This window comes from Euleptes europaea, chromosome 9 (assembly GCF_029931775.1).
Source record: "Euleptes europaea isolate rEulEur1 chromosome 9, rEulEur1.hap1, whole genome shotgun sequence".
Classification (NCBI taxonomy): Eukaryota; Metazoa; Chordata; class Lepidosauria; order Squamata; family Sphaerodactylidae; genus Euleptes; species Euleptes europaea.
Window position 1 is genome coordinate 59,740,305 of NC_079320.1, and position 143,818 is coordinate 59,884,122.

Consider the following 143,818-nt stretch of genomic DNA (forward strand, 5'->3'; position numbering starts at 1 on the left):
TGAGATCCTGCTAAATTTCCTGTCCCTCTTTGAGTGTACTCACAAATTGTTCAATGAGGATTAACAGAGTAACTGTTGAGTAAGCTTGCTGGAGTCCACAGGACATGCAGCCTCTGTTCCTGTATATTACTTACAACAGAGCTGGCACACAAAAAGGTCACTGTTACCAGAATAGCTATCCTGCCCACAACTGGACATTATGCAGTCTAGATACTGGAACAGTAGCTGCAGTTACATTTATAGATAGGAGGCTAAGCCGCCTTTGCGCCTCTGGTACATGGTTTTATGGGATGTGCGGAACAGAAATAATCATGGAATCATCGAATCATAGAGTTGGAAGAGATCACCAGGGTCATCTAGCCCAACCCCCTGCACAATGCAGGAAATTCACAACTACCTCCTCCCCCAAACTGCCAGTGACCCCCTACTACATGCCCAGAAGATGGCCAAGATGCGTTCCCGCTCATCATCTGCTTAAGGTTATAGAATCAGCACTGCTGACAGATGGCCATCTAACCTCTTCTTAAAAACCTCCAGGGAAGGAGAGAAGAGGCATTTGTAACTCAAGTAAGCGTTCTGCTTGCTGTAAGGTTTTACTTTTGTATTAACATTTGAGTCTTGGTTTGAAGACAAGAGGAGACCAAACAACTTTGTCTCTCCCCCCCCCCCCCCCGATTTGGATGCCCAAACCAGGAAGCCTTCAGTCTGCACCACATGCAAGGTGGGAAAACATGCAAGACTGAGGACTTCCTGGTTCATTCTGGGCATGAATAAATCGAAATGTATTCATTAATTTGTTGCCAAGCCCCCCTTTCATCTGCGCATCCCTTACACCCAGCCTGAATGTATATACCACTTGTGTAACACCATGTTCAAGTCCCAGCCCCCGTGAGGCAGGCACGGAGCATGGGGAACAATTGCCATGGTCTGTGGCTCAAGATGGATTTTGCAGTAACAACAACTCTTGAAGTATAAGCCTTTTGGGGGGGAAAAGCCAGGGAATGCAAGTGTGTCAACAGGATGAAACCAATCAAGAAACACCAGGCTAGAAGCCAAACTGCACCCCTGTATTGAACACACATGAACACATGAAGCTGCCTTATATTGAATCAGACCCTTGGTCCATCCAAGTCAGTATTGTCTACTCAGACCGGCAGCGGCTCTCCAGGGTCTCAGGCAGGGGTCTTTCGCATCACCTACCTACCTAGTCCCTTTAACTGGAGATGCCGGGGATTGAACCTGGAACCATCTGCATGCCAAGCAGGTGCTGTACCACTGAGCCACAGCCCCTCTCATTGTCCTTCATATGGTATGCAATCACTGACCACTAACAGAATTTGGATGTTAAGTGCCTTGTGACACCTGGGAAGATCTGGTTCAGATCTTCCCAAAACTCCCTGGTCTACAGCTCTTCCTCACAAATTCAATTTGCACACTCCCAGTCCTATAGTTTCCCCCCCAGAAATTCTATCCATTTCCAGGCCATTCCTTTGTCCGCTGTTCTACTTCTTTGGGCTCTGCCAAGACCCTATGTCTGGCGGGCCCAATGTGTTGCTGGTGAGCACCCGGCACCCCCCCCCCAAAAAAAAACACCTTCCCCAGCACTCACCAAGTGTTTTTAGAAAGTGGGCATGGCCAGGTGGAGCTTTTGCCTATCAGGGCTTCTGATTGAACATTGGAGATCTGATTGGCTCTAGATTTTATTTTTAAGTTGCTTTGACAGTAGCTGTCACTACAGCACGAGGATCTTCTCTGCACGACTGAAGATATGATGTGTGTGAGCAAGAAAATATTGTTTTAAACAATATGTTCATTTTAAAATTGTTTTCCTGATAAGAAGAGCTTTGGCCTGAAAGGTTGAAGAGTTACTATTAGTTATGCATAGCCTCACTCCATGACATTTTGTGGATGGCTCTGCCTCTTTTGGCCACCATTTTGTAGTTGCGCCCACCCTCTTGTGTCAGAATTCCAAAGGTGCCCACAGGCTCATAAAGGTTGGGAACACCTGCCCTATGTTATTCTATGGCCCCCAAACAGTGTAACTAGTCTGGTGTTAGAAATAGAAATTTGAGTCCGGTCTTGGCTACAACTTGAGCTTCAACACAGGCTCCCAGTACACTGGATCCCTCTTTCTTCCATCCTGATTTCTACGTACACTAGGAAAGGTATATCTTTGCTCCCCATCTTAACGTATCCCACCATTCTCCAAACCATAGTGCACTCAACAGGAAAGCTGGCATTTTGCTTCTCTCTGCTCCTTAAGGCCTCACACCTGAAAGACTAGGCACCTCTGCTCCAGTCAGTGGCGGGTCTGCTATGAAATTAATGAAGCTTAAGCTTTAGGGCCTCTAATCCCGGAGGGGCCCTGAAGCAATTTTTTTTAATGAGTGAATTTTTCAACAAAATCGATGGGAGTTTTTTTAAAAAGTGTTGTTATTAAAATAAGGCACTGGCAAACCACCCCGTAAACAAAGTCTGCCTAGTAAACGTTGAGGTGTGACGTCACCCCATGAATCAGTAATGACCCAGTGCTTGCACAGGGGACCTTTACCTTTTTTTATTAAAATAAGGCTATTTTAGTGATAGAATCATAACCCAATGGGTTGAAGTACTTAATATTGATCTTAGAATATAATCTAATACCCATTTCATATGGCCTCAAAATGTCCCTATAATTGGTCAAATTTTAAAAATTTCTCAGGGGCTTGCAGCACCCGAACCCCCAACTGTATGGGCTCGCTGAGCTCGCCAGAATCAATAGCCTGCATTTTGGCAGCTGGATCCTCAAATCCTTCATTGGTGCACGGCTTAATAGTTCTATAGCTCAGCCCTTAGGCTAGAGCCAATTGGAACCATAAAGAGACACCTGAATTCTTAATTCAGACACCTGAATTCTTAATTCAGGCTGCACTCGCTCGCTTGCTCAGTTTAACACCAAAAAACAGATTTTCACCTCTTTATCCTAACGAGCACTCTTTGATGCCCTTCTACTATTAGAGAATGAACCAATACATCTGCCATAGAACAACCCCATTGAAGAACACAACAGCGGTTACCTAGACCTTGTTGCTGGTGGAAAGAGGCTCACTGTATGGCCCATTTTCAAGGACTCCACTCCACCACCCTGTTCTCTGCCATTTCGGCCTCGAGGTCCTTGTAAGGACAGCAAGGCCCTTTGGACCTTGTTGGACGTTGCCCTATTGTTGCTGGTTGCGAAGGGGGCCCCATAACAGTTCAAGCTTCAGGGTCCCAAAAATGTAGGTCGGCCACTGGATCCAGTTGCCCCCCTTCATCTCTGTCCTTTTCCCCATTTCCACCAGTAGCTTACAAGTAACTCTTGCTCCAAATTGGAGTAACTCTGGCTGATTGATGCTGTGAGATTGTTCTGCTGGACACAAATGTGCTATTTATGCTTTTGAATTAGCGTTTGCTTAGAATAATAGCACAATTAGGACAATTAAGATAATAGCACAAATGTGCTATTTGTCTATGCTTTTGAATTAGTGTTTGCTTAGGATAAGCTTTCTCCTCCCTAATATTGTACCAAATTCCTCAATAAAGTCTTTATTTCTTTTTGAACCTTTAAATCTGGTCTGTGTTGTCCTTTTTTTGCTGAAATTAGTACTCACAGCCGCCTCTTTGGGTAAAAGATCATTGTTTCTTACTCCTTACACAAACACACAAACTATTTCCCCATGTTTGTTTAGACATATTTTCATGTTTTTGTGGGGGTTGTGGTAACAATGCCTGCATGCAGCCAGTACCTTATTTTATGCAAAATGCACCAGATATTTCTATATTCAGAGGAAAAAATAATCTGTAATTTTTAGCATGAGCAGAAATGAACCATCTCTAATGTTTCATACTCTTCACTCTGGAAACATTATCAAATTATTTTAAAATCCCAAAGACACAGAGTTTAAAAACTTAACTATATATAATATTTATTATCAATCCACAGGATAGTTTGATTGCTACATAAAGTCATTAAAAGCTATTTCACCTTTACAAATTGTAAAAAAATGAAAGAAAATGTGCCACAAAGATGTAATAGTTGCTGACAACCAAGACATTGATTTGTAAAATTATAAATTTGCTGTAGAAAAGATAAAAAAACCTGAAACAATTATATTCACTTTAGAATTTTACTTTGAATAAAATATTCCACTGTATAAAAAAATAAAAAAGCTTACTCTTGTTAGAATTAGAGTATTTTTTTCTTTAAACCTGGGAATTTGCATAATATATCTTAATAGATTTTCTTCTTCCATTGTACCACAAAGCTTTCAAGCATAGCAGATTAGACACGTATAATACAAGCATTCTTTCTTTTAAAAAATCTGTGAAATCTAAACAAGAATTTTGTACCTTCCTATTTAATTAGTTTTTCCATAGGCCAAGGCTACATTAGCCACAGTAGCCTTGAAAAAGAATCAAGTTGGAAGCAGTAGGAAGGAATTTAACAGTGCAGTCCTGTGCGGAATTACATCAGTCTAAATCGACTGATTCCAAAGGATTTACAATGCAATTCCAAACAGATTTCACACATGCCGAATAATGCACTTTCAATCCGGTTTCAATGCACTTTGAAGCTGGATTTTACTGAGCGGAACGGCAAAATCAACTTGGAAACTGTCGTTAAAGTGCATTGAAAGTGGGTTGAAAGTGCATTATCCAGCATGTGCGGAAATGAGAGTTACACTTTTCAAAGTCCACTGAAGTCAATGGGCTTAGAAGCGTTACTCTGTTTAGGACTGCGCTGCCAGGCCAGAGTAACTCTGCATCGGATTGCATTGCTGGTGTGCCATTAATTAGAGCAAAGTAATGAAAGGCCTTTTTTTTTTTTTGCAAGTGCTTTGTAATAAGGTGCAAAAGCAGACTGCAACATTGCTAGTACTGCGCTATGTACATATTCACAATAGATTATTTGTTTTAAAAAATCCAGCTAGTTCACATTTTCTCTTCCATTCCAAGGCTTTCAGTTTCACTGTGGCCTTGACGGCAGCGGTGCGGCAACTCCATTTGTGGGGGCTGTTGTTGGTCCTCTTGAAGGAGAACTGGAACCTACCAAAGTGGGCCTTCTCTTCCTGGGCTGGAACCTCGGGATTCCTTCGGGTTTCTTGTCTACATTCTGATGGCTGGAGTCCTGAGTTTGAAATGCTCCAGTACTGGAGTTGGACACAATCATGTTGCAAAGGCCCCCTTAGATCTGTTCAATGTACATTAGATGTGCTCCTCAAAGACATCACACACAAAAACAGCTGGGGACAGACCAGTTTATAGCTTAGCTGCTCTTGACTCGTGACTGGGTAATATCTGACGTTTTCTTAATGACGCTTGCCCGGTTTTCATGGTCTGGCCTGCTGCTGTAACTGGTAGATGCTGAACACATGATTTGTTGGAGAGGGAGGTCTGGGAAAGGCCACGGGCTGTTGTAAGGCAGAGGGGAGCTTTCTTCTTTGAAAGTAACCTGGAGGTCAGGCTTGTTGGAAGTCACAAAGGTAGCCATGCCAGGAAGTGGGTAAGGGGGGTTCCTTGTCGCCAAGTTGCTGTAGTACTGTTTGCTGCCAATATTTTCTTTTTGCCATTGAAGTTGGCCCTGTAAAAAGAGACGGGTCATTGAAAGAGACTGTTTTCTATCAGTACTAGTATACTACAGCCTTTTGTAAGTCCTCTGCCACATTAGACACCAGATAGATTTTGGGAAAAGATGGCTTTGTTGTTCCCTCTTCAGCATATTGGTGCCATTTTATGAGAACAGCTGTATTCTAAGTTAATTTATTTTACTGCACATGTAGGCATCATTTCCATTTCTTGGGCATGTAAGTTTATACCCAAACATGGAAAATGGGGAAGGGCTATAGTTCAGTGGTAGAGCATCTGCTTGGCATGCAGAAGGTCCCACATTCAATCCCCGGCATCTCCAGTTAAAGGGACTAGGCAGGTAGGTGATGTGAAAGACCTCTGCCTGAGACCTGGAGAGTTGCTGCCGGTCTGAGTAGACAATACTGACTTTGATGGACCAACGGTCTGATTCAGTATAAAACAGCTTTATGTGTTCAAAATTCCGAGAAAAAACTGTAAGGGCGTATATGTGTGTGCGCACCTGCACGCGCACACACTCACTTAAACAATCCAGCTAAAAGTGAATACTTTCCTTTACATCTGAGCCTACACCTGATTGCTGGAGACATATATCTTTAAACAAAGCACCAGTCCCAGATAAAGTAAGAGAGAGGGTGGGTTTCAGTCCCTACCCTGAGGTATTTTCTCCCACCTGAGTTCTGATACCAGAATGAATCTGTCAAGGAGTGCCAGCATGGTGTAGCTATCAGAGCGTCAAACTAGGATCTGGGAGACCAGGTTCGAATCTCCACTCTGCCATGGAAGCTTGCTGGGTGACCTTGGGCCAGTAAAATGGAGGAGAGGAGAATTATGCAAGCTACCTTGGGTCCCCATTGGAGAGAAAGGTGGGGTATAAATAAAGTAAATAAATCAATAAGGAGAAAAGCAGTGGACAGAGAAGACTTCAACAGCCCCTCTATGCTTTAAATTATCCCTCCTTTCTTCACACACTGTTAGTCAAGAGCCAGCGTGGTATAGTGGTTAAGAGTGGTGGTTTGGAGCGGTGGAGTCTGTTCTGGAGAACCGGGTTTGATTCCCCACTCCTCCACATGAGCGGTGGACGCTAATCTGGTGAACTAGATTTGTTTCCCCACTCCTACACATGAAGCCAGCTGGGTGACCTTGGGCAAGTCATGCTCTCTCAGCCTCACCCACCTCACAGGGTGTCTGTTGTGGGGAGGGGAAGGGAAGGCGATTGTAAGGCGGTTTGATTCTGCTTTAAGTGGTAGAGAAAGTCGGCATATAAAAACCAACTCTTCTTCTTCATGCATATGCTGCCATGACAGGTAATTTGGCCCATACACAAATGCTAACACTTTCCCAACAAGGTCCGTAGGAAGTGAAAGTGCTTAACTTTGGAAATTTCCAAAATTTGATTTCATTTCATTGCAAAGTTAAATACAAACATTAGCAACAGAAACTTCAGTGAAGCCATGGAACAAAACCTCTGTGCAGAACTAACTGTAGTAACTGATTTCAGTTGCACTGTTCTTAAGAAAAGAGGTTTCGAGAGATTCCTGGAGTATAATGTGGTCTGAGCAGCTCTTGCTACAACTTAACATTATATACTATATGCACTGGATCGCCCTCCTCCACACCACAACTCTTCCTGACGCAAGATGAATGAACTGAAGCATATTTGGGGAACAAAAGAAATGGGGGGTTGTGCATCATTTTGTGTCATTGGGTTGTGTGTGTGTGTGCACCATCAAGTCATAGTTGACTTATGGGGACCCTGTAGAATTTTCAAGGCAAGAAATGTTCAGAGATGGTTTGCCATTGCCTGCCTCCACACCACAACCTTGGTATTCTTTGAAGGTCTTCCCATCCAAATATGTGCCAGGGTCGACCCTGAGATCTGACGAGACCAGGCTAGCCTGGGCTATCAAAGCAAGAGACATCCAGAGGTGGTTGGCCATTGACTGCCTCTGTGTGGGCTCAGAAAGTTCTGACAGAACTGCAACTGGCCCAAGGTCACCCAGCAGGCTTCATGTGGAGGAGTGGGGAAACAAATCCAGTTCACCAGAGTCCACTGCGCTTAACCACTACACCACGCTGACTCAGGTCATTTGGTTACCTGTGCATTTTCTTCATCACTTGGGATGCTATCTGTTGTTTCACTCTCTGTGGAACAAAATGGGGATAAAAACAGAAGTTAATGTTATTCCATCTGAACGATTACAAACCAACTGGTTAAGAGTGTTAATCTCTACAGACATTTGAAGTCTTGCTTGTCAATAGCCAGGATAAACTGGGACTCGCTACAGAATTAAAACAGTTTTTTAAAAAATATTCTAGGTTACGCTTCCTCTTATACAAGAACGGACTCCAAGCCAGACCTATGAGGTTTATGCAGATCCTGCTCTGTCTGAGACTACTTGGGCAATAAAACATTGCTAGAGGAATAGTCACACAACCGAAACAGGACAAGAGAGTACCAAAATTAGAAAGATCTAAAGAAAAGCAGATGTAAAACAGTTTCTGTCTGAAGACTCAACGGGGAATTGATTTCTTTTTGTCAGCCTGTTAAAAGGCCAATAACTCTTTCTACTCCTCCCTGTAGACGCTGCCTTTGTTACAGAGCTCTGTAACCGTATTTGTCACAGTATTTTTCACATTTCTTTGGCTTACATCCAAACCAGCACCCACACCCAAGCAGCAATAAAACTCATTGGGCTTGATAACTTTTATCTAGACTCCCAGCCTCAAGGACATGCCATTTTTAACTCATCACGTGCTAGCATCCTGCCGTGTTTTCCCTGAGCTGAGCTTTTGTCTTTCATATGCTAGAGCTTTAACAATTCTTCCCCATTTAACTGCCACAGTTCAGGCCGGATGTCAGCCCATGATTCCTAGATGCAGCAGCATGACCAGCATCAGCAGCCCACGGGGGGAACATTCGTTGTTCTTCTGGACAAAGCCCCTTTCCTTTCTGCTTGGTAGCTGCACATATCCCTATCTCATACAAGGCAGCCTGTACCACTTGAGCTTTAGGGTTAGGATCCAAACAGCTACCACACATGGGACTTCCACAGGCACATCAGGGCTTTCTTAACCCCCTGTCCCTTCACAGCAGCCCTTTGTGTTCCTCCAGTACAGACAGAAAGTAGAAATTAGGCAGGTGTTTGGTCACATATGCAGGAGCTTTATGGTTCCCCCCCCCCCACCACACATTACCCTCAGAGTTTAGAGAGAAGCCTGGAAGTGACATGACACACCGAGGCTTGTGTAAATAAGAGGCCAAGGATCAGGTCCACCAGAGTGTTTCTGCCCACAGAAGGATTTCTGGCCACAGAGCACAACTTCCTTGCCTCCCCACACTTGCTGCAGCCCAAAATTCCCGTCAAAAACACTGTTCCAAGGAGTCTCCAGCCCACCAAGTTACAGAATTTGGGGCTGCAGTAGGAGGGGGGAGGTGAGAAAGGCATGCTCCACAGGTGGCCATTCTTCTGCACGTGAAAATTCTCTAGTGGATCCCATCCATTGCTGAGGACACAGGGCTCAGAGCTCCTCAGGAAAGGCAGAGAAGCCAAAGGCAACCTTAAGGAAGGCTTCTAGTGGTCCAGTGGTTAAAGGCTTCTGTGTCTCTCTCCCACACCTGGGAGCCAACAGGGTTGATCCAAGCAGCATGACAATGCTGCTCCAGCCATCTTGTTTGAGGGCTTCCTAGAGGCACCTGGTTGGCCATTGTGTGAACAGACTACTGGACTTGATGGACCTTGGTTTGATCTAGGGGGCTTTCTTATGTTCTTATGTTTACACTGGTGAAAGAAGGGATCCCCTCTGACCTCTGAAAATGCTATGCTGGGGATCCTAGGACCTATGTGTGCAAAGGTCATGAGGGATGGGGGCTGTAGTAAAAGAAGGAAACTGGCTGAGATGCTGCCCAAAAAGCTGGGTGATTCCAACCCATTATGCACGATGATTCATTCACTGGCATGAAGCCCCCTACTCTGAGTTTAAAAAACAATTTGCTATGCAAGAAGGCAAGGAAAGCTGTAGCTGCTACACACGAGTAAACATGAAGAATCATACGAGTGATGAAGCCCTTGACTTACACCTTCTCTCTTCCTCAGGGCTTTAATAATTTCTGCAAATTGAAAAAAAACCCAAATCCCTTTTTGTGCTTTGCTCTTAAAGAATTATATTAAAGAATTATATACACATACAGTGAGATTTTCTGAACACATTTCTTAAGGATATGTTCAATTTTAGATTTATATTTTTATCTCAGTATATTATGATAGTGTTAAGTTTTGTGTCAGGGGAGGGGTTAGCGGGATGCCAGTGTTGATCAAAAGCCTTTCCCTGGAAGTGTCAATAGAGCCCCCAACAATGAGAAAATAACACAGAGCATCTCCTAAAAGTTCAGTGAATGCAGTGACTTAGGCAAGGGCTCCAGCTCTTCTCCTGGAGAAGGTCACTTACCAGCATAAGAGGAGACGGGGGAGATCTGTAGTGGGTATAGCTGACTCATACTGCTGGGCTGGTCATCAGACTCCGTAGTCACCTCCACTACTTGGCAAACATCGGGGGGGTTGGGAACTATCATATGATCATCAGGAGCACCCTCAAAATGCGAATCTCCTATGACTTCGTACGATAACGAGAGGGTTACGATGATTACATTTCTTCACACTAACCAAAAGCTTATATTACAGCAACCAAAAGAACTGGGATGGAACAGAGTAATTTCCTAAAACGAACAGGGAACTCCTCCTAAAAATGGTGTAGAGACTTCACGTCTTAACTGGGTTTTGAAACTAGGAGCAGAACTAAAGATGATGGAGAATTCGTGGCCGCCATAAGTTCTCCACCAGCATTTAAGAGTCTGCGAGGCATTTGAAACTATTGGGCCTGTGGTGCAGAGCCTTTCTCCCCCCCGCCCCCCTGGTCAGCAGTGCCAGATTTATGTATAAGCTAAACAAGCTATAGCTTAGGGCCCCACTCTCTTGGGGGCCCCAAAAAAATTTAAAGGAAAAAAAACTGGATGTAATTTCCAAAATATAAGATAAAAAACAAATAAAATAAAACCTACATACAGCAACAGTGTTTTGTGTTGTGTAGGCTCCTATGATGTAAGTAATGGTCCCCCCTTGCTAGCCTGCACCCTAAAATATCTCTGGTTTGCTCACTTCTATATATAGGGTGCCTACATTCTGCATGGACTGGTTGCATGGCAACATGTAGCATGCAGCTGCAGACTGCAGTGCAGCACAGTTGAATGTAGGTCAAGCTGTTGTACCTGTTATCTGGACATATAAAGGGACCCATTACCTTCAATAGCTTAGGGCCTCATCAAACCTAAATCTGGCCCTGCCCCGGTGCCTTTTCAAGTGCCCCCCTACGGCTCTTTTGACACTTGAATAGGAGCAAGGGGCTTTAAAGCGGCAAAGCACTCATGGCAGCTATGAGTTCTCCATCAAGTTTAGTTTGGCTCTAGGGCTTCATCTTCAAGGAACCTAGTTTGTGTTAATCATGGTACAGATACATTGCATATTAATCATGATTAAGGCCAACAAGAGAAGTAAAGGAGAAGGGAACTGAAGGGAGCACATACTCTCAAGGAGGGAGGACTCTTAACTTACAAACCATGATTTGCAGGGAGCTAGATTAATTCAGGGAAGGGGGAAATTGCTGCACAATCTGAAACATTACTTTTTGATGTAGATTAAACTATAATTAAAGTAGCCTTTTGTATATTACCAGAAGTATTAATTACTTTCCTTATCTTAAAAAGCAAGTGGGAGACACAATAAGTTTGACTCAGCACAAGTTGCTACCCCTGTCTTTTTCTTGCATTTCAGATTGTACAAGAGCTCTAGCACAAGCAGAAATTTTGCACTAGATCCAATTCTATAACTACATATGAAGCCATGAGATTCCTTCCTTCTCTGTTATACCACTCCTACAATCTGGATATCCATACTAGTTGAAGGGATTCAGGGAGCTGTCCAAACTCCTGTCTATATTTTTAACTAGTGGCAGAAACTACTATCCTAATCTATTCCACACAAATATTTGTTGCCCATATTTCCCACCGTTTCTAGTAGCTTTTACCAAGAAGTTCACTAAGCGATTTCAAAATGAGAAACACAAAATGAGAAGCACAATGATCATTCTTTCACTTTAGCGCTAACCCAGCAAAATTGAACCTTTCTTCCCCCAGAATGAAAACAAAATGTGGACTCACCTACAATATTTATTGTACTGTCAACTTCTGTTTTTATCGTGGGAGATAAGCAGTAATCAGAAAACCCCTGACTTGTTCCATTACTTAGTTCACAAGATGATTCCTCTGGTTCTTGCTACAGAGAAAATGTTTGGAATGTATTAGGATCATGGAAGGATGGGGAAGGGATGGAGTATTTGGAAGCACTGCCTCCTTTCATCCCATGGTTATCCTCCATGACCCAGGCTCTCACTGTTTCATTAACATGCCCTCTTCAACAATTTACTGGATAGCCAAACTAAAGCAGATTAGTGTTTCAAGCTTTCCAAAATCAGAGATGAAAACTGCAATCCTTCCCTGCCTTCTTCGTAAAAACAACTGCTTGCATATGTAAAAGCAACCTGCAAAATTTACAGGGTGTCTTACAAGAAATGTTAATGCCTGGCCTGTAATGGAAAAAAACACAGCGGTTTGAGTGTGAGGTGCTGCCTCAGATGTTTATTAAACATCTATCATTAACTTTCCAAGTACAATGACATTGTAGGAGCTGAAAGAACGGTGACTAGGTCATAGCTGCACCACCTATAATCTGCCAAATGCATTCTGAGGTACTCATCTGGTCCCTGAGAACAAAACATGCAGCTTTCTATTGGTGAGAATAGCCATGGGTTTTGTGTTTCAATTAGGGATTTTCTTAGTTCTTCTCTTCCCTATTTGAATGATCAAGGGGAGGAGTAAAACAAAGCATTTACTTCACTGTGCTTCCCCCATTCCCCTGTTCAAGATGTTATGATTTTCAAAATGTGGACTGCCTGAGAATAGAACTGTAATTGCATTAGGGCTGAATTAACAGTCCTGACAATATACTGTACAATGACACATTGCCATGTGTCATCAACACTATGAATTCAGCATGCAAAGGCTGTTCAGCATAACCTAAAAGAGATCTCAATGTGATGCATATTCCTCTTTTTGCCATTAAAAGTCTTGGGATAGCAGTTCACCACTTGTGTGAGTATGTGGTATGTGAGTATGTGGCAGCATCAAGTTGCCGCTGACCTCTGGAGATGCTGTCAGATTTTCAAGGCAAGAGATGTTCAGAGGTGGTTTGCCGTTGTCTGCCTCTGCCCAATAGGTAAATACAGAAAACCAGATATACCAGTCACTGGTTTTAGGATAGTTCCATATCAGAACCAGGGAGCAAGGGAGTGGTAAAACTGTCTTTCTCGTGGGGCATGATGTGACATATGGCTATATTACCTAGTGGTTACAGACACTATGGAAAGGGTCACGGCCACTGTTCGCTCCAGCTGCTCTTTTAAGAGCCTTGATTCCTGTGACAGACTTGCACAGCTGCATTTTGCAACTAGTCTTATCAGGAGGGTGTCAACTGAGAGCACTTGCTGGGGGCGTGGTATCATCTTTCTACAAAGAGCACAAAGACATAAAGCATTCAGACAATTTGGGGGTCACTTCAGCAGGAGCTACACCACTGGTGTGCCAGAGAACCTCAAATAGTAACATCTTTGCCCATGAAATGAAAAAGTACCTTGATCTGTTTCGTTTTTTCTTCCTTCTCTGTCTTGAGTTTCTTTCCTGTATAAATGCAAGATGTGTTTTTTTTTTAAACAAACATTTCCTAAAAGCCTGACCAATTTTGCCCAACTCAGAAATACTCAGAATACTCAGAAAGCTTTTCCAAATAACAGAAACCTGCCCATAATACTTTTGCTCTTACTTTCTTTCTAGGCAGTGCACATGGCTTCCCCTCTTCCACTTTATTTTCACAACCATCTTGTGAGGCAGGATAAGCTGAGATGGGAGCGGTTCAAGATCAGCCGATGGCCAAGTGAAGATTAGAACCAGGTCTCTCTGGTCTGATGTGCTAACTGCTCCACTAAGAACCAAGCACTGCTCCAACACATTCTCTCTCCATTTCAATGGCACTTGAGTTGGACGTGCAGGCAAACTACAGTGAAATGCGGCTGTAAGGTACCGGAAGCATTTTGTATTTCGGAGTTGTTGTAAAGTTTAATAAACTATTTCCCCCAGTGCACCCATCTTTTTTTTTTCCCCTTTTCTAGTTCTGCTTACTGGTATGGCCCAGTGTGGGGCTTTGGTACCAAAAGCTGCAATTAGTGAGGCAATTATAAGTTGTGACAGCTTGTCTTAGAATACAGCTTTGTTTAGCTTGCAGTACTCACTTATATTAAATCCAAACGTCATTTCCCTGAAATGTTCTAAACTGGTTCATGAATTCAGACCAGTTTTATACACACGCGTGGGATGAGCAAAATCTGGTTTTAGTCCTAGTCTCAGGACATTAGTTGTAGCTCATGCAGAACTAAGTAAAGGTCCAGAAAAGGTAATGTTTTAAGATTGCAGAGAATAGCAGCGAAACACTCAGAAAAAAACAGAAGAAACGGTGCAACCCCTAGGTTAATTTGACTAAGCTCTAGGATATTTTTCAGTCCAATAGCCAAAGGCTCCCCACCCTCCACCCACATTTCCTTGACCTTTTAAATGTAGGGCCAATAAAAAGGCAGATGATTAAAGGCAGATGAGTCTTCCTTGCAATTGGTCATGGTACAAAGGTAAAGGTACTCTAGTGGTTGCAAGGTTGTTTCCTCACTGCTTACCCCCCTACTGTCAAAGGGCTGGGGAAAAAGATCACATGCAATGCCAGTAGTCCTATAATACTATGGTTGAGTATCCCTTATCCGGACTGCTTGGGACCAGAAGTGGTCAGTATTTTGGATTGTTCTGTATTTTGGAATATTTTGGAATTTTTGTATATACATAATAAGATATCTTGGGGATGGGACCCAAGTCTAAACACAAAATTCATTTATGTTTTACATATACTTTATACGCATAGCCTGAATGTAATTTTAAACAATATTTTAAATAATTTTGTGTACACTGAACCATCAATGGCACTGCTGAGGGTCTGTGAGTAATGCCAGCATGCCGGCTCAAAAGGTCCGGTTTTTGGATCAGTCCGGACACTGGATGTCCGGATAAGGGATACTCAACGTGTAATACTCTTCCCCTAGGTGGGATGAACACCACAGGGGCATTCCAAATTAAAAGGACAGGGGCAGGCAATAGGGGGAGACTGAGGAGGGTAGAAGAAGTTGTCATACAGTACTCGGTGGAGAAAAGGATGGGGCTGGAGCAATCTGACTTACCTGTTCATCTGAAGACAGTTGCCTATTATTGTCTCCAAGAGAAATTGCAGAACCAACAATATTTACACAATCATACTGGAGGTTTTGCAAAAACTGTACCTTTTGTGACATAAACAGCTGTTGGTTACCCTAACTCTTCCTTACACAATACAAGAAGCAACACACAAGCAGCATGGTTTCTGGCACTCTGATTTGCAAGGTATCTGCCCCCTTCAGCAAACCAACTGCTAGACCCACAATATTTCTCTCTTATCTACCTTTTTTTGATGGCCTCTCCGATAACGGCAGCATCCGGTACACTCTGAACGCATTGTTTCCTTTTTTGATGCTTTTGTCTTTGACTTCTTCAATATCAGGTAAGGAGTTCATAGCACATCGGAAGTTTGCCTTCCATGTCTTTGGATCGACTTTGTCAACTCCTGGCTGGTACTTCCCTAAGGCAGAAGAAAACAAAGAATTTCAAATGCTGGGCTTTGTCTTTTCAGTTGAGGAGAATGCTCTGACAAGAAATGTAATGTCAAGGCTTAGCTGTATAGTGGAAAACTTCGTGTGAGACAATGCAACAAGGGCAAAGCGAGACAGCAGGAACTGTGAAAAAAGATTGCAGACTGAGATCATTCTAATAAAGACATGAACTGCTTTATATCACAAGGATAAGGGCTTTTTTGGCCCTGCCCCCGGCCTGGTGGAATAGTCTTCCCGGTAACATCAGGGCCCTGCGGGACCTTAAGGAGTTCCACAGGGCCTGTAAAACGGAGCTATTACACCAGTCCTATAACTGAGGACAGCCGCAAAAAGATCCATCTTTACTGGCCTCCCCATCCTGCCCCCATCTTGAAATCTGGGGGGCTGACCTGCTGGCATTTGTTGCTGTGGCACCTAGGTTTAGTTATGGCCATCTGAGTAGGGTTTTAATGGTTTTAATAATTATGGTTTTAAGGATGTACTGGTTTTATACATTGGATGTATTTATTTCTTAATTATTGTTATCCGCCCTGAGCCTGGCTTGCTGGGGATGAGGGCGGGTTATAAATTTGAAATAAAATTTAAAAAATAAGGCACTGTTGGCAATAATCTACCACAGCTGTTCTTACACAAATTCAACTAAAAATGGTTCGCTACTAATTTAGAAAATAAATCTTCCTTGTGATTTATTTTGAAACCTTACCACAATGTTAAATAGACTGATCCAGGAGGCATCACTTTATGAGGAAACCTCAGTGTGAATTGGGCTTAACGTCAAGCATGTAAGTAACTATTAGCTCGAGTACCTGGAGCAAGGACAAATTAGCTCCAGGCGTGTGCTTTCTAAGACACCCCAATTTGCAGGCAATGTCATCATGGGCCCAGCCTCTTACAAATTAATACAACCTATTGCCGAACTCAACTGTTATGAGGGCCGGATATGACATAAATATCACTTGGTCGGGCTGGGCCATGCCTCGCCAGCCCAGATTGAGAGTTGAGGGTGTGTGTGGCTGCCTCAGCTGGCTGGATAAGAGCTCTCAAGGAGCTGGATCCAGCCCTTGGGCCTTATGTTTGACACCCCTGACCTATTGCATAAAGCTGAGTGAGCTTTTGGCGTGCATGTGTCAGCTTCGGTGACACCAAAGACCTCCTGCACGATTTTGCAAACGTTTCATGCCTTATCGAAACTTGGAAACTGAAGTGACTCATAGTCAGTCTTTTCTCTGTGGATTAAGTTCTGGAGTTAATATCCTTGGAATGAACTTCTCTCGCCTTTGATTGCCTTTCTCCTGTTTCTCCTGCACCACTGGGAATTGCATGTGTTCTGCAAAAAGGGTTAATGATTACTTTTGCTGGTTATTAAGACACTGCAGCTGTAGCAAACAGTTTTTGTGTACAATTTACTGCAGAACATTTAACTGCAAACTGCTTGGGGCTGTGCAGTTAGTAGGGAAGGCTTTCTGTATATGTTCAAAGACCTCTATTACTTAGCTTCCTTGGGCCAAGCCCCTGACCAAGAAACAACTTCTGGAGCTGATCCCCACTCTGGATGGGATGGGGATAACATTCTCCTTCAACAACCCCCGGGGGTGATGTGAAAGACCTCTGCCTGATACCCTGGAGAGCTACTGTCCCTTAATATCAAGATACTGGCTCGGATCCACCAGAAGATTTCCGCATATGCTAGGGTTCCTGTGCAAGCAGAAGTGTGGAAAAACCTCACATTAGTCCTAAGTTTATCACAGTGTGTCCCAAACTGCTTTTCTGCTTGCGCAAGATGCTTTGCCAGGTATTTCTTGGCACTATAATATATAGGGAGGAAAGCACTTGGTGTTGCATGCGATCTTGTGCACGCGGAATGATACTACTTATGTCTCTGCCTGCGTAGCGCTTGATCCAAACTTTTACAATTCAGCTGAGATACTCTGAACCCTTTGAATTTACAACATTTGACCCATCATCAGAGAGCGGGCACCGGGTCACTTTTTGATGCGCATCTGACTCTTTGCAGTCACAGATGTAGGCATGAGGCTACTTCCCTTCCAGTGGAAGTAGACACAAGAGCCCCATGTATTAGTTGCACTACAGATGGGAGGCAGGATCAGGGTGATCACATGAAAAAGCAAACTAGAAAACAGTATTACTGAAAGGACAAAAAAAAACTAACCCGTGTGAATAGCCCAGTTTCTAAATAAAGGTGCATCTTTTTCAACATCCCACCCATGTCTTGCGGCATGCATCCATGGGATCTGAAAAATCTTCTTTTCCTGGAAAAGGAAACAAATGGGAAACATCAACAATTATTAACCTACAGACTGTCTTAAACAGCCTGAACACACATGACCCACGCTGAAGCTAATCAGGCCTGCATCTGGTCAGTGCTTGGCTGGGAGCCGAAATGGAGTTCCTGATAGATGGCCTTGATATCCTTGATGGGGGAAAAAAGGCAAGAGATTAAAGTACTAAGTCAACAAGCGATCTGGCTGCGACATCTGTCACCCCATCGATCGCCAAGGTTGATTCGGCTGATCTGGCTAGCTAGGCGGGTGTCCCCTAACCTCCCTCACCGCTTCATGTGCGTCCCTCCCAAAGCTGTGCACTTGGTGGAAGAGGACGACCATCCCAGATAGAAGGAGTGTACCGTTCTTCGGTCAAGGGTAACATTAGTTTTCAGTTACATAACCTGGATGGCCCAGGCTAGCCCAGGGGTCTCAAAACTGCGGCTCCAGAGCCGCATACGGCTCTTTGGCCGGTTGAGTGTGGCTCTCCAAACTTGGTTCGGAGCCCCTGCTCTTGCGCCCACTTGCGCAGGCAGCCGGGCTGCGGAGCCGGCGAGCCTGAGAGAGATAGAGAGCCGGAGAGCGGGCGCTCTGTCTCTCCCCCCCCCCCCGCCGCCGTGGAGAATGGCCGGGTCCCCCTTTCCCTTTCCCTCAATGGTTGGGAGGCTAAAGCCTCCCCTCCCCTCTAGCCGCGTGATTGCTGGGTGGGTGCCTCGGCGGCTCCTGCCCCCCCTCCTATCAGCTGTTGGGTGGGGCGGGCTTCCTTTGGTAGACCTGGCCTCCGGCTGAGTCCCATTGGGAGGCCATGTCTACCCACTGGCTTTCTTGGCAGTAGACCTGGACTCGAGGAGGGGAAAAAGTCCCCCTTCAGAGGCCAGGTCTACCAATTGGCTTCTATGGGCCTCTGGAGGCCAGGTCTACTGCCAAGAAAGCCAGTGGGTAGACCTGGCCTCCCAATGGGACTCAAGCCGGAGGCCAGGTGCACCAATAGGCTTTTATGGCAGTAGACCAGGACTCCAGACGAGGACTCTGGATGGGGAGGGGGAAATGGCAGGGACTTACAATTTAATTTTTATCAATAAATAAGATCACTATTAAGTATGATATCAAGTTTTATTCAGTGTACCTATAGTTTAATTAAGACTTAAAACTTTAATTAAAGTGTATTAAGTTAATAAACAGTGTACCTACCTATATAGTTTAAGTTTAAGAAATTTGGCTCTCAAAAGAAATCTCAATCGTTGTACTGTTGATATTTGGCTCTTTTGACTAATGAGATTGCCGACCCCTGGGCTAGCCTGATCTCGCCAGATCTCAGAAGCTAAGCAGGGTCAGCCCTGGTTAGTATTTGGATGGGAGACCACCAAGGAAGTCCAGGGTTGCTGTGCAGAGGAAGGCACTGGCAAACCACCTCTGTCAGTCTCTTGCCTTGAAAACCCCATAAGCCAAAACGTCCCCAAAAGACATACCACCTCAAATATGATGTGTATGCATTTAATCACATTCCAATCAAGGTACTGTTGGTTGCACATTACTGAGATTATAAAGGAAGCATTTGTACTGTTCGTGGCATTTTTATTTCTGAAGCCCTTATTATTTGCCTAGACCCTTTGGGATGAAAATATACATGCCTGAGAGACTGGCTATAACTTGCTCTGAGCACACATAATATTCTGCAATATAAAATTTTAACAACATAAAGTAAGCCTTTAACTTCTAGGCATAACTTCTAGGCATCAACTAACAGGTCAGTTTAGAATAGCCCCCAAAGCCCTAAGAGTAGCATCCAAATCCAATGTTTTTTTAAAAAATCACTGTTTGAAAACGCAGGCATGCCTCACCTCATTTAGCCATTTGAGACCTGGGATTTTGTTTGAGTGTATTTGCTCCTCCAGCCATGGCCGCATCCTCATTCTCTCCACTGGCATTTTGACCTGGGTAGAAGAGAAAGCACTGATAAATGATCTCCCGGTTAGACAATTAGACCTGTTTCTCTTTAATGGCAATATTCAACATCAAACTGACAACTTTGGTAAATAAAGGCCCAGCTCATTCATAGGACAAGCCCAACAAAGATGACGGCAATGACCGTCTTCCCATTTGGCTAAACTTTAATCTACAGCAGCAATCTTTGGAACAGAGGTCCTCAACCTTTTTGAGCCTGGTACCTTTGGAATTCTGCTACAGGATGGTGGGTACAATCACAAAATGGCTGCCACAGGAGGCGGAGCCCACCACAAAATGTCAGGTAGTGAGGTTATGCATAACTCTAATAGTAACTCTTCAACATTTTGGGCAGAAGGTCTACTTAACGGGATGCCTCTCAAAATGAACTATTTTCTTGCATATGTACAGTTTACCTTCAACCACATAATTGAAGATCCTTGAGCTATAGTCGCAGCTGCAGCCAAACACAATTTTTTAAAAAGAAATCTGCACAGCCAATCAGATCTCCATTGGCCAATCAGAAGCCCTGCTAGGCAAAAGTCCTGCTGGCCCTACACACTTTCACAAAACACTTGGCAGATTTCTCCCAAGTCCTGAGGAGAAATTTGTGGAAATTGTCACAACTCTATAAATAAGGTTATATATGAGGTACTGGCATCTTTTCTTTTACAAAAAAAAGGCATTGCTCAAGAGTACCCGTATGTGTACAGTTAACAATTTCACCAAAATTTCAGCTAAGGCTACACCCATGTCAAAATTAAAAGTTAAGCCCTTTTCAAAGCCAGATTCCAACGGGAGAGGTAAGCGTATGCTTTAAACTCTTTGCAGTAGAAGGCAACAGTGCTTCAGCGGCACTTCTATGCACATTTATTGGGAGATGGGTTTTATTACAGTGGGTTTTTAACTACCACACCTTTTTTTTTAGTCTGGGGTGTTCTATTGTTGGGAAAGCTCCTATTTTTCAGGCTGTTCTTTTAGTCTGATATGCAAAAAGGTTGGGCTAACGTTGTTTTTAAGTTGGCATTTTAAAGAATTCAATTGGTTTCTGAAACTTTAATATGCTGTAGGTTGCCTTGATTACAGTTTTGAAGAGAGACAGGGCATAAATATTTGAAATAAATAAACATCAAATTCAATGGGATTTACTTCCTAGTAAACCTGCATAAGATCAGGCCGTAATCAAGTGCACTCTTAATTGGAGATGATCCATTGAACTCACTGGGATTTATTTTCAGTAAACATTAATAGGTGCAGGTTGTAAAGCACTTTAGACTTTGAGCTAAATGATGCCAAGTTGCTTTTATTTCTTTGTTTACACTACAGAAAGGAGGAAATCATACATTATATGTGTTATATACCATAAGGCTGGACAATAAGCAAATAATACTATGCATCAGTAAAAAGAAAGCAGTGTAATTTTAGATGGCATATATTGTATGTAAATGTTTTCATGAATCAGGAATGTGCTAGCCTTTAAGTGAATGTTATGTCATCTTTCAAGAAAACAGTAAAGCATGCTACGCTGGTGAGATCATGGCTAAATAAAGAATTGAATTCAGGGTAAATCAACAGTTACACCTACTTACGCTACATTGCATACCAACAACAATAAAGTCCCCTGGGAATCACTAAACTGTGTTGTCCTTGCTTGGTCAACATATTGCCCAAAAGAAAAGAAACCAATCACTTATTAGGCCATTGTACTATCCAAAGAATTCTGATTCTCATGGTTAGATTTGCATAGCTTGCCATGGCATTCACCATTTCTGTATTTTCTAGCTGCTTAGGTCAAGAGTTTCAAAGCAACTACTGCTAAAGATGGCAAACCATCTTTGGAGGGCTTAATTTTCCAAAATAAATTCTTCCAAAAGAAAATTAATTTTCTTCCAAAAGAAAATTAAGGCTGCAATTCTAAGAACACTTTCCTGAGAGTAAGACCCGTTGAATAGCATGGGACTTACTTCCACATAGACATGCTTGGGACTGCTCCCTAACACCAGGGGCTCCTCAGATTGATTTCAATGAACTTAGAAGGATGTAACTCTGCCTACAATGGCACTGTAAACTTGTCAATTCACACGTAAACCCTAAATATTTTCAGCTCTTGATGCAAGTGAATACAAAGTATATTTACATGTGTGTGTACATGTGGTCCAGCAAAACAGCATTTTCAAAAGCAATAGTATGAACAATAGCTGACTGTTCTACACTTTTAGATATTGGGAAATTGTATATTAATTGCATGAGAGCCAGAGTGGTACAGCGGTAAAGGAGTCGGACGAGGACCTGGGAAACCCAGCTTCAAATCCCTACTTGTGCCATGGAAGCTTGCTGGGTGACCTTCGGCCAGTTACACACACTCATCCTTGAGCCTGGATAGTATTTGGATCGGAGTCCTCCAAGGAATACCAAGGTCATGATGCAGAGGCAGACAATGGCAAACTGCCTCTGAATGTCTTTTGCCTTGAAAACCCTACAGGGTTGCCATAATTCAGCTGTGGCTTGGCTGCAAAAAAACAAAAAACCAACCGAGGAAAAGGCTGTTTGGTCATCATTCTTTCACAGGAGACATTTCTAGGAATGTTTGCTGGCTAGTAGCCATGGGCAAAACAGTTATGGTTAATAGGACTATTCCATTTCTGACATTATTCTTGATTGATCTCTATGGCAACCTTTAAGCAGACTCTGTGCTGAAGGAAAAGAATGACCAGTATAGGAGACAGGCAATGGCAAACCACTCTTGGGGAGAAAACTCCAGCCCCCAACACTTACCAGGCCAAAGCCCAATGGCTTAGTGAGCCAAAGCCTAACATGGGAGTGTGGGGGGTTCTGCAGCAAGACTCAAAACTGTACTGGAGCTAAGGGAAGTCTGTAATTTGAGTTAGACCTTTTGTACTGAAGATTCCATTGTTTTTCCAAGCATCTTCATGACAGCCGAAATGTGATACTAGAAGCAGCACTGATACATGAAAATAAATTAGCAACCTGATAGCTGAGTTAGGTAACAGAAATAGAAGCTTCTGTTATCCCTCAAAGCCAGCAGCCCAGAATTTCTTCCTTTTGTCCCGCAAAGGCAGCAGGGGGTTATACGTAAAAGCCTGTTGCACAATCTGCTGGAATTACTACCTCTCCCTCCATGAAGGCTTACAATGCCATCTTAAGCAGAAGTACCTCTTTTTACGCCCACTGACTTCTATGGTGTTAGAAAGGTGTAACTCTGTATAGGATTGCACTGTTAGTCCATGCCAGAATTGTTACCACAAGACAAGCAAAAGGCTGCCTTCCATGAGCCGCAGCAAAACAGGCCAGCCTTTTCCTATCAAGATGCTCACTCAAAAAACACTATAAAGTTTACAAATGCAGAGCCCTTTTTGACACATCCTAGATGGAATATTTTTCCTTCACTGGACAACAGCCTGTTCTACTGGAACACCAATAATAAGTGAAAGTTCTTGCTACCAGTTCCCATTAGCCGTAAGGGCTCAAACTCTGGCGCAAGTCCCTCTCTCTGGGTTGGGCATGGGGCTGAATGACCTGACACAAAACTTCTGGAAAGGTAGCACGAAGTTCCAAAGGAGGAGAGGATCCTGAGACAAGCTAAGCATTCCTCTCCTGCCAGCTGAGATCTGGTCATGTAGCTGCTACTGCATCCAAGGCAGTACCGAGACAGGCCAGGTGTCAGACAGCAGGTGAGGACAAATCGCCAGAGGGGAAGGCACCTGTGGTAGCCAGAACCACATCCTTCCCTACTCAAGTTTCAACTGAAGTTTCACTTTGTAGGCACCATCTTTTCTGGGCTTTGGAGGGTTTTCCTGCTCCGGTGAAAACTGTCTTTGCTTATGCACTTCACTGGGTACAAGGCTCTCTCTATAGTTTGCCAGCAGAGAGATAGCTGGTATTTGGACAGGGGGCTGAGTTCAAAAAGGCCAAAAACGCATGGTCCCTCAACCCACTTTATTCCCCATTTCAGCCAGGATCAAATTGACCCGGGCTGGGGGGAAACTGTACGCATTACCTTGAAAAGCAGGGATGAAACTGTGTGCAAATCCATCCATGTAAACAGAAAGTGTGGGAGACGTGCACAGTTCCTGTTTAGCTTGCAACACCCCCGCCCCTGGTGATTGGTCGTTTCCCGGGGCAGGGAAGGCCCTCATTAGACTTTTTTTTAAATATTTTTTTTATTTTTTCCAAATCATTATACATTTTATTTCACATATTAAAAAGTATAATTCTTTAACCTCCCCTCTCCCCTCCTCTTATCCTTTAAATTACATTGTTTCTCTCTTTGTATTATTTATCTAATTCAATTATAACAGAAACATCCGTATCCAATACATCCGCTCTGAATTAGATCAAAATTATGATCAAAATATGTTTGTTAATATCACACTTAAATTCATTTCTACAATAATTAGACCATGCCTCCCATTCTTTTGCAAATTCATTATCGTCCTTTTGATTTATCGACGCTGTAAGTTTTGCCATTTCTACTAATTCCATCATTTTTTCAATCCACTCCGATTTATGTGGTATATCCGTCATTTTCCATCTCCTGGCATATACCTGGCCCTCATTGGTCAATCTGAAACGACCAATCACCGGAGGCGTGGGTGTGTGTGCCAAACTAAACAGGAACTTCATGTCTCCCGCACTTTCTGTTTAAATGGATCGATTGGCACAGTTTCGTCCCTGCTTTTCAAGGTAATGCGTACAGCTTCCCCCCCAGCCCGGGTAAAGTTGATCCTGGCTGAAACAGGGAATAAAGTGGGTTAAGGGACCATGCATTTTTGGCCAAAGTTTAAGACAGACTGCCTCAAGCTGCCCCCACCACCTGCGGCACAGAAGCAACATGTAGGAACTGTGGGTTTCTACTGCCACTGAACTTTAAACAACGGAGCTCTTCTTTAACCATCTGTCCAGGAAATACAAGCAATTACAGTTGGGTGTGTGAAGTACAAACGTAAATGCAAATCAACTGTGGAGTTCTCATTATAGTCAGGTTGCAATGAAGTGCCTCACTCTTTCCAGCATTAAGACTCTGGTTATTTTAAATCCTATAAAATAGCATTCAGCTATTCACTTATGGAAATTTTAAATTTTGCCTTTCTGCCGAGAGGCCCTTACTAAAAATCAAGATCAACAGTACTATCTGGTTAAAACAAATGTGACAGCCCAGAAACAATGCTATCGACTGGGAGAGGAAGTGACCTGCCTAAAAACTGTACGTATTTAAAAGGTAAAGCAGGGTGGACATCAATTGATATTACTGTAGGTGCCAGGCCAACTTGACTTTCCATAATTTGGGCACAGAAAAAGCCCGCTCTCTGACTCTCCACGTAACCTTTCTTGAAGAGCCTCTCATTTAGATCTTAACTAATGGGAAGTCCACAAGGGAGCAAATGATCCTGAAGATACTTCAGAACCGCAGTCAAAATTCTGCTCACGACCTGAGTTCGATCCCGACAGAAGTCAGGTTCAGGTAGCCAGCTCAGGATTGATTCAGCCTTCCATCCTTACAAAGTTGGTAAAATGAGTACCCACCTTGCTGGGGGTAAAGTGTAGACGACTGGGGAAGGCAATGGTAAACAACCCTGTAAACATAGTTTGCCTAGCAAATGTCATGATGTGACATGTGTTGTGTGAAGTATTTCTTCACACAACACATAGTTAAATTGTGGAACTCCCTGCCCCAGGATGTGGTGATGGCTGCCAACTTGGAAGGCTTTAAGAGGGGAGTGGACACGTTCATAGACGAGTGGGCTATTCATGGCTACAGGTAAAAATGGATAATAGTCATGACGCATACCTATTCTCTCCAGGATCAGAGGAGCATGCCTATTATATTAAATGCTGTGGAACACAGGCAGGATGGTGCTGCTGCAGTTGTCTTGTTTGGGGGCTTCCTACAGGCACCTGGTTGGCCACTGTGTGAACAGACTGCTGGACTTGATGGGCCTTGGTCTGATCCAGCATGGCTTTTCTTATGTTCTTGTGTACTCCTTTGATTGCTAAGATAAATTCTGAAGATCAGTAAGTAAAGCTTTTTTCTGGCACAGAGATGCAGAGAGAGAGGAAAAACAGCACCTGCTATGACAGAATCCATTTTGATGCCCTAGACCTGTTCTGGGATCACATGTGACAGGCCCATTTTATTAATGGGTGGAGAGATGTGATGGCCTCCTTGTATACTAATGAGCCTCTTGGAAGAAGAGTGTGACACACAGACCCCTGATCTTTCCCCAAAGAGCTCTTCCTGCTGTTTCCTTGCAAATGCTGCATTTCTCAGACTTGACCTACACCCACCAGGAGGCTAGTGCCTCAAGCTGGTATATAAAAGGTAGGAAATGAGTCAGGAGTCATAAATTTTGCCCAGAGGCAATTAGCAGGCATGCCAAGCCCTGTTGCGTAAATTTAAGTGTACACAAACCAGTATTCTAAACGGAACACAGTGTGAAACACACCTCCATTAGTGTGCCTGTCTCCTGCAGCCTACAGGGCTCAAAGCCTTATCTTTTCCAAGGAGTAGCAGTGTGCAAACAACTTCCACTAATAAACCCTGGCAAATCAACAGTCAAGAAAATACACATACACACACAATAAAGGGCCGCATCAGAATTATTCAGCTTTTGTACAGCCTCAGATAGCATCTTGGGACTATTCAGTGTTTTGTTTTCTAACATCAACAACAACAAAACAGGCAGTAATGCAGATACCTATTGCATGTGACAACAAACACCAAAACGTATGCCTCAGGTTTTTTTACTAATCTCTACAAACTAGGGTTGCCAACCTCCAGGTACTGGAAAAATTCAGTACAATGATTCAAAATATGTATTGTGTTTCAAAACAATTCAACAAGTACAATGGACTACAAAAAGTGACAATAAACAATATATATACAAAATATACAAGGCGTGTTTGATGCAGTCAATAAATAGTACAATCTTCTTAGTATATACATTCTATCATGAAATTTCTATGAGCTTCACTTAATTAAAATTAATTCATATATCTTATACTTACAAGTATCCATGATAGAATGTATTATATTTAATGTAGGATTGGAAATGGGGCTGAAGAAATATTCTTGAAACGGCTGTCCCCCACCCATCATGCTTAATGAAGACTTTGTGATCATTTATACATGTACCTGATGGACTTTTCAAACTATTTTCCTACATATATATACTAAGAAGATTGTACTATTTATTGACTGCATCAAACACGCCTTGTATATTTTGTATATATATTGTTTATTGTCACTTTTTGTAGTCCATTGTACTTGTTGAATTGTTTTGAAACACAATACATATTTTGTATCATTGTACTGAATTTTTCCAGTGCCAGTTTCCAAACCTTATGGTATTAGCACGGAGGTGCTCTTTTTTCTCTTGTTTTGCTAACCTCCAGGTACTAATTAATACAACACAAATGAGTGAAACATCAAAATGTAATCAATGCATACAATAGTGGAAAAGGACAAACATACAACTATATAAAATAGTATTTCAATAATCCACAAAGGTATGTATATATATATTTTATTCAATAGTCCATAAGGGTACATAAATCCAAGAAGATTCCAATAGTTGGTCACAAGAACTCAGCAAATGTGTAAAAGACTAGTATGAAAGGAAGACGATCGTTTCATTCTTCATCAGTTCCATTCAATTCATGCAGTTCAAAAGGTATACACAAAATTCAAAAATTCATTTCTTCCCCTTAGGGATAAATCTTATAACTATATCCATTGGCAATTGCAATAGTCCATATGACTTAAAATCTATAGAGGATATAGTTAGAATAAACAGAAGTCATTGCAAATGTAACCGTTCCACAAGGGATACACAAAGTGAATGCTCAGCTGAGCATTCACTTTGTGTATCCTTTGTGGAACGGTTACATTTGCAATGACTTCTGTAGGAGCTGAGCATTCACTTTGTGAATATCAAATAGCTTTAGTTTTTTACTTTGCAAACAAACCGTTGTATGATGATTACTTTAGGCTTTTTGCTTAGAGTTTTGAACAAATCCTGAATTACAAACTAGAATACAAAATATTTCACGCTTAATAAAATTTAGTTCCATCTAATATAAATATTACCCTGACCTGGATGGCCCAGGCTAGCCTGATATCGTCAGATCTCACTAAGCAGGGTCAGCCCTGGTTAGTATTTGGATGGGAGACCACCAAGGAATACCAGGTTTGCTGTGCAGAGGAAGGCACTGGCAAACCACCTGTATGAACCCCCCCCCCCAAAAAAAAGGGGTCGCCATAAGTCGGCTGCGACTTGACGGCACTTTACACACACACGAAATAAATATTAATCCTTGGGGCAGTTTTTAAAACCTTTTCCCACCAACGTTTTTTAAAGGATTATTTTAATGTTATAGTTAAAATATATCAATTCGGAGAGGTATTATCGTGTCTAGTAGAACTGTATCCATTCATGTGAAATTAAATGGTATGGTGATAGAACTGATTTTATATCCAGATTTATCTGTCCCTTATTTGGACCCCAGTTCCCTGAGCAACTCTTTACAATCTTAAATACAGTTTTGTTGGCTGTCAACTCTTCTGAAATACTGTGGCTGAGCATCTTGTCAGAATCAGAGGCAACGTAGAAACTGAAACCAAGTATAGAAGAAATTAGAAATGAAACTGAACAAGATATTTTGATCAGACTAGTTTCAATTTTTGTCAGTGGCTGGAAAGAAGAACATTTTAAGGGGAACCACAGCAGTAACTAAATGAATAACATTTCTCTGCTCTACTCTCCATGGTAAGTCCTCTGCCCTTGTTTTGAAGTAGCTGATCTCTTCTGGTATATGGGCAAACTTCAGATGCACATTGCTAGAGGAATCAAAATTTGGAAAACAAGTCAGAGCCTCTAAAACAGGGTGAGGAAAATGTTTTGCTCTGGCATCCTACCATCTATTTTAAATTAACCCTTTGAAAAGACATATAAATGACTTATTTTCCCCTCAGTTAGGCATACTGTATTTCACATCATACGTTGCATGGAATCCTTATGTAATGCATGAACCAGACCTTTAATTATGTGACTCTCCTGAGAGATAGGGTGAAAATGCATGGTCGCTTAAGCCTCCTTTATTCCCTGTTTCAGCCAGGATTCAGCCAGGATCGAATGCACGTTCGGCAAAAATGCATGTGTTCGATCCTGGCTGAATCCTGGCTGAAACAGGGAATAAAGGAGGCTAAAGAGACCATGTGTTTTCACCCATAGGCCCCTTTCAGATTACCATTCTAAACCGGATGTTATCAGTTATTCACCAGATTCAGAGTAAAGAAGAAAAAGAAGAGTTGGTTTTTATATGCCAACTTTCTCCACCACTCAAGGAAGAATCAAACCAGCTTCCTGGTAAGAATTCCCATGATTGTGGCAGAAAGCTTTCCAGCTGTTACCATCCCACTGCCAGAATGGAAGCTAGAATTGAGCGATAATCTTACAAACAATACTTCTCCACATGAATGTGTCCCCCAAAACCAGGGAGTCAAGGCGGCCCTAAGATCACCACATAGAACCCTTTAGTAACAGCTGAACCACCTCCCGAAGGCACAAGATCTCCTGTAGCAAGAAGGGATCCAAATGAAACAGACAAGTCGTCAATTATAAAACAACAAAATCCCACCCACCCACAGCAGCAGTAACTTCCTCCTTGGGAAATTTCTCATTAGCCATTTAAATGAGCTTCAGTAAGCTTTACTCAACTGCAGACTAATCCAGTTTTTTCTAGCCTTGCCAGGAAGTTAACTATAGGTCTTGTGTGGCTCAGTGGTAGAGCATCTACTCTGCAAGCAGAAGGGCAATAGCCACTTGACACCTGACCCATTATAGTATGTCTTATTTATTATTTATTTTATTTATTTATTTGATTGTTAGGCTGCCCTTTCCTGGACGAGCCAGGCTCAGAGTGGCTCACAACCTTTTAAAACAATCTAAAATCAGTAAATAATTACATAAAATACAACAATAAATCCAGGAGCCCTTACAGTCACAGCAGCAGCTACATCCATAATAATAGCACAACACAAGCAACAATAACAAATTGTCTTATATGTGGGAAAATAGCAGAGACAGAGAAGGAAGAAAAAGAGAACGGGAGACCAGCCAGATGGAAAACCATTGCTGTCCTCAACCATATGCCTGGCAGAATAGCTCAGTTTTACAGGCCCTGCGGAATTGGTTTTAGATCCAACTGGGCTCGAACCTCCCTGGGCATAGCGCTCCACCATGCCGGGGCCAGAGCCAAAAAGGCCCTGGCCCAGGTTGCGGACAGCTGGGTAATTTTTGGGCTACGGATCACCAGAAGATTTTCTCCAGATGAGCGAAGAAGTGTTCTTTGGGTGTCATCAGCATACTAGTGACATCCCAGCTCGAAACTCCAGACAAGTTGGTAAGGGGGTGCATATAGATGTATTTGTATTATAAATTTGTATTATGTATTTGTATCAGGAGAGGCGGTCCTGCAGGTACAACAGTCCCAGACAGTCTAGGGCTTTAAAGGTTAACACCAAAACCTTAAACCTGATTCAGTGCTCAATCTGGAGCCAGTGCAGCTGGCAGAGCACGGGTTAAATATGTGCCTTCCAAGGGGTCCCCGCAAGGACCTGCACCGCTGCATTATGGACCAGTTGAAGTTTCCGAATCAGTCTTAAGGGCAGCCCTGCATAGAGCGAGTTACAGTAGTCTAGCCTGGAGGTGACCGTTGCATGGATCACTGTGGCTAGGTTGAGTCGAGAGACGTAGGTCACCAGCAGCCTAATCTGGCGGAGTTGGTAAAATGCCACCGTGGCTGTATTGGTGACCTGTGCCTCCATTGTAAGGGAGGCATCCCCAGTCACCCCCAGGCTCTTGACGGATATATCTGCTGTTAATTGCATCCTGTCAAGAGCTGGGAGCAGGCAGCCCACACCCCCATCCCCCCCCCCCCGGCCAAGCCACAGGACCACTATCTTCAACAGATTTAGCTTCAGCCGGCTCTGCTTTAACTACCCCACCACAGCCTCCAAACACCTGGCCAGATGTTCCATGGCGGCATCTGGATGGCCCCCCATCAAAGATATAACTGGATCTCATCAGCATACTAGTGACATCCCAGCCCGAAACTCCAGACAAGTTGGCGAGCGGGTGCATATAGATGTATTTGTATTATAAATTTGTATTATGTATTTGTGTCATCAGGCTAGGGATTTCTACTGTACTTTAAACTCATTTTAATTTGTTTTAATTGTAATCTTTGTTTATTCTTGTTTTTAATGACCCTGGAAGCTCAAATGATTAAACTGAGGCTATCGTATTTTGGTCACATTATGAGAAGACAAGAGTCACTGGAAAAGACCATCATGCTAGGAAAAGTTGAGGGCAGCAGGAAAACCCAACAAGAGATGGATTGACTCAATAAAAGAAGCCACAACCCTCAATTTGCAAGTTCTGAGCAAGGCTGTCAAAGATAGGACATTTTGGAGGACATGGATTCATAGGGCTGCCATGAGTTGGAAGCGACTTGACGGCACTTAACACACACACACATCTCTGATTCATTTTTTTCTCCTGATTGTGATAGCCTATGGCCATATGAAATAAACTTTCTGTCTCCTGCATGCAGAAGGTCCCCATTCCCTATCAGGTAGTAGATGATCTAACATAAAGTCCCTATTGAGCTGCTGCCAGTCACAGTAACCAGTTCTGATTCTGACAGACCAATGGTGTGACATGCCTTCTTTTTCAAAAATAACCTCTAGAAGCTCCTTACTAGCTTTCCTCACAGGGCTCCACAGGCAGGATTTGCATACACACAGAAAACTACTGAACAATATCTGACATACAGAGCATATATTTATTCTGGACCTTCCTTTTCCCTCTGCAGTGCTGCAAATTATACAGAGCTTAGATCCTTCCCAAGATTCATTCACTTCTGAAGAACTGAAGTCTCCTGTATTATATAAACAGAAACTCGGCTGGCTGCCAGATGTTTAGATTGTTGGTGGAATCTGAGTTTCACACCCTGCTCCTGTTCCCTATTCAAAAGGGAAAGGAAGGGTGGGAAGGATATGGCATTGATGGAGGCACATCTTTCTGTTCCCTAAAATCTATGCACGCATGCCTATATTTATGCTTCTATCCCAAGGGTTTGGTTAGCGTGCATGAAAGAATTTCCTGCACTTCAAATGCTTGGCTTTACAGTCTTGGTAATGCTAGTGTAAGTTTCAGGGACTTTTAATGAGAATTCGTCTAAATTGGGGGGAACGCATGAATGTCATCTGTTTTACTCAATGCATACTTTGTCTTCTTTCTTGGATTTGGCTGTCCTGCCGACCTACATCTTGATCTGTTGCATCGAAGTGTGGGTTAACTTTGAGAAACTGAGAACATGTGCTTTGAGATAACTGATAAGTGTATTTTCTATGTAGGAAACAAATGAACTCAGAGATTAACTGCCAGATGTGCTAGTTTAGGAAATCCAAGGTCTCAGAGTCCTGCTTCTGAGGAGGCAAGCTAAAAAAAAGTGAGGTTGCTGGGTGAGGGGTTCACACACAGAATTTAGTTTCTCTACGGCTGACAAAAATAAGTCAGACTAATAAGTCAGACTAGGTTCCTCTCAAAGGTCCTAATTAGAGACCCAGGGAATGTGTATCTCCTGAGGAGTAAACAAGGAAAACTAACCATTTACGGGTTACACCAAAAGTCAATAAGCTTGTCTGATAGTTAACATTTATGAGTTTAGCGGCAGATTAACCATATCATTTTTGTACTGTCTGTACCCAGGGTCAGCTGTTCAATACAATTGTAAATAGCTTTGAGCCTCTTTGCAAAAAAAAAGTCTTTTAACCCACCCATGGTAGGAAATAAAGTTTATTTGTAAATTGTGCCAACCTCTTGACTTACATCTGGCTATAGAGGGAATTTCCCCCCAAAAACATAACCAAGTCACTATAGGAAGGGATAGGAACTCCAGCACACATTTGATAGCCTGTAGATTCATTAAATAAACTACGGACAGTTTCCTCGCGTATACCAGTATTCCTATTTTTAAAAGCCACTTGATACGGGCTGTTACCGCACTAGGTATTCCCAACAATGTATCAAGAGTTTGGAAATGTTATTAAAAACATTGCTTTAAAAGGGTTTTTGGATGCCACGGCTAAAAAATGGTTGGAAGACGTCTTCACTGCTAAAGGCGCCAAACAAAGTGCGAACAGTATTTTTTATAACAGTTTCAAACTCTTAATACATTGGTGGGAATACATAGAAAGTGTGAACAGTATTTTTTATAACATTTCCAAACTCTTAATACATCGCTGGGAATACCTAGTGCGGTAACAGCTACGGTCAATCAGAAAAGGGGATAGACACAGCTGCAAATAAACCCCATATCATACTACACTACACTATCATCATCTATCTATCTAATTTCCAACTGTGCCCCCATCTGTGGATACTTAAATCTGCAGATAGGGGGCACACTTACCCCAAACAGATGTTTCTTCAAACTTGGGGTACTCCAGCCCAGCCGAGCACAGAATGCCTGACCCCCACCAGCCCAGCTGGGTGTAGGGTGCACTCAGGGCCCATCCGCAGTGGCAGCAGAGCCCTGCTGCAGCTGGGCAGGAAGAGGAGGGGGAGGAGAGATGAGATTCCCCTCGCAAGGGGCCTGGCCCAGCAGCCAGCACCACACAACTGGGTCACAGTTCTCCTCGGTAGAGGCTGCCGGAGGGGTGGAGGAAAGCTTAAGACAGAGGGGCAGATAAAGGAAGGTTAGCTGTTGAGTGGGAATGAGAGAGGGTTGCCAACTCCAGGTAAGGAAATTACTGGTGATTTGATGGGTGGAGCCAGAGGGGGTAGGGACCTCAGAGGGATATAATGCCATAGCCTCCACCCTCCACAGCAGCCATTTTTTTCCAGGGGAACTAGGGTTGCCTCCAAGAGGGGACTGGAGATCACCCAGAATTACAGCTGCTCTGCAGATGACAGAGATCAGTTCTACCCACTTTATTGTGGATGCAATGGAGTTGTGGTCAGGGTGCATTCAAGGGTTTGAATTTGCCTGTATTCAGTGTTCCTTAAAATAGGGCTGGTGCTTCCTTACATCCTGGAAGACCTCCAGCTTCAGACCAGACCCAAGTTCCTCGAATCCTATAATTAGAACCTACATTCATGAGAGGAATTCTGTTTGGCTGCACTAAGTCTCCACACTTGTGAAATGAATGTGAATCTGTAGAAGAGGTTGGAGTTTCTCATTATAAAACAAAGCCCTGCTGTTTCATTTCATATAAAAATACTTTTCTTTATAAAATCCCCCTTTCTTTCTGCTAAATAAGGGGTTGTTTCAATGGAGGCAAAGAACAGAAGGGGAAACCCTGTGAGCCAGATGAAGAGCTCCCATTTTATTTGGCCTTGCAACATTCACCATCTCTGCCTTGGCTACAGCCAAGTGTCCCTATTGAGAGTAATATGTGAACAAGAGTTATTTGGTTAAGGGTACAGCCGACGCCATGGTCAAACAGGATCCACGAGGAGTGGGAAGGAGCTAGTTTTGACTAGTGTGGTCAAAATATAAAGCTTTAATCTTATCAATTTAATCTGGCAATCACTCCTAGAACCCTCGTATTTAAAGCACTGATATGAGGGATGTTCTGTCATCTGGTTGTGGTAGCAACATCTCCTTGAATTAACACTGCTGAATCAAAATTAGGCAGTCCAAACGTTTATGCAGACTACCAGTGAAGATTCCTTGTACAGATGGTTTCCAGTGGACTATGCAACACCATTGGGAACCACAGGCCTTGATCAACAACCCTGCCATTCAATTATAAAGGTTTCCCCCATTTCCTCTTATTCATCTCTGCCAGAAATGCTGCCAATCAGAATAATACCAAAGGGAAAAAAACAAAGTAGTTGTTCTGCTTATGGTTCAAGAGCTCCAAAACTATCCGAGAGGCAAATGCATACAGTTAAAATTTTCACCCCAACCTAAAACAAGAACAAATGAAAACTGGAAACAAAAGTTACAGAAAGAAGAAAAAGAAAGCTACAAAAAGGAAAATAAACAATCTGCATACTTGGTGCTGCTAGTGAATGCGCAGTTAAAAAGAAAACCAACAGAGTAATGTGCCAAAGCACCTGTATCAACAGGCTTGTTTCAACCAATCTCCAGCCATAGTGGTTTGACAAAAAACCCAGGCATCATAGAAGTAACAGTCTCAGCATCAAAAGTCCTAGTCACAATCCCAATTTCTTTAATTTTTTTTTAAACCCAACTAGAAGCAAGTGCAGATTGGGACCAAGAAGATATTGGGTCTCAGTTTCACCTACCTCCAAAGATTGTTGTTGGGTACACTGTGAGAAACTGTGTATGCTGCCCTCAGGTTTTGCAGCAAAGGAAGGATTTTTTTTTAAGTAAACAGAACAGTTTTGGCAAATGTACAGGATCAAATGAAGTGTCAACTGCGGGTTGTTACTGCAGAGAATCAAGGTAAAGAGTCTAATCCAGTGCCAAATATAACTATGCCAAAGAACATGATGCCATTCCAGTGGCTTTCTGCAACCACCAGATCATCACAAGTAAGAAAAAAGGGCTAGCTATAAAAGTTATTGTTGACTCTCTGAACGTGTGTGCGCGGGGGGGGGGTGTAGGTGGAAACAAAGATGTTCAGCAGGTTGCACATGGACTATGGCTTCACTGTCACCTACCAGGACATGTGAGTGGATCCCTTCATGTCTCCATCTGGGGTTAACTAAGGAATCAGATGGGAAGGCTACAGAGAGTTGCTAGGAAACGGGCTAATCTCCTGATTAACTCAGGCCACCCATTTAACTCTGTGAAAGAAAAATGCGAAACGATGACAAATTTCTTTAAAAGGCAAAGTAGTTGAAAGTGGTTTATGTTTATTAATGAGTATTAATTTGTAATTGTTGACTCCTGAAATGTTGTTGAGGAGCCATACTGCTGGCTTCCATTGCAGAAGAATGTCATATGTCAGAATGTCTTTGGTCTAAAGGTCAAAATTGGCCTGAAGAAAATCTGATATGCTTCGTGACATTCTAGTGACTTTCTGCAGCCACTGAACCCTAATGGAGCAGGGCTTCATGTTAGAGCAAAGGTTTCGTATGCAGAAGGTGCCAGATTCAGTCCCTAGCATCCCCAGATGTTGGGAAACACTATCTGAGGCCTAGACAGCTGTTGCTAGTCTGAGTAGACAATGCTGAACTAGATGTACCAATAGTCTAATTTGGTATAAGGCATCTACATGCTCATACTGGCTTTAATAGATTAATTTAGAACACTCAAGGAAGAAAGCACATTAAAGCCACTTTAAAAGTCACAATATATTTTCATGTGGTAAACTGAACTGGCTACCTGATGCTTTTATGACTCAGGAGGTGTTTTCTGATAGTCACATCACATAACACTTTGTACTTATGGAACTTTGAAGACGAACTGAAGTTTCAGACACAGGATTTCCCCTGAAATTACGAACGTTTCCTTGGAAAATATGCAGAAGCAAGAAACTGACCTTTTCCTACATACTGGTTCAAAATAGATGATTAAGTAAAGTTGTGTTTAGAATACGAATGTTCCTACCACAACTGATATGGAAGACAAGCATTTTGTAATTTGACATCTTTATGCAGCTGCAACATATCTCACGAAAGTAGTGCTAAGACAGGTACAGCGCACCATAAAATACAAGGGGGAAGCTGTTTTTAATGGGGAAAAGGAAATACCCATAGTGTTAAATCTATGGCTTGGATCCACTGAAAGATTTCTTGGATGGAAGTGTTTTCCATCAGTGGAGTGAGAATTTCTCACCTCCTCCCTCTTAATCAGTCCCAACTGCTCCTGGGGGACAGGGGAGAGACCCCGGGGGCAGCCTGGGACCCCAGTCACGAGACTGTCAACATGTATTTCAAATGCATTGCGAAGCCATGGCAAACTGTGCTGTGCAGCTGTGGCACCCACGGAGTTTTATCTCTCAGAACTGTTTCAGCCCATGGGGAAGCAGGCAATGGCAAACCACCACCAAACATCTCTTGCCTTGAAAACCCTACGGGGTTGCCATAAGTCAGCTGTGACTTGACAGCACTTTCCACCACCACATCTTCTTATAAATGTTCACAGGTAGACCCATTACAGATAAATGGAAATTTGTTTGCTTCATGAAATACGACTTGGATCTTAGACCTGCCTCACTCTGCATTCATATTTACTGAGGTTCATCTTGTATTAAGGTACAGCTCTATATTTTAATACCCCCCCATTTCACCACACAATACAGATTTCCAACAGTGAGGCCTAGCAATAACAGGATTAGTTTTGTTTTTTGTATAAGAAGGGTTCAGAGTGGAAGCATTTCAGTCCTACATTTCCAGCCAGCACCAGCCTCCCCATCAATGTTTAGTACAGGGGTGGGGAACGTCAGGCCCAGGGGCCATTTAATGCCCGCAAAGTCATTTGGTCTGGCCCTTTGTGGGTCCTGACAGATCTCTAGCTCAGAAGGATCTAAGACTGGTGATCCGCCCCCTCCCGCGGACAGGAATAGCCTCTATTCAAGGCGGATGTGAGTTTGTTTTGCCGAGAAAATGAACCCTTTTTTCCCTTTGAAGAGTCGTTAGCTATGGGGCTGCTAGGACCGCCCAAGAAACTAATTTTTAAGTTGGTAATTTTGTACGGCCCACGAATGATGTTGCAAATATCCAAATGGCCCTTGGTTTAGTACATAAAGGATTAGTGAGTTCTTAAAAGAACATTTCCTTTGTTCCACTAAGTGATGTTATATAAGGATTGGGGTATGTTCTCTTATCTGAATAGGAACCTGAAAAGGTACACAGCATGTGTGACTGGAGTTCACCAGCGCAATATGCTTGAGAATAAGATATCTGATGATTGGTGATACAAGCTTGTCCAGTTGTAACTGAACTTGCTTATTCATACCAGTTTTATGTAAAAATGTTCTCCATAATCAGATGTACAGGCTATTTGAACAGTGCTCTAAAAGTATGTACTAATGCCAGATTAAAGAGTATGCTTTACTATCAGGGTGTGGGCTGCTCTAGGTATTCTATTCATAGCTAGCTTCTCCAGTTCTGAAAACTGCAACAACCACAGCTCTGAGGTACAAGCAGTCCCCTCTTCAGAACACCTGTGCCTAAACCAGGGATGGGGAACCTCAGGCCCGGGGCCGTATGCGGCCCCCAAGGACATTTTTTGTGGCCCTCGGGAGCGCCAGGGCCCTGCCGCGGAGGAGGGGCGCAGGCGGCCCTCCCCGAGGGTGTTCCTGGGGCTGCGGCTTACAGGGGCGCTGTGGCGCCCTTTGGACCTCTTCTCGCCGACTGTCGGCTGTTGGTTGGTGAGAGGGGAGGGGGAGGGATGCTTCCCCCAAGGCTGCCCCCTACAGCCGCGATGTACAGGAATGCTGCGGCACATTGTAAGCCCCTCTCGCTGCCTGTTGGCTGTTGAGCAGCGGGGGGGGGGAGAGGCCGGCGGCTCCTGGCAGCAGAGCATGCATGCGGGAGCCGATCGGGCTTGGGGGGGGCTTTTTGGGGGGAGAGGGTATGGAGACCGGGGCCCAGTCGCGTGGGGCTCCGTGCGCTGCCGTGTGTGGGGGGGGGCGGGGAGGCTGGGGCCTGGTCGCGCGGGGCCGGCGTGTGTGGGTGTGGGAAGGCTTTTCTCTCTTTTCTTCCTCTTTTTCTGTACTTTTTCTCCTTTCTCTCTCTCTTTTTCTGTCTTTTTCTTTGTCTCCGTCCATTTTTCTTTCTTTCTTTCTTTCCTTCCCTCAGTCATTTTCTTTCTTTCTCCCCCTCTCTCCATTTCTTTCTCTCTTTCTCTCTCTTTCTCCCTCCCTTTTCCTCTTTCTCTGTTTTCCTTCCTCCCTTGCCGATCAACTGTGGGCTGTGCCCCCCCCCCCGCGCCTCGTTTGCTCGGGCCCACCGCTGGCTGCCCTCCCGCCTGGGAGGGGGGAGGGGGGCCCCCCTGCAGGTCTTCTCTGTGTGGCCTCCTGTGGGGTTGCCAACCTCCAGGTGGTGGCTGGAGACCTGGCAACCCTAGCCTCTCCCCACCGGGAGATCTACACCTGGTATGGCCCCTGAATGATGTCATAAATGTGCAAATGGCCCTTGGCAGGAAAAAGGTTCCCCACCCGTCTTAAGTGTACTTACCCAAAGCACCTGATAAAATACATGGGGATCTGGGTTTTTCAAGTAGTATAACTCCAACACTGAATCAACCTTTATTGCTCATTGACAAAGTTGTAAGCATTTACATTGTACAAGGGAAGCAGTTTTACAGAAACAGCCTGATCCCTTAAAGCTTAGCACAGAATAGAACCATTTTGTCGTGACAATTTTACAGCCACTACATGCGTTAGATATTTCGCAATATGATAAATTTTCTCAGTATCAGCATCGAGATCAGATAAGAGGAACAGCGTAATCCAAGGTTCTAAGGGAAGATCCTATTTGGCAAGAATTGGTTAAATCTAGCGAGTTCTCTCTACCTTCCATTTTTTACAGAAGAGCAGATGGTCTAGGGTTTCGATTACACTGTCTCTGCAGTCACACAGGCGGTCGCTAAAAGGAATTTTCAAAAAGCAACCGTTTAACACCTGTGTGGGAAAAGCATTCAGTGGCTGAATGCTAACCTCAGTATTATACCCACTGGACCAAACTGACACTCCTGGATCATTTTCACAAATAACCACAACACTGTGCATGTTACATGGGGCTGAAACAATGCACAGAATCTGGTTCATAACATTTCCTGATATTAATCCAGATGACTGTTTTTATTTGTTTTAAAGGCAGGTTTCTAAATCCAGTGAAAAGCTGAACAGATCCTCTCTGCTCTTAGCCTCCTCAACCTGACTGTGTTCGTTTCTCCATACCGCTTTCTTGTTTCATATCTTTCAAAACTTACCAAGGAGAAATACCTAGTATTTCTTTAAAATAAATTAAATTGGAAGTAAAATGCAGTGAGTTATCTGCATAATTACTTTGGATTTCAAAATCTGATTTGCTTTGGTACAGAATCTTTTCAGGATACAAAGAACACTATGAATGGTTACAAGCAATCCAAGAGGCTTTGGACGTTGTGTTTTTTTCACGGGAGTTTAGGAGCCCTACCCCTGCCCAGTTCCACATGGCAAACTGCTTATGAATGACAAAAAGTCATTCAACAGTAGTTTGTGATATAGAGTGGCTGGCAGTCAGACCAAACAAGTCAAAAGCCCCAGCAATGCTCAAAAGCTAACACATCTCTTTGGATCCTGGCTTTTGTGTTGTTTGTTTTCTTTTTGCACACAGCTCACATTGCCAGAATGCCACAGGCAGCTTCACAACCTATGGCATCAAGACAATAATGCTCCCAAACAGAAAATAAAACTCTTCAAAGGGAGCTTTTCCCAAAACGAAAATAAAAATAAAAGAGAGCATTGACTGCTACAGTAGCAGGCATTGTAAAAGAAAGTGATGCTGGATGTTACTCTAAAGAACATCAACAATATACTGAGAGTACAGTTTGTTCTTGCTTAAACACGAGAAGAATGAGTCATCCTTGTCAATAAGTATCCTGGGCTGTGCTCCTAAAAGCTCTTGTGCCGCTAAAGCAAAACAGACACCAGTGGAGTTCTGATGCTGCAAGCCGTTCTAGAGCTGTAAACTCAGCAATCCAATCCCTTAAATGCCCCCTCAGTAAAAGTCACACTGAACGGAATAAGGGGCCTTCTGGGGATCAGTGTCTCTCAATCTGCAAACTCATTCCAATTGGAACACAGAGTTCCTACTTATTTTTTTAGTTTATTTTAGAACATTTCTATGTCATTTCTATATCACCTAAGGATGCGATCTGATGCACAATGGAAGCCATTCCCAGGAATATCAGCATAGCCTTCCTCTGAGTATTCATGCATAGGACCAGGATGTGTGAATCTCTTTAGAGGTTCAGTAAACAAAACGACAAGGCCCTCATTCCCCCTCACGTCCTCCTTTTGGTCTAGGGATTTCCCCCCCAAAGGTCACAAATGCTGCTAAGGCAAGTCAAACTGATGATAGTAACAGGCAGAGCCATGATTGGGTAAAAGTGGTTGCCATTGGTTTCCCATCTTCATACCACCTCTTGTCCCATTGAACTGTGTTGTTTAGCGGTTACGGTGCTGGACTAGAATCAAGGAGACCAGTATTCAAATTGCTACTCTGCCATGAAAGCTTGGACAAGTCACACTACCTCAGACTAACCTACATCACAGGGTTGTTGTGAGGATTAGAGATGTGAAGGCCCAAAGGCCTGCTGGTTTTTATTTATTTATCTGAAAGAGAAATTGGAAAATTTGGGGGAGCACTGGCCAAAAAAACCTCCTATGAAATATTTTATCGTCTAGAATAACTTAAATGTGACTTAAAGCAAAGTTTTTCATACTTAAAATGTATATCATGAAAAAGTCTGAGAACTTTTAAAATGTAACAGTTTGCAACTCTTTTCTCAAGTATTGTGTAACAGAAAAAGAAGCCATTTTTAAATTCCATAAATATACCAAATAGTGCAACTGTATATGCTAATTAAGGTATAAATGATGCAGGGTAGACATGTGAAATGTATTAACCAGAGTAGTCCCATTAAATTATTAACCATGAGTAGTCCCATGTCAGGGAACAATCTAAGCTGAATCATGGTTTCCTCTTTATCAATACCTACTGTTTTCCAAACTGAAACTGAAGGATGTGGGCAAATTTTATTCGCTGGTTGGGAACCTTTCCCTCTTGAGCCACGATCAGGAAGACTGTTTCCTTCCTTATTTCTTCACGTGTTCTAGAGCTCTTCTTTTGCCATGCTTCCAGTTATGGATAGATCAGGACTACCTTTGACTATAGCTCCACAAAACGGCATCCACCAATGACATCCAAGTGTGATGTCCTCTTAACTGCGTTGTCCACTCTGCATTCTGCCCCCCCTTCAGTCCCTTGATCAATAGAGAAATACAGCTACACATTACACATAGCACATTCCAAGCTTTGGGATGGAACAGCTAAGGACTGGGCATACTCAAATGTCTACCTCATGGTGGTGGTATGAAGGGATTAGGCTACATTGTCAGGGAAGTGGATAAGAGAAAGGTTTATGTCACCTGCCATTGTGCAGGAGTACAGGAAAAGCATGACAGTTTGCATTGGACAGAAAACATACTAGAATAGCTTTCATTTTGTTTAAGTAAGCTTCTAGGCCTTATGGCTATAAAACAGTTCAGCACTGTTTGTAGAAATTGGACGAGTATCTGATTAAGATTTCCAGTGGACAGAGACAAGGGGGAATTTTCAGTGTTCTACTGTTTCTTGCCCTGTCCTCTGACCAGCAGAAGCAAATTTATTCATTTATTCATGTCCACTTGTATTTTGCTCATCTTTCAAGTGGCTTACATGGAACTTCCAAAGGATTTCCCATTCAGGCATGACTCAACCTGCTTAATTGTAGCAATGAAGAGCATTGTGTGTCTCAGACTAAAGGAAGTCAAGCGAATCTATGCTAACACATACCATTTATACAAGTTGCAGGATTTAGCTTTGCCTGGCAGAGGATTAGGATTACTCTGGTACAGAATTGTTACTTTATATTATTAATGAAGAGTCTTAGCTGTGGCTTTTCAGCCTATGCGCCTAAGATTTTTTCAAATGGCCACTCTTCAATACAAGCAGAACTTCTGACCCTATGAATGCCAAGTCATAACTAGGCTCACTACTGTAATATATACAGTATGTATAATTTAGAACTGTGCTGGTGCCCAAGTGTGCTTTACGTTGTGGGAAATAGCTTGGCTGTGCTTATGCTTGTATTGTAACTGAGCTGTTAGGGACGTTTTACATCCTAGAGTCAAAGGCAGGCCCATTCCCTAGGACAGCAGTAAAACTCCCACAGACATAGTTTGACACACAAAAATGGAGAGAAATGACAGGAAAAGGAAAAATATATAGTTTCATTGTAATAGATTATGGGACAACCTAATACAAATGGACCCTGCTATCTGAGAATAGGCCACAATTTGATGGGGGGGGGGGGAATGAAGTTTCAAAAAGATAAAGGGGAAAAAACGAGAACCATCATCATCCTTCCAAACCAGTATCACTTCTGTCTGCCTGGATGCTAGTTGGGAACACCTATGTGGCATGCCAAATGGCACATGTGCAACGGGCCTGGCACACAAATGCCTCCACATAGGTCACTGGCAGCTAAAAATTATCGTGGGAAGTGGTTCCCATGCTAGAAGCAGTTGGCCCTTGGATATGACATAATCTGAACTGAGATCATCCTTATTCTACATTAATTAATTAATCCTGAGTAAAATCATTGCGTGTGTAATCATTACTTTCTGGATTTTTGTTCTCTCCTGCATATACTGAAAGTATCATGCCTTTCTGAATTAAATGGGTCTAAATATGCATAAATGGGTCTAAATGTGCATATGATCAATGTCTGTTCCAGAGGGGTAGTTTGCTGCAGCAAAAATTAACAGGACTCCAGTAGCACCTTAAAGACTTAACAAAAAATTTATTCCAGCATACATTTTCCTGGAAGAGAACCCACTTCTTCAGATGCAATGAGTACCTCCTCATTAAGCAAATCCTTTATGTAGGAGGTATGGGGAAAAATTAACAAACATGATTAAAGAGCCATGAAATGTAGTAAGTATATGGTGAAACAAAATGCTGTAACAATCAAGAAAAATACAGCAGCCATTCATTCACTCTTTTAGCTAAAATAGTTAACATTCATGAAGGTGCAGACTTGATTACATCTTAATTTTACACCATTACATTTCATCTTGCATTCCACAATCCCTTCGCTCTTGCCGGCTTTCCCTCCAAATTTCTACATAAAACGACAGCTACTCCATATCTCTACATAAAACGAGGAGAGGGGCTGTGGCTCAGTGGTACAGCATCTGCTTGGCATGCAGAAGGTCCCAGGTTCAATCCCCGGCATCTCCAGTTAAAGCAGTGGTTCCCAACCTTTTATTGACCAGGGACCACTAGGACTTTTTTGTTCGGTGCAGGGACCCCAAGGTTCAAAATAAAAATTCTGAGAATTTGAAAATAAACTTTAATCATAACTGTTAGTTAAACATTAAACTTAGAATAATATTTGAATATATATTTTTATGAGAACTTTTAATTGAAAATATTATTTTATTATGGGTTTATAACTTTGTTTCGCGGACCTTAATTTAGTTCTCGCGGACCCCTGGGGGTCCACGGACCCCTGGTTGGGAACCAGTGAGTTAAAGGGACTAGGCAAGCAGGTGATGTGAAAGACCCCTTGCCAGAGATCCTGGAGAGCCGCTGCCCATCTTAGACAATACTGACTTTAATGGACCGAGGGTCTGATTCAGTATAAGGCAGCCTCATGTGTTCATGTGACAGCATAGTGAAGATTCGCATATTGCAACTGAAGAAGGAGGCTCTAGCCCACAAAAGCTTGTGCTGGAATAAAATATTAAAGGTAAAGGTCCCCCTGTGTAAGCACGGGGTCATTCCTGACCCATTCCTGGGGTGACGTCACATCCCAACGTTTGCTAGGCAGACTTTATGGTTTGCGCCAGTCATCTGAAATAAAACATTAAGTCTTTTAAAATGCCCTTAAGACTTCCTGTTTATGTTGTCCTAGTCAAAGAAGCAGAGTTCTCCAAACTGCATCCCACCACCCTTTGCAGAACTCCCCAGCCCTTCCTTCCTGGAACACACTCTAGCATTCTCTCTTCCACCCCCAAGTAAAAACCCCAGAAGTACAATCATCCAGGGGCGCGTTCCATTGCCGCGAACGCGCTTCCCCATTGGCCAAGAGCAGAGGCGACGTCACTGCGTGACCCGGCCGCTGAGGCGGGGGGAGGGGAAGGAGCGGAAGTGACCCCGGGCGGCTTGTGTAACGGCCTCCTGGGTGGGGGCAAAGGGAGGGGGCGGCCCCTGACGGACCCCCCCCCAAACACACACAGGCAGCCCCCACACACACACACACCGCCGCACCAGGCGCCCTTGGCTTCTCCCCCCTCCTGCCCAGACCCGCCCAAGACCAGCCCCAAGGCCGAGCTGCTGCTTTTCTTCCCTTTGCACAGGGAGGGGCTGCAAGGCCTCTGCGGGGGGGGGGGGGAGCCCACGACGCCCTTTCGGTCCCGAGCACACCGCGAGCGGCTCCCTCGCCACCGCCCAACACCCCCACCCCCCTTGCAGCGCGCAAATGGGAAGGGGGAAGCGGTGCCACCCGGGCCTGGCACCCTCCGCCCCCCACCCCCCACCCCCGGGAAAGGAGCGATGCCCTCGCCTCTCCTGCCACAGATGCAAAGGCAGGGCTCTCTCCTTGCTCGCTCACCCAGCTTCCAAGGCTGCTGCTGGCCCGCCGCCAGGGACGGGCTCCGCATCACGCGAAATGCCCGGGTCGCAAACAACAAGTGTCCAGCTCGGCGGCTCCATCCGCCTCCGTCGTAGCCAGCTGGAGAAAGTGGCGGCTCCCAGTAGGGAGAGCTCTCTCTCCCACCCCCGGCGGCTCCGTCCCGGCTTTGTTAGGCTCCGGGGGTGATTGAAGCATATTCCCTTTTCCCCCCTCCGCGCAAAAAAAAATCCAGCTTTATTCGCTTCTCGCTACCCTCCGCAATCACATCTGGCAGGGAGGTGGAGAGGATCCCTCCCCGCCTTTGTTTCGGTGCATCAAAGGTATTCTGTAATCACTTCCGCGACCCCTAACTCGATTCCAGCGCCCCGCAAAAAGGGACGCCGAATCGGAGAGCAACGCGTCCTTCCAGCCGGTCCCTTTCCTGCCTCTGCAAATCCAAAAGTGAAATTCCTTTCCTGCCTCTGCAAATCCAAAAGTGAAATTAAAAGCCTGGCTTTCTCTTACCAGCAACTGCGCCTACAAATCATATGACCCGGCCTTTTTATTTTTGTTTTCAACCAAATCCATAGGGGGAGGGGGGGGAGAAGCAAGGTGTCAAGCAAATGGGAAAACGAGGCGGGGGGGAGGGGTGGAAACACCCCAAAAGCCCAAGAGACAAATCCACAGCCTTATCATTCTCTTTGTAAAGGAGTAATCGTTTTGGATACCTTACCAATAAGTTTGTTTTCACGGTATTAATGCAATCCCCCTCAAGGTTATCGCGGTTGCCAAGAGACGCGAAATGGAAAGGAAAACCAGTCGGCTGAGCAAATCCGCAGGAGCAAAACTAAAAGTTAATTTTCCCCCTCCTCTGGCTTTTGGCTGCGACGAGTCCAGATCGAAAGCAAAACAAGGGAGAGGAAACCGCGAGGCGCTGAGTCTTGGAAATCCCCCCCTCCTCCTCCTCCTCCACCTCTTCCAGGCCTGTTTGTGCAGCGAGCGAGAGCAGGGAGGAGGGGGCTGGCAGGAGGGAGAGGTGCGGAAGTTTGCCGCAGCCGTTCATTGGCAGGCCTGGCCGCTTTCATCATTTCTCAGAAAAGTCGATTTCATTTTCACTTCCCTCCTGCAGCAGCAGCAGCAGCAGCGCAAGCAAAGTGGGGGCAGAGCGAGGAAGGGGGGCGAGACGGAAATAGAGGTTTCAGTTCCTCGGCGGAGAGAGAAGCTGGAGAAAGAGCCTCGGCCTCTCCTCCCTGGCAGTCCTCCCCCCCAGTCGACATACTGCTGAAACAGGAAGGAATGGCGGACGGGGAAAGAACAGCCTCCGGATTAGAAAGGGAGGCTGCTGAATTGCAAGTAATGGTGAAGCGCAAGAGGATGCATTCTCCTGGACTTAATGGAGATCTGGGATGCCTGTCTCCTTACCAATAGCTAATTTCTCCCGCCTACTATCCCTCTGCATATCGCACCTGATTCGATCACGCCTGCTAATGTCATTTACTTGCTTTTACTACACAAAATCAGTATAGGAACACACAAATACAGCCATGTACAATAAACCTGAGGGGCCCCATGGCGCAGAGTGGTAAGCTGCAGTACTGCAGTCCAAGCTCTGCTCACAACCTGAGTTTGATAACGACGGAAGTTGGTTTCAGGTAGCCGGCTCAAGGTTGACTCAGCCTTCCATCCTTCCGAGTTCAGTAAAATTAGGACCGAGCTTGCCGGGGGTAAAGGGAAGACGACTGGGGAAGGCACTGGCAAACCACCCCATAAAACGAAGTCTGCCTAGTAGACGTCGGGATGTGAAGTCACCCCATGGGTCAGGAATGACCCGGTGCTTGCACGGGACCTTTACCTTTTTACAATAAACATAGAAGCATTTATCTACCACAAACAAAAGATAGATATATACAATTGTTGGAAATCCAAAGAAACTAACAAACAAATATACCAAAAGTCCAAGAAGCGCTTCTTCCTTAAAGTATACTATTTGCAATCAGTTTTTGACATTTAAATTTTCATTGTGAGTGGATTGTGTGTGTGGATAGATGGAATCATAATTCTAGCTGTATCTGAAGAAGTGATCTGTGGCTCAGGAAGGCTCATACCCTGCCAGAAATTTTGTTAGTCCTTAAGGTGCTACTGGACTCTTGCTCTTTTCTACTGCTGGGGACAGATGCGGCTACCCATCGTGATCAGCCTCCAGAAGCTTATGGAAACAGAAACGCTTTGGGGAGCTTGCTCCTCAAGTGACTCTGCTCCAGGCATTGGAAGAGAAACCATGGCCACAATGAGAAAGCCCCTATCCCTGAGATGCTATTTTGCAGAGACCAATCAGATTGTTCTTAATTTTTTAAAAAGCAGGTTTCTAGTCCTCATTGTGAGAAAATACTGAAAGTACCAGGATAGTGTTTGCAGAAGGCCCTGAAAAAAAACCCGCCAGTCACTTATTGCTCTTTCATATGACATATGTCATTTTCTTCTTGGTTTGAGGGCTGGAGCAGCCCGGTGGGATTTTTTAAAAACCCTTTTAATTGTGAAGCCCTGACATTTCTGCTATGGAAACTCCGCTCCTTTTCGGAACTGGTTTAACACAAGGCAGGGTGCCATTCCAGAAGTATGCCCAGATTCCCCAAAATTGCAACTGGTTGCATGCTTCTTCGAGAGCGTCTCAGCCAAGACATTAATTCCAGAACAGGCTCTTCTGCATAACCTCTATACCAGGGGATTCCAGCATGGAGTTCATGGGCTTCAAATAGATCTCCAGCTGATGCAGAATAGCTCGTGGATTTCCTAGAAAACCCAGGAAAAGATCATGAAAAGATCTGCTCTAGCCCATATGTCCAGTTGGGTAAAGAGGCAGAAAAAACTGTGCAATGCCACATGATTTCTGGCCAAAAACCCAGAAGTGATGTCCCCACGTTGCAGTGACGCTCTAGGAATCCCATCAATATCTATGTTATAGGGGCTGGAATGACATTGTGGCATTGCAAGGCATAATTTCCTCCTCCATGGTTCTTCTAACTGCTCATTTGATTGGGAGAGAGGATCGGTAGAAGCTAGGGTTGTCAGCTCTGGGATGGGAAATACCTGAAGATTTTGGGGGGCGGAGCCTGAGGAGGGTGGGGTTTAGAGAGGGGAGGGACTTCAATACCATAGAGTGCAATTGCCAAAGTGGCCATTTTCTCCAGGGGAACTGATCTCTGTCACCTGAAGATGAGTTGTAATAGCGGGAGATCTCCAGCCACCACCCGGAGGTTGGCAACCCTAGTAGAAGCCTTCCCACTGGAAGTGGATAAGTGGTATCCCCTGGAGATTTTTATCTGCACTGCTCAGCTGATAGTTTCATTTCTGGTGCTCTTCCTAGTCTCTAGGATGAAACAAAACATGGGGGAGTAGGCTGGGATATTTTCCATTACTCAGAAATAGCTCTCATTAAATAAAAGGTTGGCAAACCTCTACTATGCGTGCATCCGCAGAGTCATCTTCTTCTCCCAGGCTCCTGCCATATAGGAAATTTCCAGAAATTTTAGGGGCTGAGTCCCACATGGAGTCCTGGGAGAAAAATGAGCTTGTGGGGTTTTGGAGAGCAGATTCAGAAGGGCCTGTTTTGGAAGGAATGCCCTGGCAGCGATGTAGTGTGGCCAGCTGGGTGGCGGTGGCACTTGTCTTTCTGAATCCTTACATGTTCTCTTTGAAACAGGTTCTGTTGCTTTCCACCATGTAACGGACCTGCGTGAGAGAGTGAGTTGTTACGTTTTGCTTATGTGTGAGTGTTGCTGGTCAGCTAGTGTTAGAGATCTTGCTCGATTTTTTTTTTTACTGATAGTTGAAATGTAAGTCTGTCTTAGGGTTGCCAGCTCTGAGTTGGAAAATACCTGGAGATTTTTGGGGCGGAGCCTGAGGAGGTTGGGGTTTGGGGGGAGGGACTTCAGTGCCATAGAGTCCAATTACCAGTTACTTCAGTGCCATAGAGTCCAATTACTGGAGATCTCCAGCTACTGTCTGGAGGATGGCAACCGTAGTCTGTCTGCTGATTCAACAATCTGCCTAGGAATTCATGACAAATTTTTGTGTGTACTAGTGATTCTTTTCAATGCATGCAAATATTATTCTCTTCTGACTCACTCATTAATCGTTGGCCTGTATGTGTCACTCATTGTGCTGAAAGTTAGTGATTTTCACCAAGCATCATTGTTCCAAGGTTTATTTTCCACCAACCACTCATATTCATAGAGCCAGGCAGGACTGTGCATCGTGCCTTCCAGTCAATTTTAAGAATGGAAAAATAGATACTATTCATCAGTTTTACATTTGGATGCACTGCAATGCCAATAAGAACATCCAGTTCTCAGCCAGCTCAAGAATGTACCTACCTCCAAAATTAAATTTACTGTTGGCTACCCTGGAGGAGTTCATCAACAGGGGCCTCTGTTCCTTCCTCAGATGTGGAAATCCTGGGAATCAGAAGAAGACCATGCTGTCAAGTTGCAATTGACTCTTGCCAATCCCATCCACAGGGCATTCCAGGCAAGTGACAAACAGAGGTGGTTTGCCATTGTCTTCCTCGGCATAGCAACCCCAGTAGGGTTGCCAACCTCCAGGTAGTAGCTGGAGATCTGCTATTACAACTGATCTCCAGCCGATAGAGATCAGTTCACCTGGATAAAATGGCCGCTTTGGCAATTGGACTCCATGGCATTGAAGTCCCCAAACCCCACCCTCCTCAGGCTCTGCCCCCAAAACCTCCCACTGGTGGCAAAGAGGGACCTAGCAACCCTAAATCCCAGCCTTCCTTGATGCTCTCCCATCCAACTACGGACTGTGGCCAGCCCTGCTTATCTCCCAAGCTCTGACAAGTCCGGGCTAAGCTGGGCTATTTGGGCTGCTCCTGGGAATTAAGGGTACTTTTTGACCTTTTAACCTTAGCATGTTCAACCAGTTCCCAGTTATAATCCCCAGAATTGTTGTCATCAGTTACCATCACCCCAGCTATCCTTGGCATCTGCAATTGCTTCCTTTCTTAAGGATGGGTACTGATGTCAATCATATTAGGATTGTTTTATATATATGAAAACCAAGGGCCTCTTGATAGGGTTGCCAGGTCCCTCTTCACAACCGGCGGGAGGGTTTTGGGGTGGAGCCTGAGGAGGGCGGGGTTTGGGGAGGGACTTCAATGCCATAGAGTCCAATTGACAAAGCAGCCATTTTCTCCAGGTCTCTGATCTCTATCAGCTGGAGATCAGTTGTAATAGCAGGAGATCTCCAGCTAGTACCTCCAGCTAAAGATGCAGCAGATTTTCCCAGCTCTGGTGAAGTAGTTATCCAACCACAAGTGATCTGCTGTGTTTCCTCTGTCCCAGAAACAGTCACAGAAGGAGTTTCCCATTTCTCTCCCCCACACATGAGAATTCTGAGCAGATACTGAAAATTTTGAGGCTGTGGTACAAGAATTCCAGTGTGAAGACACAATGTATGGGGCTGCATTCAGAAGTTACAACAAGGTGCAATTAAATGGCAATGGAGCATGAATACATCTTGATTCTGTGTTCATTCCACTCCTCTCTCTCCTCCCATCTTCCTCCTTCTCTTGTGTACGATGTTTGATTCAAAACTTCCCAGTCTGATCAAGCGCCAATTTTCTATGATGCCCGAATGCAGGTGCCTCGGCAAACTGGAGATTGTTTTCCCCCCACTGCTAGGAGTGACTCTAACCCTTGGTAAATTCCAATGCTCTATGGGCGAAAATGCATGGTTGCTTTAGCCTCCTTTATTCCCTGTTTCAGCCAGGATTCAGCCAGGATTGAACGCACGTTTGGCGAAACACATGCGTTTGATCCTGGCTGAATCCTGGCTGAAACGGAATAAAGGAGGCTAAAGCGACCGTGAGTTTTTGCCCTATGTTTAAGACAGGCAGCCTTGTGGACACCCCCAGTGTGAAACTTCCATTTCCCTTGTAGCTTTAGAGATACTGGCTGTATCCCTTCTGGCAGTGGTAATGATGATATCTGGTCACCTATAGGGTAATTATTACTCACCATTAATGATCGGGCAAGTGCTTGATTGCAAAAGCACTGAACAGTATTCTGTAATCGAATGCTTTTTTCTAATTAATTTTGGCAAGCATCTTCTTATGTTCCAAAGATATTCCATTCACTTCTATAAAGTGTCATCCATCTGTCCAACATTCCTGTGAATTGCTGTGCAGTGCAGAAAAATGACTCAGTAGTACGGACTGTGGTCAACAGCCTGGATTTAAAGTACTTTCTCCATCTGGGTTTTCTCCCCCAGACACTTCTCCTTTGAGGCAATGAACTAATTAACTCAATACCTACAGTCTCAAGCACATTCCCCACTTCCATTTGGCTGCAATAGCAAATTTCAGATCTACTACCAACTGCACAATCTATTTTTAAGAAGCTCTCTGATTACAGTCTTAAGTCCTTGCTACTAGACTCCATGACAGCAGCAGCTGTATCCATCACCATGCCTCACTTTAACTCAAAGTCCGGAGGTTTCTTTGCTTGGAAAAATGGTAAACTTCATGGCTGTGTAGATGGGACTGTCCCCAATCCAGAGATGCTCACGCAGGAAAAAAGCAGCCCTCTGATGCACAAGCTGCTTAAAACAGATCATAAGTTGGAAGTAAATAAACAGCTAAATGCAGAACTGATTCCTATACATTGCAGAAGACAGAAGCACCTAAACTGGGCTGTATTCCACATGCACATTTGAAAGCTGAAAAAGGAGCTCCATTGACAGTGTGATACAGGGGTTGAGAGGCTGAGCAGGGAACCAGAAACCACCCAGTTCAACTCTTACCTCTCTCAGAGCCAGGTCTAAATCTCCTATGTGCCATAGAGGTTCACTGGGTGATAGGGTTGCCAGGTCCCTCTTTGCCACCGGTGGGAGGTTTTAGGGGCGGGGCCTGAGGAGGGCAGGGTTTGGGGAGGGGAGGCAACCCAGGTGAACTGATCTCTATCGACTGGAGATCAGTTGTAATAGCAGGAGATCTCCAGTTAGTACCTGGAGGTTGGCAACCCTACTGGGTGACCTTGTCACCTCACACACTGGGAAGGCACTGGCAAACCACCCCGTAAACATAGTCTGCCTAGTAACCATCGGGATGTGACGTCACCCCATGGGTCAGAAATGACCCGGTGCTTGCACAGGGGACCTTAACCCTTTACTTTTAAGGGTGACTATAATGTGTATGAAGCACTCTTAAATGCTGAGGGTGGAACTATACTTTATGCATAGTTTTCTGGGGAGACCAATTAGGGGAAGTTGTTTCAATTCTTCCTTCAATGCTGGTTTTCCTCTCCAAAAACACTACCACCAAGGGGATTTTACCCAGACCTGGGCAAATATATGGGTACCTTTTATGGCATGCTGGCCTCAGTATCAGTTTTGCCCAGGGCTGGTTCTGCCCAGGGCCGGTGCCAGTCATTTTTGCGCCCTATGCAAGGCTAACTATCTGTGCCCCCCCCTCATTGCTAACCAATTTTCAAAAACAGATGTCCTGTAGAAAAAATAAAAGCACAACACTTTTTATAAAACATTATAATTAATTATATTCCATAGCACTGTTGTGGTACTTATCTTAAAATAAAAAAACATAAATTGTCTCAGTTGCATTTTTTCCAAGAAACTAATCTGTTTAAAACAATGCCCCTCAGGCCACTTCTGCGCCCTTCTGAAGCCTGCACCTTAGGCGACTGCCTAGTTCACCTAATGGTAGCACCGGCCCTGATTCTGCCTATATGCCAAATTTGGAAATGGGCTAGGGGGGCAATTTATTTGCTTTGCTTACAGTTATTCATCTGGTGAAAACTGCAGTGACATGTAGCAGAGTAGCACATGATGCTCCAGATTTAAGATGTGAGGCACTGAAGTGGAGACGATGTGCCCTTGTAACTGCACTGTGTTCCCTGCTGTACCACCCTTTGGTTTTTGACTATCATAGACCAAATTTGGTTTGTGCTGTCCTCTGCCAGTACCAGAGGAGGTACTACTGGTCTGAACAGCAGCCACTTGACGTATCAGCAACAGAAGAGAAAATAAATTGGCAGATGAAAGCATATAATTTGAAATATAACGGTATGTGTCATAAAACAGGTGAGTCATTCCCATTCTCATTGTTGAATACCTGCCATTCCTTCTCTTTCTGTCACTTCTGGGACAATTTCAGGGGTTCTGTCCTGTTTCGGAGGGTTCTTCTGGTCATGGGCTATAACCTTATAATAGGCTTGGAAATGCATCTATTTGGTTGTGAAGAAGAAGAAGAGTTGGTTTTTATACTCTGCTTTTTCTCTACCTTTTAGGAGTCTCAAAGAGGCTTACAATCACCTTCCCTTCCCCTCCCTACAACAGACACCTTGTGAGGTCGGTGGGGCTGAGAGAGTTTGAAGAGAACTGTGACTAGCCCAATGTCACCCAGCTGGATTCATGTGGAGGAATGGGGAAACAGACCCAGTTCACCAAATTAGAGTCTGCCACTCTTAGCAACTTCACAACGCTGGCTTACCAAAATCATTTTTTCCATATGAGATTTATTGGTAAATGACTGAAATGTTTGCAGCCGGAAATTTGTTTGGGTTCTTTACAAACCTGCCCCAGTACATGTCACCCATTACTGGTAAATATCAGAAATTTCACCGGCCTTATGAAATAAGAATTACTGGTAAACACCAGCATTTACCAATTTTGAAATTATCTGTTCCTCATTCTGAGCTTACCCTAGGTCCTCCAGATGTCTTCCTTTGTCCTTTTGGCAAACAATCACTAATGTACATAAACAGGTGGAGCCACTAAATTTCCTTTCAAATTAAGGAGAAAATTTACTGAGGAAACATTTTTCAAGCCTTAGATCTGTAATCAGTTTGCTCGAATTTATTTTAAACAGATTTGAGGCCCGTGAAGAATAATAGGGATGGGGTGGGTGGGTAAATTTCATGAATTTGTTAGTTGGGTATTTGGGTCCAAATGAGCTTAAAACATCACTCTCCTTCTATTTTATCATGACATCAACCACCCTGTGAGATAGCTTAGGCTGAGAGAGAGTAACTGGCCCAAGCTGATCCAGTGAGCTCCCAGGCAGAGTGGGGATTCCAACCTGGGTCTCCCATATCTTACTTTGACAGTAACCAATTGTGACAGATGGAGAGACTTATTTTGAATAATAAGATGGTCAGAAATATTTGGCTTTTTGAATTACAACTTAAAAATAGTTTTATTTGTCTCTTTTTCTGGGATTTAAAAGTCAGGTTAGCAATTCTTCGTAACAGGAAATGTAGATTGTAACAGAATAACAGAAATGAGATGGTTAAGTTCAAGTGATATATTGTACTTCCAAATGTATCGAGGTGGTTCACATACAATGTTTTGATCTTTATTTTCTACTGAGAGTGTTTCTCTTGGCAGTCTGGTTTGTTTCTTAAATGTAAGCTTCTTTTACATTTTTTAAACTTAAGCTTCTTTATTTTTCACAGTGGTTCTTTAGTAGTAGGTGTTAGGAACATTAACACACGACCCAGTTTCTCTCTTAAACTGCCCTGGGATCACTCATTTCACAAGAGATATTTCTCATTAAACTCTTAAGAATCACTCTATAAACCTTAGAGCTATTTTCCCTAGATAACTGGTAATGGATCCTTTCTTGGTCCAAAAACCCAAAATGTGTTGCTTTTTACTCCTGAGGAGAATCCTCCACCAGATAGCTTACAGCTCACACAGCTGTTCCCAAGCTCCGTCTGTTAGCTTCTCCATCAGTCAACCGCCAGTACTTAACTGTCAGAGTTCTCACTGCCACTCTCAGAATTCTATTCAAACTCCCTGTTAATCAAGGGGGTTCTATGACCAGGACAACTCTTTAGAATGCAGATGTCCATCACACCACTATGTCACATTGGCTATAAGGTATTATAGAACTAGGCATGCCAGTTCCCTCTTCGCTACCAGTGGGAGGTTTTGGGGGCAGAGCCTGAGGAGGGTGGGGTTTGTGGAGGGGAGGGACTTTAATGCCACAGAATTCAATTGCCACAGTGGCCATTCCAGCTGCCATTTCCAGGAGAAACTGATCTCCATCTGCTGGGGATCATTGTAATAGCTGGAGATCTCCAGCTAGTACCTGGAGGTTGGCAACCCTATATAGACCAGAGTAAGCTGGAGGCGCACAATGAATTACAAGGGGGATAACTGATGGGGAAATCACCCCCGATGTACATAAAAATCCCCCTTCCAATGGTCGATAAGATCTAGGAGCTTCAACATCCAAATCCCCTCCTCAGCATTTCCCCACTTAAAATGATGCTCAGGCACTCTCAACATTCTGTGCATTCCAGAGCACGCTCTAGAGTTGCCACACAGACAACAGAGATCAGTTCCCCTGGAGAAAATGGCTGCTTTGGAGGGTGGACTTTATAGCACTGAGGTCCCTCTCCAAACTCCATTCGCCCCCCCGATCCCAGTCTCTTCCACCAAAATCTCCAGGAATTTCCCAACCTGGAGTTGGCAACCCTAATGCTTTCCCCCCATGAGACTGTTTTTGTGGGGTAAGTTCATTGTGGTAAATTTACAGAGGAATCTTTTCCTGTATCCCTGTATCTTGAGGGGAGTCCCCACATTTTGCAGAGCTTGTGGGTGGGTGGGGGGCTTTGCTTTGCTGGTTTCGCAACTGAAATGGGGGCCAGTCATTTTTCTTTAGATGTAGTCCAAGCTGGGAGACTGTGAGGTATCACAGGAGAGGAGACCAACTTGGAAATGCTACCTACAGGGCCGGATTTAGGTTTGATGAGGCCCTAAGCTATTGAAGGTAATGGGGGCCTTTATATGTCCAGCTGTCCTTTGTCAACAACAAATTGTCGCTGTTTTTTGTGTTAAATATATGCTATATGGTAATTTATGGACCTAATAGGTATCTACACAACACAAAACACTGTTGCTGTATGTAGGTTTTATTTATTTGTTTTTTATTGTATATTTTGGAAATGCACATCCAGTTTTTTTTTCCTTTAATTTTTTTGGGGAGCCCCTAAGCTATAGCTTGTTTAGTTTATATGTAAATCTGGCACTACCCCCAGTAACCTACCCCTCATCTCCCCCTCCAGAATTTTGTAAACACTCAGTAGTTTGAGCAGGCTAATACCTCCTTGTTTTAACCAACTCTCAACTCCTCTCAATGGTTTGTGCTCCTTGGATCATGTTCACTCCTCAGCAGGTTGTTGATTGGGTTCCCCCTTTTTCCTTCTCATTAGTTTGCAAAATCATTTTTTTCCTGTATCTGTGATCCCTGAATATGCAGGGATCTGCCTTGTCTGTGTGTGACCTAGTTTAGCTGCTTTCCTGACTATCAAAAGGGCCAGTCACTTCACTATTAAATATAGAAATAATTATGATGAGATACAATTTTACATGTGTTGTAGTTTTCCATTAGCTGCCAGAAAAAGTGGCTTTTCAGAGTGGGGTGGGATAACCCATACTCTTGATCACAGGTTTTAAGTATAGAAATACATCTATATTTTAAACTTCTATCCCAGAAACACTTCTCCCCAGACAATATCATCCAGACAATATCATCCTGACCTTTGAAACCCAGGAGCAAGAAGATCACATTAATGTGTATGTAAAGGGAAAGCAGGGGACAGTGATGGTATTCTATTTCAATTTAATAGTTTAACTATATTGTCCCTACTTTTCCACTAAGGCACCTCTCTCCTAGATTAGAAGGAATTAAGAGGTCTGCTAACACTCAATACTGTGGAAGTGTATACAATCCATGTAAAACATACACAAAAATTTTCTGGAATTAATAGGTGATCATATCTACAAATATGCTAGAAATTTCACTGTGTCCATATAAAAGATCAACAATTAGGAATGTAGCCTCTATTTATGCAGCTAGTCTTAGCAGCTGTGTTAAATAGTGTTGCTATTTAAAAGATGTAATTTAGAACAAGTGGCTATTTGATAGCTTGTTTCTTGGGATGTGTTGCTGTTTGCAAAAGATAACACCTCCTTGAACCCTTATGGTGCTTTTCAAATGCCACCATCCCAAGCAAGTGAGACCAATGTAGCAAATTTAAATGGCCAAAAGTGCTGAGGTATCCATAAGGGGCAATACTCCTGCTGTCTAATAGGGCATGTAGGGCCTCTGTATCCATGGTTACCAGGATGGCATTTTCTAGGAGGCAGTTAATGGCTAGCCTGATCTCGTCTGATCTCAGAAGCTAAGCAGGGTCAGCCCTGGTTAGTATTTGGATGGGAGACCACCAAGGAAGTCCAGGGTTGCTATACAGAGGAAGGCACTGGCAAACCACCTCTGTTCTCTTGCCATGAAAACCCCCAAAAGGGGTCGCCATAAGTCGGCTGCTACTTGACAGCACTTTACACACACACACACACACACACACACACAGGAAGGCGGTAGTGCCCTCCAAAAACAACTAGGAGTACATGTGAACACACAAAGCTGTGTTGTATTGAGTCAGATCATTGGTCATTGTGTTCACAATACACTGTGAGTATTGTGTTCAGTTTGGGGCACCACAATTTAAGAAGGAGGTAGACAAGCTGGAACGTGTCCAAGGGAGTGCAACAAAGATGGTGAGAGGTCTGGAGACCAAGATCATGGGGAAAGGTTGAAGGAGCTGGGTATGTTCAGCCTGAAGAGGAGAAGGCTGAGAGGGGATATGATAACCATCTTCAAGAAACTTGAGGGGCTGTCATATAAAGGAAGGTGCTGAGTTGTTTTCAGTTGCCCTAGAAGGTAGGACCAGAGCCAATGGGTTGAAATTAAATCAAAAGAGTTTGCGTCTAGACGTTAGGAAGAATTTTCTAACTGTTAGAGCGGTTCCTCAGTGGAACAGGCTTCCTCGGGAGGTGGTGAGCTCTCCTTCTCTGGAGGCTTTTAAGAAGAGGTTGGATAGCCATCTGTCAGCAATGCTGATTCTATAACCTTAAGTAGATGATGAGAGGGAGGGCATATTGGCCATCTTCTGGACATGGAGTGGGGGGTCACTGGGGAGGTAGTTGTGAGTGTCCTGCATTGGGCAGGGAGTTGGACTAGATGACCCTGGTGGTCCCTTCCAACTCTGTGATTCTATGATTTTATTCTATGGTCCATCAAAGTCACCATTGTCTCCTCAGCTGCTCTCCGGGTCTCAGGCAATGTTCTTTCACACCACCTACTCCCTGATTCTTTTAACTGGGGACACTGAGGATTGAACCTTAGACCTTCTGCATTCAAAACAGATGTTCTATCTTCCCAAGTATTTGCTTCATGGAGTTGGAGAATTGAACTCACATAGCCACGCATCCTATCATGATACAGCCCTGTTCACAAGTTGCAGTGAATGCATGTACAATCTGTGTACAATGTACACTTAATTGTTCTTTATACCTTTTTAATTTTCACATTACACATGTACAGCAGAACATGTGATTAAAACTCCACATGCATCCATATACTGGTTTCCTGTTTCATTTGAAAGGTGAACACATGTTGGTTCTTTCTTACAGACAGGTGTATGCACATATGTGCAGGCTGTATGTGTGTTCACTGTAACATGTGAACAGAGCTATTTAGGGTTGTGGTAAAAGTATTCCTTGAAATAAGCCTTCAGATCCTCAGAGAATAACACATGTATGCCTCTGGTAGGGCAGGCAGAAGATCCCTGAAACAGAACATCTGCCTACCAGCGTGGTGTAGTGGTTAATAGGGGTGGTTTGGAGCTGTGGACTCTGATCTGGAGAACCGGATTTGATTCCCCACTCCTCCACATGAGTGGCGGACGCTAATCTGGTGAACTGGATTTGTTTCCCAACTCCTAGCCATGAAGCCAGCTGGGTGACCTTGGGCTAGTCACAGCTCTTAGAGCCCTCTCAGCCCCACCTACCTCACAGGGTGTCTGTTGTGGGGAGGGGAAGGGAAGGTGATTGTAAGCTGGTTTGATTCTTCCTTAAGTCTCTTCTTTCTCCAAAGAAAGAGGCATTCCCAACAGGATCTCTATGCTCTTGAGTGTAGGTAGGCAGACTGTGTCTATCTATATCTCAGAGAGTTTCTTCATCATTATTTTCACTTTATAAAGTTAAAATTTGAGGTTTTTTTGAATAGCAGATTGCAGAGGGGAAGCTGAGTTAATCTGCTGCAGTAAAAACAATTCAGATTCAAATCAGGATTCTGGGTTTCTTGCTACTGTTGTTAAATTAGCACAATGCACCTAGAAAGGTAGTATGATAAGATGAGCAATCACCATTATGTCTGGGTCATAGCACTGTATCTTGTATATATTTGAAGTTCACATAGTACTACTATTTCAGTACTACTATTTCCATTTCATGGCTCATTGTTCCCACCATTTAAATGTTCGTACATCTGCCACAATTGTTCTAATACAGGAACGTTTCTGACACATTTACTGAAAGGTATCACAAGACATTATTGGGTTGTGGGGTTGTTGTTTTTGTCATTGTTGTTTTTGCTGCAATAGATTAATACAGCCAACCTTTGGAATTTATCAAAATCTGAAAAGAAATTGAGACAGTAAAGCGTTTGAATACCTGCTTTTCTCTCTTTAAAAAGGTAAAGGTCCCCTGTGCAAGCACCGGGTCATTCCTGACCCATGGGGTGATGTTACATCCTGATGTTTACTAGGCAGACTTTGTTTATGGGGTGGTTTGTGTCATCTTCCTGGGTACTAATTTTACCGACCTCGGAAGGATGGAAGTCTGAGTCAACCTTGAGCCGGCTACCTGGAATCGACTCCCATCGGGATTGAACTCAGGTAGTGAGCAGAGTTTGGGCTGCAGTACTGCAGCTTACCACTCTGTACCACGGGGCTCATCACAATACCTGCTTTTCTCTCTTTGTGTGTGTGTAAAGTGCCATCAAGTCGCAGCCGACTTATGGCGACCCCTTTTGGGGTTTTCATGGCAAGAGACTAACAGAGGTGGTTTGCCAGTGCCTTCCTCTGCACAGCAACCCTGGTATTCCTTGGTGGTCTCCCATCCAAATACCAACCAGGGCTGGCCCTGCTTAGCTTCTGAGATCTGACAAGATCAGGCTAGCTTATATATTTGACAGGACTTTTTTGTGGATGGCATATTCACCAGAGCTATACATTCTAATTTATTTCTTTGCAGGTATACAATCCATTAAAAACAAAATTAGGATTTTATCCCTCTCTCACTCTTTCCTGTCTCAGATTAAGGTAACCCTGCACTTTATGTATTAAAATGTGTATTTGCTATATCATAGAGCAGTTTGTGGACATTTACTGAGTAGCTAAACAAGACCTTACTTTAGAATTACCCAAGATTACTTCCCAAAGATATGTTGTTTTGGTTATTAATCAGATGTTCATCTGATTCTATTTAAGTCTTGTTTAGGTTATTCCACTATCTCTACTGACACCCTGTGGTAATGATCTGATAGCCACATGTGAGTGTAAAGTGCCGTCAAGTCGCAGCCAACTCATGGCAACCCCGGCAACAGGCTTTCAAAGCAACGGAGGTGGTTTACAATTGCCTTCCTCCTCAGAGCCTTCATTGGTGGTCTCCCATCCAACTATTGACCCTGTTTAGATTGTGAGATCTGATGAGATCGGGCTATACCATTCTGCCTTCCCTCCCTATAGCCACATGTGTGTGTGTGTGTGTGTGTGTGTGTGTGTGTGTGTGTTAAGTGCCGTCAAGTCGCTTCTGACTCATGGTGACCCTATGAATGAAAGTCCTCCAAAATGTCCTATCTTTGACAGCCTTTCTCAGATCTTGCAAATTGAAGGCTGTGGCTTCCTTTATCAAGTCAATCCATCTCTTGTTGGGTCTTCCTCTTTTTCTGCTGCCCTCAACTTTTCCTAGCATGACTGACTCTTGTTGTCTCATGATGTGACCAAAATACGATAGCCGCAGTTTAGTCCTTTTAGCTTCTAGGGTCAGTTCAGGCTTGATTTGATATATAACGCATTGATTTGTTTTTTTGGCAGTCCACGGAATCCGTAACACTCTCCTCCAATACCACTTTTCAAAGGAATCTATTTTCTTCCTATCAGCTTTCTTCACTGTCCAGCTTTCAATAATGTGTGTTGATATATAAATGATATGCCAAGAGTTCTTTGGACCATTGTCTTTATACACCCTCAGGGTACATGGATTTTTACAGAATAACTTGAGGTAGATCTGTGTCTCAAGGATTTAAATCTAAATTTCAATAATCAGTACTTTCACAGTACAAAGCAACCACAAAGACTTTGAACACAAAGGCACACCAATCTTTCAAATTCTGTTGGGTTTCATGACTTTTATACACATTAAGGTTTTGTTTTATTAAGAGACTCTAGAACAGTGATTCCCAAAGTGGGCAGTACCACCCCCTGGGGGGCGGTGGGATTACCTAGGGGGGCTCTAAGAGGCAAGGGGTCAGCAGGGGGGCGCTAGATGTGGGCCCCTTCAGCTGTGTTGTTCACTAATTTACAGTAGATCAAGCTTTGGCACCATGCTGGCAAATTTGGTGGAAACTATCAGAATGTTTTTTTAGACTTTGAAAAGCTGGTACCCCTGGATCAAGTTCATCAGTTTTGTTGAATAAATTTCAAGTAAAAAGTTTTAATCTGATTTTGAATAGATGTGCAATTAATTGTTTCTGTTCTGAAATGTTATTATCTTCTTTAGTGAGACATGCAAACCCCTATTTTGAATAATGCTTTTTTATAGGATAGGGTAGGGAGCTCTGGGGTTGAGTTTGTGGAACCAAGGGGGCGGTGGCCCAAAATGTTGGGAATCACTGCTCTAGAATGTGCCTTTCAGTTTGGCAGAAGCATGGAGGGACCAAGTTAGGTCTGGAGGTAGTAGTGGGCCTGTGATAGAAAGCTGGGGAGATTCATGTTTATCCAAATGAAATAAGCGGTGATGAGTGGCCTTAGTTAATATTTGCAAGTCTCTGTAGATTCTAATAAGGGTGTCCAGTTGAAGCCAATACTGTGGAGACAATAAGCCCATGTCCAATGGATTTTATTTGGTGCGTGTGTGAAGATATTCTGGATGCAACAGGGATGAGAAGAGTGGGTTGGGCTTCCCTGGCTTAGTCTGGTTGACTGTAAATCAGCCAGAAAAACAGTGAGTGTGAACAGGTTGAAGAAGGGCATAGAAGACGGGACGTTTTTTGTTTTTGTTTTTTTAAATAAATATTTTGTTTTTAAAAGGGGTACAGAAAAAGAAAAAACAAAGGGAGGAGACAGATAGGGAAAAATTGTACAATCCATTTTGTGTCTGGGACATTTTAAAAGGAAAGAGTCAAGAAGCAGGGCAGCAAGCTAAGACCAGGAAATACATTGGCAAGCACCTTAGGCTACCAACTCTGGGTTGGGGCATTCCTGGAGATTTGAGGATGGAGCCTGAGGATGGAGCCTGAGCATTTAGGGACCAAAGGGACTTTAGTGGGGTATAATGCCATAGAGTTTACCCTCCAAAGCTGTTGTTTTCTCCAGGGGAACAGATTTCTTTTGTCTGGAGATCACTTGTAATTCTGGGAGATCTCCAGGCCTCACCTGGAGATTGGCAACCATACAAACACCACACTGGGGCTTGCTGTACAAGACTATCACAAGACTCCCAAATAACTCACAGCCACATGCTTGTGATCATGACCACCAGGACATGAAATGTCTCATAAAAGAACTTCCATAAATAGATGCCAAGTTAGTCACCAGCAAGAAAATGTGGTTGTACCCTGGATCAGTGGTATGTGCAAGTAGTACCACGTTGCAGTTGCTCCCTATAAGATAGAATAAGTTGATTGAGATTGGTTGGCAAAACTGGGACCTTGGGGGATGTGTCATCCACTTGTGATTGGGTTGATTTGTCCCCATCATACTGATTTATGCGTTTTTGTGTCATTTTAGACCCAACACTTTTACTAGATTAACAGGTTAGGAGGCAGTAGAAATTGCATTTTGCCAGTTACATTTATTTCACAAGCTGATCCTCTTCTCTGAGCCAGTGGATCTGGCTATGCTGATCCGTGCAACAGTAACCTTGAGGCTAGTTTGTTGTAGTACACAGGGCTGCCCTTGAAGACAATTTGGAAATGTCAACTCATGTAAAATGCAGCAACACACTTTAAACATGGGAATAGCCACCTATTTTGAGAACTCTGCACCTTAAAGCCTGTCAGGTCCTGCAACCACATACCTGCAGAACTGTTTTGTTGCAACATGAACCTGCATGGCAGCTTCACTCTTCTGAGCAATCTCCTCTTGTAAGGTTGTCAGGCTGACCACTGCTAGGACAAAGACCTTTTATGCATGGATTGTTTGCCTTGCGATCACCGCCGGACTACTTCAAGGCTTCATTGGGATTATGCATGATTTTTCCAACCTTCAGAAGTCACTTTGCTCTGCCCTCATGTTTTCAGGACGCTGTTTTACCCCGAGTTTAAAGTCTGTCTTGATCCCAAATCGAAAGTCGATCCTGTGCATATTTGTCCATTTGGGTTTTTCTTTCCACACCCATTCTCGCTTCTCCCTCCTACTTGTCTGTCCCCTCATCCAGTCCCTCCCCCTCAAAGCCATTTCACAGCGATTTGTGGTTCAGTTTCAGTACTCAGCCAGGTGGAACAGATGGATCAGCTGGGCTGATTTGGTCAGTTTCACAGCAAGTGTGGCCCAAACCATCAGCCCACTGGGACTCTTCCAATTAGACTTTACAGCCAATCTGCACCTGGACATGCATCGCCCACCATTTTCTCTGTAACCCAGCCTCCTTTGTAGTAACCAAAAGAGCCCTTTGCTGGTTTTGCTCCTGCTACACCAAGAGGCCCCACCCGGCAGCCTGGGAAAAGGAAGAGGGTGCCTTGGGCAGCAAAACGTATCGAGCTTCTCCAGACTGCAGCCAATCTACCATAATCTCCTTTTTTCACATGCTGTGCAGGTTTACTGGGACGTAAGCCGTCTGATTTCTGCAGGATTGCCACCCTTCCCTTATACACGTGGTCTTAGATATTGCTTATTTGGTCAGTTTCACAGCGGGTGTGGAAGAAGGAAGATCCCGTGCTGTTAAAAAAAAATGGAGCTGCTGAGTGGGACATAGCTGTGAGTTTCTTTGCTGGCTGCCCGCCAAGGGTTTGCTCTGCTCGCCATGGACTTGGAGAAGAGAACTTGTAGGTCTCTAGGCACATCCCCAATATGCTGTGAGCAGCAGTGGGGTGAGAAAGGGCGAATGTACACCAACAGGACATGTTTGGGCTATCCCAACTGCCTCCCCCTCCCCTTTTGGAAACTTGAGGCTATGCTTTGTTTAATCGCAGCAACCATAAAAGTATACACACACACACGTGTGCATGCAAGGGCCCAGGTGATGGGGGAGTGTGGATCAGTTTCAGTGTCCTCTTATAGGAATGAAAGCCTTTTTTTTTTTTTTTGCGAGTGCAAGATTACCGATGGAAGGATGAAAGGTCACAAATGACCATGTAAGTGGTTTTTTATTCTTATGACCTCTGCATTGAGTCATACAGAAAAAAATTGGGGGGGGGGGGCTGGTTGTCCTGACCCTTCTCTACTTTGGCAGTAAAATGGCCACTTGCTTCAGATCAAATGAAATAATCCTGCTGCAGGTCTGGCGACATACTTTTAAAGTTACACTACAGCCAATTACAAAGCAGCATTTTCAGTGTTTTTTAAAAAGACATTATTGTGATATGCTTGGAATCAATAAGAATTCTGACAAAAATAATTTTACTGGTAAAAATGAGAAAGTGATTAAGCCAATTAAAACAATGCACATGATTTATTAGCTTCGTATGTGAAGGATACAGTTGGTCACAGATATAAGTTATTAAATATGAGCAAGTTAAAAATTCACAAAGAATTTTTCAAAGGAACTCCATTTGAAATCATATGGTCATATTACAGACATTGCTAGTTATATACATTGAAAACGTCTTTTCAGTAGTTTAATGATTTTAAGCACCTGATGTTCTACCATTTTTTATTTCTTTAGTTCTTTGCATAATTAAGTGATGCATCTAGAAGGCCAGAGTTCGAAAGAATAAACATTTATCAAGTAATATCAACTGAAAGCTTTCTGTTGCTCTTGCACTCTTACAGTACCAGCCAGCATTTAGGGAGGGTGACAAGGAGGTGTATGACTTCCGTCCAGAAACTCCTTTAGCCAATTGATTGGTCTCCTGCAAACCCAAAGACTCATGCCATGCTGATGTGTAGAAGCAGCTCTGTTAGACAGCCACACCAACTAATGATGGAACCAGCTCCAGTGGCTTTTGTAAGCCTTCTTAGTGTGCAGAACTTATTTTTATACATCAAATTAGATATAAGGAATCCATTCCATTAACTTCCAGTTTAACATGCTCCTTGCACGGGAGGAAGGCTTCACTGTGGGAGGAACAGATTCCTAGGATCCATCCCTTTGTCTCCAAGTATGGAGTACAGGTAAAAGACAACAGCACAGAGAAACATAGCTAGTTTGAATGTGCTGTGGAAATTTTTCATTCTTTTTCCTGAACATTGCAAGCAATCAAACTCAAGTGTCAGGGTGGGAGTTGGCCTCTCTGGCACACATAACTAGCACATACAAGTTTTCATGAGTGCCTGAAGGAGAAATGTAATTCAATCTCCAAGTGAAATTCTACTATACACTATTTCTTCCACTCTAGTATTCTTAAACATGCTACAATTCAAAAGTCATAGTCAGACACATGGGCCATACATTTTTCACATACCGCTTTTGTTTATGTTTGACTTGTTGTCAATTAAGAACCACAAAATCTTAACACAAGGATTTCAGATTTGTCCTCTGCACAAAAACACTACATGCACAAAATCTCTAAATCTAGAACAGAATTTTATATAAAAAAAGGATTCGCAATTTGAAATGACGAAGAATTCAGAGTTCCAACTAGCCTTCATTACATAGTAAATGTAAAAAAGAAAAAAATGCACATTTCCAAAACTTATATTAATACCCTTTATTTAAGTTCAAAATTCCCAACATATAAATAGTACTCTAAGGCGGCCAAAGTGCTCTGAAAGCCTTTAATTTGGCCTTTACTACTTGACAGCCAAACTGATGATGAAATCCCTCAAAAGTTTGATTCTGCTACATGAAGCCAGCAGTTTATACCACTAAGTTACCATATCTACTTGGGAAAAAATCCACTATATCTATGAGCTTTACATCCAGGTAAATATGTTTAGGATTGGGATGCAAAAAGAAATAAAAGGTCTGGCACCAGTCACTGGAGATAAAAAAAATAAGGGCAAGGATGATGGTGCAAAATAAGTAAAAATATATTTTATCACTCAGATAAAATTTCCTACACGTTTCGCCCAAGAGGCTTCTTACAAATTCTCCTGTTTCTCTTGAGCAAAACACATGGGGAATTTTATCTGAGTAATAAAACGTGTGTTTATCTATTTTGCACCATCAGCCTTGGCTTTATTTTTTATCTCCTAGGATTGAGATGCAACATTGTTACCAAAATTAATCACGTTGCCCTGAAAGTGTCACAATTTTCTTGCTCTTATTGCTGTCAGAATAAAGATTACTATCACAGGATATGTTATCTGATTTGTTTCTACCTTCTATTTTACCAACTGTGTCAGAGCACAGCTTCAAATCTACATATTTCCATTTCCCAAGTCAGTGTTTCTGAACTCTAGCAAAATATCCCAGAGTTCCAGTGGTAAAAACGCTTAACTCTATCTAGATTTCAAAGCTTCTTTAATGCCGCCTAGGCACAAGAGACCGAGCACCTGCTCAGATTTGAAAATGGCATCACGTGCTCTCTTTTCTGCTAGCTTTCACCTCACAAGGCAAGCTTCTTTAGTGAGGAAAGTAAAAATCTTTCGTGAGCATGGACACGATACAGGGGATCTGCTTTTTTCCATGAAAATCTGACCGGTTTGAACAAGAACTGAATTCTGCGACTTTTCGATTTACACGCGTTAGAATCTGCATAAGTTCGAGTTTTTTAGCATATTGCTTCAACATCACACACAGAGACTGTATAAACCAGGAACCATCTGATGAGTTTCTCCAAGAATAGTAGCCTATGGAAGGAGAGAAAAAGGAAAGTGCATCAAATATAAACCAATGTAATGCTCTTTAAAACATAACTATTAAGAGACGTTTGGTAGGTTTTTTAAAATAAGAAAGTCATGAGGTATTAAATGAAGACATTTAAATATGGGATTATAAACTAAAAAACACATTGCTCAGCACAATTCCTACCTAGAAAGTACTGACTAGAATAAAGGAATCAGTTCCATCTACTAAATGGCCTGGTATTAATCTCATTCTATCTTTATATGACCTGAGCTTAAGTCTGCTGTCCCTTAGTCACAAGCATGCTCTGTAGGAAGTGACAAGAATTGGATTCAAAATCATCCTTGTAGTTGACCTATTCAATTCTGGGAAAAATAGATTTCACTTAATAACCTACACCCAATACTGAAAAAAAAAAAGAGAGAAAGTTATCCTGGTAGCCTCACTGCATGTACAGTAAATTAAACAAAATGAACAGTGTTTAGAAATTACTTCAAAATATAAAGAATTGAGGTAACTTTGCTGGCTGGGAGATGAGTTACATTTTGCAATTATAAAACCATCTGTATATTTTGAACTCAAGGCTGCATCTTCCATTAATCTATATTACCTGGAGCAGTGGAATATGCATATAAGAAATCTGCTTCCACAGGTATTTTCTGACAGATGTTTTCATCTGGCCCACTGTCTGTTTCAATTCCAGAATCAAGGTCGGTTCCTCTACAAGCCTACACAGCAAAGTTGAGAAGAAACTTTTAATACTGTCAGTCTTTGCGCACTGAAAACAGCACAAACTGAATCCAAACACCACACTCAAGCAAAAGGATAATACTTAAGAAAATAATAATTCAAAAAGTAAGAAACGTGTAGCTTGAGGAGACGTGATACTTTCCAAGACCAGAGTTTCAAACAGAAAACCAAGACATTCATACTTTTAAATTCCATAAATATGCTAAATAGTACAAGTTTATATGCTAAGTTATAAATGATGCATTCTAAGTTATTAAATTGCTAAATAAGGTTGGGTTTGATGGAAAGTAAGTATTGCATATATTTCAAAAGTTGCCCAAATGTGAAAAAAGAAAAACACTCAGGGTTTCCCCCCCGTGGCTTCAAAATTTCCAGACATTTTCCATCTTGAAACTCACTCCCAGATCACCTTAGACCATTAGCCAGAACATGTGCCAAATGGTTGCTGGAACCAATAGCTGACCCTTAGGAATTCTAATTGGTTCGGTGGTACACTCCTAATGCTAATGCAATCACGATAGCTATTCCTAGTATAAAACTGGACTTGTTCTCAATGTATTTTCCAGTACAAAGGATTTCAACACAGAAATAGAGACACACCACACTGTAGCCAGAGATAATAGCAGCCAATGCTAGTTTTCAGTTGAGTACTGGAAGCTCAGGTTGTATACGATGCTTTTCTGTTCCCCACAGTAGCTCTGAAATATTTTCCAGACTCCTTCTCACACTGTTCAGCCTCTAGCTAGAAATTATTAATCAACAAGGAAATTTCTTGCTGTCTGTGGTATAAAGTCCTTTCCAGACTGATTAGAACTTGAGTCAGGGCCTTTTGAATTGTGACCCTACAGAATCAGTTACACTCTGAGCCCTGGCAATTTGGGCCAAGTACAGAAAATACAAGCATTTTACTTAAACTTGCTTTAAAAACATGTTTAGTTGATATGACTCTCACCATATTGTTTTAAATGGATGGAAACCCCTACAAGTCATGCTATGAATTGGGGCTATCTGGTGCTTGGCATGTGCCACCCAAAATGGAAAGGCGGGCTTAGGAGTCTGCCAAAATTTTAGATCAGAATAGGGTGCTTGGGCTGTAAAAGTTTGACAACTACTGGGCTAAACCATTTTTCCAGCGAACACATTACTCAGAGAGTAACTTTGCAGAAGGGTCTACAATTTACAACAGTATGAGGAATTTAGGCCTCTGTCAAATTATATGTCAATTTTAATGAGAATTGTGGATAGTGTTACAAAAGGTATGCTAAATCCCACTAATTAATGAAGTCAAATACCATCGCTGTACTCACAAACCACTGCTTTATTCTGCAGATGAATTCACAAAATCAATACAGTCAACAGAAAATTATCATCCTGACCTTCTTTTTCAATTTTTTAAAAAAGTACTGATCCTGAGGCTTTGGTGACAAGAGCTACACCTGGCAAGCGTTCTGTACAAGAATGATGCCATCAGTTTCTGGCAGTAATGTCAGAAGATCACGATGAGTGAATCACTTAATTTGCCTGGATGTTCCCTGTTCACAGTTCCTCTCATATGCTATGTGTAGATCAAATGACTAAGCAATATGTTACTTATTCATGACATTCTAATTCTAAGGCTATACTATTGTTGTTGTTGTTTTTATCCTGACAGGACTGAGATGTCAAGAGCAAATAATCCCAGTGCTCTGACATCTGCACAGACTCCCCATTATTTTCAAGGCACAATTCAACGTGCTGGTCTATAAAGCTCTGAACACTATTTTCTTTGCTACAATTCATTGTGGCTTTTTAAGATCTTCTAAGCAGATCCTCTTGACATTTGTTTTTAATCTATGCACCATGTTCACAGATACCATAAACAGGTGTTCTTGGCACTCTCTTCCTTTAAACGTTTACTGAAATCTGAGTTTTCTGAAATCATTTTAAATTTCCTGTTTGATTTTCCAGCGGCCAGACTTATGCAGAACAGTGTCATTTTAATCTATTTGGATGTATTTTTCTTTTACCATTGTTAATGTGTCCTTTTTGGATTATCAGAACTAAAAAGTAGGAAAGGAATTTAAATATAAAATATAACAGAACCTAAGTGTAACTGATAAAGCAGACCAATGACCGTATTTCATATCTTCTTATGTGCCACCCTATACATGTACACACAATGTACATTTCATCACTTTCAGTGTAGCCTGTTATTACACATCTAGCCACCTGACCCAGTTTGTACAATTACCTGAATAAAGAAAAGCTTTGGCTTTCCTGCCAAGGTTTTGCACTTGTCTCCTCTGAACAGGCTTGTTAGCATTTTTAGCTCCAAGGGGCCATCTGTACCATAGATCAGACCATCCTCTCCGTGGCTTAACAAGACGCAGGCAAAGCCATTTTTCTTGCTGTGATCATCCTTAGAAACTTAAAGGAGAACATAAAGAGTGAGTTTAAATGTTAGAAATCCAAATGACCAATTTGACGTTTTTTTTCCATGGACAAAAAGTGTCAGTTAATCACGTGCTTTATTTTTAAAATAGCCAAACTTCTTGTTTTTCTTAATGCAGGCCACACTAGTTGTAGTAGCCAAGCTTAAGCCCTCTCCAAAAGCACCACAAGAGATTTTGCAGCTGAGATGGTCTGGGACAAGCAGCACCAGAAGCATCTAGGCATGATGCCATCAAGAGTGCATAATGTGATCGAATGCCAAATACTATGTGTATTGGTACTAGACTTATTAGCCTCTATTGAAGAACGAGGAGACTTTAGCTGAGCTCTTATAAATTGCTGGCAATCTGAACGCTACTTGGGATCAAATACACTTCCTAAAACTCTCCATGAGATATCTCTTTCCTGTAATATCAATACATTAAGAAAGATGCATCTTACTATGATGCTATATAACCCCTTAATAAATAAGAGGCAGTTACAGCCTCTTCTATTCTAAGATTTTCTAGAATTAAATACCTTTGTGTGTGTGTGTGGGGGGGGGGGGTTACAGAATCTTTCGTCACCCTTCCTGAAGGAGGAACATTTCCCCCCAAATTAAGTTTTTTATAGTATACTGAATTCACACTGCATTAATACAAAAAAAATCAATTCAAAGCCAGTAAGGCCTATCTGCAAATGGAAGCAGGCTTAGCATGCAAACTATTCACTAGAATGAGATCTACATACATAGTGCAGTGTCGAATGGAGGTAAAACTCACACCTTTTGCTGTTGGGTCTGCAGTCAGTAATTTATGATACATACATACATTCCTTCCCTCCTCATCTCTAAAAGGTGACAGACAGTGTCAAAGCAGTATGACTGGGTTGTGATGTCACACGCCACAGCAGTGCCTGTGTATGCATGTGTTCTGCCGCTACATAAATCCCTCCCTGCAGTTTAGATGCCTTTACAAACAGAATGCTCAAATGTTAGTTTAATACCCACAATTTCCCCATTTCTAAGACACACTGAAACCAAAACCTAAAACTTTAGCTTATTATACTTTTTATTTCAGCACAAATGGAATCAGCCAAGTAAATAGCTACTCACCATTTTGCAGAGCATCAACCATCTGTTTACATGTAAGATCATTATATGGCTTGACAGTATAACCCAAGATCCTGAAAGTTTCTACAACACGCGCCGCATCTGCATCTGTACCGGATCGATATGCCATTCCTTTAGATTTAAGAGGGGGGAAATGTCAGTTGAATTCCAAAAATAATATGCTATTGAAGAACTATTTTTATCAGAAGAAACGTTCTGCTCACGCTGGTAAAACATGAAAAAGCATAGTCAAAAAAAATTTTCTCCCACAAAAATGTCATTAAAAATAATGAAACCAATTTGACTCTGAACACACAACATGAATTAAAACAAATAGATGCATTATACCTTAAAGAAAAAACACATTATTTTAATGCAACTGGACGATTAACCAGAAAATGCAAGATAGCCAACAAATTCTAAGAATCAATCATGTAAACTTTAGAGAGCATAGTGTGGCTGTAGCTTAAGTTGTGCTTTACTGTACTATTCTAACATTTTTTAAAAGATAGGAGAGAAAACCCCCCATTACTACAGGGATATGATTACCACACAAGTGTACTGAGATAATTCAAAAGAGACCATTTATTTTATGAGCTGAACAACTGTAATTATCGCATACTGAAGAATAAACGAGTGTTTATTCATTAAAAGAGTTATATCCCATCTTTTCCACCACTGCTGCCCATAAGGTATCTAAGGTGGCGTACAAAAACCAAGTCACAAAAATGGAACACTTTATTAACTTTGAAGATTTGTTCCTAAAAAAAGTTTATGAAAATACATTCCTTCACACCGACGGGACAGATAATAAGAATATTTTATGCCCTAGAGGCAAGCTGATGATGAGGTGTGGCCACCACTAGCTATCCCACTTGTTATTCAATCATTTGGCTCCCGTACCTTTGTTTAACTGCTTATGCAAGAGCTCTTAAATTTTTTTCACTGGCTTGCCGCTCCAGCTGTGGCTTCCATTCTATGCCATTCTTGACCCCCAGGAGTTGTGTGTGTGTGTGTCACTGTTTTTGTCTTAATTAAAAGGCAGGGGGAAAAAGGCAGAAAGCGAAAGTGCACAAGTGAAATACAAAGACAGTCCATACCAGTAGCAGGATGAAAGTTTTTATTGTTGACCAAGATACACAGCCCCATTTCTGCATGATCCATTCTGTAGCTCTCATCTGCCTTTATCACAGAGTCAACAGATTTGCTCACAGGAAAGCTCTTCCTATAAGGAAACAAGACAAAGCAAAACGTCAATTCTTTAAAGCATCTGAATGAAACATTTATCTGGCTAACAGTAAAACTGATCTTCTGATTTATACCTAGGGGCTTTGCAGAAGTACAGATTATTATGAGTTCATGGAATGAGAAGCAGCGAGCAAAAACTAGTTGCATCATACAATTGAGAAAATTGTGCATAAATAAATAAAACCATTGAAATATTTCTCAACTTTGAAATACTGGACTTGGAGTCTTCCTCCAAGCAGCTCTTAAATTGGAAGAAGGCTTCAAACTTGAGCCAAAAAGAAAGGTGGGCTATAAATATTTCAATAAATGAGTGACAAGCTTGGGGTAAGATCCACCACACTGTCTACAAGATATGTGGGACAGTAGACAGGTAAAGGCCTGGGGGAAAAACAGATTTGGCTTGGGGGCTCCTTTTTCATCCAAGGACTTTCCCCAGTTTTCCCAGTAGGAAAATTTGACATTTAAGGGAGCACTGGGGGAAAAAACTCCCATGAAATATTTTCTCTTTCAAACTGACAGGAAAAAAATTAAGGAAAAGTTTTCCTTGTTCAAAATATGTAGTACAATGATTGTAGCATAGGAAACTACAGTATTAATGATAATTCCTATTGTAGACATTCATCAAATAATTTCAAGTAAATATGCTTATTGTTTAAATGTGACTAATCTTGTCCATAATTATATGCTATAATGTGTATGATAAAACACTATTGAAGTTTAATGTTGTATTTTTATAAACATGCCAATTCTACACACCACTATAAATTATACAAATTATGTTATTAAAGCAATAAAATAAGTTTAGGTTTGCTAAAAAGGGTTGTATATACTTCAACCCCAAGTTTCCATTTCCCCCAATTTTTTTGCCCCCTCCCAAAGAAAAAATAAAAGCTTGTTGATGGCGGCCTGCCCAAGGGCCTCTAATAACCTGGAACCAACACTAGCTGCCAAAGTAAAACATCTACAAGCTAGAAAGCAAAACAAAAACCACCACCAAAAGCCACACTCACCCTTCAGAACCAGGGATATTTTTTGCATCTGTCAGAGTTTGTGGTGATTTCAGTATATGGTTTATGTCCGCCATTGCAGCTTCTAATTGTAAACAGAGGGCAAAAATATTAATTGTATTTTGTGCATGATAATAGGCACCTTTTCCATATTTCTTAAACATACCACAAATGCTGCTTGTGGAGTGTTTTTTTTGCAGTATTAACAACATGAATCTTATTTAGAACACTTACGTGTTCTCAATTTTATCAGACGTTCATGTTAGCAGAAGTTCAACTTTCTCATACAATCTGATAAAGAGCCCAAAACTATGCGACAGTCCCTCAAGTATCAAACAAATTAGTTCAAAATGAGGTCCTCAATTTGCATCAGATAAGAAGAGTACAATTCTAATGCATTATCCAGTTTTATTGTTTAATGGATAATGATTCTTAAGGAATATTAGAATTGTAGTTATGTTGAGAACCAGATTTGCTGTAAATCCTAAAAGAAGACACAAACAAGGGGACTCTTACAGTATTATTGGAAACTCTACTTCAATAACAATGTGTGTGCTAAGCATTCTGCAAGACTAGAAAACTCAAAAAATAAAGAATATCACTGTATTTTTAATGTCACAAGGTGCCTTTTGTGGGGGGGGGAGCAAGGGAAGGTGATTGTAAGCTGCTTTGAGAAAAGTGTGGTATAAAAACCAACTCTTCTTTTTCTGTTTAAGAAAGTGGATCCTTAGAACATTAGATAAAATGAAATATAAAATTCCTTACTGTTAAAATGGTAATTGCAGCTCATTTGGAAAGGCAAACTGTCTTTGAGAGGAAGTGAGTTGGATACACGTTTAATTTTTTTTAAAAAAAGATTAATCCATAAGCAGAAGTCTGCTGCGATTTTGTTCATCAGAGACATGCTCTGTCAGCTGTATTTGTTTCTGCTTCACAGCACTGATGGTAACGTACTGAATCCCTTGAGAAGGCAAAGCTGCAATTTGCCAGCTTCACTGGAGGATTAAAGCATTACCTCATCTCAGATTAGATAGTGCACTGATGTCATACTCTATCAAGCAGAGTACACTCTTGGGAGGATGATCTCATTCTATGAGGGATCTTAAATGCCTTCTAGGAAACATTTGCAGCTAGCAGCTGTTCTATTTTTTTATATGCCCCTCCAGAAGCATTTTAATGGTAAAGTTAAAGCATTTCTAACAAAGCAGATGGCATGTATGACTCATGGCACTAGCCTGGATGACAGTTAGGTTAAATATATTTTTAAAAGCATTCTCAGGCAACAAGTTCTACTATACAAAGAGGAATTGGAAAGCAAATACAACGCAATCATGAGATGCTCAGTAGAAGCTACACTATCACTTATTTTATCACCTATAGTAGGCTGAACTATTCTTTAAACTATTCTTTAAACAGACAGCTCCACACAGGAAATTCAACAGTTCAACATTAACCATCATCTTTCCTAGCCACTAAATTCAGCATCTGAATTCTCATAAAAAAACACCTGTTTGCATGGACAGTGTGCCTCTGTTAACTTATATGGATGCTTAATTTTATTCAGAATTATTAGAGTTTACCTTTCTTAAATACAGACAGGGAACAGTAGCAAAATGTTGCCGACTGTCTTGAGCTGACTCCTCTGCAACTCTGTAGGAATCTTTCCCTATGGGACCGAATACCTCTGCTTTAGGGCGTAAAAAGGTAGACTGATGTTTGCTAAAAGTAAAAAACACATCCGGTTAGCTTCACAAGACAGTACCTCTTTACTTTCCACTATTATGAAGAATTTTGCAGCATCCCATGGTTAATTCAGTTTTTTAAAATTGCAAAGGTTTGCACCTTACGAAGGTTCATCCCAGTGCATTGTTGATAACTCTACTTAAACAATAGCATTTACAGCAGGGGCATGTAACTAGCAGGCACGATGAATCAATGTACCCAATATCTAAAAGCTACAGAGACCGTGCCAGTCCAAACAGACTAGCAGGACCCATGTTTGTGCACAGTCTAGATCAGTGACTCTATGCTGTGTACTAGTTAGTGCATTTTCTACCCTGTGGTCACTGAGGAGAGATACTATCTGGACCCAACATAGACTGGCCTTCCTGTTCTCTCAGTTTAGTTTCACATTTGCTAGCAGGAAATCAGAAAGTAATTTGGTTTCCAGATATGCATCCATTTGCTTATGGTGACTTCAAGTGCAAGTATGAACAAGGACATTTCAACATCACAGGGAGACTTCTTGTATCACACCCCAATATCATAAACAGTGATTTATTTGTGATCACAAACCTGGCACCCTAAAACCAGAAATCTTCAGTTGCACTCCATGTGAAAGGTGAGGGAACCATAGAGAATATGGTAGTATAATCAAGTTTGTGACAAACAAGCCTCTGTTTATTTGTGACATCTGAATAGAGGCATATGTTTGCAGAGAGAACATGTATGAATGTAAAACTGGCTAGCATTGTGCAAACGAAGACATTTCCACTTCAAATTATACGAAATCAAGACATATACTTTTATTTTCACTTTTAACACTAATGAACTGTAAATGACACAGGGGTGTTTTAACTAGGTTTGCTAACACCTAGTGTCCACTGGTACCTGTGCTGCTACAGAACTCGGGAAGCAGATTTATTCTCTTGTCTAGCCCCTAGAAGATCTCACCGACCCTACATTTTCCAGTAAGTTTTTGCACCTCTGGCTTTATTCCAACTGTAAAAAGCTGCAGCAGTTTGCTGGAGCAGTCATTGGAATTCATGGTTCCTTGAATCATTTACTAAATGATTCTAAATCATTTACTAAATGATTACTAAAACTAATCTCTTTAGGTACAGAATTGTTAGTGTGCTATTGACACACTGCAAATTGAAAAAGCCCGTCTGATCAAAGAAATAACTTTCCATGCAATCTGGGAACATTTTGGGAAGATACAATAGCAAAGCATTTCGGAACTGGAGTCCAGGGATCTGTGAGGGTAAGAACAGAGGGCAAACCAATAGTTGGCTGACATGAAAACAGAGACTCCTCACTGCCCTAGGACAGAATCAGCTGCCCCTGTTTTTCAACTGTGGGAGCAAGTATAGCCACCACCACCCACAGCTACCTAGCTTCTGTCAAACTCAAGAGCACTAGCCAGAAGGCTTGCTGATTGGTTGCTTGGATCTAATAAGGAACTCTCAATTGGCTGAGTGGGTATCAATGAGGTACAGGTTATCCGGACTGCATGGGACCAGAAGTGGTCCGTATTTTGGATCTTTCTGTATTTTGGAATATCTTGTCCCCAGCCTAAGGCAGAGACAGTGAAGGAGGCATGCCAGTGATATCTCCTCCCCAGAAGGAAAGCTAGCTTCCCATTTTTTCCCTCCCCACCCTCCTTCCTGTCACCTCTATACCCTGTTCTGGACCGCGTGGATCTGCCTGCATGCCAGCTCAAACGATCTGTTTTTTGGGTCAGTCCGGATACAGGATGTCTAGATACTCAACCTGTACAGTCCTAACTGCAGTCAATTTAATGTGTGTGTGTGTAAAGTGCAGCGACCCCCATAGGGATTCCAAGGCAAAAGACTAATTTATTACACCCAGTAGAGTTTTCAAGGCAAGAGGCTAACAGAGGTGGTTTGCCATTGCCTTTCTTTGCATAGTGGACCTGGAATTATCTGGTGGTCTCCCATCAAAATACTAAGCAGGTTGACCCTGCTTAGCTTCCAAGACCTGAGAAGATCAGGCTAACTTGGGCCAGCCAGGTCAGGGCAGTCAATTTAATACCTGAAGTAAATATAATGAACTGGCTTTCACTCTATTTTTCAATGCAAAGGATTTCAGCATAGGACGGAAAAAAGAGAATGAACATTCAACTGAAAATGGAAACTTCAGGTTTTGTATGATGCTGGTGTTTTTCTGTTAACTACTCTGCAAGTTTTTCCAGGCCCTTCCCATCCCTGTTCAGCTGACTTCTATCTAGAATTCAACCAATAAGGAAGTTTGTTCCAATGCAAAGTCCTTTCCAATAAGTGGGGAGCTGATTAGAACTTGGGCTAGGGCCTTTGTGTTATGGCCTTATAGAATCAGGTATACATTAGGCCATATACTGATAACAAAAAATGTTTTTCTTAAATGTGCTTTTAAAGTGTATTTGATGACAAATGAGGATGGAAGCCTCCACAGAGCACATATATATATATTGACAGGGGATTATTTTATCAAAATGTGGGGGGGGGGGACGGTGGGTTTTTCAAGTTTGAAGAATAAGAAGTTTTTTTTTAATGCTGACTTTATCACTTAAGGGAGACTCAAACTGGCTTACAATCCTTCCCTTCCCCTCCCCACAACAGACACCCTGTGAGGTAGGTGAGGGTGAGCGCTCTAACAGAGCTGTGACTTGCCAAAAGTCACACAGCTGGCTTCATGTGTAGGAGCATGGAAACAAATCCGGTTCACCAGATTAGCCTCCGCCGCTCATGTGGAGGAGCAGGGAATCAAACCTGGTTCTCCAGATCAGAGTTCACCGCTCCAATCCACAGTTCTTAACCACTACACCACACTGGAGATCTGCCGCTGTAGTTATTAGAGATGCCAAAGCCCAGAATAAAACTGGAAACAGAATAAAGGAATGCAAAGGCACCAGTGAATGCAAAGGCACCAGTTGACACCTTTTCTGGGGCCTTCCAAGAGTTTTAGGAAGTGGGTGGGGCCAGGTAGGGCTTTTGCCCAGCAATGCTTCTTATTGGGTGTGCAGATTTTCTAAAATGTTGCTTTGGCAGCAGCTGCCACCACAGCACGAGCATCTACACTGTGTTACTGAAGTCACGCCATGGCAATTGTTTTGTGGCTGGCTCCACCTCCTGCAGGAGCTATTCTGCGGCAGCTATTTTGTTGGTGCGCCCAACCTCTGCCAACGGGATCCTTTGGCATATATCCCTCTGCTCCCTTCCCCATCAGGTTTTTTATGATGCCCATTCATCTTTGGCAGGTAAGCCAAATCCCCCCCCCCCCCGCACTACACCCAGTTCCTGTTAGCTGACTTGGGGAAATGAACTGTTGCCAAACTTTCAGGGTCCCAAGTCATAATACAACCCACATCCTTTAAATGTGGCTTCATCAACCCCAAGTAATGTAAGCAACTGCCTTGGAACTACTAGCAAAGATTAGATCCCCTACTCTTGCAAGTGATACCCAGTCAGCTTCCACCCTGCCTTGAACAGTTTTCGAACAGAGAAAGTTGCAAAGGAACGGATGTCCCTGTTGCATTACCAAAAAAAACCGAGAGCATCCCTTCTCTTTTTCAATAGGCTATTAGGAGTGATTTCAAACATACAGCTGAGCAGAAGCCAAAAACAAACAAATGGAAAAAAACAAATCCACAAAGGGAGAGGAGACAATGAGACTTTATCCATGGGAGGTTTTGCCTTGGATTTGCCACTCTTTAGATGCACATTTTCCCCACCCAAATTTTCAAAACTCAACAATAAGCCCCCATTCAGAGTTCTGAGATTTCAGATGGGGGAAAATGTGCATCTATGTGTGTGTGTAAAGTGCCGTCAAGTTGCAGAAGACTTATGGCAACCCCTTTTGGGGTTTTCATGGCAAGAGACTAACAGAGGTGGTTTGCCAGTGCCTTCCTCTGCACAGCAATTCCTTGGTGGTCTCCCATCCAAATACTAACCAGGGCTGACCCTGCTTAGCTTCTGAGATCTGACGAGATCAGGCTAGCCTGGGCCATCCAGGTCAGGGCAAATGTGCATCTAGAGAGTGGCAAATCCAAGGCAAAACCTCCTGTGCATCAGTGGCCAATTGCTCAGTCCCAAACCGCTCTTTCTTCGCACGCGTGCAGAAGGAGCGAGCCGTGCTCACTGCAGAGAGGGAAACAAAAGGCTCTGGCGTTGGTGAACGTGTCTAAAAAAGCCGTGCAGCCTCCATATTAGTCAGTTCAGGATCTCAAGACTGAAGTGATGCGTTGGAGCCGGAAGGCGGTGTGTGCATGGGGGGGAGGAGGGCTTAAAATAACAATAACAGTCATGGCGCCTGTTGAGGGGCGAAGAGGGGAGTTAAGACAGAGGCCATTTATTTATGGAAGGTTTTGCCACTGTACAGATGCACATTTTTTCCCCATCCGAATTCTCAAAACTCTGCATGGGGGCTTATTGTTGAGTTTTGAGAATATGAAGGGGGGTGGAGTGCATCTAAAGAGTGGCAAACCCAAGGCAAAACCTCCCATGTGTATCAATGGGTAGAAAGCAAAGGAAACAGCAGCGACGTTTCTCGCACCCTCCTCCCCCTTCTTTGCCGACTTACTAAAACTAGGGACAGCGCTTGCCCAAAGACAATACATAACTGCCCATAGAGAATGCATGCTTACCCATTGGGAATAGTGGAAACCACGCTTGCCAGTAGGGAACTGTGAGACCACGCTTGTCAATAGGAGATACTATTAGCAACTGTGGTCTCACAGTTCCCTATTGGCAAGCGTGGTTTCCATTATTCCCAATGGGTAAGGTTGCATTCTCTATGGGCAGTTATGTATTGTCTATGGGCAGGAGCTGTTCCTTCTTTGCGGGCTGGGCTCGACCGAGCAGCAACAGCTTTTCTTATAAGAAGTTTTAACCGCCTCTTCCCCCCACCCCCCAACCGCTTCTTGTCCTCCACGTTGAGTTAGGAAATCCGAGGCTGCTGCTGTGTGGTTTCCTTCCCCGCAACAATGGAAGCAGCACCCAGACATCGCCCGGAGGGGAGGGCGGGGGAACAGGGCCGGATTTAGGTTTGACGAGGCCCTAAGCTATTGAAGGTAATGGGGCCCTTTATATGTCCAGCTGTCCTCTGTCAACAACAAATTGTCGCTGTTTTTTGTGTTGCATATGTGCTGTATGGTAGTTTATGGACCTAATAGGTATCTAAAGCCATTTGCACATAACAAGATATGTATTTTACCAAAGTAATTGTTGAACTGAAATACAATTAACAGTGGGTAGCCGTGTTAGTCTGTCTGAAGTAGTAGAAAAGGGCAAGAGTCCAGTAGCACCTTAAAGACTAACAAAAATATTTTCTGGTAGGGTATGAGCTTTCGTGAGCCACAGAGTAGCAGTTCTCTTACAAAGGAATTTCAAAGGGAGATTGGAAAGAGAAACTGCTGAATTACAGTTGATATTCAAACTAAAGACAATGCATTTACCTGGGCTGAATAAAGACCTTGCATTCATGGCTCACTACCAATGCTGATTTCTCCACACCCATCTCTCCCCTGGACATCACAGACTCTTCTGCAAACCACACCTAATCCCATCACGCCTGCTATTCACATGTACATACTGTTAACATTTACATAGTAATGCTTGTCTGAATTCACTCTCCTCTACTTAAAGACAGATGGATTCACATTCTAGCTGAAGAAGTGAGCTGTGGCTCACGAAAGCTCACACCCTGCCAGACAATATTTTTGTTACTCTTTAAGGGGCAACTGGACTCTTGCCCTTTTCTACTACTGAAATACAATTAAGAAGTATATTAATAGTGAAAAAATTATTAAGCTCTAACATCCCGGGTTTTTTTTCCCCCGTAAATTTTTGGGGGCCCCCAAGAGACTGGAGCCCTAAGCTATCGCTTGTTTAGTTTCTACGTAAATCCGGCACGGGGGGGGGGGGTTGGAAACGTGGGACTGGTTGAAAGTCACTGACCTCCGGATGCTGCCTCTTCTCTCCTTCCCCACACCGGACCTCGGCCGCTTTGTGGGGCTCTTTCACCGCCCCCCTTCCCTTCCCTTCCCTCGGTCCAGCTCCGCCCCACAGTGAGGAGGAGCGAGAAAGAGAGGCGGCGGCGGCTCCGGAAGCGGCAACGGCCGCGGCCCCAGCAACAAGGAAGTTGAACCAATGGAAAGAGCGGGAAAGGAAGCCGTTGGGTCTGTTTCGCGGCCGTTGGCCCTTCCCCCCTCTTTGCAAGGGGGGCTGCGGAGCGGCGTCCGCCAGTCACGCGTTACCCGAGGTAGGTGGTCGTCAGGGAAACCAGCCCGGCACGCCCACCCCGTTTTCTGGCGCCTGTACCTCACCTTTAAACGCGTCTGGAGATGCTGCGATATCGGATTCGTTCGTTTGGGGCGATAAGGCACGACGGGTAGCCGTGCTGTGTGTGTTGGGCCGTCAAGTCGCTTCCGACTCATGGCGACCCTATGAATGAAAGTCCTCCAAAATGTCCTGCCTTTAGTAGGAAAGAGCAAGAGTCCAGTAGCACCTTAAAGACTAACAAAAATATTTTCTGGCAGGGTATGAGCTTTCGTGAGCCACAGCTCCCTTCTTCAGATACAGCTAAAATGTGAATCCATCTGTCTTTAAGTAGAGGAGAGTGAATTTGGACAGGCATTAGTATGTCAATGTTAACAGTATGTACATGTCAAAAAGGGCAAGAGTCCAGTAGCACCTTAAAGACTAACAAAAATATTTTCTGGTAGGGTATGAGCTTTCGTGAGCCACAGCTCACTTCTTCACCCACTGTGAAGTATGTACATGTGAATAGCAGGCGTGATGGGATTAGGTGTGGTCTGCAGGAGAGTCTGTGATGTCCAGGGGAGAGATGGGTGTGGAGAAATCAGCATTGGTAATGAGCCATGAATGTCCTGTCTTTGACAGCCTTGCTCAGATCTTGCAAATTGAAGGCTGTGGCTTCCTTTATTGAGTCCATCCATCTCTTGTTGGGTCTTCCTCTTTTCCTGCTGCCCTCAACTTTCCCTAACATGACTGTCTTTTCCAGTGACTCTTGTCGTCTCATGGCGTGACCAAAATACGACAGCCTCAGTTTAGTCATTTTAGCTTCTAGGGCCAGTTCAGGCTTGATTTGATCTATAACCCACTGATTTTTTTTTTTTGGCAGCCCACGGAATCCGTAACACTCTCCTCCAACACCACATTTCAAAGGAATCTATTTTCTTCCTATCAGCTTTCTTCACTGTAGCCATGTTAGATGGTCACTAAGGCAGTAGAAAACAGCAAAGAGTCCAGTGGCACCTTAAAAGACTGACACAGTTTCTGGCAGGGCATCAGCTTTCATAAGCTGCACAGCTCGCTTCTTCAGATACAGCTGTCTGGTTCGTACAGGTGTCTGATTCATTTTGGTGTGCCTTTCTTAATATGTGTATCTAACATAGTTAAACTGTGCAACTCCCCGCCCCAGGGTGGGTTGATGGCTGCCAACTTGGAAGGCTTTAAGAGGGGAGTAGACATGTTCGTGGGGGATAGGGCTATTCATGGCTACTAGCAAAGATGGATGCTAGTCATGATGCATACCTATTCTTTCCAGAATCAGAAGAGCATGCCTATTATATTAGGTGTCGTGGAACACAGGCAGGATGGTGCTGCTGCAGTCGTCTTGTTTGTGGCTTCCTAGAGGCACCTGGTTGGCCACTCTGAACGGACTGCTGGACTTGATGGGCCTTGGTGTGACCCAGCATGGCCTTTCTTATGTTCTTATCTCAAACTGAAACACTGTTTGACAGCTGTATTTGCCTGATACGCTGGAGAAAGATATTGTTTTGAGTTAACCAAAACACGTGTGTGAAATAAATAGGACTCCGTTGGCACACATGAGTCTAAGCATTTATTCCAGCATAAGCTCCTTGAGTCGGAGCTGACGTCATCAGATGTGTGAAGTGTACATACATCCATTCTGTCTACATTTATATTCATTATGTGTGTTAACATTTTCTAGGTACATTTTGAAATTAAGATTGTGGAGTGTACTCAGGGCTGCATTAGTTCCTCTGGAGAAAATGGATGCTTAGTAGGGTGGACTCTATGATCCTATACCCCATTGAGGTCCCATTCCTCTCCAGGCTTCATCCCCAAATCTCCAGGATCAGGCAACCCTTCCCCCTCTGGTGGCCATTGGCAACCCCACGTGTACCAGCCCCCACTCAGAAGCATCCTTGTACTGAAGGGCAATCTTGACAGGTTTTTGGTGACAGTAGGTATCTAAGACCCACTTCTGGTGAGTGGATATTCTGTGAACAATGTGGGTAGCCACAATGATTGGTAACAAAGGGGGGGATCATGTAAAACTTCTTAAAAGACCAGTAGAAGCCCCACAACCCAGTATGTAAGCTTTGGGGTTTCCCAGGACTCTTCAACAGACTGGAGAGGGCGTGGCAGAAAGTAAAGAAACAAAGAACAAAGAAGCCTTAAGATAATGTGAAGAATTATCTTCCCCCCTTCCCCCTCCCCTTTTGTTTCTTAACATCCGCCAGCACTATTTTGTTTAGTCCTTAATAAAAGGTATCGCATGGCTCTCGTCTCTTAGGTGAGAGATCTTGCAGGGAGGTGGTTTTGTCTGCTGCTTTTGCCTGCACGTCACCTAATCTGCCATCAGTTGAAATTTCAGTTAACAATGAACTGTGAATAAAATTAATGCTTGGAACTGTAGAAAAGATGACAAAGTGCCGTGTCATCCTTCCCAACAGAATTACTTGCAGTGTCCCAGAGTGGACACAGCATATACCTCCTTCTCCTTGGTATACATTCTGTTTATAGTTTCTGACACTCAGTGGCTTGGATCTAGAATACATTTTTTGCTAACAGAAAGGGAAGGTGATATCTACCAATTACCCCTTCCTGCTGCAGATTCCCAATTTTTTGTCCTCTCTTGTCTTTCTGGAGGATCCCATCCCCCAGGAGCAACATTTTGGGGAGATCAATTTACCACAGTGGGAAGTGGCAAGTTCTGTTCTGAGGACAGAAGTGGCCTCCATTAGCATAAAATTGAGTTTGGATCTTACATGGTGTTTGTGTGCTTAGGCCTGGTTTACACATGCTGGAGAATGATCATCATCCATCATCTGGTGGCTGTGCAGATCTAGGAGACAATGGTCATTTATGCATGGTCGCTTTAACCTCCTTTATTCCCTGTTTCAGCCAGGATCATATTTTTCAGTATGCACGCTATCTCATTCCTTGGAAGCTCAACACGTTTTCGACGCAAAATGAATCCGGCTTTTCTCATTTCTCTTCTGGCGTGAATTAAACCGTTGATCCTAGGGCTGTCAAAAAAAAAAAATTCGGTACAGTTCGGATTCGGCCGAATTTGGCCCTTGTGGGTTCGGTACGTGCTGAAGTCCGAACTCCCCCACTTCGGATCCGTTCAATTCGGCGGGAATTCAAAGTTCGGAAAAAAAATTCGGCCAAATAAAGCCATTAAAAACACAACCGCGCCTTTCCGCGGCTCTGGGGGGGGGCATTTTTGGGCTTAGAGGTCCCAAACTTTCAGCAGAGCTTCAAAGGACGTATATTGAAAGACTCCCCGAGTTTTGTAAAGATTGGGTCGGGGGGGCTGAGATATGGGCCCTGAAAGGGGTCCCCCCACCCTTAATGTGTATCTCAGCAGAGCTTGCCCCCCACGCACAAAGCTCCCGGCCCCGACAAACAGCTGATGACAGCAAGGGCGGGGCAGGTGCTAAGAACTTTGCAAAGCAACACAACTGAAAAGCAACACCTTTGCAAACATGCAAAGGGCGGGGCAGATGTGAAGAATTTTGCTAAACAATACAACTGCAAAGCAACACAAGCACGCAATGCAACACCTTTGCAACAGTGCAAAGCAACACCTGACACCTGGGAGTTTGCAAACCATGGAAAGGGACAGAGGCAGCTAGCTATGCATAATGAGCAGGAGGGGGTGGAATTTCTCCTTTTGCATTGGACTTGGGACCAGGCAGATGCATTCTTTAAGTCACCATTTGAAAACCAGTTTTGAGCAAGCATCAAAATAACCTAACTGATCTTATGAATGAGGAAAAACCTGAAGAATAAAAATGAAGCCCCCCCTCAAACCAGGGAGAGAGAGACTGGAGGGGGAACACACACCCCAGGCAGAACCGGCAAAAGCCCCCTTTGGCTCCCCCCCCCACCCACAGAAACTGCTCCCTCCCCACACACACACACAGACTCTGCTTTCCCCCACACACACACACAGAAAAGAAAAATTATAGATTAAAGCCCCCAAAGGGGTCTTACTGTGGCTGTCTTCTGTTCCAGCAGGAGGGGCTGGGAGGCTGGGTAATCCAATATGATTCCATTTGTATCCAATATAAGATCCATATGTATGCATCTCTCGAGGGTGATCCATTCATCCCAATAGGGAAAAGGGGAAAGCCCATATCTCGGGGGGCCCTGACCCAATGTTTACAAAACTTGGGTGGTCTCTTAAAAAGCCTTGACTGAAGCTCCGCTGAAAGTCTGGGGTCGGCACACCCAAAAATGCGCCCCCTGCAGCCACGGAAAGAGAAAAGGGGGGGGAGCCGATATTTCAGCCCCCACTGAACCCATCTTTACAAAACTTGGGTGGTCTCTTAAGAGGGATTCTCTGAAGCTATGATAAAAGTTTGGGGGCTGAACCCCCAAAAAAGCGCCCCCTGCAGCCACGAAAATGGAAAGGGGGGGAGAGGAAAAAGGGGTGGAGCCCATATCTCGGAACCCCCTGACCCAATGTTTACAAAACTTGGGGGGTATCTTAAGAAGCCTTGTCTGATGCTCCGCTGAAAGTTTGGGGTCGGCACACCCAAAAATGCGCCCTCTGCAGCCATGGAAAGAAAAAGGGGGGGAGCCCATATCTCGGGACCCCCTGACCCACTGTTTACAAAACTTGGGTGGTCTCTTAAGAAAACCTGTCTGAATATCCCCTGAAAGTTTGGGGTCGGTACCCCAAAAAATGCGCCCCCTGCAGCCACGGAAAGGAGCGAATGTGCACAAGCACCCCCTCACACACACATGAGGATTTCCCTCTCTCTCTCTCTTTCCCCGGCCGGCCGCACATCAGCTGATTCCTCCAGTACTCAATCCTGACTGATTGGCCAGAAGAAGACCCAGCTTGGCCACCGATTGGCCGGGGGAGGAGAATGCTGCTTACTGAAGGTTATGCTGCTTACTGCCGGCCCCGAATTGGCCGAATTTATTCGCGAACTGCCGAACTCGCTGAATTCGGCCCCTCCCGGTTGCCCGCCAGTTTTGAGTTCGGTTCCTCCCGAACTAAAAACCGCCGAATCAAGGGAAATTCGGCTGATTTTCAGTTCGGGCCGAACCGAATTGACAGCCCTAGTTGATCCTGGCTCATTCTGGAGTCACAGAGCGTGCTTACTGCATTAGGGGGAAACAGAAGATTGGCTTCTCTCACAGCCAATCACAAAGCTGTGTAAAGAGGTGGGGATTCAAGTGCTTCCTCCTTCCTGCTACCTCGGAGCTCTTTCTGAGCAAAAGAAAGGTTTTTTTAAAACAAGGCTTGGATTCCCCCTCCCCCCTTCTTTCAGATTGCTCTGGTTTTTGTTTTTTGTTCTTAAAATGCTTTTTTATGCAGCAGTTGGGTTTGGGGGGAAGGAAATTTTCTCTCACGGTAAGCCAATTACAGAGCAGCATCTAAAGGGGTGGGACTTGATTTGAGCTTGGGAGACTGCTTTTCTGTATTCGTGGTTCAATTAGCACACAGTTTTGTCCATGATCATTCAAGCCAATGCATATAGTTTCCCCCAACCTAGGTTACTTTAATGTGCAATGAACCCAGGTCCAAGCAGGGAGATCCAGCCCATGCATAAAAGACCAACGATGGTATAAGCCATATTGGTTGCTTTCTCCTGCCCTGCTGGCCACATTAGTGCCGTCAGTGCCTTAGCTGCTTGGGCAGAGACCTGGCCCCGGGTGCCAAGCAAAATAGTCTGGTGGGTTGTTGTTAGCACATGTTTCTGGGGTTGCCTACCCTTGCTGAAACAAAGCAAAACCAATATAACTTCAAAGAATAAAATGTGGGACATTAACTTGCTATCCTGGTGACCAAGATGTGCTCTCCTTGATTTAAATAGCGCCCCTATTAAACCAATTAAGCCACGTGTCCCCATTTTTCTGCCAATATTTGTAACGTTCTACAAGATAGAGCACTTGTTCTTCATGAAGAATATTAATAGCTGATAAAAATAAAAAAATACCTATTAAAGAGGAAAAATAAAAGCAAAAGTTTGGCCAGTACAAATATCAAGCGTTTTATTTGTCGTTTCTTTGGTTTCTAACCTTTTTGGTGTGGTGGTCCACTTAAAAAAACCCCAACATGAACAAATTACTAAAACTGCAAAAAGCCTGGGTTCCACTTTCACAAGCTTTTTGACCCACTTTTGGGTTTGAGCCCGCAGGATGGGAAACACAGTGTTATTTTGTTACTTCATTTGTTACTTCATCTTGAGGTGCTATCATTAACTAAAATGGTATATTAAAGTAGTGAATTTCTCTGGATAAAAATTCAATTAAAAGTTGTCTATGTTGAATTAATACAGTGTTCTATACTTTTTGTTACAGATTTTTTCCTCTCCATATTTGCTGTATCTAATGAGGTGTCTAACGACTGAATGTTAGTGATTACTTCTCTCTCAAGTGCCTTTCATGAGCACCAGTAAGTTCACTTTTCAGATGTTTACAGCAAACTTACAGTTACTGATTAAGTAGTATTAGAAACAAATCCCAGTGGATACAGATTGTCATGAAAAAATGTGTGTACAGGTGGCAGACACGTGAAACTCATTGAGGAGTGGGAATCCTGTACCCTTCCACCATGCTCAGCGGCAGTTCCTGCTTCTCTCTGTCCACCTTCAGCATCACCTGCTTGGTTCTTCACCTTCTTGTTCACTCTGTCCCAATGCTAAAATTTGCCTATGGCTTTAACCGATTAGAGCAGTGGTTCTCAACCTGGGGGTCGGGACCCCCAAGGGGGTCACGAAGTGTTTTCTGGGGGGTCGCCGCCACTGTCCTGGGACAGCCCCCATCCCGGGCTGTCCAGGACTAACCCAGACGCCCTGTAACCCTGATCCATCCGCGAGGGCAGGGAAGACCCCAAGCAGAGAGGTTAGGAACTGGCCAACCGACAGCCAGAAGGAGCCGGGCTGCAGAGACGCGGCGGCATGCCACCACACACCAGCTGTAGCCCCGCTGCCCAGCTGAGAGGCGGGAGGGCCAGCCCTGGGCGCGGTCGCACCTGCGCCGGGTGGATGATGCGGCAGGATGTGTGGGAGGCCGAGGAAGCTCCCCTGGCTCAGCCAGTTCAGGTGTCAGAGGAGAAGAGGGCGGTCCCCCTTGAGGCCGCTACAGCCACGTTGTTTTTAGTTTTAGCCACGCTCGGGTGGGGTGGGAGCTTCAGCCTGGAATCCAAGTGCGCATGTCTGTAGTGTGGCTTCGCTTTTCTGCCCTGAGTCATCAGTTCCACTCTGCCCAGAGTCATCAGTTCCGCTCTGGCAAGGCCAAGGGGGAGAGAGTCGAGGTGCATGCGCAGTTCGGGATTTCCCCCTCGAGCACACAGGTTCGGTGAGGCGCAGAAGGAGCGGTGACTGGTGGAGGGGAGAAAAAGGCACGAAAAGTCCGAGCAGGATAAGCGGCCCTCGGCTCTTTCCTGGCCCTTCGCTCTCGTGAGGTGATTAAACGGAGCTCAGCTTTGAGGGATAACTGCAGTTCTGTGCACAAGCAGTGTCCCAGTCACAAGAGAGGGGGTTTCCTCGCGAGAGCCCCGGCCTGCTTGGAAGAGTTTTTGGGGAGAGAGGGGAGGACAAGGAACGCAGTGCATGCTCAGAGGCACTCTTTCCTCCGGGCCAGGAAAGGTTGCCGCGCCACACAGTCACAGCCGCTGCGCAACAGGTGGTAGTACTGTTTGCTTGTTTGTTTTAAACTTTAAACTTAAAAATAATTATATATATGAATACCCTGGACTGCCAAAAAAACAAATGTGTTTCTTTATCCTATTGAAAATGTCATTTATGCAAATTTATGCAAATGTGACGAGGGTCACAGGTTACTTGGCAATTGTAAAAGGGGGTCGCGACTCGAAAAAGGTTGAGAACCACTGGATTACAGCAAGCCAACAAACACTCACAAACTTTATCTGCCTCTTTAGAGTCAAGAAGAGAATCAATTCCTTTTTCTGTCCCTGGGGTACATCCTGCAACACCTGTCTGTGAATTTTCATGAGCCCTACTGTATTTGTTATTTATAAATGGAAATTGGACGAAATACCAAATCCTATTGATTTGGGTAGTTTTCTGGATAGCTCAAAGTGTTGATGCGTTGATTGCTTTAGGACAAACAAAGAGAAAGTGGGAAGAAAGAATGAGAGACATTGAAGAGCTAGCGTATCAGTATCAACAAAAGCCACTCTGCTCACGTTACAGACCGCAGTTGTCCAAACCTTGGCAACCATCCTCTATTTGGAAGCTGTTTCATCGCCAAATCCAAGCATTTAACTTTGCCAAGAATTGTAAAGAGGTATGACAGTAAATCATTAGTGAAAAAACTTTGTCAGTAAGGGATTTTATAAGTTTAACTTTCCATTGTGTTGTGTGTGTTAAGTGCCATCAAGTTGATTCCGACCTATGGTGACCCTATGAATTAATGTCCTCCAAAATGTCCTATCGTTAACGGCCTTGCTAGGGTTTTGCAGACTGAGAGCCGTGGCTTTCTTTGTAGAATCAATCCATTTCGTGTTGACTCTTTCTCTTTTCCTAGCATTGTTGTCTTTTCCAGTGACTCTTGTCTTTTTATAATATGAGCAAAGTACGATATCCTCAGTTTAGTCATTTTAGTTCTAGGGAGAGTTCAGGCTTTCCGTTGTAGTGCTTTGATAATATAGACCTTCGTTAGTTATTACAATGTATTTAAGAAATTCAGTTCTACTCAGATTATGCAAAATTTTACCCAACAAAATCAAATAAAAACAATTCAAAAAGTTAAAAAAAGAAAGAATAGAAATATATTATAACTCAGTTGGCGCAGTAATATGAAAAAAGCAGCGGAGCAAGCTCAGGTGCTCAAAATAGTCACACATTAATTATTTGGTGAATGTGTTCTAAGGTGGGCTTCCACACCTTGAGCCAGCATGGTGTAGTGGTTAAGAGTGGCATACTCTAATCTGGAGAACTGGGTTTGATTCCCCACTCCTCATGCAGCCTGCTGGGTGACCTTGAGCTAGTCACAGTTCTCTCATAACTTTCTCAGCCTCACCTACATCACAAGGTGTGTGTGTGTGGGGGGGAGGTGATCGTAAGCCACTGTGAGACTCCTTTTGGTAGAGAAATGTGGGGTATAAAAACCAGCTCTTCTACTTCCAAAGGCAGGGAGTTCTAAAGAATCAGTGCAGCCATACATCCCACTCCAAAACATCATGTCTATTATGGTGTTTCTCTGTTAAGAAAACCTACTTTATAAGGAAATTGCTAGCTTAGGTCAATGACAGCATCTAGCGAATATTTTGTTAGCAGCATAATTTTTAATTTAGTGTTTACTTTGAAATTTGGCTGTGTTTGAGAGAACAGTAACTAATGACAAACTCAAACATAAAGAAATATCATTAGGATTGTTCTACTTTAAACTGCAGTTGAAGGATTGTATGTTTCAGTACTTCTTTATGTATAACTTTCCACCCCACAAACCTTTCCACATGTGGGATGGCTAGTTCATCAACCTTCAGTCATGCTTAGCCTTCCTGTTTGTGTTGTCTTTTGCGTATAGGAGGATGCATTGAAAGCCAAGTATAGCAAAGGAACCTAACTACTAACTCTCTTTTGGGTATCTTATTTAGTTGTATGAAAAAAGGAGAACTAATTTTTCATCATTATTATTTAAAAGGATGTTCATGTATTTGCGTTGGAAAAGAATGCTGAAAACAAGCAGAGGTTTTATCTTGTGACAACATACCCAGAACTTTGGTTTTATTACAAGTAAGTATCCGAAAACTAAAACCAGTTCAGTGGAACACTAAAACAAATTGTCCATTAGATTTCACTTTCAAGTAAGTTAGTTTGGTCCAAGGTGATCAATAAGGACAGCTTTTTGTAATTCAAGTTTAAAAAATAGACTAAAGTTCAGTCTGGCAGTCAGAACATCAATTTCCTGTGAGCTTTTAAAACTCCAGCAGTTTAGGGTCTGGTGCAAGAGATGCAGCAATAGTTGCATTCCATTTCCCCTGTTCTTCCTCCCACCTCCAATCCTCTTTAAAAGCTATTGCGTCAAATTATCAAAAGTTTTCTGATAATGGAAGAATTTAAATAATAGTTGGAGGATTCTGTTGTGTGGGTACTTTTTGAGATGGAAAGTTTCAGGAAAATGTGCATGCATATACTCCTTCCAGATTTTTGGCTTCAGTCCCAATATTTTGCTGGTTCAGTGCCTGCCACAGACATAACATTAAAAAAGCTAAAGGTCTCCTGTGCAAGCACAGGGTCATTCCTGACCCATGGGGTGACGTCACATCCCAACGTTTCCTAGGCAGACTTTGTTTACGGGGTGGTTTGCCAGTGCCTAACCCAGTCATCTTCCCTTTACCCCCAGCAAGCTGGGTACTCATTTTACCGACCTCGAAAGGATGAAAGGCTGAGTCAACCTTGAGCTGGCTACCTGAAACCAACTTCTGTTGGGATCAAACTTAGGTCAGGAGCAGAGCTTGGACTGTAGTACTGCAGCTTACCACTCTGTGCCACGGGGCTCCTAACGTAACATTACAGAACCTTTATTTCTTAGGACATTGTGCTGGTAGAATGGTTTGAATGGCCCATCTTCAGTACTTTTGGGCTGGTGCTGCAAGTCTTAGCTTTTATTGCAGTTTTATTAAAGAGAAACCTGGGTATTTATTTTTGTTCAGCAATGCTTGTAATTTCCACAAATATAGATTATAATTATTTTTGTTTAATCTAGCAAACATTATGAAACGAGTCTCATGCACTGCTATGAAGTTATTCCAGAAAGTGCTGTTTGCAAACTTTACTTTGATTTGGAATTTTACATATCAACGAATCCAGGAGCTGATGGGCAGCAGATGGTTGCAACTTTAATAGAGGTAATATGATAAGAAAAATTAGGAAGGTAGATTTAAGTTAAACATTAGTGGAAAAAATTCTAACTACGACAGTGAATAAGATGACAAAGGAGAGTATCGAATCTCTTTGGAAGTTTCAGTCACCTCAGGGATGTTTTAGGTTACTAGGCAGAACTCAACATAACTTTCCCATTCTATGTGCTTGGTAAGCAGTATTACACCTATAAACCCCTATAATTTGAGCAAAGGTGAGACTTTCATATTAGAAATTTGCATCCAAGTTCTGATATATGATCAATCTTATCACATTGTGATATTTAATTTTCTAGCTTGATTACATAGTTTAGCAGAGAACATGAAAGTTGAATATGACTGGGGGGAACTGCCTCTCACTGACAAGCCAGATTAGGGGTGGTGTATATGCAGATGCAGATGCCTTGTGAGGCCACAGTATCACAAGCCTGACTGAAAGTGTGGCTTGATTCAGACCATGTCACTCCATAGCTTGGCACAATGTGAATGAGCCTTGGACCTGCATGCTTATCCTCCTCTGTCCCATCATGCACTGTGCTTCCCTCTTTCCCATCCTGTTATGTGACTACCATAATTTGAACTTGTCCTGCAAACCAAACCAGAACTGTGATTTGCCAGTCTATACGTAATAGCACTCCCTATCTTTATTCTTTTGACAGTCTCTGCAGTTCTTGTATATACAAAAATACATCTGCCCCAAAGAAAATAAGGGCAAAGTTGTCAAAATAAATGCTACTTTCTATCTTTCAGTTCATTAGTAAAAAATTAGAACAACAGTATGGAGTGAAATGTACAGCTGAAGATGTTTTGAATTTAGACTCTAGCACTGAAGAAAAGTTTAGTTGCCACTTAATATTTCAGCTCCACAACGCTGCTTTTAAAAATAATATCGATATAGGTAAGTAGCACTTATTTCAAAGGCATTCAAAACAGATGTGATCCCTATAAATATGTTACTGTATATACTGTAAGACAACTGCCCCTCTGTAAAACCTCCTTTTCTCTGTATCTAAGATGAATCAGGGTACTCTTGGCCAGCAGGAAGGCTCCATGGGGAGGTGGATATCATTGACATAGATAACCCAAAGTCTGACTATTCTGATAGCCTACCAAGCTAACAGATTAACCCGTGAAGGTAGGATCCCCACCCACAAGTTTCCTGCTTGAATTAAACGAATAGGGTGACTGGGCTCCAGTTTTCAAATAACCCAATAAGAGGAGACTCCAGATTTTATGCACCACTACATGTAGGAAGGTTAGCATATACATTATGTATGTGGAACAGTGATTTGGTTCGAATCTCCGTTCTGCCATGGAAGCTTGCTGGGTGACCTTAGGCAAGTCACTGACTGTCAGCCCAACCTACTTCACAGGGTTGTTGTGAGGGTAAAGTGGAGAAGGGGGGAATGTTGTAAGCCACTTTTGGTCCCCATTGGGTAGAAAAGTAGGGTTCAAATGAAGTAAATAAATATTAAAATATCCATGATCATATTAGCTGGAACAGCTATGTACAAAAGTGTGATTGAGTACCTTGAGAGGGTGAAATCTTATAATACAGAGCGCATGTAATATTTGGGAGGGGAAGAGTTTGGGTGAAACATGGTTTTAAGGCATGCTGAGGCAGCACTAAATAAGGGGAAATTGGGAACACCAGTCATTCCAGTTTTGCACAATTTAAATATGTAAGAGGCTTTAACCTTCTGTTCCTCATGGTCACCTTGTTGGCTATACTATATGTACATTGGTTTAGTTTTGAAACAACTAGATTTATTACTTCTCATCAGGCAGAATCACTTCTGATGAGATCCGAAATAGTTTTTTTAAGTGGTTCTCAATTTTTGTTATTTTAAGGTAACTTTTTAAGAACAATTTTGCAACCTGCTATTCTTTTAACTAAGAATAAAGATCCAGAGAAACAGGTGGTCGCTGCTATTTCTCAGAGTTACGAAGCTACTGCTTATTTGCCTAGTTGTCTTGAAAACCAGACGGTAACCAAGGACACTTCTCAAAGCTGGCAGCTGAATTCACACAGAACACAGGAGAAAGAGACATCTCAATGGTCGGAAAGTCCAGATCTTTCCTTTCTGATAGTGAATTGTAAACATGGAGGAAAGCAACTATTTGTGGATCTTGGTAAATATTTAAAATTATTCGTGCACTCAGAAATTTGTGTTAATACTATTTTCAAATATAAGTAGGAACTGTTGGCTTAAGGGGGCTGGTCACTTTCCTGGAAACAATCCCCAATTAAGAACATGGATTTACTTCTGAGTAAATCTGCTCTCTTTGTTTCTTAGCTGGATATGGTTTCGGCCTCAAAATTTTTTATACTGCAAGCTGTTTGGGCCTGCCTTTAAGCCATGGCAATAAGGTGGAATATAAATATTTTAAGTATACAAAAGGGAAAAAAGCTTTTCCTCAAGCATCTCATGTGAAAGAGGATTTTGGATATAGATAATGTGCTTAAACGCGCCCCTGCCTTCAGGGATGGGAGGCAGGGCATTTTCAGTGGTGGTACCTTGCCTTTGGAGAGCTCTTCCTGTTGTTGCCCCGTTTACCAGGCACCTACCTTATTGTCCATTAGGCACCAGACCTTTAAAAGGTAAAGGTCCCCTGTGCAAGCACTGGGTCATTCCTGACCTATGGGGTGACGTCACATCCCAATGTTTACTAGGCAAACTTTGTTTACGGGGTGGTTTGCCAGTGCCTTCCCCAGTAATCTTCCCTTTACCCCCAGCAAGCTTGGTACTCATTTTACTGACCTCGGAAGGATGGAAGGCTGAGTCAACCTTGAGCCGGCTATCTGAAACCAACTTCCCTTGGGATTGAACTCAGGTCGTGAGCAGAGGTTGGACTGCAGTACTGCAGCTTACCACTCTGCGCCACGGGCCTTTACCCAGTGTTTTATCTTTATATCTGATCTGTGGTCTTCTCCAAGCTTGAGGACTGTTTTATCAACATCATAGACTGCCCTGTTTGTTTTTTGTTTCTTTTATGCCCTGGCACATTTTTATTGCCTGGCATATTTCTTACTAACTCATTTTATTGGCTTGTTTTGTTTTTATTGTTTTAGTTGTGAGCCACCTCCAGTGGTTCTGGATAGGCAGCATACAAATTCTGTAATAAATTCATAAAATACTGCTTTATTAATTTTTATCATATGTATAATTTATATTAAATCCATATTGAAAGGGATTTAAGAAAACTATAGTTCTGCCGGTGCTGATTGATATCACCAGCCTTAAGCATACTTGACTTTAAATTGGACTGGATTATCACCGACTCTATTTAAAAAACAACAGCAGCCCCACTGTAAGTTTAACCAGTAATTTTTTTCTATAGGTGTTTATACAAAGAACAGAAACTTCCGGCTGTACAGATCATCAAAAGCAGGAAACTGTGCCATTTTAGACATCGCTAAAGATAACAAGTTTGTTCCTAAATCTGTAAAGAATACTTCTATTGAAGAGCAATATTTCTTTTCCTCTTTGGTCTGTAATGTGAGGTAACAATTATGTTTCTCTACTGGAATTCTAAATTATTTCCCTAAAATTCATTTACGTTATTACTGTGTTCATTGTGTCACTTGAAACAGCAATGAATTATCAAATGTATGCCAGTTCTTCTCTATTCAAAACCCGAAAGGATTTGGGGCAAATCTGCATACACACTGAGCCTGTTAATGCATGGGGTCTGACTTCATGGAAGGGGAGTATGGCTTGGTAATGGACAGGCAGGGTCAGAGGAGGAAAAATCACCTGTTGCCCTGCCCCTCTTTTCCTCCACGAACATTAATATGGGTCTGTGCTGGTGCTTGTTAGAATAAGAATTTCCTTTTTTTTAAGTGATGCTGTGCTTCTCAAAGCACTAAGAGTAAACTTTGCAAGTCAAATAAATGTGTCATATTTTCTTCCCACACTATAGCCACACATAAAAACAACCCATTACCAGAGCACAGTGGTTGGGGAAAGAAGTGTGTATCCAGCAAATCCCTATTTCTCATTGTGTTTCTTCTTGTTCTTTTTGGTCAGGTTTTCAAGTTGTTTAAAAATTCTGTCCTATGACAAGCCAGAAAAGGCAAAAGAAGAGTCTGTTTGTTTAGATGGCAGCATTTCTAGTAGCAGCTCAGGTAACCACATTAAATTCATGTTAAACACAAATTTCAGTTTAAAAAATAACTTTCTGGTCTTGAAATTTTCAGCATTTGGATGTAGATTTTAATATAAGTGAGTGGATTGTGAAACAAAGATATGCTTGCTGAGGTACCTCTTCTATCAAACTTATCATTTTGTAAAGTAACAAAACAGGCTTCAACAAGCAACTTATGTAAAGACTGTGTTGCACATGAGAAGAAGATAATTGTGATTTTATAAGGTTACTTGTTGGTGATAAGTGGTGATAAAGAGCAAAAGATTTCCTCCCTTTTCACAACAGACTCGAGATTTCAACGTTCTTGTGAGACGAATGGACCAACTTACAAAGAAATTGCTTGTGTACCACAATTTGGCTTGTGCAGCATGATTATGACTTGTCTGACACTGATTACAACAGAATGAGCTCGGACAAGCTCCCATAACTTTAAACATAGTTTGTATTATATAAAGCAAAGAGGACCTGACTGGGACTTTGAATAATATTCCTGTATATTTTTCTGTTAGTAATCTTTGCACCCCTCTTTTATAGTCCCCATTGGAGGATACCAGAGTTCGCCCTATCCAGAAATTGATAACTTCATTGTCTCTTTAGTCAGTAAAGATAATGTTCAAGGAGGTAAGAAATATTTATTGTGTGTGTACAACAGAAAGAGGTGCTTTTTAAAGGTCATGTATAGTTGCTTGGAAAATGAAGTGTTTCTTTTTCCAGGGATACGACGATGGAATTATTTTTCTCTTGAAGAGCTTCTTGTGTATGACATCTCTAAGTATCGCTGGTGTAGAAATATTGGCAGAGCTCACAAAAGCAACAATATAATGTATGTACCCTTCCATATTATCCTTTGAAATATTTTATTAATAATTTACTGGTTGAGAAAAAATATATAAAAATACCACTTTGGAAGAATGGCTTTAAGAAATGAACCATGAAACATTCATTAGAATTGTGTTTTACATAGATTCAGTAGGATATGAGACAGACAGACAGAGCTGTCAAGTCACATCTCACATATGGCAACCCCTGCTGGGGTTTTCAAGGCAAGAGATATTCATAGGTGGTTTGCCATTGCCTGTTTCCGTGTCATGACCCTGGTATTCCTTGGAGGTCTCCCATCCCAAATATTTGCCAAGGTTGACCCTGCTTAGCTTCCAAGATCTGATGAGATCAGGTTAGCCTGGGCTTAATATATATTGCATATCAGAAAATAAAATTTTGGGTATCATTATTCTCTGTTCAACATTGTAACGTAATGACATGAGCTTCCCAAGTACAGTTATCAAACTAATAATATGCTTTTGTGCATTTATTTTTAAAAATGAGTCACAAAGGAATGGCCACAAATGTACTAAAATCTTCGAAACTTGTATACCTAAACTATGTTCTAGTTAATTAACCCCATCCCCTACCCTTCTCCAACACATCCAAGGAAGATTTGATTCCTTGCAAGAGGGAGCTGGGTTTGCTGATGGCATTAAGCACTTGTTTGGCAATTGTAGGGAGAAGAGAAGCATCAGGACTGAGATACAGATTCTCTGTTAATGCTCATATATCTCAAGAACACTCTGTTTATGCCCCTGGGCTATTTCTTTTTTCTATCCTACAGTACTCTTTTATGTACAATCAGTCTGCGCATTTTCAGTTTTTTTGTTTTATACAGGCATACCTCGGAGATATTGCGGGTTCCATTCCAGACCACCGCAATAAAGCTAATATCACAATAAAGCAAGTCACCTGACTTTTTTGGTTTCCTGGTGCATATAAAAGTTATGTTTACAATATACTGTTGTCTATTAATTGCGCAATAGCACTTTGTCTAAAAAAAGTACATACCTCAATTAAAAAATACTTTATTGCTAAAAAATGGTAACTATCATCTAAACCTTCAGCAAGCTGTAACCTTTTTGCTGATGGAGGGACTTGCCTGCTGACTGTAAAAAAACTGCAATATCTGCAAAAAAATAAAATATACCTGTACTGAAGGAAAATATTTAGGTAAAAATGTAGTTAAGTACTATTAGTGACAAACGTGGATTGCCTTCTATGTACCACATTATTTGCAAGGAGCAATTTTGGGAATTTTAACTGAGTAATAAAGTAGATTTTTACCTTATTTTGCTCCATTGGCCTTGGCTTCATTTTTTATCTCCCACATTATTTGCAGTCATATGACCGCTCCTGAGGACTTCTACCACAAACTGAATCTAACATTTTCACCTGTATTTCCAGGATTATAGTAGATCTGAGAAGGGAAATTTGGTATCAAAAATGTCATGACCCTTCTTGCAGAGCACAGAACTTCAAGTCAGAATGTGAGTACTTCTGTAGAACCTACAATATATTTATTTATTTTATAATACAAGTAATATGAATTCTCTTGCATTTGTAATAGGTTTTCAATTACCATCTAACGTATGCCTCCCGTTCCTTTTCAAAGAGGTATGTTTTTCTCATTTAACAAATTTTAAAACATACTGTAAATAAATCTGTATTAACTGGTATCTGTGAAAAATGAGTAGAAAGAAGGGGAAATTCTTTTTTTTTTAAGTCTTTTTTTACTGTTTCTGGGCTCCCTTTTACCATAAAGTTAGCCTTTCCTTAACACAGCATTTGATACTACATTGGTCTTGCTATAATCTTTCACAAGTTCAGCTACTTAGCATATACATATTAACATTTGAATGAATGTCTCTGGAACTGAAAATTGGGACATAAATTACGAATAATGCGAGTAGGGGAGAAGATGAATGACAGTTCATCTAAAATGTTACCTTTTGCTAAAATGGGCAGTGCTCAGACCAATCTTGGTATTCCGACTGATCCTGTAGCTGACATTTCATAGTGAACTAGTTTAGAATCTGTGATGTTAATGATCTGCAGTGATTTAATTAATAGTAGCTGACCTGAGTTGTATAGAGTCAATCACTAAATGTGCTTTTTTAATGTTATAAATTATCACTAGATTAAACTATCACTTTAAGTATAACAAGTTATTGAACTCTGTATTTTGAATGGGATTTTTAAGGTCACTTTTCCAAGACTGATTTGATCTAAAATGTCTTTGCTTATTTAATGACTGCAGCTTTTAAGAAAGTTGAATCATCTTTTAAATTGCAGTTTGCATGGCTGTGCTAGTTATACATGGGGGCCCCAATCATTGCATGCTAAAATTAAGCTACTATAAAGCAGTTTACATCTGGGTCAGCTGATCAGCTCCTGGTATGAATTGCTTTATGACATGGAGCAGTATCCTAACAGTTTATATTCTTAGAGGTGACTACCGTTCTTTTAAGTATTAAAACAACACAAGAGTTAAAACTGTGTGCATAATATGTGAATAAGGACTTGGTGGGTTAGGCCAGCATACAGCCTAACAGTTCTGTAGGCAGAGGGAGCAAGTTTTCTTTCCTCCTACCTTCCAGAATGTTGTCCCTTGGTGGTCCCTCCCTTGTAAGTATACTTTCTGGATGATTCAACCAATCTGTACTCTTTGCTCTAAGAAGTATTGTGTTTGTCCGCACTGGATGATGAGTTCTCTGATGGCTCATTCTCACATGCCAAGTCATCACTTGACGTTATATATATTCATGTTATATTAAGAAATACATGTATTATGATTAGGACGAATGAGTGAGCTGACCTTGTTTGTTTAGGCCCTTACATAGAAGCAGTTGATCTACTAAGTTCAAAGGCAGGTATTTCCCCTGAAGCTTAGCTATTCCTTATTTAAAAGCAGGGATTTGGTAGCATCCATTATATACTGTGATGGGCAGGCTGCCAGCTACTTGATGCATGGAGTACTGTTCATGTTACAGAGGCAGGAGTTTGTAGTTTATGGAAGCCAGTCAGAGAATATATTATTCTACAGGACTGCAAGTTGGACATTTCATATGGGAAACAGTTACTATAAGGAGGAATGGGTTGTTATATAGAAAACAAATATATCAGAACCTAATATTAGTACTTTTAGAAAATCTCATTCTAGCAACAAGCTGTTTTCAAGTTGAAATATTCCTTTTAAGGATGAAGACTTTGTATATATAATGGATGGAAATGGGAACATAGAAGAAAAAGCAAACATGTGTAATTCTACAGGCGTGTCATTAACAGCAAAACACGAAAACATGGCACAAAACAAGAGAAGTTCAAATGTTGAGTGGGATGATGAGCTTGATGACATATGTTTTTTGGAAGCTTCAGAAGATGTGGAACTAGTTGAAGCTGTTACTGATTTGCATCCTCAGAGGAACTGGGCTGTTGATGAAATACCAGATGAGCTCCTACTAGATGCTTTAAAAAAACATGAAGTTGATAAAGTTCTGGTGTAAGTGGGCAAATAATTAACTTGGTGTTGTCCTGCCACAGTAACGTAATACTTTCTTATACACATCAGTATCTGCATTTTTTCACAAATAAAAATAATACGCAAGTATTTTACACAAAATAAGTTTTATTATATTACTAGTAAATATCTACAGAGAGAAGAGGGAGAAGCATATGTATACAACCTGCCTTCTTTCTTTCTCAAGCCCACCAGGAAAGCTTCTAAAGCAATAAGAATTTTTCAATTTTTGATCTGTCCCACCTTCCCTAATTTATCAAATTAAGTGACAGCGTTCATTGATTTCTTAGCCTAGTAGGTCTGCAATTACTTATGCCCTCTTAAGAATGTCTTCAGAAATGATTACTACTCAAGTACTCAAAAACCATAAATACATAACCCTGTAAATTAAATAGCTGCAGCAATCTGTGTATGCTATCAAAGCAGTGTGTACCAGTCTTCTGCAGCTCTAACAAGGTCAATTGCTATTTCAATATTTAAGACTAACTGTCCTACTAAAAATCCTGTAATGTCTGTATTTTGTTTTTGTCTACTTATTATGTGAATCCAACATTTGTTGTAGTTCTGAGTTTATATTTCGAAAGTGATTTTCAGCTCCTAAGATCCTCTGCGATTCCACCAGGAGGGCAGGAAGGCTGTGAACTCCATACTACAAGAAAAAAAACGAAGGGAAAGTGATATAGTGCTGCAGGATATCACTTTGTGAGCTGATTTTCTCACATCATTTTTGTACTATGCATTTTGATCATTAAGACAGAAAATAGCTGCAGGTGTTTTCTGCTCCTGGTTCCCAGGGTCAATTCCTAAATGTCAGTGAATTGTTAATATCAAATATGTGTATGTTGTTAACATCTAGAAACTTATTTGTAATGAAGACCTTTATATCATTAAGAACATGATTTTAGAAACCCAGGAGGAACTGGGAGTAGGCAGTTACAAGTATTAAAATGGAAGCTGTCACAAATTAAAAGGCCTTTTTTGGTGTGTGTGGATCTTGTGTGAGACAAATCAGTGTTTCCAGTAGTGTGGTGCAACTGTTTGCTCTGTTCCCCTAATCTAAATTATAAACAAAAATTGCTGTAACAGTGGTCTGAACTTTATTAGTTTGTTACACGAATGGGTAATAATATTCCTTTGCATTCAAGCAACAGTCCAGTATAACTTGTAAACTGACCAGTATACATACCACAAGTTAATATGCCACTTAAAAAAACCTGTCTGTAAGTCTAGCATACAATTTTTAAAAATATAGAATAACTGCTAATCTCTTCTCCATAAAAGTTACAACTCCTCAGAAGCATATCTTTTGCAAGCAATGGATAGTCATTCTATACTTGACTTTGTTATATTGTCACTTCTGTACTTTTATCTAGCTATGGTCATTAGACTGGAGATGGCCAGTATTACAGCTGTTTCAAGGGTTGCAAGCAACAACTTCAGCACAAACACTTTAGCTTCTGGCTTCAATTTAAGTATCTGCCTATATATAATGTCTTTTCCTGGGTGTGTCGACCTGCATGTGCCACAGGTAGTACATGCTAAGGCTCAAAGCAGGTCCCTTAAGTACAAAAGTAGATAGGAATTAGTGTCTTGTTGCAGGATAAATACAGCTGCGTTAAGATTTCCTCATGCTAATTTTTTCAGGCACCTCAAACAGCAACGTCTTTACTAGCTGAGATTAAGTGTCGTTTTTGTTTACTATAATTTATTATCAGATTGTTAAATATGTACTTACTATTACTTTTTCCTGTGGATTTTTCTTCTGGTTGCAGACATATTCATCTTGTAGGTCCTTTAAATTTTTTAGTAACTGTCTTGCATTTCTGAGAGAGGAGATTTTCTCTTTTAGTTCAGCGCATTCTTTTCGCAATTTCTTCAGCTGTGGTTCAGTTCTGCAAAACATAAGCATGTGAACATCATGCCTTGATTCATAATTTTTTTGCAAATTACTTTGAGCTAGTTCTAGAAAATGTCTTACATTACAGGTATAAAATTAGTGAACTAAAATCCTGGCACTCTCACCCAGGCGACTATGGACTAATTCCACCAGGCAATTCAGTCTGCCTGTCTTGGCAGAATTTTTTTCTCCTTGGGCTCTTCAATAATCCAAAAAATAGGGCATTTTGTAGATCTGTTTAATTAAATAGGACTTTTTAAAAATGAGAAGCTCAAGAAGTTTTCACTGTCTTATTTAGAAGAACATCTTACAAGAAAAAGGAGAGAACGGTTATCTGAACAGTTTATCAATTTCACCTAATGCATAACATAAATAGAATTTATTCCAAAGAGAATGTTATGATGCAACCCAAAATATTACTGAATATAATCAGTCATGTATCTATGAGCATACTATTGGAGCTCTGAACACGAATGGTACAACACACAGTGGGGTATTTTTACCTCTCCCTTCCCGAGCTGTATGGGAGATACTCTTTCACAGTCACCCATCAATTTCAGCATACAAACTATTATTGGCCCTGCCTTCTTTAGAAGGTAAAAGGCAAAGGTAGTCCCCTGTGCAAGAACCGGATCATTACTGACCTATGGGATGACGTCACATTCCAACATTTACTAGGCAGACTATGTTTACGGGGTGGTTTGCCATTGCCTTCCCCAGTCGTCTACACTACCCCCTGCAAGCCGGGTTCTCATTTTACCGACCTCAGAAGGAAGGAAAGCTGAGTCAACCTCGAGCCGTCTACCTGAAATCGACTTCCGTTGGGATCGAACTCAGGTCGTCAGCAAAGCTTTTGACTGCAGTACTGCAGCTTACCACTCTGCGCCATGGGGCTCTTAGAAGGAGGGGGATTAATTAGAATTTGACCAAGAATTTTCCATGTGTCCTACTTAATTTCCATCCCCTGCCCCAAGGATTCTTAATTTCAAAGTTGTCAGAACCTTTTAAAAGCTTATAGCACTCTGAGCTTGGGGGCAGGGAAGAATGAATATACGCCTGGTGATGTGGATCCCTTGCTATAACCTGTCAATCAATTCATTATTTTAATTTCCTTTAGGGGGCTGTATTTTTTTAATTGCCAAAACAATATTTTTCTGCATGCCTGGGAGGTTCTCCATCCCCAGTATGCAGAAACTCCTACCTTGCTTGTGGGTGGCCCTTGCACTGCTTTCCAACCCTACTAACTGGCACAAACCATTATTAGAAGTAGTGATAGGAAGTCTTCTTTACATTCACTGTCTAAAGTATAAACAAAACATGCAGAAATTATTTGATATAATATTGTTACACAAGCGAGAACATACTTAATTAGTTCTTCTTTAACTTCTATCAAACGAAGCCTTTTCTTATTTAGCTTTCCAACCATCTGTAATATAATTGAAAATACATTTTTTAAATTTATAACCAAACCCAAAAGATGAAATGCTTAATTATCCTCCTAGTGGTGTTCTAGTATAAAGCGTTCACTGCTCACTAAAATGTAACACTGATGCATTTTTACATGAGGTATTTTAGTAGGTTTTGCTTTCTATCAAACATCCACATTTTGGACTTCAATAGTGGCTGAAGTACTTTTTCTGTAACACCGTCTTCATATTCAGCTGTAGGGTGTTTGCAACTTCCCAAGGAAGTCAGTGGCAATATTCCTACTGATTTTAATGGAACTAGAATGTATCTTCCATGTATTAGAAGTGGGATACTGAAATTAATGGAGTGCAAAACCAATTGTCATTCCAGATATGAATATGCTATCCACAATATGAATTACATATGTAAACATTTCATTATGGCCATTTCCTTCTGAATTTCCAATTCTGACTCAAAGCTCTGAGAAAAACAGCGATTATATGGGAAGGAACCAAGATTCGATCAGACAATAGATCATGACTAACCAGTCCAAATTTAAAAGCTGATATGCTACAAATGTGCAGGCACACCCCGTTAACTGTTGGGCTCACAAGTTTCTTCCAGCCCCCCTCATTCACCAAAGCTGAAGACCAAAGTCATAAATGAAATTCCAATTTCTCCTGCCATACGAATGTCAGCACTAAATAATGTCAGTGTTTCTTTCACTTTACTTTATTAGGAGGTTACCATTGGACATCTCAACAAATGGGAGTTTGCTGAAGACTTGTTTTTTTTAATCTTAGTGTGCTATGCAAGGGGAGGTGGGACAGAGCTTGTGAGGCTGAAAATTAACAAGGTACGTGCCAGTCCTGGAAAAAGTCCAGTTTGTTACTGAAGCTTGAAGATAGCTTGCAAGTTATTTAGCAGTAACAGTGTAGGTATTGCTGAACAGTTGAGCCATGTTTCAGGGAAAGGGGGGCTGCTAATCTAGTGGACCAACACCTGTCAAAGGAATGGCTATTTTTGGCAGCCTAGAGTTGCCCAAAATGATGGGTGAAAAGGGAGATATGCACATGAGTAGCATGTTCTTCTAGACAATACTTGGAAGCGAGCACAACCTTTAAGAGGCACGAGAACAGGACCTGGACCACCTCTCAGCTGTATAAAACCTGTAGATAAGCATCTGTTCCACCTTTCTTGCAGATAACTTTTTACAAACCCTTTTAAGCCCACACAGCCTTTGGCTCATAGCCTGTGTGGCCCTGGGAGCTACTGTAGCTGAGCTGCCATCTGGAGAGAAAAAGAGAGTAAAAGACCTGAACTGTGACTTGCTCTGGGGCTGTACGAGAGTGCGTGGGGCCTGAATGACATCTAGGGTAGGAGAAGGCCTTCTGAACTGGCAGATCTTTGTACCAGGCTGGCTGTAATACTATTCATTGTATTATTTTCTCACTCAACTTAATTTGTACATTGCTCATTGTGTTCTTATAAGCTGCTTTTGATCCCCCTCCAGGAAAAAAAGTGTCAAAATGTAATACACATTAAAAAAAACCCAGACTGAGACAGTCTATGCAAATTAAAAAACATCCATAGAATTGTGTACCTTTACACTTTTCAACTTGGTTTTCCTCAATTCCTCAGCTCCTATGCTCTATTTAAAATAAACACATATTAGCTGCAAAGTATATCTCAACACATTTCATGCATTAATATGAGTTTTCTATCATTGTGAGGTTAGACTGTGGGGTTTATATACCTTTCAGTTGTCAGGCTCCCAAGGAAATGATAGCCAGTATCCCAAAGTATCCTATTATTTGCTTTCCTGAGATTTCTCTCTTGTTATAATCTAAACAGCTATATACCACCCTGCTGCCCTCTCATACTTTGTTGGATCAGAACAGATAGCTTCTCCAGATAAAAGAAGACTGGCCTCAGAGGCTGTTCAGATAGGACAGGAGCAGCTAACTGTGAAAAGCAGAATGCAGTCAGCTGGGGGATAAGATGTAGTCACAATGGGAACACAAAGTAGTCTGGCTCCTTCCAGAGGAGAGACAGCTGGGCACTGCCTTATTCTGCAGCTCTGTTGCCACTTCTGGGCTCTGGATCTGTCTTCCTCCCAGAACCTCCCTTCCAGACAACCAGGGAGCAAACAAAGCAGTCACGGCTCTGGCAAGCACGGTGCCTGCCTCACTCCCCAGGAATCTGCAGTCAGGCCCAAACTCCACCAGGACCCAGGAAAAATTATGGCATCTTGTTCGATCACAGTCATACACATTACATATTTTTTAGAAAGTTTTAACTATTTTCATCCTACAAAGAATGGAAAGACCTTTTGCTTTGCTATTTATTATCTCCAATCAAGGCAATCATTGAACATTAGGTGGGAATACTGAAGTTTTTTTATAACTTCCATTGAGTATATAGCCATCTTCTCAAAGTGTGATGTTGGGTATAAAATAATTATCACAAATTTTAAAATCTTAAATTTAGACTGCTTTTTACTTAAATTTAGACTGCTTTTACAACTGCTTATCAATTTTGGAAGTTGTATAGTACTACTGTAATCTTCACAGGCATACCTAAAGATTTCAACATAAAAACTATCAAATATGTGATCCTTTCATACATCTTCTGTAAATGTATATAAAATGGTCTTTGAAAACCATATTCTGTATCTGCTGTGATGGAAATGGTATGGAGCAACATTACACCTTTTCAAGAGTTTTGCATTTCCACAACAGACTGGACTTTGCCAGCCCTTCGGCTTACCAGTTTCAATTGCCCTTATATAAAAACCTTTATTGCTCTATATAATCTCTACATTCCCTTTATCTTCAGCCCTGATTCATGTATTACTTTGATGGAAAAAAGTATAAGATGCAAAACCCATGAAAGTGTAAAACTATATTTATTAATCTCAAGAGAATTATAAAATTATAGAATAGTACGGGCCACAATGAAACTAACTATGACTAATCTCATAATCTTGAGATTATAACTAATCTCATAATCTTGAGATTATGAACACATATAGTTTCCTATACAGATCAGATCCACGAAACCCAGTATAGTCTAGATGGTAGCGCTGCTACCCAATAACGTTTTACATCTGTAAACTGGAAAATGCAAGTCTTTGTTTTTATACCACCACTACACAATTGTTTTGATATCATCACACTTACAGTATTGATGAGCTGATCTCTGAATCCAATATAAAAGCTATCAACAGCTTTCCTACATATTTTCATCTCCACTCCCTGCCTGGAAAAGGAAAAGCAGGCATGCATAAATAAGTCAGCATATTTCTTTGTCACTACAAAAATGACAAATTGATTCATACAATAGGATATGCAGTCTAGCTTTTGAACGCACATCATTTGCGTGGCCAAAGGTTAGTCAGTCATCCCCATCAACAATTTTCATTTCTCCTCTTCAACATGTGCCAAGGTCCAGTATTGATAGGTTAATTATAGTCAACAATTATTTTAAGCCTCGTTATTACTACTCAGTTATACCTTCTGTAAATCTAAGAGTATTACACCACAATTTTAAAAAATCTAATTTGTTTAGCTCTATTTTGATCCTTGGACAGGGGGCAGGAGATGGATGGAGTGTGGCGAAGAAAGGGAACCTTACAGATTAGTGCAGAACTGTTCTCTGTGTACTCAAGTAATGCAAAAGCAACAGAAATTAAATATGCATCTTTGATGTTCTGCTTTGTTTTTCTCTGCCTTGAACAACAGATATAATCAATACTATTATTTGTGGAAGTAAATTCTAGTTGGTGCACTGTAGAAAAACCATAGTTACTACACACGCACACAAACCAAACTATAGGCCTTTTCCTATAACAAAGAATGAAGGAGACAAGGGAACCCCTAAAAAACTGAATACTGCTGAAGTGAGGTATTAACAATACATGTAACCGTACAGGGTACATATATTCAGCTATCCGTAAGAATTTCTGAAGTTACCCATATTGAAATGGTAAAATCCAAGGAGGTGGAATTTCCTGTCTATAAGGAGAACACAGTATAGTTTTTTTCTCATTCACTTTAAAACAACACCATTGCAAAGAACTTAATCCAGAAACAAAGTCAAGGAAAACTAATGTTTTCAGATGATGTTGTTCTACTGTAGTCAGTGATCCACATATCAACCAATGTTTTAGGCTGAATATCAGCTGAACAGTTCTCAGCCATAAGGAAGATGCTTACTTGTACTGGGCTGTTATTTTCTCAAACTCATCTAGAATAACATCTGATTCTGTGACACGCCTGGAAAGCCTGTTGGGGTGCCAAATCTTTACTGTGATATCATCATCTGGATCTAAATAAAGTAGCAATTAGAGTTTAGGAATCAGTCTTCGGCATTATGGTACCCTTCCTCCTCCCACTTCAAAACTATAAAAGGGTAATATAAAATTTCTTAAAATTATTTCAACTATAAATATAAAGAAAAAATCATAATCTACAATTTCTACAATTGTAATTTAGTACAGTTACTGATGGTATGACTTGTATGCCCTTAATACCACGTGCATTAATTTAATCTTGAAGAACCTTCAAAGGATAAATACAGAGCTATGACAAAAAGTGCATGATGACTTCCTTACCAACGTTTTCTGCCTCCATCTCTGGTGAAGATTTCCCCTGTTGCTGCACAGGGGATCTAACAGTCATCCTAGGCATCTGTTAACACAAAATGTACAAACTTGTTTGCCAGAACAATTTTGTAACTTCAAGAAGTTGCAGCTGTTGAAATCTGCTTAGATCACCACCATTTTAAACTGGTTTTACCTAATTCTAGGCATGTATATGAGTTTAAGAAGAAGTTGAGTGCCAGAGGACCATATCTTCTTATTTGCAGTGCTACTGACTAGATTTTATATACATACACAAGTGAAAATATTTTTTAAAACCAAAGTGAACTAGGACATTCAATCTGCTGCTATTTGACAAACAAAGGCCCACCAAGTTAACTATGAGGAGGAATTATTCTAATTATAATCCTTCACCTGCCACCTTCCCAAATCCAAGTTTCTAACATTCTTAGCTTCTGGGAAGCCTGAAACCATGAAGAGATTCACCTCAGTCCAGAGAACAGCAGATTACCAGAAAACTATAAGCATGCTGCATTGACACAGTACACAGGCTTGTGTACTGATTGCTGCATATATGTAACTCATATGGTTACTCGTATATGATTGTATTGCTGATGCGTTTTGCTGTCCATCAGACTTCTGAACACTTGGAAAACTGGATCAGTACTGGAGTAACATGTTTTGAAAGTTTTATCCCTAGCAGGAACCCCATACTGTTTCTGAGAAACTGCGTTCTGATTTTAGCATGTGGCAAGAGTCTTCGTTACACCCTGCGGACCTGAAATTTCAGCTAAGGTATCCAAAGTCATACAAATGCTACACCATTGTAACATTATACAAATAAAATCTATGCATCGATTGCAATGCTGATACATATCCGAGCTCCAACATATTGCTGATATTTCCCCCACAAACTGAGAGCTGCTCTTACAATTATGTACATACCATATTCTCTTCCACAAGTTCTGATTCAGAATCTTCTCTTATCAAGCGCCTTGATTTTATGGCACGCTGATTTTTGCTGGGGGGGGAAATTAATATAATGCAATGTAACCTGGCATTCTGTTTTTAAAGTTGACATGTCAAAATTTCCATGGCTGGAATAGGCACAGTTTAAAAATAAGGAGGCAGCACTATTGCAGTGGTACTCAAATGATGTGCAAACTGAATTGCTTGCCATGTATGCACGAGTGCAAATGTGTGTATTGTACAAGCCGAAGCAGGTTACTCAGAAGCAAGCCTCATTTAGCTCAATGAGTTTTACTTTCAGGAAACTGCTCTCAGAACTGCAGCCTAAGTAAATTAATGTGCTAAGTGGGAGTGTGTGAGTGGTGAATGAATGGAGAATAGGTGGAGAGGGAGTTACTGTAAACAGAAGAAAAAGAAGGTGCCTTTGAGACACAACCGACTCACGGCAACCCCATCCACAGGGCGTTCGAGGCAAAAGACGCACAGAGGTGGCTCACCATTGCCTTCCTCTGTGTAGCAACCCCAGTCTTCCTTGGCAGTCTCCCATCCAAGTATTAACCATGGCTGACCCTGCTTAGCTTTCAAATTCTAAGAAGGTGGGCTATTCAGGCCACTGATCATTGGTGTGTATGTGGGGGGGGGGTAGCTTTCTACTGTATTGTGCTATTCTGGTTCAGAATTATGTGGGGGAAATTTGCTGTCCATCTGAACACTTGGAAAACCGAGTAAGTACTGTAGCAACATGTTTTGCAACACACCAGTCTAGCATAGTTGCACAATTGCCTGATAATGCTAACTGCTGCGGTCTAGAGCTAGTTGAGTAGCAAATTATTTCTCCAGCCAAAACATGCACATGCTACAAAATATTTTTACTTTTTCTTATCTGGGAGTAGAAGAAGAGGAGTTGGTTTTTACATGCCAACTTTCACTTAAGGAAGAATCAAACCGGCTTACAATCACCTTCCCTTCTCCCCACAACAGACACCCTGTGAGGTAGGTGGGGCTAAGAGAGCTCTAAGAGAGCTGTGACTAGCCCAAGGTCACCCAGCTGGCTTTATGTGTAGGAGTGGGGACACCAACCTGGTTCACCAGATTAGAGTCCACCACTCTTAACCTCTATACCACGCTAGCTCAAAAAGGAATTGGGGTCAGGGGAAGTATCCCTTGACTCTACACACTCCTGTATACTGTCAACTGACAAGGGTTCTACCTCCTGTGCAGTTTATAGTCTAGAGTAGAGTGGCATGAGTTTACAGCAAATTGTTGAGATTGGAGGAATTAAGTTTATCCTTTGATCTTAACTAACCCCCCTTCCCTGGCTTTTAGTTTCAAAGTGGTCATTTCTGCATCGTAAGTTAATTCACCAAGTTTGTAGAATCTCCTACCTTTTCTGTGCATGACCTCCTTTTTCTACCCTACTGAGGGTCACAGGAGCATCACGTTCACTGTTGTCGGATAAATTACTGATGGACTCATCACGTTCTGAACAGTGGTCTTTTTCTACTTCTTCATCTTCATAAACTGACACAGCAGTACTATGCAAGGGTAGATCTATATAAAACAGAAAAACAATTACAGTAATCTGTACCATCTGTTTTTGGAGTTGCTGTTTCTTTCGCATGGCTAAGAGAGAGAGAGAAAGAGACCTAAAAACTACAAATACCGGGAAAGTCCCAAGTTCTTAGATCTGCACAATTTCTCATTTCCATATTCTTACAGTTTCAAAGATATCACAGATCTAAAGCTTTACAAGACGTCTGGAGCACCATTTCCACCCGCAGCCTTGATGATGCAGACATTCAGCTGGAAGGAGATCGATCTCGTTGCAAAGCACTGGATTGAAAGATTGGCCAGAAGCCCCTGCTGTCCCACTCTGTACTAGGAGAGTTAGCTTTTAAAAAGTCATTGTGAAAGTCACTTGTACTATCTGAACATCAACTTCCAGAGATAAATTTCTTCACTATTGTTACTCATACACAAATTCAATTACATATGAGCAATCAGCTAAGATTATTTTGCTGGACAACGAATTCAATTCACTATATACTATTAGCTAAACAATAGTAAAGGTGAACACTAACCAAACGTCTCATCGCATTCTTCTCCTAGTTCACTTCCAGGAACTTTCAAAATTCTTGATAAATCTGGCACTTCAGAAGTAAGCCGCTTATCACGAGTTTGCAATTTGGTTGTACATCCCTGGAGAAAGAAGAAGTAAAACTTGAAATCACCAAGTTTAAAAAAGGACTATTTATTCTACTAAAAAAGAAATATAATTTGAACACAAAAATAGGTATTTGAACCATAGCAGTAAAAAAAATAAATTACAAAAGAGATGATGCTGGAAGTATAAGACAGCTAACAATGCCAAAATAGTGAATGCTTTTTTGGGGGGAGGGGGGTAACAAAATATGTAAGAACGGCAATCAGTAATTGTATATTAAAAGTTACAAAGTTACCAGTCGTCCGTGCTGACAAATACTCTATGCCAGTGGTTCCCAACCTTTTTGGCATGGTGATCCTCAAGTCCAAATTTACTTGGTATGATGATCCATCCAGGGCTGGTCCAAGGTTTTTTATTTTTATCACCCTAGAAAAACTATGACTTTGGCATCCATCTAGTTCAACATTCTATTTTCTACAGTGGCTCCCCACAGGTTTTTGAGAAACAACAGACATCACTAAAAGGGCACAGCTGCCCCCACTATGAACCCCAAGCAAGTATCATTCCAACATACACAGCCTTTGCATATGGTGGTTACATTCCAGCCTTTGACCACTCTCTCCTCCATTATTTCTTCTCATCCCCCCTAAGATTCTAAGAAACTCACTCTAGTAACCATCAGGATATGTTTTACTTGATCAACGTGTGTGTGTAAAGTGCTGTCAAGTCGCAGCCGACTTATGGCAACCCCTTTTGGGGTTTTCATGGCAAGAGACTAAGAGAGGTGGTTTGCCAGTGCCTTCCTCTGCACAACAACCCTGGTATTCCTTGATGGTCTCCCATCCAAATACTAACCAGGGCTGACCCTGCTTAGCTTCTGAGATCTGACAAGATCAGGCTAGCCTGGGCCATCCAGGTCAGGGCTGATCAACATGTACATGCCATCAAAAAGAAAAATACCAACGAATGTATCAAAGATACTTTTTCCAGGGTCAGGTCTTGGTTTCCAAAATGGAAACGAGAACAATGGAAAGGGCAGGGGTGGCCAACAGGGAGGGCTGGCCTGTGACCCACTTTCAGAGGCTTCATGAGCCACAGGTTGGGAAACACTGCTCTGTGCCGCACTTTAAACTAGTAAATCACGAAAATGTTTGGCTAAGGCCTTCTCTGCAATGAGATTATCACTTATATATCAAAGGCAAAACAATTAAATGAAGATCATGTACATAAAACACCATAGAACTCGCAAGCTATGGATCAACTCTAAGCTCTACAATAAGAAGTAGAAAGTGCTTCATGTGTTCAAGTAAAGAAGAGATAAGTAACTAACTCCTGATTTCTTTCTCAATTCTTGTCTTGGTTTTTTCTTTGACATCTTATTACTCCTGAAATAAGAAAAAAAGAAAGAACATTAGCCTAAATAATATTACCCGTTCTTTGTGTACATTTGTCTTTAGTTATTTTGACCAATATCAAATATTTATTACACTTGTACCTCTTCTTCAGTGGAGCTCAGAATGGTGTGTGTGAGGCTGCTTAGAGGCGCCTAAGTAGTTTTAGGATTGGCTTTAGAATTTTAGGGCTATTTTAAAATGCTGTTTTAAATGGTTTTATTGATTAAATGGGTTATTATTCCCCTGTAAGCCGCTCTGAGCCCGATCTCGGCCGGGGAGAGCGGGGTATTAAATTGAAACAACAAACAAACAAACAAAACACACCAATGGATTTACTCTTGTAGGGTATTTATGCAGTCCTTCAAATATCGTTTCGACTCAGTTCTGCCTGGTTTTAGAAGCTCTCAGAACATCTCCATGATCCCTCAGCTCACAAGCATGTAGCTCCTACAACAGTAAGTTAAATGTTAATTAACATTTTTTTGTGCGTGCATATGGACACATGCAAGTGAATGAATGGAGGTCTAAGAGGCCTAACCCTCCCCGCCTGTCACCGCGGCTGCCCGCGCGCTCAGCATCCACCAAGCCCCGCCCACCCGCCTCTACGAAGCGCTCTCATTCGCTCCCCATCAGCACACAAGATAAGCCCCGCCCCCTTCGAACCGAGCCTGCTTACCTGGCTCCTCCCGCTCCCGCCCAACCGTCAACCGTCCGGGCCTCCTTGACTAAAACTCGCGCGTCCACATCCGGCCCCTCCCTGTCACTCAACTGCCGGACGCGCCACCCGCGACACCGACAAGCGCGAGAAAGCCTGTCAGCCGGAGCAGGGCGGGGGAGCGAGGAGCGCGCTCGGCCACCTCCAACCGTCCAAATCGCGCGCTCCCGCCGTCCTCACTCAGACATCCGCCCCAGTGAGCACACGGAAGCGGGGAGGGGGACTGAGAGGCGCGTGGCAAGCGTCGTTGAGCTCATTTTACCCGCTGTTCGCCCGAGATACTCTACTCGCATGTTATTTCACTTCGGCTACGTCCTGGACACGCGTTGAGTGGAGGAAGACGCGAGTGAAGAGGGGATCTCATTTTACTCTCCACAGCCACTCCCCCCGCGCAACAGATGGTTTGGTCCAGTGCTTCCGACACGGAGTTTTGGAAGAACCCTGTTGGTGTGGCGCTAACGGGGAGCAGTGCCGCCTGGTGGCCGGAGGAGGAACTCCTGCAGTCTAATGGAATGGGGTCCGCCTCTGTGTTGTTTCCGCCGTGAGACCTTGCATGTGAGATTATGGCCATTGATGCATGGGAGGTTTTGCCTTGGATTTGCCGCTTTGGGGATGCACATTTCCCCCATCCGAATTCTCAAAACTGCATTGTTGAGTTTTGAGAATTCAGATAGGGAAAATGTGCATCTAGAGAGCAGCAAATCCAAGAAAAAACCTCCCATGCATCAATGGCCTATGAGTGGAAATGGCCGTTGCTGGAGCTTCCTGTCAAGCAAACTTCAACATAACAAATAGGTGTTCAAAATGCGTCTGATCCTGACAGTGGTAGGGTTCATTATTACAGAAACTGCTTTTAATTTTTTTTTAAAGGAAAAGAATGGAGGTGTATTGCTTTGTATTCTTTTTAAGAGTCAGTTTTGTCAGCAGCAGAAATAAACAGGAATCTTGGGGCAGTCTGCAAATTAATTTTATTCCAGCGTAAAGTTTTATGGAGTAGAGCTCTCTTATTGAGATGCAATGAGCAAGCAGCTTTTGGGGAGAAAAATAACGACAATTTAAATGCGAGAAGTACAGGGTGCAGCGTCGCGATGTAAAATCTGAACGCAAGCTAGAAAAACATCGAGACCATTCACTAGTTACAAATTACTGTAATGATCAATACTTGGGAACCCCAGGTTTGGTTTGGTTTTGAATTATAGACTGGCACAGCTCCATCTCTGAGAGCCAGCGTGGTGTAGTGGTTAGGAGCAGCTGACTCTAATCCGGTTCGATTCCCCACAAGAAGCCAGCTGAGTGATTTTGGGCCAGTCACAGTTCTCTCCGAACTTTGTTAGCAAGGCAATGAATGCAAAACCACCCACGACCACAGCTCCATCTAGTGGCAACTTTGAACAACAACACCTTTGCAATAAAAGTACGGTAATGGAACCCAGTATTTTTTATTTTAACGAGTTTAAATATCTGGAAAAAGCATATTGAATGATTTATATGCGGAATTCCTCAGACAGTTTTATCTTCTTTGCACAGGTGCACACCTAGTAGTTAAAACTTGGAAAGATATAAACACTGAGTTCCCCCCTTAACATGCCGAAGGCATTCTCACAAGAGCTCATTAGCTAGATCTCTGACTCCGTAAGAGGCACTCAGGGTCCCTGGGGGGCTTGCTTCCCAGTGCTTTCAAACAGGGTTTCCACTAGAGGAGTTGAACTTGAGAATTCAGCCCCGGAGGTCAAGGGGGAGCAGAAGAGAGCCCCTCTAGTCAGAGTTTTCTGAAAAAGGCCATACAAGCCCCAAATCAGCAAGGAAGGTGGTTTGCGGCAGTATCCTTCCTGCTACAGAAAACCACACAGATTAAAGTAAGCACCCAGTTTCAACCTAAAGCACCTTTAAATGTCTGAACCCGTTGTGAAGGTAGAAAGCCAGCAGGGGAATGGGAGCTAGCCAGCATTTTACAGAAAATGCCGTATGAATCATCTGCCTACTGAGCACAACTGTGGGTGTGTGTTCCATGCATGGAGCTCTTGGGTCTCAGAGATCAAGTTTGTTCCCTTGAGGCTATGGTTGCTGACTTGGAGAAGCTGAGGGAGAGGGTTTGTGGATGAGACCTTCAGGGAACCTACTGGAACAGTTCCACACCTGAGCTGACAGCTCTTCTGCTGTTGTGGCGTGTGAGAGTCTCGAGGTTGGAGGGTGTCAGGCTGAGGAGGAGGGGTGATCCCTTAGAAGGGACCCCTCCTTGAGCGATAGACCAGTCTCCTCTTGTACCAAGGATACTCCTCTGAGGTTGGCAAGGTGAGCTTTTGGTTGTGGGTGATTCAATTATTAGGAATATAGAGAGGGGTCTGTGACAGGCGTTTTGACTGCCTGGTGAGTTGCCTGCCTGATGCAAAGGTTGCAGTTAGCACACTGTCTAGCTAAGTTGGTAGTGCTGAACACATGGAAGCTGCCTTATGCTGAATCAGACCTCTGGTCCATCGAAGTCAGTATTGTCTACTCAGACCAGCAGCTGCTCTCCAGGGTCTCAGGCAGAGGACTTTCACATCACCCTGACCTGGATGGCCCAGGCTAGCCTGATCTCGTCAGATCTCAGAAGCTAAGCAGGGTCAGCCCTGGTTAGTATTTGGATGGGAGACCACCAAGGAATACCAGGGTTGCTGTGCAGAGGAAGGCACTGGCAAACCACCTCTGATAGTCTCTTGCCATGAAAACCCTAAAAGGGGTCGCCATAAGTTGGCTGTGACTTGACGGCACTTCACACACACACACACACACACACACACATTTGCCTAGTCCCTTGAACTGGAGATGCTGGGGATTGAACCTGGGACCTTCTGCATGCCAAGCAGATGCTCTACCACTGAGCCATGGCCTCTCCCCTGGAAAGTTATCTGCAGTCATGGTGCACAGTGGTACCAAAGGCATTTGGAAATGTAGTCATGGGAGCCTGAAGGAAAAAAAACTAGGCTGCTAGGCAGAAGGTTAAAGGCCAAAACCACAAAGTTACCATTCTCAGAATTGCTACCAGTTCCAGATGCAGGGTCAGCTGGACAGGTAGATCAGGGTTCTTGATGCATGGATGAGAAAGCTATGCAAGGAGGGTTTAGATTTGTTAGGCACTGGGAACCACATTGCTGGCACCAAATGTAAAAAAGAAAGAAAGAAAAGCAGAGCAGATTTTAAATTAATCCCAGGGGGAAATCCGACAAGCGTTGGGGAGCCTCCAGTTCAGGACAAGTATGTCCAAAGGGACAGTAGCGTAAACCCTAACCCTAATATTGATGGGAACACAAACTAAATTGGGAGTGCAGATGGGACAGCAAAGGAGGGCCGTGTGTGGAGACAAAGTGGCCGAGGGAGACACGGTTTGTTGGAAAGGGAAGAAGAGTTGGTTTTTATATGCCGACTTTCTCTACCACTTAAGGGAGACTCAAACGGGCTTACACTCACCTTCCCTCCCCCTCCCCACAACACACACCCTGTGAGGTAGGTGGGACTGAGAGCTATCTAACAGAACTGTGACTTGCCCAAGGTCACCCAGCTGGCTTCATATGTAGGAGTGGGCAAACAAATCCAGTTCACCAGATTAGCCTCCACCGCTCATGTGGAGGAGAGGGGAATCAAACCCAGTTCTTCAGATCAGACTCCACCGCTCCAAACCACTGCTCTTAACCACTACACCACGCTCGCTCTGAGTCAAGACGGGGGAGTTCCATAGTCAAGGTTTGCTTTTCCCTCTCCCACCTTCATTCACGGTGGTGACATGACCGCCTCCTAATCAAGCAAACTACAGGGCACTTCTGCACGTGTCCAGCTGTGTCATACGCAGCTTATATCGCTAATGTTTACACACAAGCCAAGGACATGTTATAAAAGGCAAGTGAGTCTATACTGCTGCCTGCCCAAGTAGGGTAAAGGGTACTGGGATAAATTACACACCAATGGTTGACTTACAGGAACTGTTGCAGGGGAGGGGGTGGGAGGAAGACTTAAGTGCTCCAAGCCAGAGACATGCTGCAGAGTGGTTCATGCATAGCAAAGCTAAGCAACAGCTTGAAAGGAGGGGTTCCACAACTGGAAGGCCATTCAGACCTGAGTTAATGTGTGTAACAACTAAGATCAGCATTCTTTCGAGAACTTAGTGAATTGCATTAAGTTTTCAACGTTAAGTGATCTAACCCTTCGATGCATGGCTTTTGGCTAAAAGACAGTGATATGGCTTAATATGGCTTGGGCAATAAAGTATTCTATAGGTATCCAGTTACACAAGCAGTTCCCAGGGTTTTAAAGTTAAGAGTTTTCTGTAAGTGTCTGAATATAGGCTCAACACTTCCTCTTTCAATCTTCTAAAGACCCATTATTTTAGATTTAACAAGCAGCAGAGCAAGTTTGGGGGTGTCTTGTTTTGTTGCTTATTTGCATAACTTCATATCATTCCTTTTTATTATTATGCTTCTCTGACCAAATGGTCTTGAGCAAAGTCAAAACAAATACAAGATAAAATAAAAAACAGGAAACATTAAAACACATGGTGAATTAAAACCCATCTCTGAAACAGCATTGAGAAACCACAAGTGCTAAAATATTTGCACAGAATGTGTTATTTTCAAAAATAATCCTATCATTAAGGTCTTGCAAACTGAGGGCTGTGGTTTCCTTGACTGAGTCAATACATCTCATATTGGGTCCTCCTCTTGCTGCCTTCAACTTTTCCTAGCATTATTTGTCTTTTCCAGTGACTCTTGTCTTCTCATAATGTGACCAAAAAACGATCGTCTCAAGTTTAGTCATTTTACCTCCTAGGGAGAGTTCAAGCTTGATTTGATCTGGAACCTCTTGAGTTGTCTTTTTGGCAATATCTAATACTCGCCTCCAACACATTTCAAATTATTCAACTTCCTTCTTGTAAGCTTTCTTCATTGTCCAACACTCACACTCATAAATAGTAATATGGAATTACCTTCATCTTAGTTGCCAGCGACACATCCTTACACTTAAGGATCTTTTCTAGCTCCTTCATGGCTGCCCTTCTCAGTCTCATTCTGATTTCTTGGTTGCAGTCTCCCTTTTGGTTGATGATGGAGCGAAGGAATAGAAAGTCTGGAACAATTTCAATTTCCTCATTGTCAACCTTAAAGTTGTATAATTCCCCAGTAGTCACTACTGGGGAACATGTTCTTGATGTTCAGCTGTTGTCTTGTGTTAGCACTTTCCGCTTTAACCTTCATCCCTAGTTGTTTCACGTCTTCTCTATTTTCTGCCAATAATGTGGTGTCATCTGTATATCTCGTTAATGTTCTTTCTGCCAATTTTCTCTCCACCTTCATCTAAATTTAATCCAGCTTTCCTTATGTTATGTTCCACATATAAATTGAAGAGACGGAGATAAAATACATCCTTGTCTAATACCTCTGCCAACTGGAAACCATTCTGTTTCTCCATATTCTGTCTTAACAGTAGCCTCTTGGCCAGGGTACAGGTTGCTCATCAAAACAATCAGATGCTGTAGCACACCCATTTCGTTTAAAACCAACCATAGCTTTTCATGATCTGTAGTCAAAAGCTTTGCTGTAATCTGTAAAACACAAGCTGATTTTCTTCTGAAATTCTCTTATATGCTCCGGTAACCAACGTAAATTTGCAATATGATCTCTAGTGCCTCTTTTTTCTGAAGAGCATTTCAGAACATCAGGCATTTCTCGTTCCATATATGGTAACAGTCTTTGTTGTGAGATTTTGAGCATCATTTTACTCGTGTGAGAAATTAATGCGATGGTCCAATAGTTGCTGCAGTTTCTGACATCTCCTTTTTCGGAATTGGGATGTAAATAGAGTGTTTTCAGTCTGTGGGCCATTGGTTTGTTTTCCATATGTGTTGGCATGTTCTTAAGATTTTGATGGATTTCATTTATGTGGATTGGAAAACTTCTCTATTGATATTCCATCTACTCTTGGTGATTTGTTTCTCCCAACTGCTTTCAGTGCAGTTTTCACTTCACTTTCTAAATCTGTAAGTTCTTCTTCAAAAGATTCTTCTTGGAAGGAATGTTATCCTTTCATCTCTTTTGTATAATTCTTCAGTGTATTGTTTCCATTTTTTCTTTATTTTGTCCTGTTAATGTATTTCTGTGTTGATTACAATGTGAAATTGCTGAACTTGAATTGTTCACAGGTTCAGAACAATGGACCCCTGGGCTGAATGTGTTAAGTGCCGTCAAGTCGCTTCCGACTCACGGAGACCCTATGAATGAAAGTCCTCCAAAATGTCCTATCTTTGACAGCCTTGCTCAGATCTTGCAAATTGAAGGCTGTGGCTTCCTTTATTGAGTCAATCCATCTCTTGTTGGGTCTTCCTCTTTTCCTGCTGCCCTCAACTTTTCCTATCATGACGGTCTTTTCCAGTGACTCTTGTCGTCTCATGACGTGACCAAAATACGATAGCCTCAGTTTAGTCATTTTAGCTTCTAGGGTCAGTTCAGGCCTGATTTGATCTATAACCCACTAATTTGTTTTTTTGGCAGTCCACTGAATCCGTAACACTCTCCTCCAACACTACATTTCAAAGGAATCTATTTTCTTCCTATCAGCTTTCTTCACTGTCCAGCTTGAGCTGAATAGGGACATAAAAATTCTTATCTCACTATAGGTGCTAACTTTCTGTCCCCAAGCACCCCCTCAGCTCTAATTAAGCTGATTACAATACATATTGTACCTCTACATCTTGAGTTCCTCCTTTGCAACACCCCTCCCACTGGAATATAAAGACCCACATCTCCATTCCAACTCATATGTGATGAAGGGAGCTTTAACGCTTGAAAGCCCAAACCCCAATAATCTTGTTGGTCTCTAAGGTACTACTGAACTTATACCGAGTTGCCCCTTTCTGGGCTATCTTGCTCCAAGTTGTAGTCTCCCTTTGAAGCTTCTCTGAGGATTGCCACTCGTAGGTCAGCAGTGGAATGACCCAGAAAGGGGGCCGCTGCCTTCCAAAGATTTAAGTGGTTTGGATGTGCCAAGTTGGAGACTGCTGGGTATTTGCTAGTACTTTCTCTAAACACCATCGTTTCAGCCCCCAAATGATATAAGAAAGGCCTCAAAAACAGATTTGCTTCTTTATAGCCAACAGTGCTCCCCTCCCCTTAGACATACTAGCTGTTTTATGCTTGAGACAAATGGGTTCCCATCTGAGAAGCTGCAGTTCTCAGGGTCATTTTAAAGCAGCAGCAACAACAAAAGATTTACTTCAATTAAATGCAGAAATATTTATTTTGGTTTCCTTCATTGGTTTTTTTGGAAATTTTGGTTTTATAAAATATAGAAATAGCCAACACTAAGCAAACATTTCAACTCCAATGTAACAAATGACTGAATACTCTAGGAGTATTGGCTTGGATACTGGTGTGCCATTGGGGTACACATGGATGAAATTATGCTGCAGGGTAGTGCATTACAATCACACAATCTTTAGTGCAAACTTTTTGTTGTGCTTGTTTACATACATTTAACAGAAATTAATGACAGCTATATGGAAAACAAATCCAAGCTTGGGTTATTACAAGGCATCTCAATTCCATCCCCTCCAAATAAATGTAGACCGTTGGTAATGAAGTCTTCCCCCCGCCCCCGCGCTGTCCCATATTAACCCACTTCCTGTTGGCTTTTCTTTCTTTTTTTGATCCAAGGTTCACTTTGATTCCATTCATTTCAATGAAGGTCCTCTGTTACTTTTACTCCCTCCATCCTCTTACATTCAGCGGATGCAAGACATAAGCTAAGTTTGTACAAAGACCAGCATGTTAAAATAATCAAGGTCTAACCTGCTCTGCAGAAGCAATCTACTGGCTGGCAAAGACAGATGGAGACCGCTAGCCCCAGATTGCTGCCATACCATCAACCTCGTGCTCATTCTACAGCATGCTGCTGCCACCACCCACCTTTGGAGGTCCTGAAGACGTTTCCTCGTGTTGCACTGATCATTCTCATCTAGACTTTCAGAGAAGACGACCAAAGATGCACAGGCTATTTCTACACTATCTGATCATCATGTGTCAGGATGCATTCAATGCCCAGGAACTGAATAAAGCTTCCAATTAGTCAGTGGGGAGCCAAGTATTCTGCCCGTGTTCTAGAGCAAACATAAGCAAGCAAAGCTCCTTATGTTCTCAGCATTCCCTTCTTGTGCCGCCCTGAAAAGCCTTCAGAGGCCAAACCTTTGGAAAATTCACCAGATGTACAATATACTACAGACAATACATGTGCTAGCAACACACATCCCTTTAACATACCTTGGCAAGTCACTTTTTTGGCTGAGAAAGTCTTAAATAACTTACAAATCACATAGATACCATTTACAGTTTAAGGCTCATTGAGGAAGTTGTATGTCACCATATAAAAAATGGTCTGCAACACCAGAGGACAGTAAGGCAGTGTTCCATTTTTCTCCAGGATTCCTATGTCGAGTACCCTTTTGCGTAAAAAGTTAATGATTGCACAGTTTCCTTTGCTATGTTTGCTGCAGTCAATTTACAGATATGAAGATCAAACAGCAAATGCTGTTCTCTCCAACAGTTTTGCTTCAGTTTACATCTGGATATTCGCATAGAGTTCTTCTATCTGGGATTTGAAGTATTTGCGGAGCTCAGGTCTCTTTGCCTTCAACGTTGGCGTTAATAGGCCGTTCTCGACAGAGAACATTTCAGAGTGAAGGGCAATGGCTTTAACCTGGGGGGGCAGAGAAAACCAAACATTTCTAAATCACTCTAACAGACAAATTCTGCAAACGTTTATCACATAGGAGGAATTCTACAAGTGAAAGCACTTTGGAAGATCCAAGATGGTACCTGGATAAGTATTTAAAGTAGTTTTTAAAATTTAAATACCTTTGCACCTTACTAAAACTTTGTCATGCGTCTTGAGATATTTAGTGCAATACATTTACCATTCCACAAAAGCACCCATTCATTTATATAAGAAAAGTCCATCTTTATCTTATCTGTTATTATTTTGCTTGCTACGCTGTTGTAAGATCATTATTCCCTTCACCTTAGTCCCACATCTAAACCCAGGTGAAGTACTCTTTTTAGGATGCATTTAAATCCAAAAGCATGTAGTCAATAGCAGGCTTAATTTCTAATTATTTAATATGAGACACATCTATAGATACACTCGCCTGTTCAAATGACTTCAAGCCATACTCTTTCCCAACTTTCAATATGTCTTCTAGAATGTGTTTTTTGATATCCTGTTGAGAACCAGAATGAATATTAGACAGTAGAGAGAGACTTACTGAACTGAGACTTACATGCAACCACCCATCCAGGAGTTCACAGTAGCAGCATATTGCCCAATTAGGAGAAAAGCCCCATCTAATACTACTTGTAAAAGTTCCCAAAAACCCATTTGGGAAACTTAGTGTCACTGATCACCTACTTTGTTTTTGCATAGTTCTTCATAGGAGCCTCCCAGTCCCTTTTTCTTGGCCCAGCTGGATAAAACCTCTGGATCTGGTATCACAACTGCTATTAGAAAAGCCTAAAATCAAGCAGAGAAAAAGTGTTTCGACTGCTTAGCCTTGACACGGATGGCCCAAGCTAGCCTGATCTTGCCACATGTTGGAAGCTAAGTAGGTTGGCCCTGGTTAGTGCTTGGATAGGAGACCACCAAGGGAGTCCAGGTTTGCTACACAGAGACATGCAATGGCAAACAATTTTTGTTTGTCTCACTGTGAAAACTCTACAGGGTTGCAATAAGTCAGCTGCAACTTGACGGCACTTTTCACCACCAAACTGCTAGAGTTAAATCCTAACCCACAATTTGTTTCCAGGTGTTCAAGTAAAATAGAGTGAGAGAAAGGTTAAACAGAAGCCTGTACTAGAAGTAATCACATGATCTTAAAGAGCCACTTTAGGACTAAATACAGAAAGCTTTCCAGCCATCTTCCAGTACTTAAAATACTACTTGTTAATTTAGTATCAGGTATCCTCGGCCTAGTGTACACTTCAGCACCACCACCCAAATACATTTGCTAGTTGAACATTCAAAAGTAAACTTTTAGATTAATCGAAGTCTAGTAAGAAAACCTAACTAAGCCTACATACTCCTCTGTTCTGAAGGCTAAACTTTCATGCTAAATGTTTCTGTTGGACAGGATACCCACCTGCAAGCTTTCCCCATAGACAAAGATCTGCGCAACAGGTTCACTCCTGGAATAAACATTTTCTATTTTTTCTGGTGCAATATACTCTCCCTGAGCAAGTTTGAATATATGTTTTTTCCTGTCAATTATCTTCAGGGTACCATTCTGTGAAAGAAGAAAAGAAGTCAGTCCGTTTCTAGCCGCAAGGGGGCACGCTGCTCTTATTTTCCCAACAACAGGTCAGAGTTGCTGAGTAGAACAGAAGATCGAGAGGCAACTCCTGAAGTGCAGTCCAATTGCAGCATCATCTTTTTTAAACCCAACTCTACTGTCCTAGTCTCTGGGCAGGATCCTGTGTGTTATGAGTGCAAGAGGCTCTCTACTAGGAGGAGAGGGGAATTTATCTGATTTCTCCTCCTTACAGCAAGTCTCTCCCCCACAGTGTATTAAAGCCCCCTAATCCCCCCCAATATTTACTTTCCAGGAGGTGGCAGTTTATAGGGGGCCACTGGGGAAAGTTCTGCCTCCTTGCACTCCGAATCCACAGGACCCAACGCCTTGTGTCTAGTTTCTTTTCCTCTTCAGTACAGCTACCACAGACAACATAATCCAGTGGGGTCAGAATCAAAGGTATTCTTGTAGAGTATGAACTCTGGACCATCTTGTCTTGATTCTGTGATGAGGGAGGGGAGGGGGAGAAAGAAATCCACTTGTCAGCCACTGCACAATGGCCTGCAGAACAAGGACACCCAAGAGGGAGGACAGCTGCCAGGAATGGTTTATGTTCTAGGTATCCTGTGATTTTCGAAGTCTAATTACATCTGCCACAACTGTTTTCTCTCCTCCCTTTCAATCCATTTGGCTATTTGTGCTTTCATTCTCTGAACAGACGTCCAAGGTAAAGGGAAAGTGACAATTTCAGGAGGCAAAAAATTTATCATAATAGTAAAGCCAGCAATTTTTTAAAAAAAATCAAGGACACAGAATTGCCTTACGCTGTACACAACCTATACAAACCATATACCATCACAAGAGCAGGAAGCAAAAACCCCTCAGTTTCTAGATGTTTTAAACACATTTCACCGTCCAGAGATTCACTTACAGGTAACCACTTCCCGATATCTCCAGTGTGCACCCATCCATCTTTGTCAAGAACTTCTGCAGTCTTTTCTGGATCCTTCAGATATCCTTGGAACACGTTTGGCCCCGTCACACAAACCTGCAGTAGCAGAACATGTTACTGTAAGAGAGACAAAACAGCTTCCAGTATTAGACGGGGAGTGCTGGGGGGGGGGGGGACAGTTGACTTTATTCAACGCACTGGACCAAGATGGATCAGTAAAAATGAGGCTGAGCGCCTGAAGCTGCCTTGTACCAAGTCAGACCCCACTGATCTGTCAAGGTCACTACTGCCCATCCTGATGGCCAGCATCTCTCCAGAGTCTCCAGCAGAAGTCTCTCACATCGTCTCCTACCTGATCCTTTTCACTGAAGGTACCGGGAATAGAATCAGGGGATCTTCTCTATACAAAACAGATGCTCTGCGCTGTGAGCTCTTGACCCATCGAACCAGAAATCACCACAGAGACAATCAGATTCCAAGCAGATGGCTTTACTGGTCAAATAGGCAATACAGTGCATTGAGGATAAGATGACAGCTATGAGTTGTCTTGCCCGTTATTTGTAAATATAAGGCAGAGAAACGGCGGGAGATTACAAAGCATAAACAGAGCATTATTTCCCAGGAGTGGCGTTCCCAGGCTTTGGTATGTGAAGCCGTCCTTGAAGTCTGGACGGTTCAGCAGAGAAACGAAAGGAAACATCTAAACCGAGATAACAGCCTGACATGCGCCACTGAACATTTGCCACTGCTTGGCAAGTTGCATCAAGCTATAATGCACAGTCCAGGGCCATTATGGTAGGGGAGAATTTTTCGGACTTGCTTTCAATGGGATACAAATGGCATACGTACGCCATTGTTTTCAAGTTACTAAAACTGGAATCTGAGGACTCCTGGAAGGGCTGCTCCTTGGAACCAAGTGCTACTTACCTCACCTTCTCCTTTGGCAGCAAAATAGTTCATTTCCGCCACATCCACAAGCTTTATGATATTACAAGGCATTGGGGAACCGACATGACCTAAAGAGGAAATAAAGGCCTTTTAAGCACGGTAGTCATACTCCCATTTTCTGATGAGCCCAAGTTTGATAATCTTATACTCTTAAGGCTACACAGGCAAAAATGCCACCCTTTGGACAGCATTCTTGAACACATGAAGCTGCCTTATACTGAATCAGACTCTTGGTCCATCAAAATCAGTATTGTCTGTTCAGACCAGCAGCGGCTCACCAGGGTCTCAGGCAGAGGTCTTTCACATCACCTACTTGCTTCGTCCCTTTAACTGGAGATGCCGGGGATTGAACCTGGGACCTTCTGCATGCCAAGCAGATGCTCTACCACTGAGCCACAGCCCCCCCCCATTCTTGATTATCCTCACATAGCATTCATTTGTCTCATGTTTTAAACTTGAAAGTACGTTGAACTCAGCCCTTTTTAAAAAGGATATCGAGGCTCTCAATGCGAGAGCTGATCATTCAACTGATGCAGTGTGCCGAGTACTCTCTTTCATTTTTTTTAAAGCCACACTGCTGCAGTTTGATCTCATGTCTAAAGTCATTTCATAAATACACACCCTGCTTATTTACTTGGTGCTTCTGCATGGAAAAACCATTAATCCACTACCATGGCTGCAGCCCCTGGAAAACCAAAGCCAAACTTAATTCTACCACGGTTTTCATGCGCTGTGGTCCTCCCAGTTGGAGGTTTTGCTATACTGATGTCTCTAGGCCTCTCTAGGCGATCAGATGAGGATTTTGCTACACATTGGGTTTTAGATCACTTGGGTTTAGATTAGATGGAGAAACGTGTGTTTACAAGAAAAAGGTGAAGTGTAACTTCAAGATTGTAGACTCCAGGCAAGGAAGCTCTGGTAGCTCAGAAAGTTCTCCTCCAACCCTGTCTACCTACCCCTTCAGGATCCGATTTGCAAAATGATTAGCATTCATGTGCAGGCAAACCAAAGCCTATAATCTCGTGTGAACTTGTTTGGTGCAAGGCTACCACAATGGCAAGTTAGAAGAAATAATAATCCTATTAAACTAGAAGTTGTAATATTTGTGAACTGCTTCCTACTTAGAAAGTCAGGCAAAGTCCATGTTCAGCCTAGAACAATTATAGCTCAGAGACAGCTCACATCCGCTCAAGGGTAGTCACAGAATTCTTACCAGCAGTCCAGTCACCGGGCACTGTTAGAGAACATCCAGCGGTGCATTCCGTCTGCCCATAGCCTTCGTAGAACTGTTAAAACAGAAGACACAAGTTCCTGGAGTTCTTCTAGCAAGATCAGGGCTCTGGTGGAATACCATGCTATTATCTCTACAACACAAAAAAAGGGTCTAAAGAGACCCCCTCCCAGGATCACCTTGTATACAGCCCCTATATTCATAAGGGCCAGGCCCAGAGTAGGGTCTGAGGGCATGCATGGTAGCAACCTTGCTGAACCTAAACAGGTCCCTAGAGAGGAAACCTCCTGGGAACCATAAGAATCCATAGAGCTTTGAGGTCTATGACTGAAAAAAATGGGATACAAGTTGGCCTGTGTGCATATACATGCAGAATAATAAAAACTACCCATGATCTTTATTAATTTTATCCTGAACATTCACAGTACAAAAAGCCTTCCACATCTACTACATGCTTTATATCCTTGTTAATGATCAGAAGTAGATTAATTACTCCCCTAGGCCAGCTGCTACCCCCTTCCCCAAACTAGAAGTGTCTGCTGAATTTGTATTCCTGCAACAGAATCAAGTATGGCATCCAATCCACCACCTAACCCTGTGGCAATGCACAGTGCACACCAGTAATGGGTTTGGACAGTTATCCACCACATATACATGCAGGAATCATTCCCAGTAACTCCTAGAGATGTCACATTACCAAAAGACAAAAAAGAGAAATAAAAAACCCAGCTTGTTTGGGGTGGCACAGTAAGCGACACTAATCATATCGAGACCTTTTTGTAGAATGGACCTTGTATATTCTATGGCTATAAGGCAAGAATGAAGTTTGACTAAAGTTAGGCATACAATAAGGTCTCAATCCAGACTCACCTGACAACCAAGAGCTGCTCTTAGGAAAGTCAGTACATTTGCAGAAACAGGAGCTGCCCCTGTAATCATTAGCCGTACTTTTCCTCCAAGGTTTGCCTGAAAGAAAGCAGTGTCCCCAGGATTAGCTTCATTCCAAAAACAGCTTCAAAGAAAGACCCATGTAGAGAATCACTTGAACATACTTCTAAATAGGACTCAAGATGACGCCTGTCTGATTTAAATACAGCTCCCCCCGCCCAAAAAAAAGTATGTGTGTTTAAGGATCATGGACTGGACACATAGGCTCATAGTAATGAATTACATGAATGACTATTGCTTGCAAGTGTATTGTATTGTGTTACCAAGCCAATTTCACCGTCTAGAACTGCCCCAAGACGTAATAAAGTTTTGTGCTAGGTATAAAGCATAAACATGCACTTTAAAAAATGAATGCGTAACTCGCCCTCCTTTGGACTCCCATGTTAGGAAGAGGGAGGAAACCTCTAGTGGAATCCAGCTATTTAGAATGGGCAAAGTGAAGAGATCATGCTAGCCAGATATGTTCAGCCATGAAGCTCACTGGACGACTTGGAGCCAATTCCCTCCTCTTAGCCTAACAGGGTTGTTGCAAGGATAAAATGGAAAGGAACGTGTTGCTCTGAGCTCCTTGCAGATAGAGCGGGATAAAAATAGCAAGGAAGATGTGAAGTCATCCATTTGAAAGGGGATGCTGCTTCCCTCGTGCACAGAGAGCTCAAGAGATGGTCCATGGTATTGCGGTGTTCCAGGGTTGCCACTATAACATTCCAATTAGTCCCTCACTGTACTCTGACACTCAGGGTGTATCATATTTCCTTATTAAACCCATCCATTAAAAATAGAGTGGATCCAGATCCAATGCTACAAGTTTCTGTGGGCAGCAACTAAATTTATAAGGTGCTTTTGTACTCCAAAAAAATATTCCCAAGGCAGCAAAGGGAAAAGTAAACAAGCTTCAACTGATAAGCCTAACTCCTCTAAAAAAAGGTAAAGGTCCCCTGTGCAAGCACCGGCTCACTCCTGACCCATGGGGTGACATCACATCCCAATGTTTACTAGGCAGACTTTGTTTATGGGGTGGTTTGCCAGTGCCTTCCCCAGTCGTCTTCCCTTTATCCCCAGCAAGCTGGGTACTCATTTTACCGGCCTCGGAAGGATGGAAGGCTGAGTCAACCTTGAGCCAGCTACCCGAAACCGACTTCCATCGGTATCAAACTCAGGTCGTGAGCAGAGCTTGGACTGCATTACTGCAGCTTACCACTCTGCGCCACGGGGCTCTATCTAACTCCTCTAGCCAAGAAATAACCCTCCTGTTAAAAGACGTGCACTTTGAAACCGTTCAGGACATGGCATTCTCTGAGAAATGCTTCTAATAATGACATGTGAAGTTGAATACGGCTGTTGTGTAAAGCTTTTTTTATCTGAACTCTAGTTCAGTTTCATCCTCATGTTTAATATTTGTACACAGGATTCTTGCCATAATCCCCAAGAGTAAAAGGACCTTAAACCACAGCCATTCGAAAAACATGAGACACTGAGGGGTTGGGAAAACAAGGAAGGAGGGGGGATTTTTCTTTAAAAAGGGAGGAAGTCATTCACAAGTAATTGCAGCCGCCACGTTTTTGTCCGTCCCACCCTTTCTCTGAGGAACTCACGGAGCATACATAGTTCCCCCTACTTCGCAATAATGACAACATCCCAACAGCACTGTAAAAACAGGCTCGACTTGAGAGAGCGTGCAACTCTCCCACTAGGTCCCCCAGTAAATCCATAGTTGTGTGGCAGTTTGCTACTGGATCTCTCTAGTCCACCACTAACCATTGCCCCTTGGTGGTTGTATTAGCTCAAGTGGACAGTATAGCGAGCAAGCTCTTTGCAGTGGAATTAAGGGCTGTTTTATGCATTTCAGCTCCCATGTGCAACTCAACAGCTACTGCTCTATGTACCAGCCAACAGCATGTGTAGCGGCTTGCTTTATGGACCGCCCCTGTCACACAAATGGAAGCATTTCAAGCTCCTTCTACATTGTAGCTCCTTGAAAACTGCACTCCCAATGGTTTTGGATTCACCTGACAAAAACCTATTGTGCTTGGCCAGGCAATGGCAAGAGTCTAGGAGGCTGTGAGGGCTTTCAAAAAAAAAAAAAAAGTGTTTCTGAATATTTAGCTTACACAGTAAAAACGTCTAAACTGAGAAGCAGCCCTGGAACTGCCTTCTTGACACAAGAATCTGAATGGAGTATGTGTGTGTGTGTGTTTTAAGTACCGTCAAGTCGCTTCCGACTCATGGCGACCCTATGAATGAAAGTCCTCCAAAATGTCCTATCTTTGACAGCCTTGCTCAGATCTTGCAAATTGAATGCTATGGCTTCCTTTATTGAGTCAATCCATCTCTTGTTGGGTCTTCCTCTTTTCTTGCTGCCCTCAACTTTTCCTAGCATGACTGTCTTTTCCAGTGACTCCTGTCATCTCATGACGTGACCAAAATGAGGCAGGTTTTTTATGTGAATGGAAACATTTACAAATACGACCCTCTCCCTGCCATTTACAGCAAGACGGTTCAGAAGTGAGCGAAGCTGAACTATGCATTTGGAGATTTAAAAAAAGAAAGAAATATGGGGTCTACATTCTTAAGAGTTACCTGTATTTTGCGGAAGATCATTTTATCCCACAGGCTATTATTTCTAATGATGCCACTTCTGAGTTCTGCCTCTTTCCTCTTGGAAGCAAAATCCAGTATCCACCGCTTAAATGAAGTATTTGCTTGTCCAAAAATCTGAGAAAAGACAACAATGATTTCATTATTGTATGCGGCAGAAGCAGCATAGGATCCTTTCTTAGCTTATCAACAAGTCATCTTGGATGTAACTAGTGACAACGTTCACATTGCTAACTCTGGCCAGTGAGTATTCACAAGCGGACGTGTTCTCTGAACTTGCATGAAGGTATAGAAGAGAGCATCAATGTCCTTCAGTCTTCCGTGGACTTACTTTGTCAAACATTCTGTTCAGCAGCCTTGGCACAACAGGGAACACTGTAGGCTGCAAAGTTTTTAGGTCATCCATAAGTAGCCTGATGTCCCCCTGGAAAAATCCAATTCGAGCTCCATGACAGAGAATCACACACTGTAGAACAAGATGACAGATAATTAAGGGCAAGCAAGCTTGATTTCCCCCTTCCTGAGAAAGGTTCTGTATATAAGTTAGGCAGTATCACCCATCAAACCACACATCGTATAAACTCTCCAATATATAGTCAATCAAGTAAAGCAGTTCTGATTTAGCCACTACAAGAGACTCCTTTATTTTATTCAATTTCTGCCCCTCCCATTTCCCACCTAAGCGGGGCTCATGGCAGCTTTGATCCATTGTAAAAACTCAACTTCAATAATTACCTCCTTCAACATACTGTTACATGTGCCAATAAGTGCCTCTGCCATCATGTGCCTGAGCTTTCAAGCAATGAAGTGGCGGAGAACTTCTTGACTCGACCACACAGCTGACAAGGAGGGCCTCGCACATTCTACAGCCCTTGGGATATATCGGGCAAGACAGTGTTGTTCACAGGCAACACTGTGAAGTCACACCTTGCCTCAAGATCTTTCCTATGGGGCTATAACAGAAACAGGTTGGCTTCGTCTCATTAGCTGCGCTGCCTCTATCCGAACTGAGATGAGGAAAGGGAGCAGCAATTAAGATCAGCACACGTGAAGTCTCTCAAGCCCCATTATTAACATCTGAAACCATACGCATAGCAGGGATATTGAAACAACAAAACAGAACATTCCTCTTGTTTTTGTGGTTATAGAGGAGGAGGTACAATGGCAGGGTAAATTAATCCTTTTAAAGCCAGCATTACATACGCACCTTTTCTTTCCCAGTCTTATGACGGGCACTTTGTGGTATTTTGTTGTTACCACTCTCCTCATAGCTCCTCATCTCTAACGCTATGTTGCCAGGCCAATCTTAATCCATCTTTCAGTATGTTTACTGTTAGATTCTGTCAGCATGAACCTTCTTCTGAGTATTTGTACTTTTAGGACAAAGTATCCACATGAATGGGCAGAATGGATTACAGGTTTTAGCCCATGGCTATCTACGGCAGAATGAGGCAGCTGGATGGACAGACCGATATAAAAAAACTCCATGCCAGAGTTTTCTTGCTTAGCTTACCCTTTCCTTCCTAGCTCTTCTCAATGCCAGAACATCGATTTAGACAAAAAGTGCCAAGGTTTAATTTCCCATCAGAGCCCTCATGGGCAACTACCAATCTGAGGTTCCGTGCACGCTTGTGTCATGAAGAACTTGTAAAGGTAGAAGGAAATCCATCTTAACATGGAATCCCTGCTATAGATCAAACTGACTCCTCTTAGAATAACTTGGCTTACCCTCAGCTTTGCAGAAGCCAATGTTTAATTTTCAAGAGCAGGACTCCTGAGGCCAAATGACTTTCCACAGTCTTCAGTTAGAGGATAAAGATGCGTTTTCTTAGAGCTGTATAGTCAGCACTATGGAGAAGGCTTTCCAGAAATTTCTGTCAGATACGGGACGGAAGAGAGCCAGTTTCCAACACACTAAGTGTTTCTTTCAACCATCTCTTAACTACAGAAGAGGCGGCAGCTGACGTACTTGTTGCGGGTAGGTAGGTGGACCAATATTGCTCCCCACCCAAAACAAACTTACCTGGACTATTCTTTCAAACATATGTGCAAGAGGTAAAAAGGAAATGTGTGTGTCACTGGGATCCACTACATAGCCACTCTGCAAAGAAACAAGACTTCTTAATAACCACTCAGAAGACGCAGGTGCCTACCTCCACAATTCTCTCAAACATATGAGCCAGGGGCAAGAAGGAGATTAAGGTATCTTCTGGACAAGGAAAAACCGCTTTCTGTCAGGGAAAGCACCAGCAAAGCAAGAAAGAAGAGAAACCCATTAGGTAAGAATTAAAACAGAAGATCACCAGGATTTGAACAGGACAAGAACAGATTGTCATAGCTCTCAGTGCTAGATAACGCAAGCTCAGATTCATTAAAAATTACACATTTGACCTTGAAGCCAAAGAAATCTAGAAGCACGTTACTTTGTTTTCATTTGGCGTTGAGTGTTGAGGTGCTCTTTAGATTGCAATTTTTTTTGCCGTGATCCAGGTGGACGTTATAATTTTCATTTTCATGCCAATTGAAATGAAACAAAAAACAAACAAAGAGCAGTATATGGAAGCAAAGCCATTAGAGGGTATGCAAATTATGGACACAAGCCCATGTCTGCCCTGGCTTCAGAGTTACCAGCAAGACTGAATCAGTGTACTGTTAGTCAAGCTGGTCTGGCCGGCTAGTCAAGCTGGTCATTTGTATATTCCACAGTACAGTTACGTGGTTAACATAGCGTTGAAATGCTATGGCCATAGCAATGTCAAGTAGCCCTTAAGGCTGAACACGGAGCGTGTTACCATTCAATGAGAGGTCAAGACTTTAGCCCGCTAGACTGAGGCGGCAGATCTTAGCAACAGAAATGATTCACCCACAGAACTTCCCCCAATGCAGTTGGCATACAAATACCACAGATATGCTTAAAATGCTATAGAGTGACTGTTCTATAGCATCCTGGGAATCTACACTTCTCAGTGTACATTTATTAAAATATCTAGAATTAGTTTCAAGCTCAGATAATTGTCATGAAAACCTTTATTCTTGAGGGTGAAAGATCTTGGGCTAGACCCTGCCTCTCAAAATCCCGTTGCAGAGTGGTTCGAAAGTTTCCAGCGCAGCCTTTACAGCTGCACATGGTACCCATCCAAATCACAGACAGTTGACGTTTAATCAATATTGGATTTAAACCAGTCAGTCCTGCCTTTGGACAGATAACAGTCCCATTTAGCATTTTTTATTACAGAGGGCAGAAGCTTACATAAAGCTATCCAGGCCTTTGGCCCAAGATAAGATCCTTCATGATATTAACCCGCCAAACAGATTAACCAACATCATTTACATTGAATTATGTCCCCAAGCAGAGAACAGAAAGCCAAGGTACACCACAGCAGAGAAACCTGCAGGCAAGGAATGGTTTAGCAGCCCTATAGATGACCCCTAAAAAGCAAGCGGCTATTTCAATAAACACCATGTCATCAATCCTGCATCCAACTCAATTCCATTAGAAATGGGTGCATTCTAGTACAGGGCACACTCTAAAGAGACAAAATCCAGAGACAGCTGGACATCTTTAATATTTCTGAGACTAACATGTTGCTCCCCTATTCTCCAAATCAGTCACAACATTCAACTCATCCATTTAGAGATCATAGAGTTGGATCCAGCCAGCTTTTTTACTCAGCCTCGTTCAATTCCCCTCCTCCTTGCAGCCCCCCTGTCCCACATGGCTTTTGTCCATGCAGGTGCCACCGATCTCTAGCACTGCCTTTTGGAGTGATCAAAGGGGACTCATATTTCCTTTTTTTCATTGGTGGAAAAGCTGGTTGGCTCCTATTCACAGCTTGCAAGAAGAGAAGTTGGCAGATCATAGGCGAGGCATGTGGGGAAGATCAGGTGGTCTCTGATCCAAATTGCACCTCATTTACGAATTCCACGTGACCTCTGGAAAGCCAGTGTTCCCTGTCTTGGGGGCCACCTCACTGACAGTGACTGCCAAGGGCTCAGAGGAAACATCAGGGGAAGGTGTTGGCCTTCATGCCCTGTGTAGAACTAAGTGGACCACTGGTTTGATCCAGCAGGGCTCTTCTTTATGTTATAGGGTAACACTGGCCTGCCTTGCATTATTTCAATAGCCCATACATTACTGAACGTTAAAGGCTTTGAACAGAGGACAGCCATTTCTAACAAGTTCAGCCACAACCCACATGATAGGTCTTGCACAATATTCTATTTGTCAGCGGGGCTTCTGGTTCCTTTGCTGACCAAACTGACCCTGGCAGGGAAGACCTAGAATCATAGAGTTGGAAGGGACCACCAGGGTCATCTAGTCCAACCCCCTGCACAATGCAGGAAATTCCAAACTACCTCCCCCCACGCCCCCTACACCATGCCCAGAAGATGGCCAAGGTGCCCTCCCTCTCATGATCTGCCTAAGGTCACAGAATCAACATTGCTGATAGTTGGCCATCTAGCCTCTTCTTAAAAACCTCCAGGGAAGGAGAGCTTACTACCTCCCGAGGAAGCCTGCTCCACTGAGGAACAGCTCTGTTAGAAAATTCTTCCTAATGTCTAGACTGAAACTCTTTTGATTTAATTTCAACCCATTGGTTCTGGTCCGACCTTCTGGAACAACAGAAAACAACTCGGCACCATCCTCTTATATGACAGCCCTTCAGACCTGACCACCATTCTATTAAGCATTTAAAAAACATCGCAGTTCAGAGTAATAAGACTCTACTTTTATAAAGCTGCTAGGGACGTTTTGAAGCTGAACACAAAGAGACAACTGGAGCACAGAGCCTTGGCTGGCTAAGCCAACTTTCAAAAGTTCTACATTATAAGAAGTATAAATGGCTCCTCTCCCGAGGTACAGATCTTGAAGCTTTTATCAGTAAAGTTTACCTCTGTAGCCTTCACAAATCCAGACATGTTGCTCACTATGTTTCGGTGGGTTATCATAGCTCCCTTGGGATTCCCTAAAGGGAAAAGAGATGTTCAGACATGCAACAGTTCAGGCAGAGACAATGAGCCTGGGAATTCTTGAAACATGTAATGATGGTATTAATAATGCTGTATCATCATGTTTCTTCAAACACATTCTTAAGGGACACCCAGGAAACACATAATCCAAAAGCTGCAGAACTATACCTTCCCTACCACACATCTCATACTTGACTTTTCCAGAAGATTCAACTGAAGTCTACCAAGATCTTGGGCTGAAAGCAGTTTGGTAAAGAATCTGATATTTCAGCCTTAACAGTATCTTTTCTACACAAGACTGCAATACAGTAATACCCCACTCTCTTTCCCGGCCCAAATGCATGTTACAATGCCAGTCAAGAGCAGCTGATCACACTGATGACTGCTGTATAAGGCTATGAAGTAATAAAAAAAAAAAACATTTGAAGACTGGTTGGGGAAAGTGATGTGATTTTGGAATAAACCCCCGTGGAGAGATTTGTCGCGTAGGAACAGACTTATTCCAAGGCAAACCTACCTGTGGTTCCACTGGTGAAACAGATTATGGCTAGATCTTCTGGTTTGGGAAGCTAAGAACAAGAGATCAGGTTAGTACTTTGATTTTAAAAGGAAGCGGTTCATGCAGAGTTTGCAAGACAGACCATTTTAATACATTACAAGTTTTCCTTATACATTGGTAATCTGTTCAGTACTTACTACGGGTTTGTGTCTGTGGGCTTTTCCTGATGCCTTAAAAAGGGGGGAAAAGATGCAACATGAGAAGCGAGTTTGTCAGAGACCTCCATCACTTTTGCAATTAACAACACTTGTTAAGTGTCTCCTTAGGAGTGGCAGTGCTTTTCTCCAATAGATTATTTCAGGGGTGCCAAACCTAAGGCCCACGGCCCAGATCTGGCCTACAAGCCAGCCACCCCCCGCCCCGATCTGGGCTGACAAAGCATGGCCCGGCTCAACCAAGTGACATTTATGTCATCTCTGGACTATTTGCTTTGAGAAACTCTTCATCCAGAGTACTTTCTTTATTCATGAGAACTCAAAAAAATAGAACTTGCAGCACAAGTCAACTTGCCCCCGCCCCCCACAAGCATAATACCCCAGTTTCAAGATCATAAAGTTAGGACAGGGCACAGGAGACTAAGTCCACACATTCTGATCTTTCCCCTCATCCAGAAGACTATGACTGTTAATGCTTTTCGTCAGCAACAGCCTGGATGAAGTCTGATCACATGCAGTTCACCCATCAAGCCACAGGCAGACAAGCAGTGGCAGCTCTCTTCCTCACACACCAGCACAACTGCTCTAACTTCTGAACAGATTTAAACAAAATTGCAATATCAGAAAAATGGCAAGATGCCTTCATCAAGTGAGGCAGATCCTTATGCTTCCAGTAGTATTTAAAAAACCTTCACCCTACATATTAGCTTGGCATGCTTAACGAGACATGGCAAAAGAGGGTCTGTATCATCAAAATGTGTAATACTGTTTTACTGTAACATAGCAGCACTAGCCATTTTTTAAAGGGAAGACAGAAATAGCAGGGTCACTAGAACAAAGATTTCCAAGAGTAAACCTTTGTCCTAGGGACCAGTAGGAAGCAGACCGGCTTTGTGGTGAAGGAGACAGTTAACTAAAGGCAACCAGGTTCCCACACAGAAGGAGTTCCAATGCTGGACTACCCTTCTCCATCAATCTTCCATGCTGCCACTTCTCCAGCTGCCGTGAACAGCTGTGACTATTGCAGTTGTTAAAATGCTAGTAATCAAGACAGAAGCAAGGCAACTTAAACTACTCCACTTCTGTCTTATGGAGAACGAAGTTCTCCTCTATCCGCTCCCTTTTATTCAGAAGACAAAGAAGAAGAGTTGGTTTTTATACCCTGGTTTTCTCTACCTTTAAGGAGTCTCAAAGCGGCTTACAATCACCTTCCCTTCCCCTCCCAACAGACACCTTGTGAGGTAGGTGGGGCTGAGAGTTCAGAGAACTGTGACTAGCCCAAGGTCACCCAGCAGGCTTCATGTGGAGGAGTGGGGAAATCAACCAGGTTCACCAGATTAGAGTGCACCACTCTTAACCACGCTGGCTCTCTCGTTCAGAGGTAGATATGACAACCTAAGCAAGTAGCTTTTCTCCAAAGGAAAAGCCACTTCAGTTACAGGAAGGCTTCAGGCTTGAGCCAGTGGAAAGGAGACATATAAATATGTTAATTACCTTTGCTCACAGGAGTGGTAGATAGGTGTAGGATCCACCCACTGTCAAAATAATCTTACATTTTTACAGTAGCCAGATTCATCCCGGCTAGTGTTTGGATGGGAGACATCCAAGGAATACCAAGGTTGTGACGTGGAGGCAGGCAATGGCAAACCACCTCCCAACTTCTCTTGCCTTGAAAACCCTACAGGGTCACCGTAAGTCAGCTTTGACTTGACGGCAAAAAAAAAAATCATGCATGACAGCTTGGCAAATTGTTTGCTATGAGCCTCAACTGGAAACACAGGGCATCAGTGCTGGATATTTTAAAGCTAGGTACTGTTTCATACCATGTGGTACAGATGTTAAGATTTTGGGGCATCAACTCAGAAGTTTATTACAAACACCCCAGAATCTTATATTTACATACCACACTTCTGCTAGCTTTGGTTGCAGTAACAAGTTTATGAATTAAAAGCAGTCCTAAAGTTGGCAGAAGTACGGTATGCAAATACGGTACTTCGATGTAGATTTATTCGCAAGGTAGTTCTTTCAGAATTAGCACAACCTTTGAACCAACTGTACTAGTTGGTGTATCTTTAATCTTGACAAATGTTTAGAGTCCTCTAGGTATTGAGAAATGCCAACAGCAATTTGTAAACTGGTCAAAAGGTTGAGTCTTTACACAATAAAGTCTAACCTTTATCCTTCATTCTGGTGGTCAAAGATCAGCATTTTGTAACAGACTTGACTCTGCCTTTTCCTTGCCTTGATCAAGGTATACAACCCAAAGTGGAGGCAGTCACAGAAGTGGCTTTGCTTACCTCAATCTCTTTCATGCTAACGATATCCACTCCACACTTCTTTCCACGGGCCACAAGATCACTGTCAAAGGGATCCATGATCACGATGGTTTTGAGGACCGACAGGTCTCCTTTCTCAGTGCTATCCAGCAGAAGTTTTGCCTTGTCAGGTTTATCACAAAAAACTAGTGCTATGTCACCTACGTTGGAAAGAAAGAAGGAAAAAAAACACACAGCCCTAAGCAATCAGAAACACCTTGTCATTTGAGTCCAATTACTTCTGCATCAAAGATCAGGAAGCCCAATTTGGAACAAACCACTTTACTTCAAGAGGTTTGTTTCATGGAAGGGACCAAGCCTGATGTGTGATTTAGGATTCTACCATAGATAGAAGAAACAAATCCATGCCATGTCTCCCAATTTATCTTAAACCAGGCAGAGACTATCAGGATTCCTGTAACCCATTTCCTATAGTAAGCATATCCTCTGTCAGTATTCTGCTGCAAGAGCTGCTTGAGAGGCCTGCAAATATTTTTTGCAGTTGCAAAGTTGGCTTCATTTCTTAATGCTCAAATTGAACTGGAGGCTCTTCAGTAGAAAGGTAAAGGTCCCCTGTGCAAGCACCGGGTCATTCCTGACCCATGGGGTGACGTCACATCCCGACGTTTACGAGGCAGACTTTGTTTACGGGGTGGTTTGCCAGTGCCTTCCCCAGTCATCTTCCCTTTACCCCCAAGCAAGCTGGGTACTCATATTACTGACCTCGGAAGGATGGAAGGTTGAGTCAACCTTGAGCCGGCTACCTGAAACCAACTTCCGTCGGGATTGAAGTCAGGTTGTGAGCAGAGCTTGGACTGCAGTACTGCAGTTTACCACTCTGCGCCACAGGGCTCTACTCAGTAGAAAGAGTAATGAGAAAAATACAGACATTTATTTATTCATGTTGGCAATCCAGAACATACCCTTGTTTACAATATAGGTGATTGCTTCGGCTCCCAGTGTGTCGTAGAGGGGTACGGCCACCATGGAGTAAGTGTAGCATCCTTGTTCAATGATAACCCACTGCAAGAGAAGGAGCATTAACACAGTGGTTATCTGCCAAGCATGAACACTACAGCCAACTTGTCTGGTATAGATATTCTAAAAAAATTGTGTATTAATTCAAGTATGGAAACTCCAGCCTCAAGCATACAGGCACATCTTTAATGGAAGGTGTTATCATTAAGGGAACAAAGGGTAGCTCCAATCGCTGCAAAGGTAGGGGGGACCCTGGTGTTTCACACAGCAAATAAACAATGGACTTAACTTTCAACATCATAAGAACACCCACAACTTTCAAACATGCATCTAGGAAGACCTCATGAAGTTTCTCAGACATACATTCTATTAATGTAGGATGAATGTGCATGCTATATGTTGGCTGCATGCAAACACTACAGAAGAAGAAGAGTTGGTTTTTATATGCTGACTTTCTCTACCACTTAAGGGAGACTCAAACCAGCTTACAATCACCTTCCCTTCCCCTCCCCCACAACAGACACCCTGTGAGGTAGGTGGGGCTGAGAGAGCTCTAACAGAGCTATAACTTAGCCCAAGGTCACCCAGCTGGCTTTGTGTGTAAGAGTGGGGAAAGAAATCCAGTTCACCAGGTTAGCCTCTGCCACTCATGTGGAAACATCGGGAATCAAACCCGGTTCTCCAGATCAGAGTTCACTGCTCCAAGCCAGACATTTTATAGTATCTAGAGTAGCTTTAAGAGACTTGGAGATTGCTTAACATAATATTTTAGCAGACAGGTTTTTTAAAATTTAGAGGCCAGATGGAGCTTTGTGGCACTGACACAGCAACTGGAGGTATTCTGTTTGTTTTCTTCCACCTCCCTGCTTAGCTTCCAAGTTCTGACGAGATCGGGCTAGCTTGGGCCATCCAGGTCAGGGCTCACCCAGCCTACAACAGATTCCTCCCTATCCCTATCAGACAGCAGAAAGAAAATGGGAATGGAGTAATGCTATTACAGGAGACAATCCAAGCAGGAAGAGACTTGAGACGAAGAAAGGATCAATAAGCACAGATTAAACTACAATATGTAAAGGCAGCACTTTGGACAGAGCCTTAGTAAGCAGCCAATGCTTGGGGTGCCCTTTCAGAGGTATCGCAAAAGCATAACCAGTAAAAACATAACCTCCCCCTCAGAGTAAAAAAGGTCACATGTTCTACCTCTGCCAAGATAACAAGATGAACAGGAAGACTGCATTCTGCTGCTGCTGTAAAACTACCACATAGCTAAGTAAATGCACAGCTTTTTAAAAAGAATGGTGCAAAGCAAGCTGTGGGCCTATTAATTCATTGGCTCCAGTCATTAGGGAACTGTCAGCCTTTACCAAGGCCACATGCTGAATTCTGCATGTGTGTAAACAGCATCAGTGTGAGTCAAGGCAAGGAAGAATGATTCTCTCTCTTACTTTCATAAAAGGTTGTTTGCTATGCTGATGGGCCTTTCTATTAAGAACCACTTAGGTTCAGTATTTTAAATCAGATGCACCATATTAGGATATTTTGTGCAAGAGAAATGAAGGTGAGTGGAAGCACACTGCCAGATCTTAGTTCCTGGGGCCAGTGTGGGGTAGTAGTTAAGAGTGGCAGACTCTAATCTAGAGAAGCATATTTGAGTCCCCACTCCTCCACATGAAGCCTGATGGGTCACCCAGCAGGCTTCATGTGGAGGAGTGGGGAAACAAAGCCAGTTCACCAGATTAGAGTCCGCCGCTCATGTGGAGGAGTGGGGAATCAACCCCGGTTCTCCAGATTAGAGTCCACTGATCTTAACCACACCACCACGCTGGCTGTTACACACATTTCTTATTCCCTAGGAATCAGCATTCCAAAAGAGGGGACTACACTGCCCTCTACGCCAATTCCAGCCACAAGGAATTACCATAAATACACTCAACCTCAACTTAGACTGGGGTTCTGCTATAGCGAGCACCCCACAATGAGCCAGGAACTCCAGGTAAAGTGATTCAGGGCAACCCCCCCCCCCAATGAATTCCAGAGCAAGTGCAACCTCAGGAACAGAAGTCTGTTATAACCAAAATCCGTCCACTAAGCCATGCCAAGTGAAATTTTTTAGAGAACATGCCCACTTGTATTACTTAAAAAACCCATCCCATAAAGCTCTTAGTTCTCAGTTACCTCAGGCCGGTTCTGTGAAAAGATTCCTATGAATTGATCAGGTGATGGTTTGAAGCCTCTGTTGAGAAGTCCTGAGCCAACACATTCTGCTCTGTCTGCAGCCTGGGGCAAAAACCAAAACACCATAAGTTTGCTGGCCAATAAAATGTAATGTAAAACACCATAATGGCTATGTAAAATATGGTATCTTTCTTATCTCTCTCTGTGCAGGAATTTCTGATTTTCAAGTTCCCACTATATTCTATTTCACTAGGATCTTCAACCATTTCAACAGTCAAGACAAAGACAGAGCTTCAACTAGGCTGTATTGTTACACGTGAATAGGGTAAAATCCTGTTTTGAACACATGAAGCTGCCTTCTACTGAATCAGAACCTTGGCCCATCAGTCAGTATTGTCTACTCAGACTGGCAGTGGCTCTCCAGGGTCTCAGGCAAGGGTCTCACATCACCTACTTGCCTAGTCCCTTTAACTGGAGATGCAGGGGATTGAACCTGGGACCTTCTGCATGCCAAGCACATGATCTACCACTGAGCCACGGCCCAACCCCATGTAGATGTCTACATGAGAATCACGTCGGATATATCCACTGTTGAATCAACAGTGGTATGTTCCTTTGAGAATGTGCTTCCTATGCCACACCTGGAAAATGTATGAGTTTTGCTTAACGGAATGGACACTATTGAGTATCAGCGCAGAAAGTGCTGAGTGGGGCCATAAAAGTAGTCTAAAAATACAGCTTGTTTGAAGAATCTCTAATTTAAACCCACATTTTAAAGAGGTTTACACAAGTAGGTTCAGAGTTATGAATGCATTTTGAGAACAACTTGAGTTCGTTAAAGCAGAAACTAATTTATTCCGGTCTAGTACCTAGACAATAGGCATACTATTTCAGCATCCTACTGCTATGCACCATAACAACTGAGTATGTCAAAGCTTTCCTTCTCCACTAATGTTGCTTGAATAAACTCAATGGCTACAGCCATTAGGGGAAACAAGCAGATGCACAAAACTTTGTAGCAACTTACCTCCTTGTAAGAGATCCATTCATATGGCTGATTTGGTTTTCTTACACCCAAACAGGGACCATTGTCTAAAGTGTAAAGGTTAAATAATTTTAGGGGGGGGGAGATATGGAAGAGATTCTACCCCATCATCAAGTGGTTCCGTTTCAGAGAGATGAGATTTCAAATTTAGGCATGCAATGCAAGGGTTATGTCCCCCCCACCCCCACATTCTATTTTGTTCCCAAGGATCTCAACGAACTACTCCCAATTATCAAGGAAAATGCAGAAGGAAGACAAGAACAGATCCAATTCCACGCTCCTCCTGTTCACTCATAGGTTCCCCCCTCCCCAATCAATCCCCTCCCCCCAATGCGACAGTACTCACTTGACACGTGTAATCCCCTTTGGAAAATATCATAGGCTGTTCTGACGTCATCATAGTAGTATACTATTGGCTCATCACTGTCAAGTAATGAGGATCTCCGGGCATACTGACCATCCTGTCAAAAGAAGGTTACGTGTTTACCTCTCTCCAGAGAGAATTTCTGTACCATTCCTTTCG

At 42.6% G+C, this 143,818-nt stretch overlaps 5 protein-coding genes across 5 annotated transcripts in view; 1 reads left to right on the top strand and 4 right to left on the bottom strand.

Moving 5' to 3' along the window:
• Window positions 1-4,782: 4,782 nt before the first annotated feature.
• On the bottom strand, window positions 4,783-45,793 carry IRF2 (interferon regulatory factor 2). The gene is made up of 9 exons (XM_056855910.1): window positions 45,787-45,793; window positions 19,577-19,669; window positions 17,624-17,723; window positions 15,246-15,422; window positions 13,347-13,393; window positions 11,819-11,933; window positions 10,054-10,218; window positions 7,703-7,749; window positions 4,783-5,599 (listed from the first exon to the last, which is right to left on the bottom strand). The coding sequence occupies exons 2-9, from the start codon at window positions 19,661-19,663 to the stop codon at window positions 5,285-5,287; spliced, it is 1,053 nt and encodes a 350-aa protein (XP_056711888.1). The 5' UTR covers window positions 19,664-19,669; window positions 45,787-45,793; the 3' UTR covers window positions 4,783-5,284.
• A 21,003-nt stretch (window positions 45,794-66,796) lies between these two features.
• On the bottom strand, window positions 66,797-73,708 carry CASP3 (caspase 3). The gene is made up of 6 exons (XM_056855911.1): window positions 73,635-73,708; window positions 72,477-72,601; window positions 71,380-71,508; window positions 70,087-70,262; window positions 67,717-67,834; window positions 66,797-67,111 (listed from the first exon to the last, which is right to left on the bottom strand). Exons 1-6 carry the CDS (start codon window positions 73,706-73,708, stop codon window positions 66,885-66,887), a joined length of 849 nt encoding a protein of 282 aa, XP_056711889.1. The 3' UTR covers window positions 66,797-66,884.
• A 14,322-nt stretch (window positions 73,709-88,030) lies between these two features.
• PRIMPOL (primase and DNA directed polymerase) lies at window positions 88,031-100,954 on the top strand. Its single transcript, XM_056855067.1, has 13 exons — window positions 88,031-88,040; window positions 89,712-89,896; window positions 91,256-91,347; window positions 92,321-92,462; window positions 93,225-93,372; window positions 94,326-94,607; window positions 95,817-95,979; window positions 96,506-96,603; window positions 97,158-97,244; window positions 97,338-97,446; window positions 98,856-98,938; window positions 99,019-99,065; window positions 100,649-100,954. Exons 1-13 carry the CDS (start codon window positions 88,031-88,033, stop codon window positions 100,952-100,954), a joined length of 1,752 nt encoding a protein of 583 aa, XP_056711045.1.
• Window positions 100,955-101,486: 532 nt separating this feature from the next.
• On the bottom strand, window positions 101,487-113,389 carry CENPU (centromere protein U). The gene is made up of 11 exons (XM_056855915.1): window positions 113,339-113,389; window positions 111,926-112,043; window positions 111,230-111,395; window positions 109,821-109,896; window positions 108,888-108,963; window positions 108,490-108,601; window positions 107,455-107,533; window positions 105,876-105,923; window positions 104,230-104,291; window positions 102,704-102,860; window positions 101,487-101,617 (listed from the first exon to the last, which is right to left on the bottom strand). The coding sequence occupies exons 1-11, from the start codon at window positions 113,381-113,383 to the stop codon at window positions 101,498-101,500; spliced, it is 1,059 nt and encodes a 352-aa protein (XP_056711893.1). The 5' UTR covers window positions 113,384-113,389; the 3' UTR covers window positions 101,487-101,497.
• An 8,915-nt stretch (window positions 113,390-122,304) lies between these two features.
• Window positions 122,305-143,818, bottom strand: part of ACSL1 (acyl-CoA synthetase long chain family member 1) — a 39,860-nt gene continuing 18,346 nt past the window's right edge. The window contains exons 3-21 of the mRNA XM_056855914.1: window positions 143,642-143,756; window positions 143,278-143,342; window positions 142,251-142,352; window positions 140,021-140,120; window positions 139,080-139,258; window positions 136,765-136,797; window positions 136,586-136,637; window positions 135,991-136,064; window positions 133,251-133,328; window positions 131,429-131,563; window positions 131,080-131,214; window positions 128,422-128,517; window positions 127,534-127,606; window positions 126,300-126,388; window positions 125,352-125,468; window positions 124,271-124,414; window positions 123,544-123,645; window positions 123,284-123,355; window positions 122,305-122,835 (exon numbers count right to left, since the gene is read on the bottom strand). Coding sequence (XP_056711892.1) covers window positions 122,695-122,835; window positions 123,284-123,355; window positions 123,544-123,645; window positions 124,271-124,414; window positions 125,352-125,468; window positions 126,300-126,388; window positions 127,534-127,606; window positions 128,422-128,517; window positions 131,080-131,214; window positions 131,429-131,563; window positions 133,251-133,328; window positions 135,991-136,064; window positions 136,586-136,637; window positions 136,765-136,797; window positions 139,080-139,258; window positions 140,021-140,120; window positions 142,251-142,352; window positions 143,278-143,342; window positions 143,642-143,756 — 1,902 coding nt within the window. The 3' untranslated portion in view covers window positions 122,305-122,694. The remainder of the gene's footprint in view (window positions 122,836-123,283; window positions 123,356-123,543; window positions 123,646-124,270; window positions 124,415-125,351; window positions 125,469-126,299; window positions 126,389-127,533; window positions 127,607-128,421; window positions 128,518-131,079; window positions 131,215-131,428; window positions 131,564-133,250; window positions 133,329-135,990; window positions 136,065-136,585; window positions 136,638-136,764; window positions 136,798-139,079; window positions 139,259-140,020; window positions 140,121-142,250; window positions 142,353-143,277; window positions 143,343-143,641; window positions 143,757-143,818) is intronic.

What these genes read in the sequence shown, in the direction of transcription:
- IRF2 (XM_056855910.1), bottom strand. Translation starts at nt 19,663, where the DNA reads ATGCCAGTGGAGAGAATGAGGATGCGGCCATGGCTGGAGGAGCAAATA. An exon ending in CAGTACAATAAATATTGTAG is followed by an intron (nt 10,219 to 11,818) that starts GTGAGTCCACAT and finishes TATCGTACGAAG; the next exon opens with TCATAGGAGATTCGCATTTT. An exon ending in GTGATGAAGAAAATGCACAG is followed by an intron (nt 5,600 to 7,702) that starts GTAACCAAATGA and finishes CTCTTTTTACAG; the next exon opens with GGCCAACTTCAATGGCAAAA.
- CASP3 (XM_056855911.1), bottom strand. Translation starts at nt 73,708, where the DNA reads ATGGCGGACATAAACCATATACTGAAATCACCACAAACTCTGACAGAT. An exon ending in AATATCCCTGGTTCTGAAGG is followed by an intron (nt 72,602 to 73,634) that starts GTGAGTGTGGCT and finishes GTTTCCTTATAG; the next exon opens with GAAGAGCTTTCCTGTGAGCA. An exon ending in CAAAGCTTTTCTTTATTCAG is followed by an intron (nt 67,835 to 70,086) that starts GTAATTGTACAA and finishes TTTGCTGTGTAG; the next exon opens with GCTTGTAGAGGAACCGACCT.
- PRIMPOL (XM_056855067.1), top strand. An exon ending in GAACTTTGGTTTTATTACAA is followed by an intron (nt 91,348 to 92,320) that starts GTAAGTATCCGA and finishes TGTTTAATCTAG; the next exon opens with CAAACATTATGAAACGAGTC. An exon ending in TAAAGATAATGTTCAAGGAG is followed by an intron (nt 97,245 to 97,337) that starts GTAAGAAATATT and finishes TTCTTTTTCCAG; the next exon opens with GGATACGACGATGGAATTAT.
- CENPU (XM_056855915.1), bottom strand. Translation starts at nt 113,383, where the DNA reads ATGTCAAAGAAAAAACCAAGACAAGAATTGAGAAAGAAATCAGGA. An exon ending in AGAATGCGATGAGACGTTTG is followed by an intron (nt 111,396 to 111,925) that starts GTTAGTGTTCAC and finishes TGTTTTATATAG; the next exon opens with ATCTACCCTTGCATAGTACT. An exon ending in GATGGAGGCAGAAAACGTTG is followed by an intron (nt 108,602 to 108,887) that starts GTAAGGAAGTCA and finishes TACTTTATTTAG; the next exon opens with ATCCAGATGATGATATCACA.